The sequence below is a fragment of the Salvelinus namaycush genome, chromosome 3, assembly GCF_016432855.1.
Source record: "Salvelinus namaycush isolate Seneca chromosome 3, SaNama_1.0, whole genome shotgun sequence".
Classification (NCBI taxonomy): Eukaryota; Metazoa; Chordata; class Actinopteri; order Salmoniformes; family Salmonidae; genus Salvelinus; species Salvelinus namaycush.
In genome coordinates, this window is record NC_052309.1 from 24,137,561 (window position 1) to 24,250,894 (window position 113,334).

At 42.0% G+C, this 113,334-nt stretch overlaps 3 protein-coding genes across 5 annotated transcripts; all 3 read right to left on the reverse strand.

Moving 5' to 3' along the window:
* Nucleotides 1–21,916: 21,916 nt before the first annotated feature.
* LOC120045095 (skin secretory protein xP2-like) lies at nt 21,917–29,871 on the reverse strand. 3 transcript variants are annotated; one of them, XM_038989966.1, is made up of 10 exons: nt 29,502–29,871; nt 28,596–28,700; nt 28,350–28,469; nt 27,946–28,000; nt 27,754–27,852; nt 26,107–26,198; nt 25,482–25,589; nt 24,386–25,142; nt 24,208–24,285; nt 21,917–22,837 (listed from the first exon to the last, which is right to left on the reverse strand). In XM_038989966.1, the coding sequence occupies exons 1-9, from the start codon at nt 29,508–29,510 to the stop codon at nt 24,233–24,235; spliced, it is 1,398 nt and encodes a 465-aa protein (XP_038845894.1). In that variant the 5' UTR covers nt 29,511–29,871; the 3' UTR covers nt 21,917–22,837; nt 24,208–24,232. The 3 variants fall into 3 exon arrangements, with proteins under 3 accessions (XP_038845894.1, XP_038845895.1, XP_038845896.1); XM_038989967.1 differs by lacking the exon at nt 29,502–29,871 and adding an exon at nt 29,420–29,480; XM_038989968.1 differs by lacking the exons at nt 28,596–28,700; nt 29,502–29,871 and having other exon boundaries at nt 28,331–28,458.
* A 3,418-nt stretch (nt 29,872–33,289) lies between these two features.
* LOC120043693 (connector enhancer of kinase suppressor of ras 2-like) lies at nt 33,290–108,203 on the reverse strand. The gene is made up of 24 exons (XM_038988243.1): nt 108,140–108,203; nt 104,463–104,626; nt 101,311–101,513; nt 88,598–88,685; nt 88,291–88,332; nt 85,579–85,698; nt 85,307–85,366; nt 82,929–82,997; nt 74,644–74,790; nt 63,501–63,634; nt 61,734–61,948; nt 60,527–60,604; nt 59,465–59,712; nt 59,022–59,056; nt 52,007–52,055; nt 51,848–51,896; nt 51,482–51,654; nt 50,065–50,138; nt 49,433–49,504; nt 38,053–38,123; nt 37,741–37,841; nt 35,582–36,122; nt 35,158–35,369; nt 33,290–33,592 (listed from the first exon to the last, which is right to left on the reverse strand). The coding sequence occupies exons 1-24, from the start codon at nt 108,201–108,203 to the stop codon at nt 33,371–33,373; spliced, it is 3,231 nt and encodes a 1,076-aa protein (XP_038844171.1). The 3' UTR covers nt 33,290–33,370.
* A 1,901-nt stretch (nt 108,204–110,104) lies between these two features.
* Nucleotides 110,105–111,645, reverse strand: LOC120044279 (TLR adapter interacting with SLC15A4 on the lysosome-like). The gene is made up of 2 exons (XM_038988886.1): nt 111,520–111,645; nt 110,105–111,335 (listed from the first exon to the last, which is right to left on the reverse strand). The coding sequence occupies exons 1-2, from the start codon at nt 111,641–111,643 to the stop codon at nt 110,644–110,646; spliced, it is 816 nt and encodes a 271-aa protein (XP_038844814.1). The 5' UTR covers nt 111,644–111,645; the 3' UTR covers nt 110,105–110,643.
* Nucleotides 111,646–113,334: the final 1,689 nt, after the last annotated feature.

A 113,334-nucleotide genomic window follows, 5' to 3' on the forward strand; every position in this document is an offset into this window, starting at 1 on the left:
ACATGTGATCAACACTTTACATGTTGCGTTTATATTTTTGTTTGGTGTATATTTATTACATTGTGTGTATTAGAGGTCGACCGATTAATCGGAATGGCCGATTAATTAGGGCCGATTTCAAGTTTTCATAACAATCGGGAATCTGTATTTTTGGGCGCCGATTTGACGATTATTTTTTTACTTAAAAAATAAAATGTACACCTTTATTTAATCTTTATTTAACTAGGCAAGTCAGTTAAGAACACATTCTTATTTTCAATGACGGCCTAGGAACGTTCTGCCTTGTTCAGGGGCAGAACAACAGATTTTTAACCTTGTCAGCTCGGGGGGTCCAATCTTGCAACCTTACAGTTAACTAGTCCAATGCTCTAACACCTGATTACATTGCACTCCACGAGGAGCCTGCCTGTTACGCGAATGCAGTAAGCTAAGGTAAGTTGCTAGCTAGCATTAAACTTATCTTATAAAAAACAATCAATCAATGACTGTCATTGCTCCTGTAACGGCAGTCTACTTCGTCCTCCTCCTCAGACGAGGAGAGGCGAGAAGGATCAGAGGACCAATGTGCAGCGTGGTAATTTGACATAATTAATTTAATTAGACAAAACAAAAACACTATACAAACTGACAAAACACACTAACCGTCACAGTCCCGTGTAGCACCAACACTGACACAGGAACAATCACCCACAAACAAACAGTGAGAACAACCTACCTTAATATGGTTCTCAATCAGAGGAAACGTCAAACACCTGCCTCTAATTGAGAACCATATCAGGCCACACATTAACCCCAACATAGAAACACAACACATAGAATACCCACCCCAACTCACGCCCTGACCAACTAAACAAAAACAAAACAACAGAAAACAGGTCAGGAACGTGACAGCTCCAATGTGTACTTAATCATAAACATCAATGCCTTTCTTAAAATCAATACACAAGTATATATTTTTAAACCTGCATATTTAGCTAAAAGAAATCCAGGTTAGCAGGCAATATTAACCAGGTGAAATTGTGTCATTTCTCTTGCGTTCATTGCACGCAGAGTCAGGGTATATGCAACAGTTTGGGCCGCCTGGCTCTTTGCGAACTAATTTGCCAGAATTTTACGTAATTATGACATAACATTGAAGGTTGTGCAATGTAACAGGAATATTTAGACTCATGGATGCCACCCGTTAGATAAAATACGGAACGGAATAAATGTTTTGTTTTCGAGGTGATAGTTTCCGGATTAGTCAAAGGTATATGGTTTAGAGAGAAATAGTCGACGCGTTATAATTCCTGTAATAACTTGCGGCTGAACTTGAAAGGGGTTCCTTCGTTATTTTACCGTTCATGTCTTCCATAGAGAATGTCTTGATCTACTTCAAATAAGGTCTGTGTTTCACGGAGGAGCAGACTGACAGGGGACCATGCAGACAAGCTCTGCTTTCTGCACTACAACTTCTTAACTGGGAATATTGAAGACCCATGAAAGCTGGTGGTTCGTTTTGACATATGTTCTCATGTTATTTGAGACTAAATTTATTTTATTTATGTATTATATTAAGTTAAAATAAAAGTGTTCATTCAGTATTGTTGCAATTGTCATTATTACAAAAATGTGTGTGTGTGTATGATATATATATATATATATATATATAAATAAATAAATACATATTTTTTATTATTATTATTATTTTTTTTTTTTAAATCGGACGATTAAATCGGTATCGGCTTTTTTTGTCCTCCAATAATCGGTATCGGTGTTGAAAAATCATAATCGGTCGACCTCTAGTGTGTATATATATATATATTTATTACATACCAAATACACTGTGTACAAAAAATGAAGAACACCTTCATAATATTGAGTTGCACACCCAATTGTCCTCAGAACAGCCTCAATTCGCATGTTGACTCCAACGCTTCCCACAGTCGTGCTTTGCTGCTACAACAGCCTCCACTCTTCTGGGAAGACTTTCCACTAGATGTTGGTACATTGCTGTGGGGACTTGCATCCATTCAGCCACAAGAGCATTAGTGAGATCGGGCACTGATGTTGGGCGATTAGGCCTGGCTCGCAGGCGGCGTTCCAATTAATTACAAAGGTGTTTGATGGGGTTGCGGTCAGAGCTCTGTGCATGCCAGTCAAGTTCTTCCACACCGATATCGTCAAACCTTTTCTTTATGGACCTCGCTTTGTGCTGAAACAGGAAAGGGCCTTCCTCAAACTGTTGCCACAAGGTCAGAAGCACAGAATCATCTAGAATGTCATTGTATGCTGTAGCGTTAAGATTTCCTTCACTGGAACTAAGCGGCCTATCCAGAATCATGAAAAACAGCCCCAGACCATGATTCCTCCTCCACCAAACTTTACAGTTGGCACTATACATTGGGGCATGTAGCGTTCTCCTGGCATCCGCCAAACCCAGATTTGTCCGTCGGACTGCCAGATGGTGAAGCGTGATTCACCACTCCAGAGAACAGGTTTCCACTGCTCCACTGCTCCAGAGTCCAATGGTGGCGATTTTTACACCACTCCAGCCTACACTTGGCATTGTGCATGGCTGCTCGGCCATGGAAACCCATTTCATGAAGCTCCCAAGGAACCATTCTTGTGCTGATGTTTCTTCCAGAGGCAGTTTGGAGCTCGGTAGTGAGTGTTGCAACCGAGGACAGAGGATTTTTACGCTCTACGCGCTTCAGAACTCGGTGGTCCCGTTCTGTGAGCTTTTGTGGCCTATCACTTCCCGGCTGAGCCGTTGTTACTCCTAAATGTTTCACTTCACAATAACAGAACTTACAGTTGACCGGGCCAGCTCTAGCAGGGCAGAAATATTACGAACTGACTTCTTTGAAAGGTGCCATTCTACTGCCAATGTTTCGCTATGGAGATTGCATGGCTGTGTGCTTGATTTTATACACCTGCTAGCAACGGGTGCGGCTATAATAGCCGAATCCACTAATTTGAAGGGGTGTCCACATACGTTTGTATACAGTTGAAGTCGGAAGTGTACATACACTTAGGTTGGAGTCATTAAAACTCGTTTTTCAACTACTCCACAATTTTTTTGTAAACAAACTATAGTTTTGCCAAGTCGGTTAGGACATCTACTTTGTGCATGACACATAATTTTTCCAACAATTATTTACAGACAGATTATTTCACTTATAATTCACTGTATCACAATTCCAGTGGGTCAGACATTTACATACACTCTAAGTTGACTGTGCCTTTAAACAGCTTGGAAAATTCCAGAAAACAATGTCATGGCTTTAGAAGCTTCTGATAGGCTAATTGAAATCATTTGAGTCAATTGGAGGTGTACCTGTGGATGTATTTCAAGGCTTACCTTCAAACTCAGTGCCTCTTTGCTTGACATCATGGGAAAATCAAAAGAAATCAGCCAAGACATCAGAAAAAATTTGTAGACCTCCACAAGTCTGGTTCATACTTGGGAGCAATTTCCAAATGCCTGAAGGTACCCCGTTCATCTGTACAAACAATAGTACACATGTATAAAAACCACGGGACCACGTAGCCGTCATACCGCTCAGGAAGAAGACGCGTTCTGTCTCCTAGAGATGAACCTACTTTGATGCGAAAAATGCAAATCAATCCCAGAACAACAGCAAAGGACCTTGTGAAGATGCTGGAGGAAACAGGTACAAAAGTATCTATATCACAGTAAAACGAGTCCTATATCGACATAACCTGAAAGGCCGCTCAGCAAGGAAGAAGCCACTGCTCCAAAACCGCCATTAAAAAAGCCAGACTATGGTTTGCAACTGGACATGGGGACAAAGATCATACTTTTTGGAGATATGTCCTCTGGTCGGATGAAACAAAAATAGAACTGTTTGGCCATAATGACCATCGTTATGTTTGGAGGAAAAAGGGGGAGGCTTGCAAGCCGAAGAACACCATCCCAATCGTGAAGCATGAGGGTGGCAGCATCAAACATGGAGATGCTTTGCTGCAGGAGGGACTGGTGCACTTCACAAAATAGATGGCAGCATAAGTTAGGAAAATTATGGGGATATATTGAAGCGACATCTCAAGACAAAAGTCAGGAAGTTAAAGCTTGGTCGCAAATGGGTCTTCCAAATGGACAATGACCCAAAGCATACTTCCAAAGTTGTGGCAAATGGCTTAAGGACAACAAAATCAAGGTATTGGAGTGGCCATCACAAAGCCCTGACCTCAATCCTATAGAAAATATGTGGGCAGAACTGGAAAAGCGTGTGCGAGCAAGGAGGCCTACAAATCTGTCTCAGTTACACCAGCTCTGTCAGGAGGAACGGGCCAAAATTCAAAATTGATACAAGTATTGTGACTCCAGTGGTGGTTCAGAGAGAGAAGGACGAATGTCCTATTACTACGACAATGGCATTGTCCAATCTGAGGCTACAGTGCCTTTGGAAAGTTTACAGACCCCTTGACGTTTTCCACATTTTGTAAACGTTACAGCCTTATTCTAAAATGGATTAAAAAAATAAAAATCCTCAAGAATATACACACAATACCCCATAATGACAAAGCAAAAACAGGTTTTTAGAAAACAGAAATACCTTATTTACATAAGTATTCAGACCTTTTGCTATGAGACTCGAAATTGAGCTCAGGTGCATCCTGTTTCCATTGATCATTCTTGAGATGTTTCTACAACTTTATTGGATTCCAGTTGTGGTAAATTCAATTGAATGGACATAATTTGGAAAGGCACACACCTGTCTATATAAGGTCCCACAGTTGACAGTGCATGTCAGAGCAAAAACCAAGCCATGTGTTCGAAGGAATTGTCTGTAAAGCTCCGAGACAGGATTGTGTCGAAGCACAGATCTGGGGAAGGGTACCAACAAAATGTCTGCAGCATTGAAGTTCCCCAAGACCACAGTGGCCTCCATCATTCTTAAATGGAAGAAGTTTGGAACCACAAAGACTCTTCCTAGAACTGGCCACCCAGCCAAACTGAACAATCGGGGGAGAAGGGCCTTGGTCAGGGATGTGACCATGAACCTGATGGTCACTCTGACAGAGCTATAGAGTTCCTCTGTGGAAATGCAAGAACCTTATAGAAGGACAACCATCTCTGCAGAACTCCACCAATCAGGCCTTTATGGTTGAGTGGCCAGACGGAAGCCACTCCTCAGTAAAAGACACATGACAGCCCGCTTGGAGTTTGCCAAAAGGCACCTAAAGACTCTCAGACCATGAGAAACGAGATGCTCTGCTTTGATGAAACGAAGATTGAGCTCTTTGGCCTGAATGCCAAGTGTCACATCTGGAGGAAACCTTGCACCATCCATACGGTGAAGCATGGTGGTGGCAGCATCATGCTGTGGGGACGTTTTTCAGCGGCAGGTACTTGGAGACTAGTGTGATAGAAAAATTACATTCTTACCTCTTCCAAGAGGATGGGGTTAGTAATTTTTTTTCTCTTTGAAATGTTTCCTGAGGCTATGGTCTTGGGAGAGGAGTTAGTGGAATTCAGCAGTTTTACAGGTATAAAGGTACCAAGATTAGGCCGTAAACTACCAAATTAAATAAGGCCTGGCCATTTATTTTTTTTGTCATAAGGCTTACCACACACACACACACAAACACACCAGCACGCACACACAACTTACTAGTTGTGAATTTGGGTTAGTGCCTAGGTTTCTTAAAGGGGCACACACACATTGAGTTTTCAGATTTTTTTTCCTGAGTTTTAATTGACCACGTGAATTATTTTGATAAAAATGGATTGAAGAAACTTACAGTAGACCTGGGATACGAAATGTATGAATGTTGTATACGAATACGACATTCATCTTCTGCACATCTATCACTCCAGTGTTTATTTGCTCTACTGAAATGATTTTGCCACTACGGCCTATTTATTGCCTTACCTCCCTAACCTTACTTCATTTGCACACACTGTATATAGACTTTTCTATTGTGTTATTGACTGTACGTTTGTTTATTCCATGTGTAACTCTGTGTTGTTCGTGTCGCACTGCTTTGCTTTATCTTGGCCAGGTCGCAGTTGTAAATGAGAACTTGTTCTCAACTGGCTTACCTGGTTAAATAAAACTGAAATAAAAATTAAAAACAGCATCCAGTTGAAGTCATCAACTGCCTTTTTCTCTCTGGAGTTCAACAGAAGTCCACGTAGAGTGAGCATGGAGAGAGATCCATTCCAAAACTTCTCTCATATTGCTGGTATACTGGTTGGCAAATAGACGAGACATAATGAGTTGTGGTGGGGTTGAAATTGGGACATTGTCATGGGCCATCCATTTTGAACTGTGAAGCTATATGAAGAAGGAAAATTAAGAAATGACAGAATATTGAGTGCCAGAGAAGGGAGGGGGTTGGTCAACTGTACCCGTAATTGATTTAGACTTGTCTGAAATTGTTTTTGTGGGCTATCAGGTTGATTGAGGTCTACACTGCTAAATTGATAGTTATTTAGGCTAAGAATGCAATGAGATACTGATTTGTAATTATAACCCTGATGAGGAACTTAATACTAGAATTATGAGATTAATATATTGTACGGTTAATATAAATGTACATTCTGCCAGTGTTGATGTATGTTAAGTTGGGGGTTTTCATTTTGAGTGATATCAATGAGCAATGTCATTATACATTTTGGTTGGATAATTAATTGGGTTTTAATTATGATTTGGAAACTGAACGATTTCCCTGACCTATTCCTGACTACATCTCTGATGATGACCCCAATTCTGAGCATAAGGACCCAGATGTGGAGCTCATGTTCCTACTAAGTGTACAAAGTGCCCAGAGTGTCTGTCACTGGTGTAGGAAGGGTTCGTTCTAAATGGGGTGGACATTTTTATCATGCTGACCCCCTACTTTTGTGTATGGTGCCAGTGTGATGACTGTCCGATTTGCTGTAATGAAGCTTGTGTTTGATTTAATTTTTATGTTTCATTTTATGTTCCAGATTGACAGTGTTTAGATAAGAAAGGTTTAAAACTCAACAACCCAAAGAAAGGTTGTTTACTATGGATGAAATGTCAGGCACCAGAAATATGTACATTGTTTGTTTAAATTTATGTTTAACAATAATTATGTAATGCTTGTATCCTTTATTTTTCCAGAAGAAGCTTAGCTTATTGAGAGGGGAATGTGATAGAAAAATGACATACTTACCTTATTTGTTTGATATTAATAGTAAAAGATTATATATTTAACTAAGAGTAAGACTGGCCTGCTAAGGCTGAGGTTTTATGGTGTCCACTCTAGCTTCCTGCAGCTAGTTTGGACGTCGAGGAAATGGGTTTTACTAGAGGGTGAGAACTTTACAGCCACATTCCATTCTATCATTAGTGGTGCATGTGAGACATATGTCTCCGGTCTAACTGGGCCTGCATTCTATAAATGAGATAGCCTGAAGGAATTGAGGGGATTGGGAGAAACTCCCCAAATACAGGTGTGCCAAGCTTGTAACGTCATACCCAAGAAGACTCAAGGCTGTAATCGCTGCCAAAGGTGCTTCAACAAGGTACTGAGTAAAGGGTTTGAATACTTATGTAAATGTAATATTTCAGTTATTTGTTATTTATTTTTTGGGGAAAAAATGTCTAAAAAACAGTTTTTGCTTTGTCATTATGGGTTATTGTGTGTAGATTGATGAGGGGGGAAAAACGATTTAATCCATTTTAGAATAAGGCTTTATCGTAACAAGTCACGGGGTCTCAATACTTTCCCGAATGCATTGTATGTATAGATAAATATGTAAGGAAAAACAGGAGGATACATGCATCTCCATCAGTTCTCACATGTTAATGTCCATTGGGAGCATCTGGCAATGACTAAGGCCTAAGAGGCTTTTGCATTTACCGTCCAAGGACTCAGATTTGTCATACAGAAATCCACATTTGGGCAACACTTGCACATTTCCCATGTAGTGTTTGGAAAGACCCCTGGACAGAGTGTTCAATGAGTGAGTCAGCAAGAGGACAACCTGCTGTCCTTCTCAAACGATCCCCATCTGAAAGCTAGGAAACATGTAATGTCAGACTAAGAAATTAGAGGCAAGAATAGACCTTTAAATACTTGATAATGTATCGTTAATAATTATCTTAACTGTTAGGCATAAAAACCCTCACATTAAAATACCATTCTAAAAGGGGGGGGGTGCACCAGTAAATTCCTGTAAAATCTTCACACATACGTGTATCCAAGAGAAAATGTCTCCCCTGTGAGTATAAACCCAGATGGAACTGAAGAACTTGGAAATGTTGAAGCAATCTTGAGATTACATTTTTTTTTAAATCATAAATCATGGTGTTTTCCTGTCTTTACCAACATTTAAAAACTGCAACGTAAAAAATATTTTCACATGACCCACACATTTTTTTCCCACATTTGTGTTTAAAAACGTGTGTAAAATATTATTGTTCTCAGAATTTTAATTCCGAGATTTTACGTGTTTTTTTTTATCTTTTAGCAAAACAATATATATACATTTTTGAGCTGGAATGGAATGTTTGTATCCTGTATATTTGATTGTGATATGTGATTGTCTCACCTAGCTATCTTAAGATGCAGCAGCTAATGGGGATCCATTATAAATACAAATATAAATACACTTACTGTAAGTCGCTCTCGATAAGAGCATCTGGTAAATTACTAAAATGTTCAATGTGGATCTGAGTTGTGTTAGTGTTGAAAGGACGTGTTAAGCTGATTGAAATTGGGATAAGAGATATTATTAGTGTTAAGATATTGACATTTGGATAATAAGTGGTAAGCTGAGTTCAACAAAGGATTTCAATTTGGGATAATAAGAGGGTTGACATTTTGATATTAAACTGATTTGGAATTTGGATAACAAGAGGATTGAAATTTAGATAATAAGAGATATTATTACTATTAACTGATGAGTGATTGAGAGCTGTCAGGGCACTAGCTCTGGTGTGAAAGAGGTGGCGTGTCTGAATGATCTATAATGTTATTGAGGGGTTCTGTCTACCACTGCCCGTCAATCTACAAGTAGTGTGCACTGACAGGAAAAGACATTGAAAAGTTTGAGAGGATAACAGCTGAGATGGGTAAGAGCTGTTCATTGATTCCCCCGGACACTGAGATTTCCCAGAGAACATGATATGTGTACCTCTCGGGTGGCTGCGATGTGACCATTGCTGGTGGTGTGGATGTAAATACCTAAGTTGATTTAAAACGTTATATATGGAATCTGTATGTGAAGATATGAAAGGAGAGAGTACTATTCCCGAATATGCTGTTAAATAGAACACTAGTGTACATATTTAAACCCTTGTATGAATAGAACACCAGTGTAAAGGAGGAATTTGTGAAGAAGCATATAATGGGTTACTAGAGAGTTTATAAAGTAACAATGATTTAAAAAATAATAATAATGATAATAATAATATACAGCTTGCACACCCACACGTAGACGTACGTAAGTGTTGTAAAAAGTATTCTGAGAAGTTCAGGGTGGTCCCTAAATGGATCATTTGATGAAGATAAGGTTAAAGCATTGTATGACTGTCTAAAGGGTCTGGGAAATAAAGTATCAGACAAAGATTGCCCCATATACACTTTTGGTAAACGCTTATGGAATTTCCTCCACCCCTGTAATACATTTTGAAACAAAACCAATGCCCTGTTAAATAGAACCTATGAATGTTGACCATGTAGAGACTTGTTAACTAAACTTAAGGCTATAAGATATTGCACTGCCAATGGAGTTTTCATTGATATCCCAAATGATGAAGTTCTAAACCGATTCGTGAGTAGGCAAAATTGAACCACTCCCCGAGACGGAGTTGGAAACTGGCTCTGTATCCCAGTCTATCCTGTCTCAGGTGCCAGACCTATTATGGACAGAGCACTCCATCTACAGTGGACTGATAGACAGTGCCAGCCAAGAAAGTTTATATGTTCCCTTCTGAATTGGCCAATGTATTTTATAAATTTGGCGCATTACATGTTAATCATAAAATAATAGGCATTTAATAAATGTGAAGCAGAAAGTGACTATCCAACAAAAATTGGACATATACAGTTGAAGTCGGAAGTTTACATCTTAGCCAAATACATTTAAACTCAGTTTTTCACAATTCCTGACATTTAATCCTAGTAAAAAGTCCCAGTCTTAGGTCAGTTAGGATCACCACTTTATTTTAAGAATGTGAAATGTCAGAATAATAGTAGAGAAAATTATTTATTTCAGCTTTTATTTCGTTCATCACATTCCCAGTGGGTCAGAAGTTTACATACACTCAATTAGTATTTGGTAGTATTGCCTTTAAATTGTTTAACTTTGGTCAAACGTTTCGGGTAGCCTTCCAAAAGCTTCCCACATTAAGTTGGGTGAATTTTGACCCATTCCTCCTGACAGAGCTGGTGTAACTGAATCAGGTTTGTAGCCCTCCTTGCTCGCATGTGCTTTTCAGTTCTGCCCACAGATGTTCTATAGGAATGAGGTCAGGGCTTTGAAATGGCCACTCCAATACCTTGACTTTGTTGTCCTTAAGCCATTTTGTGAAGTGCACCAGGCGCTCCTGCAGGAAAGCACCCCCACAACATGATGCTGCCACCCCTGTGCTTCACAGTTGGGATGGTGTTCTTCGGCTTGCAAGCCTCCCCCTTTTTCCTCCAAACATAACGATGGTCATTATGGCCAAACAGTTCAATTTGTGTTTCATCAGACCAGAGAACATTTCTCCAAAACAAATGATCTTTGTCCCCATGTGCAGTTGCAAACCGTAGTCTGGCTTTTTTATGGCAGTTTTGGAGCAGTGGCTTCTTCCTTGCTGAGTGGCCTTTCAGGTTATGTGGATATAGGACTCGTTTTACTGTGGATATAGATGCTTTGTACCTGTTTCCTCCAGCATCTTCACAAGGTCCTTTTCTGTTGTTCTGGGATTGATTTGCACTTTTTGCACCGAAGTATGTTCATCTCTAGGAGACAGAACGCGTCTCCTTCCTGAGCAGTATGACGGCTGCATGGTCCCATGGTGTTTATACTTGCGTACTATTGTTTTTACAGATGAACGTGGTACCTTCAGGCGTTTGGAAATTGCTCCCAAGGATGAACCAGACTTTTGGAGGTCTAGAATTTTTTTTCTGATGTCTTGGCTGATTTCTTTTGATTTTCCCATGATGTCAAGCAAAGAGAAACTGAGTTTGAAGGTAGGCCTTGAAATACATTCACAGGTACACCTCCAATTGACTCAAATGATGTCAATTAGCCTATCAGAAGCTTCTAAAGCCATGACATCTATTTCTATAATTTTCCAAGCTGTTTAAAGGCACAGTCACCTTGTATGTAAACGTCTGACCCATTGGAATTGTGATACAGCGAATTATAAGTGAAATAATCTGTAGTCTGTAAACAATTGTTGGAAAAATTACTTGTGTCACGCACAAAGTAGATGTCCTAACCGACTTGCCAAAACTATAGTTTGTTAACAAGAAATTTGTGGAGTAGTTGAAAAACGAGTTTTAAAAGTGTATGTACACATCCGACTTCAACTGTATATATTAAGAGTAACAATGTAGAAGAGTAACAAGGTAGACTAAAATGAAAACAATGCCTTCCAATAAGGAAAAGGTTATTATGTTTGTTTTGTTTTTAAACCTTACAATAGAGGTAAAAGCAGAACATTGTTTGAGAGTGATCAGTGTGTATTAGCAGTAGTAATTTGGAGCGTCTTGAGAGTCCTAGTTGAAGGAAACAGATATGGAGACCAGTGAAAGTAACAAAGTGAATGGTAATATTAGTGGCTTAAAGATAGTACTCTAATAATGCAATATTTGAGTAATTTGAAGAAGTAAATGTTTCAGTACAAGGTCACATGACGAACAGAGGGATTAAGCCTTGGGACATTATATTAGAGGCTGCACTGGTGTTTGGGTTAGAGATAAGCTCCCTGTGGACAAATAGATAACCCGACAGTGAAATAAGTGCTACTCACTGAACTCAAACAGGCTGTAAGGGACATAGTCGGACAGAGGTAAGAATAATTGAATAAGATACGTTTTTGACAGTTTCCAATTATTATTGCTCAATTCTATAGCTTGGGTAACACCAGTGATTTAAGTAAGAAGGTAATGTCATCAAAAACAATAATCTGTTTCCATTACGTGGAACTGTGTCCAGAATTGAAGTAAATCAAAGTAAATGTGTTAAGTACCGAATATTGAACTGATAAGCCAGGACCAACTTTTTGAAGGACCTAGCAGATTTGTTAAACAACAGGTTTCATATTTTGACTAGTGGATGTTACAGGGACAGTCAGTACAGGACTATGTCAATGCAACAGGTCAAAATGATAAGATTACAAGAAAGGGGTTCTGGGATTGTTTACTTTAGAAGGTGCCTATTTTGCTTAACGGGACACTGTATCATCTGATGTGTCTGAAGTATGATTCTGTATACGCATGGTTTTATCAAGACTTCCTACCCAAGATGCAGTAAGCTCGATTAAGATTAAGAATTTTTTAGGAATGATTAAGAAAACTAAAAGCATATTGAAAACTAAAAAAAAAAAAAAAAAGATTTCTTCCAGGTCTGACAAATGTCCATTACCGAGTTTACCAATTATTCTGTATCTCTTCCTTTGAAAGGTTTCCTGAGACAGGTGCCTTAGGAGAGTGGTTATTGAGACTGTGTACTATATAGTATAAAGGTACCCGGATCCGGCTATTAAGAGATCTCCCAAATTAAGTAAGGCCTGGCGTTTTACCCTACGTTTTACAACACACACCAGCACCCACACACAACCCACCTGTTATGAATATTTGTTAGTGGTGTTAATACTGTGTTTGATTTAATGTGTGTTGTCTTTTTATTTTGGTATAAGGGGATTTTTCATGGGTTAGAAAGGATGCAACTTAAAGGGCACACAAATAAAATGTTCTGAAGTATCTATTGTCCGAGTTTTGTTTGCACACATGTAAATTCTCTTGATAAGAAATGTACTGAAAAACCCAATGTAAACCTGGTACACATTTTAGGGGGAATGTTTGAAATGTCTTTTAATAATGACTTTGAGGTAAAGGAAAGAAAAGGGAAATAAACACTCACTTAACTTCTTACGGATCATTGGGACGCTAGCATCTTACCTCGACAACATCCGGTGAAATTGAAGAGTGCGATATTCAAATGACAGAAATCGTAATATTAAACATTCATGAAAATACAAGTGTCATACATCATTTAAAAGCTTAATTTCTTGTTAATCCAGCCGCGTTGTCAGATTTCAAGAAAGGCTTTACGGTGAAAGCATACCATGCGATTATCTGAGGACAGCGCCCCGCACACAAAAGCATTACATACATTTTCCAACCAAGCAGAGGCCATTTTCCAACCAAGCAGAAAGTCAGAAATAGCGATAAAATAAATCACTTACCTTTGAATATCTTTATCTGGTTGCAATCACAAGGGTCCCAGCTACATAACAAATGGTCCTGTTGTTCGAAAAAAGTCCTTCTTTATATTCCAAAAAAGTCAGTTTCATTGGCGCGCTAGACTCAGTAATCCACCGGTTTCCCTCGTTCAAAATGCATACAAATGAATCCCGTAAGTTACCAATAAACTTCTTCCAAACATATCAAACAACGTTCCTAATCAATCCTCAGGTACCCTGATATGTAAATAAACGATCAAATTTAAGACGGAGAATACCGGAGACCATTACCGGAGATAAATAACGAGGTATGCGCACTCACCGGAACGTGCTACAAACACTACAGCCAAAATGGGAGCCACTTAGAAAAACTACAAATTCTAGCTCATTTTACAAAAAACAAGCCTGAAACTCTTTCTAAAGACTGTTGACATCTAGTGGAAGCCCGAGGAACTGCAATCTGTGAGGTCTTCCTTTTATGTTCCCATTGACAGCCATAGTAATCAAGGGTGAGCTGATTTCTTTTTTCTGGATGGATTGTCCTCGGGGTTTCGCCTGCTGTATCAGTTCTGTTATACTCACAGACATCATTTTAACAGTTTTGGAAACTATAGGGTGTTTTCTATCCAATACTACCAATTATATGCATATCCTATCTTCTGGGCCTGAGTTACAGGCAGTTTACTCTGGGCAACTCATTCATCCAAACTTCCGAATACTGCCCCCTAGCCCGAAGAAGTTAATGTGGTTGAACGACCTCTGACCTCTGTTCTGACTTTCTGGTGAGGCCTGATCACCCTCACTAGAAAGTCTAGAGTCATTGGGGGAGATTTAAATGTAATATGTAAATACTGATAATTAGGAAGAAGTTTATCATTTATCAATAGTCCTATATATGTGATTCGGACCACGAGTGGTGTTTTTTTTTTACACATCAATCACATTGTGAGTCATGTGTCAAAAGGGAAGAAGTGTATGTTGTTGTTGTTTTGTTTGTTTTGTGTGTATTGTTGCTGTTGTTTTGGTCTTGCTTCCATACAAATCTCACCAGGTTAGGTCTACTGGATGGTCGGAATTTCTCCCTAAGGATTAGCCCTCTAACTCCCTGACCCTGTAACTCTGCAGTGAGATCACCAAGATGATAGGGGAGTATAAGCCAATTTGCAAAAATGGTTTCAACTGTGTGTTGTTATTCTCTTTGACATTTGTCTTAGACATTTGTATTAAGAATATTGGTAGAAGTAATACTTTTTCATACAGTGAATAGTTTGTCTTGATTTCCTGAATTAGAAACAGAAACTGTGGTTCTGGTCTGTCTTCTCTCAAAGTTATGGCGAAGGTGACCACAGATGGTATCTAGATGCATGGATAATTAGCCCGAGAACAATGTGAGCCTCTAACTGGCTGAAGTAATGGCAACAATGGCGTTCATTATGGTCCTTCACCACTTCTACCTGAAACCTTAGTCCGAGCCAGCAACCTGTGCACAGCATCCAGTTGAAGCTATCAACTGCCTTTTCTCTCAGGAGTGCAACATGAATCCACTTGGAGTGAGCATGGAGTGAGATCCCGTCCAAACTTCTCTCATGCTGCTGGTGTACTGGTCGGAAAATGAACAAGACATAATGGACGGTAAAGGATGGTGAGAGATTCGTCTGCTTGGGAAAAACAGATTATTTCCAAGATATTGAAATCAGGACATTATCAAGTGCAATTCACTTTGAACGAACTGAAACACTATTTGAAGAAGAAAATGAAGAAACACCAGAAGAGTGAGTGCCGGGAGGGAGGGGGATTGTCAACCGTGCCCATAATTGATTTAGGCTTGTCCCCCAAAAATTATTTGGAGTATCAGGCTGATTGTGGAGGTCTGCACACATTAATGTATATTAATTTAGACAAAAAATTAATTGAGATGCCGATCTGTCATTAACAAGCCACTCGCGACACAAGCTCCAGCTGAATGTCATTGCCAGAATCCATAAATGAAATTCTGTAATGAAGCATGTGTAACTGTATGAAGCAAAGATCTTAACCTTTCTAGGAGCCCCCCCCACAACATTCCGCTGAAAAGGCAGCGCGCGAAATTCAAAAATATTTTTTTGAAATATTTAACTTTCACACATTAACAAGTCCAATACAGCAAATGAAAGATACACATCTTGTTAATCTACCCATCGTGTCCGATTTTTTAAATGTTTTACAGCGAAAACACAACATATATTTATGTTAGCTCACCACCAAATCCAAAAAACACACAGCCATTTTTGCCAGCCAAAGATAGCTTTCACAAAACCCAGAAATAGAGATATGACATCATGTGACATCATATGACATCATGTTACACAATACATTTATGTTTTGTTCGATAATGTGCATATTTATATCCACAAATCTCGGTTTAAATTGGCGCCATGTTCAGAAATGCCTCCAAAATATCTGGAGTAATTGCAGAGAGCCACGTCATATAACAGAAATACTCATCATAAACTTTGATGAAAGATACATGTTTTACATATAATTAAAGATACACTGGTTCTTATTAATGCAACCGCTGTGTCAGATTCTTAAAAAACTTTAGTAAAAAGCACACCATGCAATAATCTGAGACGGCGCTCAAATATAAATAACATTTCTCCGCCATGTTAGAGTCAACAGAAATACGAAATTACATCATAAATATTCCCTTACCTTTGATGATCTTTCATCAGAATGCAGTGCCAGGAATCCTAGTTCCACAATAAATCGTTGTTTTGTTCGATAATGTCAATTACTTATGTCGAATTAGCAACTTTAGCTAGCATGTGTAGTACTCGTGTCCAAACACTGGCGCAAGCGCAAGTGAACTCAAACATCGGACGAAAACTTCAAAAAGTTATATTACAAGTCGAATAAACTGGTCAAACTTAGTTGAGAATCAATCTTCAGGATGTTGTTATCATATATATCCAATAACGTCCCAATTGGAGCATTTCTTCATGTCTGTAAAAGTAATGGCACACATTGACATCCCATGTCTAGCGTGTTGCCTTCTCACCAAGCTGCCTGCCTATTGTCCTGTAGCCCATCCCAGCCTTGTGCAGGTCTACAATTTTATCCCTGATGTCCTTACACAGCTCTCTGGTCTTGGCCATTGTGGAGAGGTTGGAGTCTGTTTGATTGAGTGTGTGGACAGGTGTCTTTTACACAGGTAACGAGTTCAAACAGGTGCAGTTAATACAGGTGATGAGTGGAGAACAGGAGGGCTTCTTAAAGAAAAACTAACAGGTCTGTGAGAGACGGAATTCTTACTGGTTGGTAGGTGATCAAATACTTGTGGCATGCAATAAAATGCAAATTAATTACTTAAAAATCATACAATGTGATTTTCTGGATTTTTTTTTTTTTTGATTCCGTCTCTCACAGTTGAAGTGTACCTATGATAAAAATTACAGACCTCTACATGCTTTGTAAGTAGGAAAACCTGCAAAATCGACAGTGTATCAAATACTTGTTCTCCCCACTGTATGTAAAATATATAGGATAGGGCCTCCCGAGTGGTGGAGTGGTCTAAGGCACTGCATCACAGTGCTAGATGTGCCACTAGAGATTCTGGTTCGGGTCCAGGCTCTGTCGCAGCCACCCGCGACCGGGAGATCCATGGGGCGGCGCACAATTGACCCAGCGTCGTTCGGATTAGGGGAGGGTTTAGCCGGCAGCGATCTTTTTTTGCCTTCCTGTGACATCGGGTGCTGTAGGGGTCCTGCAGGGCAGGCAGTGTGCCCCCGATGATGCATTGGGCAGACCACGCCACCCTCTGGAGTGCCCTGCAGTTGCAGGATGCTCTTAAAGGTGCATCTGTAAATGTTTGTGAGGGTCTTGGGGGGCCAAGCCGAATTTCTTGCGCCTTCTTCACCACACTGTCTGTGTGGGTGGACCATTTCAGATTGTCAGTGATGTGTACACAGAGGAACTTGAAGCGTTTCACCTTATCCACTGCGACCTCATCAATGTGGATGGGGGCGTGCTCCCTCTGCTGTCTCCTGAAGTTCACGATCAGTTCCTTTTTTCTGGCTCCGCCAGGGCCCTCACCTCCTCCCTGTAGGCTGTCTCATCATTATTGGTAATCAGGTCTACTACTGTTGTGTCATCTGCAAACTTGATGATTGAGTTGGAGGCATGCTTGGCCATGCAATCATGGGTGAACAGAGAGTACAGGAGGGGGCTGAGCACACCCCCTTGTGGGTCCCCTTTGTTGAGGCTCAGCGTAGTGGAGGTGTTGTTTCCAACCTTCACCACCTGTGGGCGGCCCGTCAGGAAGACCAGAACCCAGTTGCACAGGGCGGGGTTCAGACCCAGGCTTAATGGTAAGCTTGGAGGGTACTATGGTGTTGAAGGCTGAGCTGTAGTCAATGAACAGCATTCTTACATAGGTATTCCTCGTCCAGATGGGATATGGCAGTTCGATGGCGATTGCATCGTCTGGGGATCTATTGGGGCGGTATGCAACTTGAAGTGGGCCTTGTGTGTCAGGTAATGTGGAAGTGATATTAACTAGCCTCTCAAAGCAGTAAATGATGACAGAAGTGAGTGCTATGGGGCAATAGTCATTTAGTTATCCTTTTTAGATAAAACTATACTAAATATAATCATGCCACCAAATAATTGATTAAAACATACTATTTTGCAATGAAGGTCTACAGTAGCATCAGCAGCAATCTGTAGCGTAGCACCATGGTGTAGCCGGAGGACAGCTAGCTTCCGTCCTCCTCTGTGTACATTGACTTCAATACAAAACATAGGAGGCTCATGGTTCTCACCCCCTTCCATAGACTTACACAGTAATTAAGACAACTTTTGGAGGATGTCCTCCAAACTATCAGAGCTCTTGCAGCATGAACTGACATGTTGTCTACCCAATCAAAGGATCAGAGAATTAATCTAGTACTGAAAGCATAAGATACAGCTAGCTAGCACTGCAGTGCATAAAATATGGTGAGTAGTTGACTCAAAGAGAGAGAAAGACACTAGTTGAACAGTTTAACAAATTAATTTCTTCCAAAATTAAGCTAGCAAATGCGGCTAGCTAGTTTAGCCTACTCACACAGAGGGATGCTATGTTAGCTAGCTGGCTATGACTAGCCAACACTGGAACTCTTCCCAGTCAAGGTTAGCTTTTGGTTTTACTAATTTATTGCCACCGGGGCCTGCCGGTGTAAGTGTTAAACTGCAGAATGACTGTACATTAACATTTTAGTCATTTACCAGACGCTTTTATCCAGAGCGACTTAGAGTAGTGAGTTGATACATTTTCATATTTTGTTTTGTACTGTCCCCCGTGGGAATTGAACACACAACCTTGGCAAGCGCCACACTCTACCAAATGAGCCACAAGGGACCACTGTAAACTGTAACATTACTGCATGATTGTAGCAGGTTTCTTAAACGGAACAAAACGTGGATAAACATACCTGAATTTGTCCAATAGAAACTCTCGTTTGCAACTGTTGGACTAATGATTGCACCCTATATCAGCTAGATGCAGGCAAGAGTGTGCAAGGCGGTATTGAATGTGTCCCTGTCTGTCATCTCAAATTTCTCTCTCGACCTGTATGCACCTACGTTGTAAACTTTCATTCAGGCTAGGTTGTAGCAACCTCATGATGGTTATAAGTATTATGTAGTAGCAGTGGAGATGTTAGCATGTAAATCAAAGCCACTACACTCAACGATACATTAATTGCACTATAACGGTGACCAACATTGCCCACAAACTGTTAGGTCCTACATCCAATCAATAAAAAGTATTTATAAAGCCCATTTTACATCAGCCGATGTCACAAAGTGCTATACAGAAACCCAGCCTAAAACCCCAAACAGCAAGCAATGCAGATGTAGAAACACGGTGGCTAAGAAAAACTCCCTAGAAAGGCAGGAACCTAGGAAGAAACCTAGAGGGGAACCAGGCTCTGAGGGGTGTCCAGTCCTCTTCTGCCTTTGTCGGGTTGAGATTATAACAGTACATGGCCAAGATGTTCAAACGTTCATAGATGACCAGCAGGGTCAAATAATAATAATAATCACAGTGGTTGTAGAGAGTGCAACAGGTCAGCACCTCAGGAGTAAATGTCAGTTGGCTTTTCATAGCCGATCATTCAGAGTTAGAGACAGCAGGTCAGGGACAAGGTAGCACGTCCGGTGAACAGGACAGGGTTCCATAGCCGCAGGCAGAACAGTTGAAACTGGAGCAGCAGCACGACCAAGTGAACTGGGGACAGCAAGGAGTCATCAGGCCACGTAGTCCTGAGGCATGGTCCCAAGGCTCAGGTCCTCCGGGAGGGGAGGGAGAGGGTTAGAGGCAGAGAATAGGGTTAGAGGCAGAGAATCCCGGTGGAGAGAGGGGAACCGGCCAGGCAGACAGCAAGGGCGGTTCATCGCTCCAGTGCGTTTCTGTTCATTTTTACACCCCTGGGCCAGACTACACTCAATTATAGGACCTACTGAAGAGAGGAGTCTTCACTAAAGACTTAAAGGTCGAGACTGAGTCTGCGTCTCTCACATGGATAGGCAGACCATTCCATAAAAATTGAGCACTATAGGAGAAAGCCCTGCCTCTAACTGTTTGCTTAGAAATTCTAGGGACAATAAGGAGGCCTGCGTCTTGTGACCGTAGCGTACGCATGTACGGCAGGACCAAATCGGAGAGATAGGTAGGAGCAAGCCCTTGTAATGCTTTGTAGGTTAGCAGTACAACCTTGAAATCAGCTCTAGCCTTAACAGGAAGGCTAGCACTGGAGTAATATGATCCAATTTTGGGGTTCCAGTCAAGATTCTAGCAGCCATGTTTAGCACTAACTGAAGTTTATTTAGTGCTTTATCCGTAAAGCTGTCCCAACAGCAGAGCTTTCTTTTCAGCACCATGGAGTGAATCCACCTCTAAACATGGCTAACAGTGGAGCCTTTTCTGGCAGCGAAACAGTTAATTCAGCCTCATTTACTGCCTTTTAAAAAACATAGCTGATATGGCTGACTTGCTTAAACAAATGTGGTTTCTAATGACAATTGAGATGCACAAACCATGGCATAAGGGAACGACGAGCAGATAAGAGTCAATCTGTAATTTCGATTAAGATATTAATGAGCGAGCAATGATGACGTAGTCGATATAACTATTTGTTCAGCACTTTTGAAATGTACAATGACAGAATTCAGAACATTGGCCGTTCTTACAGTATTCTCCCTGTACACCAAGTCAGAACCGTAGGATAAATAAAGGGGGCATATAAGCAGACAATGAAAGCTCTTACAATATTCGATGATTACAGTTCTCTATATATTTTTATGTACATATTCGTATCCATTCCTTTACACTTGTGTGTATAAGGTAGTTGTTGTGAAATTGTTAGGTTATATTACTTTTTAGATATTACTGCATGGTCGGAACTAGAAGCACAAGCATTTCGCTACGCTCGCATTAACATCTGCTAACCATGTGTATGTGACAAATACATTTGATTTGATTCTAAAACAAGTTATAGGCTACATGTGCACCACCATGTCAGAACAGTAGGCTAAGTTATGAGGGGGAAAGGGACCAAATTATTAGTAGACCATGTGCCTCACCCTAACAGCTTACTACACAACATACACTTAGTATTACTTTCTTAGCTACAGCATACATATCTCCATAGCATATTACATAATTTATGCAGCAGCATACAAGACATTTTTGGACTCACCTTGTGCTGTGCTCACTTGAACAGGAAAGTGGTGCGGCGGTCCTTCTTGTGGGCAAATTTTGTCAAACTTTGCAATCAAAGTCTAGTATTCTCTGGATTGATGGTGCTTTCAAGACAACTGGGAACTCTGGGGGAAAAAACAAGGTTGAATCATGACGTCAGTGATCTTCAGGTCGCAGCTCTAGAAAGAGGCCAGAGTTCCCGACTTAGAATTCCAAGTGAGATGACCTTTCAAAATGTATTTTTCCAGTCGGAGCTAAATTTTTTCCAGAGTTCCCAGTTGTCTTGAACTCACTGAAGTCTTGAGTTTTCCCAGTACCCAGTTTTGGATGCGGCAGAAATCATGCTGGATTGACAGCATGGCCAATGTATTCAATCTTCTCTGGCCTATGATGTGTTGCAAGTGAATGTTAATCCTTTTAATCTTGGAAAAGAGAGCCTTAAACCCAGACTTGGATCACACACACCCTCTCCACTGAATAGCAGGCTAGGGATTGCTCTGCAAAATGTACAGTTAGCCACCGATTCCTTCCAAACCACTCATTATTGTTTTGATATAAGCTTATCATTATCTGGGAACTCCTCTCTGAATTTGAAATAATCAAGTGTCCCTCATTCCAATATGTCCTTTTTTTAAACAACATGGACTTGGTTCATACAAATTCTGGTTTTGCCCAAATGGCAGATAAACACTATCGCCCTCTAGTGTTTGAAATCAAATACTCATATTATCCACAATTACTTTGCATGACTATCACAATACTTTACCATTTGCACTTTTTCTCTGCTCTGATTAAAATGACAAAAAAAGGAGAATGAAGGAAAATGCCTTTATTCCCTATTTGGCAATTCTATTGCACAAAAGAACACACATCTGAAACATGATTATCATTGTGAAGATCAGGGCTGGGGTGATTTCAAATTGAAGGCAGTCAATTCGTGAAGTGATTTTCATTTATAAAAAAAGAAAAAAGAGGGAGTGATAAAACATGTAAAATATGTCCTCTTGGCTGTACTGTAAAATAGCCATGTATATATATAAAGTTTAAATATGTTGACAGTTCTATTAAAATACAAACAAAACTGTTTGAAACATTTCCTTTTGAAAATACTAACTGACATCAAGTACAAGGACATTATTCCAATGATCCAAACACACATATCAAACTGGCCAGTTCATAATGTAACATGACCTCCAGGTGCCTCTATGTGGGCTTATTTGTGAGTGTCTAACTTGTGCAAGAGCTGCACACATCCATAAACATTGGGTTTTTACAAAAAGGTTCAACTCAGTAGTTCTATGGTGCTATAAAGTCTTACAAATGCTATAAAAACATGGATATGTGTTAAAACGGCTCACTCGTTTACAAAATGCCACATGGAAAATATTTGCATAGACTGACCGGACTAAAAACAGGCATTCACCACATGAATGTGGCTGACAAAAAAAGTGACAGCATAGCAGTGACCCAAGTAAAGTCCCTAGTAAAAAAATATATATATTTAGTGTAATGGTCCAGTTTGGTTAGTAACATAATTTGTGGACTCCACAAATTGAGGCTGTTCTGAGGGCAAAGGGTGTTCTTAATGTTTTGTACACTCCGTGTAAGCGCTGGTAAGGAAACCTTGTGTTGTGACCCTGGAAGAAGAGTGTAAAGATGGCTGTTTGTTCTGGTGGATGCAGATGATGGCCTGCACCCTGCTCCCTGTGGGTGTCTATGTAAACTGCAAGCTCCTCTGCAAAGAAACACAAATGACACTAGAGTTCAAATTCAAATACAGTATGTGTGCATCCTGATTCTCCATCCTTCTCCGTGTAATGGATTCAAATCGGATTGGTGAAAATATTGGCCGGAGGCGGGAGTTTCCACCATTGGTAAATCCATGACAGGAAGTGTGCAAGTACACACATGGGGAGAAGGGTTGAGAATCAGGACACAGCCTGTGACTAACTGTTCCCAATCCTTGAGGTAAAGAGAGAAAGGCACCTGAAAAACTATAGTTGCTTTAACTTCTCTAGGATAAGGGGCAGCATTTTCACATTTGGATGAAAAGCGTACCCAGAGTAAACGGCCTCCTACTCAGTCCCAGATGCTAATATATGCATATTATTATTAGTATTGGATAGAAAACACTCTGAAGTCTCTAAAACTGTTTGAATCATGTCTGTGACTATAACGTAACTTATTTGGCAGGCAAAACCCCGAGGACAAACCATTCAGATTTTTTTTTTTTAGGTCACTCTTTTCAATGGGGTTTCATTGGGAATCCAGATTTCTAAGGGACCTTCCTGCAGTTCTTATCGCTTCCACTGTATGTCAACAGTCTTTAGAAATTGGTTGAGGTTTTTCCTTTGAGAAATGAAGAAGTAGCCATGTTCAGTATGAGGCTCCAGTGAAGTGTACTGTTTGTTAGAGGCGCATGACATTGACATTGTTTTCCTCCGGTATTGAACACAGATCATTCCGTCTTCAATTTTATCAATTATTTACGTTAAAAATACCTAAAGTTGTATTACAAAAGTAGTTTGAAATGTTTGGACAAAGCTTACAGGTAACCTTTGACATATTTTGTAGTCACGTTGTGCAAGTTGGAACCGGTGTTTTTCTGGATCAAACGCGCCAAATAAATGAACATTTTGGATATATATCGACGGAATTAATCGAACAAAAGGACAATTTGTGATGGTTATGGGACATATTGGAGTGCCAACAGAAGAAGCTCGTCAAAGGTAAGGCATGAATTATATCTTTATTTCTGCGTCGCGCCGGGAGGGTTGAAATATGATGGTCTGTGATTGTTAGCTGGGGTGCTATCCTCAGATAATAGCATTGTTTGCTTTTGCCGTAAAGCATTTTTTTAAATCTGACACGTTGGCTGGATTCACAACAAGTGTAGCTTTAATTTGGTATTTTGAATGTGTGATTTTATGAAAGTTTAATTTTTATAGTAATTTATTTGAATTTGGCGCTCTGCATTTTCACTGGATGTTGGCCAGGTGGGACGCTACCGTCCCACATATCCCAGAGGTTAACACATCACATTATTTTCCCATTTCTGTGGTTTTCCCTTATCCTTCCCCCCCCTCCCACGTCTTCCCCCCCCACCTTCTCCTTTTCCTCCTGTCGTTCTTCATCCACGCATGTTGTACAGGTCTTCATCCTCGGGTGCAAATTTGGGTTTCCCTGGAAATACCCAAAATATTTGTTTATTTCTTTATAGTCGACGTCAATATCTGATATTAAAAGAAGATGAAGCCAACCGCTTAGATTAAAATATCTTCACCATCAGTTACTATTACAATCACAGATGGCTCCTCTGTTGGAGCTGGAGGAGCAGCCTCCTCAACAGGAGCAGATGCCGTCTCTTCAGCTGTAGGAGGTGGGGCAGCAACCTCCTCTACAGGTGCAGGGACAGCCTCTTCAGCTGCAGAAGCAGCTTCCTCCTCAACAGGGGCAGGTGGAGGAATCTCTTCACCAGGAGGTGCAGGGGCAGGCTCCTCGACAGGGGCCGTCTCAACAGAAGGCACAGGGGCCGTCTCAACAGAAGGCACAGGGGCCGTCTCAACAGAAGGCACAGGGGCCGTCTCAACAGAAGGCACAGGGGCCGTCTCAACAGAAGGCACAGGGGCCGTCTCAACAGAAGGCACAGGGGCCGTCTCAACAGAAGGCACAGGGGCCGTCTCAACAGAAGGCACAGGGGCCGTCTCAACAGAAGGCACAGGGGCCGTCTCAACAGAAGGCACAGGGGCCGTCTCAACAGAAGGCACAGGGGCCGTCTCAACAGAAGGCACAGGGGCCGTCTCAACAGAAGGCACAGGGGCCGTCTCAACAGAAGGCACAGGGGCCGTCTCAACAGAAGGCACAGGGGCCGTCTCAACAGACTCTTCTATGGGGACTGGGGCACAGCCAGGTTCAGAGGGAGGAGCCTCGTCAACAGCAGGCATGACTGGTTCCGATGATCCAGCTTCAGGGAGGGGCTTTGCCTGAGGTATTTCTGTCTCAGGGATTGGAGCTGGTGGGGCTTGTGGGGCTTGCTGCTTCTAAACAGGAAAACATTGGTCAAGTTGTGTTTAATCCATAAAAATATGCTTTTCAAACTAAACTTTTCAACTCCTGAGAGAGCTTTAAACGGCTTGTTAGATTTATTAATCATTGACCTAGCTACACTGAACAAAATGACTGTATAAATGCAACATGTAAAGTGTTGTTCCTATGTTTCATGAGCTGAAATAAAAGAGCCCAGAAATGTTCCATTTGCACAAAAATCTTATTTCTTTCTAATTTTGGGCACCAATTTTCCACAGGTTCCACAGTGAAATCAATTTGAGACCATAGAGTAGATGAAAAATAGCATCTATAATGTCAATAGTCTGTTGTACCTCAAGACTGACAGTTGGGGGAGTTACTTCTTTGGGCTTTGATTTAAAGGTTGATGCCACATATGAGGTGGTGTACTGGTTGGCTGCATACATCTTCTGCCCAGTCATCTGCAGAAGAAAAGCCACACAATGTTACAGATGTAGGATCTTAATTTGATCACTCTTTTGTTGCCGAGAATGTGCAGGAAATGGAAACTTGTACTGTATTTTAGTTTTACAAAATTTCCACTTTGAAATAGACTTTAGTTGCCCTAACGAAAAAGGTATCAACCCCTATAAAAATGTCCACTAATTATAAGCAACATAATAATTCACATATCCTGTGCTGCAGGATTATTTTCCTGCTGTAGCAAACTGGCTCAAATTAAAGATCTTACATCTGAATGTCCCTATGGCATATCACAAGAAATCCAGTTTCAGCTTTTAATTTTAGCTCATATGCACATGGATGTCAAAACAAATTGACACAAGAAAACTAGATATTGTGCCATAATACGAAATGTGTTTTAACAGTCCAAAGTATTGGATCTCATGACATTTATATAATAGTGTGTAAAAAGGCCTTAGTGACAGTCGAAAGGAAGCCGTGGAATTGTTTTATTTTTTCCTGTACATTAATATGTACCTTTACAACAGCCACTGTCTGAGTGGGGTAGCACACGGCCATCCCAACAGTGGCCATACCCAGAGGAACCCCCAACATCATCAGATGTGGCCCTGCAGGAGGGGAAAAAAGTCAGCTACTCTACATAGTGGAACATGATACCAAAGAGACATTTGGCAACCTGCTTATTCAACCATTCTACTGCGAAGTGTACATTTTGGATTATCTACTATCTATTATCTATAGTTAGTCTACACCCCCTTGAACTTTGTGCACATTTTGTAGCATTACAATGTGGGATTAAAATAGATTTCATTGTCATTTTTTGTCATGATCTACACAAAATACTCTGTCAAAGTGGAAGAAAAATTTGACAAGTTTTTAAAGATTAATGAAAAATAAAACAATAATATACCTTGATTAGATAAGTATTCACACCCCACTGAGTCAATACATGTTATAAACACCTTTGGTAGCGATTACAGCTGTGAGACTTCTTGGGTAAGTTTCATAAGAGCTTTGCACACCTGTATTGTGCATATTTGCCCATTATTCTTTTCATAATTCTTCAAGCTCTGTCAAGGTGTTGGGGATCATGACAGCAATTTTCAAGTCTTGCCATAGATTATCAAGCAGATTTATGTCAAAACTGTAAATTGGCCACTCAGGAACATTCACTGTCTTCTTGGTATGCAACTCCAGTGTAGATGTTGCTTTGTGTTTTAGGTTATTGCCCTGTTGAAAGGTGAATTCCTCTCCCAGTCTCTGGTGTAAAGCAGACTGAAGCAGGTTTTCCTCTAGGATTTTGCCTGTGCTTAACTCCATCCTGCTTCTTTTTATTCTATTTTTTTTTTTGCCAAAGTCAAGCATACCCATACCATGATGCAGCAACCACCATGCTTGAAAATAAGGAGGCAGTTAATCAGTGTTTTGTTGGATTTGCCCCAAACATACAGCTTTGTACCTAGGCCAAAAAAGTTGATTCCTTTGCCATATTTTTCTGCAGTCTTACTTTAGTGACTTGTTGCAGACATACGCACATTTTGAAATAATTGTATTCTGTATATTGTTCTTCTTTTCACTGTCATTATTGTGGAGTCACTACAATGTTGTTGATCCATCCTCAGTTCTCCAATCACAGCCATTGAACTCTGTAGCGTTTTTTTTTTAAATCACTAATGGCCTCATAGTGACATCTCTAAGCAGTTTCCTCCCTGTCCTGCAGCTTAGTTCATAAGTTCTACTGCATCTTTAATGTGTCTGGGTAGTTTAATGCATCATCCACAGCATAAGTATTAACTTGACTAAGCTTAAAAGAGATATTCAATGTCTGATTTGTTATTGCTACCCATCACTGCCATTCTTTGAGGTCTTCGAAAACCTCCCTGGTCTTTGTTCACTGAACAAACATAAACGCAACATGTAAAGTGTTGGTCCTGTTTCATGAGCTGAAATAATCCCATACATTTTCCATATGCACAAAAAGCTTTTTCTCTCAAATTTTGTGCACAAATTTGTTTACATCCCCTATTTAAATCCTACTTTGTAATGCAACAAAATATGCAAAACGTTCAAGGGGGTGTAGACTTTGTATATGCACTATATAATAAACTGCTGGTCAATAATCTGGGGAGTATTCAGTGATGTAATGCAGCAACTCATTATTACCTTTCCTTGCCAGGATCAGACCAGCTAACCCAGAGACTGTGATCACACTGACCCTCGGGAAGAAACCAGGAGGAGGATCTCTCAGGAACTCATATGTATCTAGGTAAAATAGACATGAAAAAAAAAGTTGTTAGAGATTGAGATACTAGAACAGACCTACTGATGTGTCAACAGAACTCCCCCACTCCTCACCGTGTCCAGCAGTATAGACTGTTACAGCTCCAACCTTGACAGAGGTATAAGCATTCTGGAAAAACAACGGTCAGAAATTAGTACAAAATAAAACTTGTTTGCAAAACAAACCAACAGAGCTGAGATATTACAAGATCACAAAAGCTGCAATTTTTAGAAAGTACCTCACCGTCTATTGATCTCATGGCATCTCATGGCATTCTCAGTAAAAGTAGACAATTACTATAACTGAACTAAAGAGCCACTCCAAAACTTCCAGCATGTCATTCTTAAAAACCCATATTGATGAATATTGAAATTAGCCAATACAACCAACAGTCAGCAGTGATAAGAGGCCATCAGAGCCATATATGGTATATATATATAGTATATACTATATACTTACATATATAGTGTAAGTATACCTTAACGGCTCTAACATATGGCAGCAGCCCCACTCGGACCACACCCAGCCCACTCTGCAGATCTCCAGGCTGCTCATCCATGTAGTGTGTTGCTGGAGGGTCTGGAGCATAGATGGACAACTAAGAACAGAACAATAGATCATCATCAATTGATCGTCAAATGCATACAGCAAGAAGCATGGTGGTAATAGTCAAGTACATCCCGTTTCTTGAGTAAATTGAACATCATCTTGGTCATTTGATTACCTCTCTAGGGGAGAGCCGCACGGTTTCTGTTTTGTCCTCACTCATGGCATAAACTTGAAACGAGGCCATTCCCATTGCTGCAGAGATCGCCGCCAGCTTCACTACCTGCAGACACACAAAAAACAGACTTTTGTCAAGATAGGCCTAAAGTAGTCCATAGTTTTCCTGTCTTATATTCACATCTCATCAGTTATTGAAGAGGCACAGTTTAATCTAATACAATACAGGCCTACACCCGTCTTGTGCCATCTAGTGCAAATACTATGGACCTATAATTGGACAATATTCTACTGTAACTGATGATGAAAATGATAGGCCTAATTAGAATTATTCTAATGGAAATTATAATACTGTTATGCATAGTATTACAATTATCAGAACAGTACTTTACTTCATGAAACCACGGTTGCAACATTTTTAAACTAAGAATGCAATATCCAATGGGATACTGATCAAAGAGATAAGACATTGAACTTGAGCAGGGAGGGCTCTTCTAGATTAAAATAATTAAATTGATACAATAAAGATACATTTAGGACAGATTAAGAAGAGGTGATCTCTTTCACATTGAAATAGTAGGCTATCTATGCTAATTCTGAAATATACAGGGAAACACTTGGCTACATCCATTCTATATCTACTTTAAAATCCACATTCGTAGCTAACGTTAACTAGATAGAATTTAGAGTCAGACCACAGCAATTTGCGTTTGTAGCTACAACATGTTCTAAAAGGTGCGTGTAGAAAATAATGCTGTATTCACGCAATTCTGGTCGATGTGTTGGCACATAAATACACACATGTAAACGGATACATTATTCGACCTTTTTAAAACAACCTTAGAGTCCCAGTTCAAACTCAAGGAAAACATTGCTTAGGAAAGACTTGCACTGTAAAAATACTTACTGGAGCCATTATGGTACCGCCCCTCAGTGTCCTACCGGTGGCGACAAGGGACCAACTTTAGCATAGGAAAACGCGTTAAATCCTGTTAAACTGTAACCACTTTCGTGTCCTCAAAGGCACTGCGCTATCGTTACATCAAAGATTTGTGTAACTAAACCCAAATAGACCACAGCCCGTCTTTTCCAAGGGAACAAATTAGTCATAGTGGGCAGAACAAGCAGAGAGATGGACAGAGCCAAGCACGAGTTAGCAAGTTCCTATTGGCTCGTTCGAGCTATATCTACATATTTCCGTTAGTGAACGCCTACTCTGTTGAGTAAAGCGTGTGCAATAACTCAATTCGCCTTTGCACTCCTTCTAAACAACGCAATATTTTACAACTTTGACAGAAGGTAAAGTCTATAAAACTTAGTCCACTCTGGTCATAACAGATTTTAGTATTAGGAACAGAAAACTGTATTGAGATCAAATGTTTCATCAATGATAAAATGTGCGGAATGTTGACCAAAATCCATCTCCTTTCATCTTCTCCCACTGCCAGCCACTAGGCTCAAGGAAAACAATGTTTAGTTGTGAGTGGAAACGCCAAGCGGATGCTTCACATTTATATATCCGGTGAAGTATCTGACTCCTTGTTATTCCATCATTGATTGGACTGAATTTTGGGTGCCGGTGTTATGCCGAAAATTTCCCCCCTGACAGAACCCCCCCCCCCCTTTTTATAATTTCCTTAATTTTGTGGCTAGGGTCAAATACTTTCTGTGGCACACACATCAGAGTCAAATACTTTCTATAGAACAAACTTTACGTCAGGATAGGCAACCGAAATTATTAATGAATGTATGTGTATTATATTAAACATAGAGGGAGTAAAATGTTGGCAAGCAGTAAACATTTCAGAACAACTATGGCTGAATTATTATCCTTACACTTTCAAAAATACTAGTCGAATAAGACATAGGAGAGATGACGAATTTTGGCAAAGAGATGTATTTATAGACTAATAAAAATCAGGAGCGGATTTAGGTACGGGCGACATGGGCAGCCGCCCAGGACTTTCTGCGACTAAGATTGCCGGGGGCGGCACCGTGCCATACAAGCTAGAACCGCCACATACACGTGAAACAAATAGCCAAAACGAAAACTGCAGACAAAAATGCTTTCTGCTACTAAAATCAGTGAAATGTAGGCTAAACTGACAACGGAGTGAAGAGCAGAAATCTCAACTAGCAAGCAAGTCGCAGCAATGAAGAATGCGAAGGGGGGGAATTCTGGAAGTGGGGGGGGGGATTCTGGCAGGGGGGAGATTTTCGGCACAACACCGGTACTATTTACATTTGGATGCAAGAGCTCCACAATACTTTTGAGCTAATATTGGATAAGTAGAACAAGAGCTCAAGCAGTTGAACCTTTGTGGTGGCGGTATCAGCTCCAGTGAGCTTCTGCCCAAGTTAAGCACTGTTTACTGGGTCAGTGAATAATGACCTCCACTATAACAATGACATACACATAGCAATGTTAATCAGTTTTCTTTATTTAGAGTATTGTTCTTCATTCCTGATCCTATCCTGGAAAAAGCCTGCCCATTATGTGGGTCCCTATGAGCAGGGTTGAAGATCTGCTTTAGTTCAGAGTACCGTTTTTGTTATCAAAATAAATAGACATGAATGCATTTATTTGTGCAGTAATTCAGTTTATTGGTTTTACAACTTCAGTTTTACAACCTCGTACTGTATATATTTCTGAGAAACAAAAAGGCTACTTTTGAATCATAGGAAGAATAAATGTATTTCTCTTTCTTGATAACACTTTTTTAATCAGTTAATGTACAGATAAACAGATAATAATATACTTCCAAAAAAGAGCAATATGTTCCTTTTTTTAATGTCGCAGTGCAACTTACATCTTAGCTACACACCTGCGCAGTTGTACTATGAGGTGCACACCTCCAAAATAACACAGTGGAACCCTGGACAGATTGGGCAGATTTCATGTACAATGTTTTAAAACATTGTGAGAACAATTACATTCTGGTTAAATGAAATACATTCTACAATACATGTACTGCTATTCATAAAATTTAAAGTTGCGGGCAACAACTTGAGCGTAACTGCTGACACGTTTTATAAATGTTAGTAGCCTAAATGTCTAATATGACATGTAGCCAAACAATGCAGGGCCTGTGTAATCATACTGTATAATTTGAAGTAGATTATACTGTATAACAAATGTACTGACCCCTAAAGGCATTTTAAGTATCAGGACACAATACTGGATGATAACTGGAGGTGAATTGAAGAAATGTCAATATCCTGCCAGGAATAAGGGAACATATATTAAGCAGCACAAAGAAAAACATTATAATTGAAATTTGATAGAAATTACATATTCCATCACAGGTAAAAGTCCAGAAAATAGGCCTAAAAAGAAACAACCAAGTATGTCAAACTTTAAAAATGAAAAATGTGTTATGAGTTGTTGATCATGTATTTTGCACAGAAGGAATGCAAACACATTGAAGTACTACAGTACTACTTCTTAACCTGTAGAAATAAACAACTTAAGCAAATACAATTCATCGACACAATTTCTGGGATCCTTTTGAAAATAAGCCGGTACATTCACATAAAATCAACAGAGACACAGAAAGGGAACAGAATACATGAGCAAAACTCAGGACCTGAATCAACCCTGAAGATCAGGAGGTAACTTCTGTGACAGGTGGAGTGAAGCAAAAACAGTCATTCAGGAGACGCAATGCTTTTTGTCTTTTATATACTTTTTATAAGAAAAATATAAGTAAAAAGATTCTGTCGTCACAGAATCTAAAGATTGCATTCACAAGTATATAGTTCACAGTTTTAAATAGAGGGTGCTGCTATGCAAACAATATAATATTTTTCTTTAACACATTTCTCAACCCCAATGGCCACATGTACATGTTTACTACCATGCAGATGTTTGATTTCAAAAATAAATCTCACCAACAAATGCTATAATGATTGGCAAAATCAAAATAGCTACAAAGAGACATATCAATAAATGTAAAAAGTGTCATTCCGGTGAGCTGTGTTTGGCTAAACTACTTTGTTTAAATGTCAAACAAAATGTACATAATTATACATACATGTTAAACATGCAACATCCGTAAATACAACAAAAATGTGTAATAAAACCCTACTGAGCTTCATACACTAAAAGCCCAAATACCTCCATCTCTTTCTCTCACTCTCTCTTCCTCACACACCCTGTCCTCTCCACACTTATACAAACATACAGTGCGCACACTTTTACACAGATTGGGTCTTTCTTTCTGGGGGCTCAGGGTCACACAGTAACATGTTGGCCCAGTAGGGGGGTGCATTGTTGTAATCAGAATGATGCCTATAGCCCGTCGCTACATAGCTCTCTCTTCAAGCAGCATTAAAGGGGAAATAAAAAAATGAAATAAAATCAAAGCTTGCTTCCTCTTAAGCAAGGAAATAAATAACAAAAATGACAATCGAAGAAAAAAATGCACTGCATCAGCCAAAAACAGTTCTCGTCTTCTTTTTGTTGTTAAGTTCTCTTTCAATCTATCATCTGTTGCATTTTCTGTTTTGAAGATACTAATGAAGAAGGATAGTTTCTCCACACATGCAGAATGGCACCCCGTGGGAGCCTTATTTTATCCAATATACAGTATATACACAGACCGTAACTCTCTTGTGTTTGACCTCAGTGCAGTATGTACACATATTACAGTGATTGGTTTGTCAGTTCATTTGCTGTGAATGGTGACGGTAGACCCTGGCTGCATCGACGATTGGGGGGGAAAGAGATGATTGCATGATTCCACAGTGTCTTCCTGTTACTCTGTATCTGAGCACTCAAACGTGAGTTTCGATGAAGGAGTGGGTGTGCATCATCAGAGGTGGAGACAGGGGTGAGAGGTCGGACCCCTCAGGGTGAGACTCTGTCGGGGCAGAGCTGAACTCACAGATGTCCACAAAAAGCTCATGGTGTTGCTGCTTCCACTCCTGGAAGTTCTGGGAGTTTAGACCGGGGTCGTCCAGCACTTGGCTGATAATGGCCAGATCCCCCTCTTTGGCCTGTGGGAACACATCAGTTAGTGTTTGGCTTACATACCACCTAAATGACCCCACTCATATGCCACCTGCTGGACCTGTAACATCCTATACCATTCATATTTGCCCTTTGCAGTGTTTTCCCTAAGCGCTGGTCGTCGGCTAACCAGCCGATAACAGACTGATTATTGTCCGGCTACTTTTTCCACTTCATAAATTAACTAGGCTTCTTTTCATTTAAAAGTTTAAATTCGCTAGTCAGAAAAGTCAGTATAGCCTTCTCCCCCTAGAATAAACAATATGCATCTTCTAGTGACCTATTGGTAGGAAAGGTGCCTGTCAGTCATAAAGCGAGCGATGACAGGGAAACACTGCTGGTTTGTCAGTCTGCTGTCTGTCCCAACTCTCAGTACATGCTTCTTCATCGTCTCCTGTGAGTGAATTTAGACGCCCCATGTAATGTAACGATGACTTGAAATCTACTTAATTATTGTTTTGTGGCACATTCAACTATTTTATTTAGTGTATTTTATATAGCCAGCCACGGAGTCGGGGCACAGGCTATTTCCTGTGATTTGATTGACGATCGAACAGCAAGTGTTGACTAGTTTATAAAAAGTGTCGAACTGACTGAATAAAGTCAATCTCCTATATACTTTGCTATTCATAAATCATACAATGTAGTTACATGTCCATGGTATCTCATCGGAACAAGTAAACCAAATATCTTGTTTGTATTTTCCTAGGACTTGAAGCCCATGTCGAAACTTGCCACAATAAACTAAATTGAAAGAGTAGACTCGACTAGTTTCTCTGACTGTATTACTAAGCTACCGCCTTCCCTCTGTCCAACCCCCAGTGAATGATTGACAGGTCTGAAACCCCACCAACTCTGAAACATCCTGGCCCCTCCCCTGACAATCCCACCCACAGTGAATGATTGACAGGCCAAACTGTTAAAGGGATAGTTCCCCCGAATTACAGAATTACACATTGGTTTCCTTACCCTTAGTGTCCACAGCCACAGAGCCAATAAAATACATAATTTGAAGAACAAACATCATTGTGGCAATTCATATCTTGCAGCAAAACTGTAAATATGACTTTAATCTCAAGAGAAGACAGGTTAAAGGTTAAAAAAATAATCTTATTTTACCTAGGCCTAGATGATATCCAATACAACTAACAACACACTGAATTCATATATTTTCAGTCATTTTAATTGCAAAGTCATGTCTTTCTACTCAGTACCACAACTCATTTAACCAATCTGGGATGTAAAGTTGTACAAGCATTTCGCCACCACACTCAATAACATCTGCTAAATATGTGTATGTGACCAATACAATTTGATTTGAAGTATTCAATAATTTAGCTGTGTATTTTGGATGGAATCAAGGCATTAGAATGTACCAGAGGCCACCAAAATAGAGCTTGTTCTGCAAAAACAAAATCCCCAGGAGGGAAAGCACCCCCAGAACCCCAAAGTCCGGAACTCCCTGGCTGGCTACTTTTCATATACTTGGGGAAAACACTGCCTATGACTGCCCCACAGCCTGCACTGTGGCTGAGGCCCTTCCTCTCCGTACCTTGAGCGTGCTGCGCAGGGCACGAATGCGGTGCAGCTTGTCATTGATGACAGGGTCATTGCAGCGCTTGACGAAGGAGCGTCTGAACTCCTGTTTGGTGGAGGGCCTCTGCTCCCCCAGGGCAGACAGGCTGGCCTGCTCTATGGAGCGGTACAGCTCATGAAAGCCATCCACTCCCTCATGATCATGGCCTCGCTCTTTAGACCGAGAATCTGAGCGGGGAAATTAGGACAGGATTTCAAAGCTCTGTACTAAACCTTATTCAACCATTTTAACTTGGATAAAAGCTTTACAAAGTACCTTGCCTAACCTTGTCATCAAATGAATATATAATCAAGGCATAACCAGGTATATGTGTATTTTTTAAACAGTAACTTGAAATCTGAGGAGTCCTAAAGAGAAGCCTGGCGAGAGCAGGAAGTACCTTGTTTTTTTTTGGAGTTGTGCTTTCTGAATGGCACCTCATCATCCTCACTCCTCTCCTCTGAGGGTCCTGCTGGGCGCAGGCTGCCCTTGGTGCCCTGCACGTCCCTGTTTCGGGGCAGGCTCTGGCTGCGCTGCTTATGGGTACAGTGGTGGAGGCGCTGTTCGCGCTCCTCTATGTCCACCAATGGGAAGGGCCCATCTCTGTCAGGTTGCCGGCGCCTCTGGGCGGGCAGCGTGGCCTGACGCCGGCGCTCGGGGGACATGAGCAGCTGACCCATTCCCATGTGGCCGCTGCCGTAGCCTCCGTCGCCCCTGTCACCCTCCCCCGGCACCGTCTGCAGGAAGTGGAGGCCCGAGCTGGTGAGAGGCGTCTCAATCAGGTCCTGCCAGGAGCGCCGTTGGGTGTCACGGAGGGTGGGGCGGCAGCTGGAGGAGTGGGTGCTCCCGGGGACGTCCGGACGGGAATCCTCAGCAGAGGAGTGGGAGTACGTGGACTCACTGGAGAAGTGGCGCTCAGGGAACGGACTGGAGGAGTTCACCTGGAAGGGCACCAGTGGACAGAGGTATTTAATGATAGGGTCATTATGTATTGTATGAGTGTAAGCATAAGTGTGCGTATCAGTGGAGGCTCCTCAGAGGAGGAAGAGGAGGACAATCCTCCTCAGTGAATTTCATTTAAATCATTAAAAAGTGATCCTTTTTAGATAAAACTGTACTAAATACATATGTCACCATATGTCACCAAATTGATTAAAACACACAGTTTTGCAATGAAGGTCTACAGTAGCCTCAACAGCACTCTGTAGGGTAGCACCATGGTGTAGCCGGAGGACAGCTAGCTTCCGTCCTCCTCAGGGTACATTGACTTCAAATGGTTCTCACCCCCTTCCAGTAATCATGACAACTTCCAGAGGACAACCTCCAACCTATCAGAGCTCTTGCAGCATGAACTAACATGGTGTCCACCCAATCAAAGGATCAGACAATTAATATATTACTGAAAGCATAAGCTACAGCTAGGAGAGACTCAAGGAGAGAGAAAGACAATATTAATTTCATAAAAATAAAAATAACACTTTCAGTTTCACAAATGCAGCTAGCTAGTTTGGCCTACTCAAACAGAGTGATGCTATGTTAGCTAGCTGGCTATGACTATCCAACACAACACTGGAACTCTTCCAAGTCAAGGTAAGCTTTTGGTTTCACTAATTTATTGCCACCAGGACCTGCCGGTGTAACTGCTAAACTGCTTACTGACTATACACCGTAAGGTTACTGCATGATTGTAGTTGGTTTACTAACGCATTAGTTCTATAAGCTATGTTGTCTACGACGTTACTTTATCTAATATGGTGACAATGATATGGTGACAACACTGTGCCATGTTTAACGGTGAGAATCGCAGAATGGTGAACTTACTAAATGACTGAAGAGTTTGACTGTGTGATGTTAGGTGGCTTCTTGTGTAAATATTTTCCATCTGGATATTAATGATTTGTATGTAGCGTGTAGGCTGTGTGTAGCGGTTATGATACGGTTTGGCTTGGAAAGGTTTTTTCACCTGGTCACATACAGCTGATTTGTTGTGCATTGAAGTCCACATACGAAGGGAAAAGGTGAGAGAGGGAAAGCGCATAGATGCGAGAAAGAATACAACGTGGCCGCTATGAAAGTTAACTGTGTTTACGTGTGATCAGGGATGCATTCATTTCGCTGATTCTGTCGAAAAACATTTCTTAAACAGAAGCAAACGGAACAAAAATGGGAATAAACATACCTGAATTTGTCCAATAGAAACTCTCGTTTGCAACTGTTGGACTAATCATTACACCCTAGATGCAGGCAAGAGTGTGCAAGGCGGTTTTGAATGTGTCACTGTCTGTCCATGTGTCAGTGTCTTTTCTCTCTACCTGTAGCAAACTCATGATGGGTATAGGGAAAATTAGAGTATCATGTAGTACTGTAGCTTAAACCTATCAATGTTACATTGAACTGAGTGAATGGAATATGAATGACAGTCATCCAATATGTTATAATAGAAATAAGGCCATGCTTGTGAAAAAAATAATTGCCCTCCCTCATCTTAAATATCACCGACCGCCACTGGTGTGTGTGTGTGTGTGTGTTCCAGAATGTGGACCAGATGCCTGCACTCACAGACGGGGTGCGGTGGTAGGTATCACAGCGTGATGACATGCCCTCTTGTTTCAGGGTCATAGAACCATCAATCTCATCCTGGTCACTCTCACTCCAGTAATCTGAAACACACATCAAAGTTGAACATCAATAAGATAAACAGCTTGGGTGACCTCATCAATGCCAATACTGTCAGTATTGCACTACAGTACAATAGGTATTGATCTAACACACTTATGTAACATTTTACGTCAATGTCCTAAAATCATTCAATTTCCACATCACAACAGGATGTTGTCTGATGTCACTAAACATCTAGTCAGATTGTCCTACCTTCATCAGGGCGAGAAACTTTATCGTCGGGTGTGTAGCCAATCGCCGCCAGCCCCAGCCGGTTCATCCATCTAAAATGGGTAAGAAGACAGGGTGCAAATACACAACATGAGATGGTTAATCGACTAACTGATACCATACTGGGAGTGGCAGGAAGTTTGAAATGTGTTATGTTGCCAGACTCGCCGCCTGAACGAATCAGTTGGAGGGGCCTTTGATTTCCATAGCCGGCCCATTTTTTCATGCAACCTTTTTCATGCGACCTATGTGTGCACGCACTTGCATACATTTTTTAAATGGGTGTAATAGTAAAGACCATAGGCAGCTCGTGAATTTCAAGTTTGGGGAAGCTTACAATTCATCCTACAATTTCTACCGATCTGCGTGCCAGTTATGATTATTTTTAATTGCACATTTCATGGAACAGTTTCATTTAAAAAATGGTTAATCATAAAAATCCGAAGTAGGCCTTAAATGATAAAAATCTAAAACTATGGCGAGAGCACTAGCCTCTGTCATAGACACACTGATACACTGTGAACCATTAGTGACTAAAGAAATGAGAGCATAGAACTCAGAGATAGCCTACAGGCCAATGCAGCAGTAGGCTGCATTTAGTAAAAAATACAGTTGAAGTCAGAAGTTTACATACACCTTAGCCAAATACATTTAAACTCAGTTTTTCACAATTCCTGACATTTAATCCTAGTAAAAAGTCCCTGTCTTAGGTCAGTTAGGATCACCACTTTATTTTAAGAATGTGAAATGTCAGAATAATAGTAGAGAAAATTATTTATTTCAGCTTTTATTTCTTTCATCACATTCCCAGTGGGTCAGAAGTTTACAAACACTCAATTAGTATTTGGTACCATTGCCTTTAAATTGTTTAACTTAGGTCAAAAGTTGTGGGTAGCCTTCCACAAGCTTCCCACAATAAGTTGGGTGAATTTTGGCCCATTCCTCCTGACAGAGCTGGTGTAACTGAGTCAGGTTTGTAGGCCTCCTTGCTCGCACATGCTTTTTCAGTTCTGCCCACACATTTTCTACGGGATTGAGGTCAGGGCTTTGTGATGGCCACTCCAATACCTTGACTTTGTTGTCCTTAAGCCATTTTGCCACAACTTTGGAAGTATGCTTGGGGTCATTGTCCATTTGGAAGACCCATTTGCGACCAAGCTTTAACTTCCTGACTGATGTCTTGAGATGTTGCTTCAATATATCCACATAATTTTCCCTCATGATTGATGCCATCTATTTTGTGAAGTGCACCAGTCCCTCCTGCAGCAAAGCACCCCCACAACATGATGCTGCCACCCCCGTGCTTCACGGTTGGGATGGTGTTCTTCAGCTTGCAAGCCTCCCCCTTTTTCCTCCAAACATAACGATGGTCATTATGGACAAATAGTTATATTTTTGTTTCATCAGACCAGAGGACATTTCTCCAAAAGCACGATATTTGTCCTCATGTGCAGTTGCAAACCGTAGTCTGGCTTTTTTATGGCGGTTTTGCAGCAGTGGCTTCTTCCTTCCTGAGCGGCTTTTCAGGTTATGTCAGGACTCGTTTTACTGTGGATATAGATACTTTTGTACCTGTTTCCTCCAGCATCTTCACAAGGTCCTGTGCTGTTGTTCTGGGATTGATTTGCACTTTTCGCACCAAAGTACGTTCATCTCTAGGAGACAGAACGCGTCTCCATCCTGAGCGGTATGACGGCTGCGTGGTCCCATGGTGTTTATACTTGTGTACTATTGTTTGTACAGATGAATGTGGTACCTTCAGGCGTTTGGAAATTGCTCCCAAGGATGAACCAGACTTGTGGAGGTCTACAATTTTTTTCTGATGTCTTGGCAGATTTCTTTTGATTTTCCCATGATGTCAAGCAAAGAGGCACTGAGTTTGAAGGTAGGCCTTGAAATATATCCACACGTACACCTCCAATTGACTCAAATGTTGTCAATTAGCCTATGAGAAGCTTCTAAAGCCATGACATCCTTTTCTGGAATTTTCCAAGCTGTTTAAAGGCACAGTCAACTTAGTGTATGTAACTTCTAACCCACTGGAATTGTGATATAGTGAATTATAAGTGAAATAATCTGTCTGTAAACAATTGTTGGAAAAATTACTTGTGTCATGCACAAAGTAGATGTCCTAACCGGCTTGCCAAAACTACAGTTTGTTAACAAGAAATTTGTGGAGTGGTTGAAAAACGAGTTTTAATGACTCCAACCTAAGTGTATGTAAACTTAACCTGTTCACTGTGATTATTATTATTTGACCATGCTGGTCATTTATGAACATTTGAACATCTTCTCCATGTTCTGTTATAATCTCCACCCGGCACAGCCAGAAGAGGACTGGCCACTCCTCATAGCCTGGTTCCTCTCTAGGTTTCTTCCTAGGTTTTGGCCTTTCTAGGGAGTTTTTCCTAGCCACCGTGCTTCTACACCTGCATTGCTTGCTGTTTGGGGTTTTAGGCTGGGTTTCTGTACAGCACTTTGATATATCAGCTGATGTAAGAAGGGCTATATAAATAAATGTGATTTGATTTGATTTAAACTTCCGACTTCAACTGTATATATATGTTTTTCCTTTCTGTTTTGCATGTTACTTTGGCATTAATATGTGTCACATACCAATGTAATTATATATTTTTTATGAGTTAATAAAGCTGCATACAAACATGTTCTCTGTTTTGCTTTATTGAGTAAGACAGCTCCAAAATGCAGTTTTTTTCAGCCTAGCTCAGCGCTTTCTGTGGTGGTGGGGCAGCCAGCGGAAAATACGGAGCCTTGGGGTTGGTAATGTTCTCTAGTTGCGCCGTGATTGGCTCAGTGTTCTGTCACTGATGGGGACACTACGTCACCACAAAATCTACAGTTAGAGCTTGGAAATTTAAGCCCCTTGGGTGCTGCCGTAGACTTACATTAGAAGTGCCCATCCAAGAAGTCTAAAGGTCATTGATAAAATGACGTCAAATCACGTTATATCTACCGTAGCTTTGATTGGACTGATCATGTCAACATCATACTTTCAAAATCTTAGCTAGCAAGCTAGCAGTCCTCATCATGCATCAAGTCGGCAATCTACTGGCAAATCCCTTTCAATCCTTGTCATATGAAGAGAAATTATAGATAAAAACGTATCGGACCATATGACCTCCACCCTACCTGACACCCTAGACCCACTCCAATTTGCTTACCGACCCAATAGGTCCACAGACGACGCAATCGCAACCACACTGCACACTGCCCTAACCCATCTGGACAAGAGGAATACCTATGTGAAAATGCTGTTCATCGACTACAGCTCAGCATTTAACACCATAGTACCCTCCAAACTCGTCATCAAGCTCGAGACCCTGGGTCTCGACCCCGCCCTGTGCAACTGGGTCCTGGACTTCCTGACGGGCCGCCCCCAGGTGGTGAGAGTAGGTAACAACATCTCCACCCCGCTGATCCTCAACACTGGGGCCCCACAAGGTTGCGTTCTGAGCCCTCTCCTGTACTCCCTGTTCACCCACGACTGCGTGGCCATGCACGCCTCCAACTCAATCATCAAGTTTGCGGACGACACTACAGTGGTAGGCTTGATTACCAACAACGACGAGACGGCCTACAGGGAGGAGGTGAGGGCCCTCGGAGTGTGGTGTCAGGAAAATAACCTCACACTCAACGTCAACAAAACAAAGGAGATGATTGTGGACTTCAGGAAACAGCAGAGGGAGCACCCCCTATCCACATCGACGGGACAGTAGTGGAGAAGGTGGAAAGTTTTAAGTTCCTCGGTGTACACATCACGGACAAACTGAATTGGTCCACCCACACAGACAGCGTTGTGAAGAAGGCGCAGCAGCGCCTCTTCAACCTCAGGAGGCTGAAGAAATTTGGCTTGTCACCAAAAGCACTCACAAACTTCTACAGATGCACAATCGAGAGCATCCTGTCGGGCTGTATCACCGCCTGGTACGGCAACTGCTCCGCCCACAACCGTAAGGCTCTCCAGAGGGTAGTGAGGTCTGCACAACGCATCACCGGGGGCAAACTACCTGCCCTCCAGGACACCTACACCACCCGATGTCACAGGAAGGCCATAAAGATCATCAAGGACAACAACCACCCGAGCCACTGCCTGTTCACCCCGCTATCATCCAGAAGGCGAGGTCAGTACAGGTGCATCAAAGCAGGGACCGAGAGACTGAAAAACAGCTTCTATCTCAAGGCCATCAGACTGTTAAACAGCCACCACTAACATTTAGTGGCCGCTGCCAACATACTGACTCAACTCCAGCCACTTTAATAATGGGAATTGATGGAAATTATGTAAAAATGTATCACTAGCCACTTTAAACAATGCCACTTAATATAATGTTTACATACCCTACATTACTCATCTCATATGTATATGTATATACTGTACTCTATATCATCTACTGCATCTTGCCATCTTTATGTAATACATGTATCACTAGCTACTTTAAACTATGCCACTTTATGTTTATATACCCTACATTACTCATCTCATATGTATATAGTGTACTCTATACCATCTACTGCATCTTGCCTATGCCGTTCTGTACCATCACTCATTCATATATCTTTATGTACATATTCTTTATCCCTTTACACTTGTGTGTATAAGGTAGTAGTTGTGGAATTGTTAGGTTAGATTACTTGTTGGTTATTACTGCATTGTCGGAACTAGAAGCACAAGCATTTCGCTACACTCGCATTAACATCTGCTAACCATGTGTATGTGACAAATAAAATTTGATTTGATTTGCTCATCAGCCATTGGACATAAACATTATCAACAACAACAAGTTGGAAATTGCAAATTCAACAATGAGTGCTAAGGCGCCACTGCAGTCCCAGGTTCGATCCCAGGCTGTGTCACAGTCGGCTGTGACCGGGAGACCCATGAGGCGGTGCACAATTGACCCAGCGTCGTTTGGGTTAAGGGAGGGTTTGGCAGGCCAGGATGCCCTCATCGTGCTCAAGCAACTGCTTGTAGCGGGACGGTCACCTGCAAGCTGACTTTGGTTGTCAGTTCGACAATGTTTCCTCCGACACATTGGTGCGGCTGGCTTCCGGGTTAAGCGAGCAGTGTGTCAAGAAGCAGTGCGGCCTTGCTCTCGACCTTCACCGAGTCCGTAGGGGAGTTGCATCAATGAGACAAGATCGTAACTACCAATTGGATATCACAAAAAAGCGGGTAACGCCATGGGCCAGAAAGGTTTGAATACACTGGCCATGCTGTCAATCCAGCATGACTTCTGCCATGTTCAAAACAACTGGAAACTCGGAACTGAGAAATCTCAGACTTCATTGAGTTCAAGACAAATGGGAACTCAGATAAAACTAGCTGCGACTCTGAAAATACGGAAAATCATTTTGAACGGTCATCCAACTCGGCATTCCAAGCCGGGATTTCGGGCCTCTTTCTAGAGCCCACAAGAAGGACCGCCGCGCCACCTTCCTGTTGAAGTGAGCACAGCACAACAAAGTGAGTCCAAATGTCTTGTATGCTGCTTCATAAATGATGTAATATGCCAGGGAGATATGTATACTGTCGCCAAGAAAGTAATACCAAGTGTATGTTGTGTAGTAAGCTGTTATGTGCCTCACCCTAATAATTTGGTCCCTTTCCCCCTCATAACTTAGCCTACTGTTCTGACTTGATGGTGCACATGTAGCCTATAACTTGTTTTAGAGAACTGTAATCATTGAATAGTGTAAGAGCTTTCATTGTCTGCTTATATACCCCCTTTATTTATCCTACGGTTCTGTCTTGTTGTACAGGGAGAATACTGTAAGAACGGCCCATTTTCTGAATTCTGTCGCTGTACATTTCAAAAGTGCTGAACAAATAGTTATATTGACTACGTCCGTCCTAGCTCATTCATTAATGTCTTAATCGAAATTATGGATTGCCTCTTATCCGCTCATTGTTCCACTGTGCCATAGTTTGTACATCTCACTTGTCAGTAGAAATCCAATTTGTTTAACAAGTCAGCCATATCAGCTATGTTTTTTAAAAAGCCTGTAAATGAGGCTGAATTAACTGTTTCGCTGCCAGACAAGGGTCCGCTGATAGCCAGGTGTAGCTGTGGTAAGGATTCCTACCATGGTGAATATGTAGGCCATAACAGGTTGTGGGCACGGTTTGTCACCGTTATAGTGCAATGAATGTATTGTTTAGTGTTGTGTAGTGGCTTTGCTGGCATGCATCAAAAATAAATAATTGTTTGCCACACCAAGATTTACATGCTAAAATCACCACTGAATAGGCCAATAACTTCCAACAACAACTAAGTCAAATACATATGCCTAAAGCTAACAAATAAGAACAGTAGAAAATATCCAAATGAAAATTCTGGTTCTTTCAATCACATTCATCTCTCTTCTCTGCATGTCTGCCTCCCTTTCTATCTGTCTTGACTTGAGCTATTGCCAGTGAAGTTCAACATTGCATCAAATCATCAGAGGGTCCAGTCCAAAGCTGTCGTTAACAAACTTGCAACAATCAACTTGCCTATTCCAGGCCCTCAAAGTTTCCTGCTCCAGTGAGCCCGGGACAGAAAGCAGTTTTTTATGACGTTTCCACTGGATATATATATTTAGCTCTTTTCACAGAGTCTTGGGGATTTTTGAGGCCGGGAGTGTTAGAAAGATTTTTCAAATACTGAGGAACTATCATGCACAATGGATGTTAAAAAAAAAACTGACTTTGTTGACTTGTGTACGTGGTCAGTTAAGACAATAAGAAATCAGACATCGGCAAATGGGCCCTTCCTACATATGCATGCATTCTGAAATGAGACACACCATATCTTCACCACACCTCCTCCCCTTCTTGATGCAACATTTTAAATTATACTAAAGACACATTATCTTCACACATATTTCAGATGCTTTATACTGACAGCCGCAACTCAATCAACTAGACCTATTGCCACGCGCACTAATCAAATTGCGGGCTTCCCAAACAATCCACAGCCATTTTTTTAAGAAGCTAATGATCCTTTGTGGATAAGTCATGCTCCCCGGTGAAGTATTTTGAATGATTTTATGTAGACAGGAGTAATTATATAATTTTGGCTAAACATCCATTTATTTTAGGGCAATCCAGCATCCTAACAGTGCACTGTTTATGGAACCAGATAGCTGCCAAAAGGTTGAATGTACGTATCATTAGGATCATAAGAAAAGCCATGCGTGAAACGTAAGTGTGAAATTTCATCTGTGAACATACAAACACTATGTTGCGTTTACAGACAAACTTTTTAGGCTTGAACAAATCTTGTGTTGCAATTCTGATGTACAATAATAACTTTCCGAGTTTTGGCAGTTTCATCTCACCAACAAAAAAAATGTATACCAAACGGCCTGTGAGGATTGCTACACGAACAAGCATAACACAGTATAAAAAACACGGAAGTCAGGGAAACTGGAAAGAGGTATCCTGCACGTTTAAGTTAAAAGTCTCCATTCTCTATTACTCAGTTGAGTTTACTTCACATGTAGGTAGCTAATGTAATGGATTTGTTTGCCAAGTCTAGATAGCACTAGCTATATTATGCCTACAACAGTGAAGTTTCAGTCCACTAGGTGCATCTCTACATAATGGGCATATCTCTGGTGACATGGACATCCCCATGCATGCACCTTATCAAAATATGACTAATTCAATATTGCACCATCCCAGTCTCTGTGCTCTGTCTGCAATCATAACCAGTAGTATCAACCAGGAATAATGAAACATAGAATAATGATAGATGTTTGGTGAATCTATAAATTATGTATGACCACTGGAGACTTTGCCACTCAAAATATATTTTTATAGAATATTTTGACATTTATCACTCAAAATCTTGCCAAAGCATATTATGTAGGAGGGGTTAAAAATATTTTTAAATAATTTGACATGATTTATATTAATCGGGTCATGAACATATGGACTTTGAAATTAACAAGGGAGACGTTAAATGTAGGCTAAGTCTGGCATAAGCTTATTCCCACACTTTACAATAACTCTGTTGCAGTGGTCTTAGGTAGTCTCCATATAGTCTATTCCCTCCATAGCTACACTGCTGCCCAGTTGAAGAGCTTGTGATCTCTATGCAGCACTACAGCACCATGCGCCTTCGGAAAAGAACCCCTCAGCCTCAGAAGATTCCCTTCTGGAGCCATGCAGCCAGAGAGTCATTATACTCTAATGTAGGCCTATTTGCCTACTAGCCAAATAAAATGCAGAGCATGCATGATGCGTGCAACTCGTCATTCCAACATATTTGAACATTTAATTCATCCTTCATTCAGTTCAGTCAGTTAGTATGTCATCCATTCTGTCATTTGTCTGAGTTACAATAGGAACTAAATCAAAGAGAATAGAACAGTCTTATCCACTTGTTTATTGAAATCCATGTGTGTATTCAAAATTATCTAAATTCTCCAAAGTTCTTTAGCCTATCACTTTAATAATTCAATGTTTCATTTAGGCCTATCCAAATACAAAAATAGGCCTTCAACTTATAGGCATTGCAATTTAGGCTATCATTTGGGGTGCTGGTGTCTTGCGGAATAATTTTAGAACTCTGTGTTTTATAACTTTTTATTATAGGCTTCCACTTAAAAAGAGACCCTAGCTCACAGGCTTCTAAATATATTTTAAACAAAATAGTTGAAGAAGCACATGCAGTGGCTGATAGGGAAAACAGATCTGCCAATAAGAATAGGCTATAGATAGTCTTGACCATTTGGGACCTCTTGGCTATTTTGCTCAGGACCGGTTATAGCCAAGACTTAATCAATATTTTGTTATGTCTCATTTATTGATATGGATATAGCCTCTGCATGATGGGGTTGCGCAATGCAAATGGCTATAACAAGCCTACATACAAAGTGGAATTCACAATACAACAGTCAAAATGCCTAATATAAGGCCTACAGTCCATGCTCCCAAATACTGGAAAAAGTGTAATTCATTAGGTTACATGATCACCACAGTTGCCCCACACGGCTATAAAAAATAATTATGCAATTATATGGCCATTAAATAACACACAGCAGAATGGCATATTTAGATAGTGGAATAGGCTGAGCCTAAATCATATTTACTTTCTATTTTGCAGCTCAGGCGGTTATTCTGGACAAGGCTCTTCTGTATCTTTATAGTATCATTCTCACACAAGTCATTTGCTGAAGGACCAAGCCTATACTACGCCATCTAGTTGTATTACGTTGTTATTGAATGCCGTTCTAAAACAAGCTCTTGACATTTATTTTGGAAATGAAACCGGAAGCTGCAAAGCAACTCTAACGTCTGGGCTAGAGTTGCTTGATTGACTAGCTACATTCAGTTCATGTCCTTTACAGATGCCACATTCCTGACAAAAGTTTGTACGTATAAAAAAGATCTGTAACCGAGTTAAGGGAGACATAGTAAGAATTGAACGTGTAAATGTTCATTCATAGTCGTAACATTGGGTTTGTACGTTTACAGATCAAATTTAACAGTTCGTTTCATGTTTCACGCATGGCTTTTCTTACGATCCTAACAATTTACGTATGGATTTTCTTACGATCCTAACGATACATACATTCAACCTTTTGGCAGCTATCTGGCTCCATAACTGTGCACCCGCCATCTTTCCTTTCTAATTCACAAGAGGCTGAAACTAGAGATCTGCATATAATGACGAGATGCTCATGTCTCGGCCCTAACATTGGGAGTCTTTGTCCCAAAGGCGGGAAGGCAGGCGACAAGTTTAGGTCTGCATATTATTCCCATAGAAACGCATTGGTCTTATTTATACTGGACAGATTTTGTCAAGAGAGCCCTCTCGCTTTGCTTCTTCCTCTGCTGAAACTATATCACTGTAGAAAGCACCCGAGCAAGCAAAACAGCACCCCTCTATATGTAGCCATTATGTCTCAGTATTGGTAGACCATGTATCTGATGCTGTCTGGCCAGAAATCGTATGACATGCCATATTCTTTTGGTCCAGACAGCATCAGATACATGGTCTACCCATACTGAGACAGAGGGGTGCTGTTTCACTCGCTCGGATGCTTTAACTGAGATTGATGCGTCTTTCTGTCGGCGCATGTCTCGGTCAATATTTAAATATTTTATTTTGACGGGCAAGAAGGTACGGTAGGGCGGGTCAGGCCCCTTTAACGGCCCTGTATGTTGCACTATAGTCTATATTTCTTAAGAAAATTCATAATTAAAGACCCAGTCCAGTAAATAACTATATTTGTCTGTGTTTTATATATATTGTAACAACCCTGGGTTTATAAGCGTGAATATCGACTCTGCCGCTCGAGCATGCTTTTGGGGCACAGTCAATAGCGCGCTGGTGCTTGTTTCATTACATTGGTGTCAGAAGTGATCGGACCTTGCATCCACGAACGTGTGTGTGCTTGGCCAGTGAGCGCGTTCCTATAAGACGTTGAGTCGCAAGCTAGCGCGAGGATGCGCTCTTCGAAAGGAGGGAGTTGTGTAACGATCCTGGGTTTATAAGCGAGGATATCGACTCTGTCGATCGAGCATGCTTTTGGGGCACAGTCGATAACACGCTGGACTTCGGGCTAAAAGGTTAAGGTTGGAATAATACTGTGAAATTATGAAAATGATGATAATGCCCTTTTAGTGTAAGAGCTGTTTGAAAAGTTTCTAAACCCCTCTGCCAATAACAGCTAGGTTTCAGTTTTCCCCTTGCCACTCCCCGACAATCCTAGCAAAATTCTTGCTTGAGAAATTGCTATTCTCTCTTTTTGTTTATTTTTGACCATTTTAAGGTACTTAATTGTTACCCAGAAATGATTTGATATTGACATAAAAACAGCTGCATTGGACCTTTAACAGTCTGCATTGAAGAAAATAATGTATATCGATGGCATGATATGCAATCTCTGAATCCTCTCACATCCTTTCTTTTGTTAGTGCTACTCAATCAATAAAGGGAATTTGTGATCAACACTGCCACATAATTGCAAAGCAAAGAGCCAGAGATGATAACAAGTGAATCAATCATAACACAAGGGAAAGATGAAACTGTTTCTGATGAACAAAGCAGTAGCTGATGACCCAGAGGGTTCCTTGAAACAAGATACTTCCTGCTCTTTTTCATCTCAGTAGAAAGCAAAGAAAAATAACATTTCAGTGGAACACAACTACAGATATCTATATTTTCATATTCCTCCTGTTTGAGAATGAACGGAGAACAATGTCACAGCTCCAGCTGTGAATGCTCTGAAACAGATAATACGCCTTAGAAAATAAGCTGTTCACCTACTGTACATTCTGTTGCAACCAATAGATCATTTTATGAAATAAGCACACTAACTAACCCTACCATCATAGCACTGGTCTTACCTGTTCATCTCCTCCAAACAGTCTGTGGCAAAGAAGAAACTCTTGATTTTGGGATGGCAGGCTTTGAAGGCACTGTAACGGAAGCAGAAAAAAGATCCATTTAGTCTGTGTAATGTTGTAGTTCATCTAACGCTTAAACATCTCAATTTTGCATAATTCCATTCCATTAGCCTTAGATCCAGACCACGTGGTACAATACGAGCTTCAGAGCATTTGGTAATGGCCAAATAAGTGTACTGTATATGCGATGTGCTTATCACCGCTGTAGTCTCTGTAATAGTGGACATGAGGCCTGGCTGGCTGGCACACGCCACACCTAGCCAGTTGACCCCTCTCTGATCCCTATGTGACCCAATCAGCTTCTCAGGTGGAAACATACACCTATTACTTCTACTACTTTGTGCCACAGCTATTTAAAGCTATTATTATGAAAATAAAATAGTCATGCCACGCAACAGCATTCTCTGTTTATGTGTTGTCCCTTTGAAGCCAAACATAAGCACTCGTGCTGGCAATAATGTATGATGTGCTTGTTTCTGTGTTTCATTTAGGCTTGTGTGTTTTCGTTTAAATCCCCAGATTCACTAAAAGTTTGAGAGACAAAATAAAACATGAATCCCAAAAACACTCACTGTTTCCTTCTGCATTCAATCGCTCGATCTATTCGGAACTCAGGTAGGCTGATGAAACCTTCAGCCTTCTCGTCCTAGGAAAGGAGAGGTAAGGGAAATAAGAAGCAATGCATTGCCATATGCCTGTAGAGATGGCACACCTCATTAAGTATACCAGACATACTGGAATATGCTGTACACTACATGTCACTTCAACATACAGTGCCTTCAGAAAGTTATCACACCCCTTGACATTTCCCACATTTTGTTGTGTTACATCCTGAATTTATTATGGATTAAATTGAGATTTTGTGTCACTGGTGTACACACAATAACCATAATGTCAAAGTGGGATTATGTTTTTAGAAATGTTAACAAATAAATTAAAAGCTGAAATGTTGAGTCAATAAGTATTCAACCCTTTTGTTATGGCAAGCCTAAATAAGTTCAGGAGTAGAAATGTGCTTAATAAGTCACATGGACTCACTCTGTGTGCAATAATAGTGTTTAACATGATTTTTTAATCTCTGTACTCCACACACAATTATCTGTAAGGTCGATCAGTCAAGCAATGAATTTCAAACACAAATTCAATTACATTTGAGCAGGTGCTGGAGGCAAAAGGCAAAACTGGAGAAACAGGAAAGAAATCTCTGCACACTACCAGTCATATGCCAATTTATTTTAATATAGCTGAGCTTTCGGTCAGTCGACCTTCATCAGAGCATATCTCCACAAACAATAGTGGGACAAATAAGGCCATACAGCGAGCCAGAGCCAGAGAGCAGGACAATAACATTAAGCACAAGGCCAAATATACACTGGAGTTGCATACCAAGACGACATTGAATGTTCCTGAGTGGCATAGTTAGGGTTTTGACTTAAATCGTCTTGAAAATCTTTGGCAAGACTTGAAAATGGCTGTCTAGCAATGATCAACAACCAACTTGACAGAGCTTGAAGAATTTAAAAAATAATAATGTGCAAATATTGTACAATCCAGGTGTGCAAAGCTCTTAGAGACTTGCCCAGAAAGACTCACAGCTGTAATCGCTGCCAAAGGTGATTTTCACATATATTGACTCAAGGGTTGTTGACTACTTATGTAAATTAGATATTTATGTATTTCATTTTCAATCAATTTGCTAACATTTCTAAAATCATGTTTTCACTTTGTCATTTTGGGGTATTGTGTGTAAATGGGTAAGGAAACATCCATTTTGAATTCAGGCTGTAACACATCAAAATGTGGAATAAGTCAAGGGGTATGAATATTTTCTGAAGGCACTGTAAATGGTTCAGTATCTGGAATATGGCCTGTAGTGTTGCTATATCTGACAAATCTGCAGATCGTGTTGGTAAACAGCAAGCCTGTTGTGGATAAGAGAAAATAAAGTAATGTTTGACAGCTGTATTGTACTGTCAGAGAGCAGCTTACATTCTGGTTGGTGTACCAGTAGAGCGAGGAGTCCTTGAGGATGAACCAGTACTTCTTCCACTTCTGGGTGAAGTAGCCCTTGGCATCCTTCTTCTTCCACAGCCAGCCCTCACAGTCCCCATGGCCCAGGTCCTTACAGGAGATACGCCTGCGGCTAGCGCTAGTCAGAGAACCTGGGTGGAGAGCAGGATATCCCAGGAAATTCTTAGAGACACATGGACACACTAAACATTCCTTGGATGATACTGTATCCTTAATACTAACATCATTCCAACCCCATCACAAATCCTAATATAAAAGAAAACTATTGACAAAGGTTCACCAAAAGAAACCTCACAGTGAATGGGTTTATCCCTCATGTCTTACCTTTGGTTCTCTTTTTGGTCTTAGTCCTTAAAGACGCATAGTGAAATGACTGCAAGGAGAGGAAAGAAGAGAGGGTTTGATTAGAAGAGGTGTCTAAAGTACAGTACTCATATTAGGGGAGTAACAGTAGTATTAACTGTTTCATATAATTTGCTTTACCTTCCTCATGGATGAGCCTCCTTGTCTCTCGATGCCAAAACTAGCATACCTGCGGAAAGGGAAGATCAGGTGAGTAAGCATGCAACAAAATGGAGGCTAACCCTCTTTATCTGGGGATAAGCTGATCCTGTACTGCTATCAATGTAAGGATACTATTCATAAATAAAGGGTAGAATTATAACTTGATATCTATGTGAGTAAAATACTAAAGCATATATTCCATTGACATGAGTGCATGAGTTACATACATGAAACATTGATTTGTTTGAGTGTATCTCATGCTAGAATTCATCCCAAAGAACTTAGTCCCCATTTCAGCATCTTTATCCTCCCCAGGGCTGGCCTGAATTCCCATCTGGACATGGCTCTACTGACAGATGGTACCATGCATGGTACTGGAACATGGACAATGACTGAAGAAATGGACATCACATATCATTCTCAATCTAAGTTTCACTACTTACTTTTGTGATATACTAGATGTAGATTTTCTACTGGATGTCAGTGTATTAGGTAAAGCAAGTATGTGTAGCATGCAGTGGACTGTATGTGTCACGAATTCCGCCAAAGTTGGTGCCTCTCCTTGTTCAGGCGGCGGTCGACGTCACCGGCTTTCTAGTCTCCACCGATCTACATTTCTTTTTCCTTTTGTTTGGTCTTGATTGTACACACCTGGTTTTCATTACGTTATAATTTATTCCCTATTTAACCCTCTGGTTCCATCATGGTTTTGAGCGTGTTTATTGTTGTCAAGTTGTCTCGTTTATGTGCTCTGGAATTTTGTTCTCCTTGATGGAAGATTGTTTATTGAGTAAAGGTACGATTATTACTCATCATCTCTGTGTCCTGTGCCTGACTCCGCCTTATCCACATCACCTAGACTATTGACAGAAACACGCACCTCTAATGGAGTCAGCAGGTGCACACAGCCCTCCTCTACCTGTGGAGGAGCGCGTCCAGCAGCATGCGACTATGTTGCACAGCCATGGATCGCGTGCTGCAAACCATGGAGCGATGGGAGAGATGGGGGTTTTCCAGCAACCTCATCATCACCCCAGCTCCCACAACAACCCACACCGCTGTCCACCCCTCCTTCACCTGGATCCAGTGGGATTCGACTCGCGCTCCCGAGGGTATATGATGGAACGGCTGCCGGGTGCCAGGGGTTCCTACTCCAGCTGGAGCTCTACCTGGCAACTATTCACTCGACTCCTTCGGGACGCGATAGTGTGAATGCCCTCATCTCCTGTCTGACTGGTAAAGCACTTGAATGGGCCAACGCCATTTGGGGAAGGGAAGGACCGACGTTGGACAACTATGAGGATTTCACCCGCCACTTCCGGGATGTTTTCAATCATCCACCTGAAGGGAGAGCGGCAGGGGAACGCTTGTATCATCTCAGACAGGGGATGACCGTGCTGCTGCTCCTGTTTAAACTGTTCTGCCTGCGGCTATGGAACCCTGACCTGTTCACCGGACGTGCTACCTGTCCCAGACCTGCTGTTTTCAACTCTCTAGAGACAGCAGGAGCGGTAGAGATACTCTTAATGATCGGCTATGAAAAGCCAACTGACATTTACTCCTGAGGTGCTGACTTGCTGCACCCTCGACAACTACTGTGATTATTATTATTTGACCATGCTGGTCATTTATGAACATTTGAACATCTTGGCCATGTTCTGTTATAATCTCCAGCCGGCACAGCCAGAAGAGGACTGGCCACTCCTCATAGCCTGGTTCCTCTCTAGGTTTCTTCCTAGGTTTTGGCCTTTCTAGGGAGTTTTTCCTAGCCACCGTGCTTCTACACCTGCATTGCTTGCTGTTTGGGGTTTTAGGCTGGGTTTCTGTACAGCACTTTGAGATATCAGCTGATGTAAGAAGGGCTATATAAATACATTTGATTTGATGAGGAGCACACAAGACTTCGCTCTGGACTTTCGAACTCTGGCCGCCGGCGTGGGATGGAATGAGTGGGCCCTGATCGACCACTACAGGTGTAGTCTACGCGAGGACGTTTATAGGGAGCTAGCCGGCAGGGACACCACCCTTACCTTTGACCAGCTGGTGGACCTATCCATCCGGCTGGATAACCTGTTGGCCTCCCGCGGACGTAAGGATCGGGGTCCGTCAGTTCCATCCCCCAGCACCTCCGATCCGATGGAGCTAGGAGGGGCTGCTATGAGGGGGACCGGAGGAGGGGCCATTCCCTGCACCACCTGTGGCCGCAGAGGGCACACTGCTGGTCGGTGCTGGGGAGGTTCCCCAGGGAGTCGAGGCAGCAGGCAGGGCACTGGTGGATCATCCCAGGTGAGTAGGCACCCGACTCACCCAGAGCTCCCTGTTGCGCACATGTGTGTATGTATAAAATTTCCTGAGGTTTCCCCGCATTCCCAGCATAAGGCGCAAGTAGATTCAGGCGCAGCTGGGAACTTTATTGACCGTTCATTTGCACTTAGATTAGGGATTCCTATTGTTCCTGTTGATGTGCCCTTCCCTGTTCATGCCTTTAGATAGTCGTCCTTTAGGGTCGGGGCTGATTAGGGAGGTCACAGCTCCACTACGTATGATAACGCAGGAGGGTCATGAGGAGAGAATTAGTCTCTTTCTGATCGAGTCTCCTGCTTTCCCTGTGGTGTTGGGGCTTCCCTGGTTGGCCTATCATGACCCCACTATTTAGTGGGAACAGGGGGCTCTTAAGGGATGGTCACGTCAGTGCTCAGGGAGGTGTGTAGGTGTTTCCATAGGTGCAACTACGGTGGAGAGTCCAAACCAGGTCTCCACCATGCACATCCCCCCTGAATATGCCGATTTGGCTCTCGCCTTCTGTAAGAAGAAGGCGGCTCAACTACCACCTCATCGACAGGGGGATTATGCAATAAATCTCCTGGTAGACGCAGCACTTCCCAGGAGTCACGTGTATCCTCTGTCACAGGAGGAGACGGCGGCTATGGAAACATATGTCTCCGAATCTCTGGGACAGGGACACATTCGGCCTTCCACTTCACCTGCCTCCTCGAGTTTCTTTTATGTGAAGAAGAAGGATGGAGGTTTACGCCCGTGTATTGACTATCGAGGTATAAAACAGATCACGGTGAAATACAGTTACCCGCTGCCTCTCATCGCCAGTGTGACAGAGTCATTGCACGGGCGCACTTCTTCACAAAATTGGATCTCAGGAGCGCTTACAACCTGGTGCGTATCCGGGAGGGGGATGAGTGGAAGACGGCATTTAGTACCACCTCTGAGGACTATGAGTACCTCGTCATGCCGTACAGGTTGATGAATGCTCCATCAGTCTTCCAATCCTTTGTAGACAAGATTTTCAGGGACCTGCACGGGCAGGGTGTAGTGGTGTATATAGATGACATTCTAATATACTCCGCTACACGCGCCGAGCATGTGTCCCTGGTGCGCAAGGTGCTTGGTCGACTGTTGGAGCATGACCTGTACGTCAAGGCTGAGAAATGTCTGTTCTTCCAGCAGTCCATCTCCTTCCTAGGGTACCGCCTGTCCTCGACAGGGGTGGAGATGGAAAATGACCGCATTTCAGCCGTGCGTAATTGGCCGACTCCAACCACGGGAAAGGAGGTGCAGCGGTTCTTAGGGTTTGCCAACTACTACCGGAGGTTTATCCGGGGCTTTGGTCAGGTAGCGGCTCCCATCACCACCTTGCTAAGGGGGAACCGGTGTGACTGCAGTGGTCAGCTGGGGCGGACAGGGCTTTTTGTCACCTGAAGGCTCTGTTTATCTCGGCTCCCGTGCTGGCTCACCCTGATCCCTCTTTGGCATTTATAGTAGAGGTGGACGCGTCCAAGGCTGGGATAGGAGCTGTGCTGTCTCAGCGCTCGGGTACACCACCAAAGCTCTGCCCCTGTGCTTTCTTTTCGAAGAAGCTCAGCCCTGCGGAGCAAAACTATGATGTGGGGGATCGGGAGCTGTTGGCTGTTGTCAAGGCTCTGAAGGCGAGGAGGCATTGACTTGAGGGGGCTAAACACCCTTTCCTCATTTGGACTGACCACCGCAATCTGGAGTACATCCGGGCGGCGAGGAGACTGACCCCTCGCCAGGCAAGGTGGGCCATGTTTTTCACCCTTTCCTACAGACCAGGTTCCCAGAACGCTAAGGCAGACGCACTGTCCTTCTTGCCTGGTGGCACCGGTGGTATGGGAGGTGGACGCGGACATCGAGCGGGCGTTACGTACAGAGCCCACTCCCACCCAGTGTCCAGTTGGGCTTCTGTACGTTCCGTCTGATGTCCGCGATCGTTTGATCTGTTGGGCCCACACGTCCTCCTCTGGTCATCCTGGCATCGGTCGGACAGTGCGCTGTCTTAGGTGGAAGTACTGGTGGCCCACTTTAGCTAAGGACGTGAGGGTTTATGTTTCCTCCTGCTCGGTGTGCGCTCAGTGCAAGGCACCTAGACACCTGCCCAGAGGGAAATTAAACCCCTACCCGTTCCACAACGGCCGTGGTCGTTGGATTTCGTGACGGATCTATCGGTGGATTTCGTGACGGATCTTCCTCCGTCAAAGGGAAACACCACGATCCTGGTCGTTGTGGATAGGTTTTCTAAGTCCTGCCGTCTCCTTCCTTTGCCCGGTCTCCGTACGGCTCTACAGACTGCGGAGGCCCTGTTCACCCACGTCTTCCGGCACTACGGGGTGCCTGAGGATATAGTTTCTGATCGGGGTCCCCAGTTCACGTCTAGGTTCTGGAGGGCGTTTATGGAATGCCTGGGGGTCTCGGTTAGCCTCACCTCAGGTTTTCACCCCGAGAGTAACGGGCAGGTGGAGAGAGTTAACCAGGATGTGGGTAGGTTTCTGCGGTCCTATTGCCAGGACCGGCCGGGGGAGTGGTCGGCTTTTGTCCCCTGGGCAGAGATGGCCTAAAACTCCCTCCGCCACTAACCTATCTCCTTTCCAGTGTGTACTAGGTTATCAGCCGGTTCTGGCACCGTGGCATCAGAGCCAGATCGAAGCACCTGCGGTGGACGAATGGTTTCGGCGCTCGGAGGAAACATGGGTCGCTGCCCATGTGCGTCTGCAACGGGCCATCAGGCGGCAGAAGGCGAGCGCCGACCGCCACCACAGTGAGGCACCGGGGGACCGGGTCTGGCTCCCGACCCGAAACCTACCCCTTCACCTGCCCTGCCGGAAGCTGGGTCTGCAGTTTATGGGGCCATTTAAAGTCCTGAGGAGACTGAACGAGGTTTGTTATAGGTTACAGCTCCCCCCTGATTACCGTATTGACCACTCGTTCCATGTGTCTCTCCTCAGGCCGGTGGTGGCTGGTCCGCTCCAGCAGTCTGAGGTGCGGGAGGTTCCTCCGAGGGGGCCCCGGCGTATACTGTGCGAGCCATCATGGACTCAAGGCATCGGGCGAGGGGCCTTCAGTACCTTGTGGAGTGGGAGGGGTACGATGAAGCCGCGCGTCAAGGGGGGGGGGGGGGGTGGTACTGTCATGACTTCCGCCGAAGTTGGTGCCTCTTCTTATTCAGGCTGCGTTCGGTGGTCGATGTCACCGGCTTTCTAGTCTCCACCGATCTACATTTCTTTTTCCTTTTGTTTGGTCTTGATTGTACACACCTGGTTTCCATTACGTTATAATTTATTCCCTATTTAACCCTCTGGTTCCATCATGGTTTTGAGCGTGTTTATTGTTGTCTCGTTTATGTGCTCTGAAATTTTGTTCTCCTTGATGGAAGATTGTTTATTGAGTAAAGGTACGATTATTACTCATCTGTGTCCTGCGCCTGACTACGCCTTATCCACATCACCTAGACTATTGACAGTATGTGAAACACACAGCAGCTTTCCATTATACTGACACCTTGGTTTTAACATAATTACTCTAACACTGAGTGAGGCCTTCACCTATCCAGAAACTCTGTGTAAAACGGAGTGCTGGTGCATCCATTCTACCAATGAGAATGATCTAAAGCGTGATACATTTCTAAAAATAATGTATTGCCTCCAGCAAGTGAAAGAAGCAACCTAAACCACAGAGCAGGTGGCAGGAAATCAGGTTCAGCCAGTCTCTGTGTCTCAGTAGAACTCAGCACGACGCAACATGAACCACTCAGGGAATGTGCTACTCATGCTGGCTATCTATGATGACCTTATTAGCACTCATCACTGTAACAATGGCTGAGAGGAATTCTCTACTGCCAGACCCCCATTTTAAACCTACATGGTTGGAGCACCCACTGAACACTGACTATGGGTAAGGTGTTGAATTGGGTAGGATTGTAGCATAAATTGAAACAAAGCACAGTGTTTTTTTAAATAGAAACAGGAAATAAGATTTAGGTCAATGAAAGGTAGAGGAAATATGTTCTGCTTGGCAACCCTCATGATTTATGTTAAAATCTCCTTCTCTTGAGGCCTATTGGCCAATTCAATTAAAGAGATGCTCCATAGCTTTTGTATAATTTCAGCCAGTAGTTTTGCAAGTAGTGCTCATGAGCCGTAACTGGTCCCCAAAAATGTTACACAATTATGTAGTACATCATCCGTTTCGTATGATATGTTTCGTCCTGCAATTTTAAGCAATTCGTATGATATGTTACTAATTCCAATTCGTACAATATGTTAGGAATTTGTAAGTGCGTGAGGTCCCAGACTGCATCTATAAGTTAATACATTGTAACAACACACTGAAGGTAAAAAGTCCTCTCTACTAGAATAATTTAAATGATGGTATGCAGGATGACGGAAATTTACTTCACTCACAAGAAGCAGAAATAGGTAACTAATACAAAGCATTCACAAGATAAATTATCTATCAATTACATTTTGATCATTTATGAAAAACTCTCAATTTACTTCAGAGGAAATTATACCAATCAATTTCAAAGTAGCACAACTTGCCTCCATAGCTTAAGCAAAAAAACTCCCACACATCAATTTCTGAATCAGCAAATAAATCCATGTTCCTCACAAAACCATGGCAATATTCTCTGGCCATTGAGTTGGCCTGTCCCGTTGATCCCCATGGAGAAGTAATGCTCACTCACCTGTCAGTGTCAGCTCTCAGTGTGTCTCCAGCTCTCTGTGGAAAGGTAAAGAGCAGATTAGCGCATCACAGAAAGAGAGAGAGAGAGATCACAGCGCACTGTTATCTCAGAGCATGGCTTTTGTTTCCTGTTGTGACCAGGCAGGCAGATCAGTAGATCAGGGGAAGGTAGAGTCCCTGGGCCCAGGCAGAAACCATGGGGTGTCTGGGGTTGTGGAAATAGAGGTGGTATGGGTGGCACTCTTCTGACTCACCTTTTATTTAATTTTGATTGTGACCTCAAAAAAGCTTAAACCACAGAAAAATGGCACTGCTCTGTGACACAAATAGGTTTGAATCTGTATTGTCAGACCATTATGCCACTATGTCTGAGTGTTAAGCTATAATATCCTTCTTGAACTGGTGCAGATTGATAAAAAATAAATAGTAGCTGTGCTGACTCACATGGTACATTGGCACAGTGTTGCTCTCAAGCAGTGAGAAGGGCAGGCCTTCTGGCGGTCCTGAGTCCAGTCTGACAGGCGGGGCCAGCAGGGATGGGCTGATGGGATAGCTGGGGCTGCTGGGGTTGTGACTCTTCTTGCGGGTACGCCGCCCAGTGTCCCGCTTGCATTCCCTGGACACGTCCGGCTCCTCCTGGATTACTAGGATCTTATCGTCATTCAGGTAACGTAGCAGGGAGTTGTCTGAGTCTAGCAGAGGTCAGGGAGGGAGGGAAAGAGGGGAGCAAAGTTGTGTCATTTGGAAGCCTAGAGAGGTAATTATATGTTCATTAGGAGGCCCAGAGTGCCTATCACATTAAATGCTTGATGGCAAAACAACCTCTTACCAACGGTTTAGTGAAACAACATTTGGAATGGAAAAGAAAGTCAAAGTGAGAGCAGTCCTGAGGTAATGTTTCCCATTCTCACAGACCAGCATGTTTCCACAGAAACCAACCTCTGTTACGTGACCTCCTATCAGTGAGGGCAAGCCCCAACAGTGTGTGGTTTCAGAGCAGAGGGAGGCAGATATGTTTTTGCACTCGCTATTTATAACACAAGTCATGGGAGTGAGATGCTATCACTACAGCCCGCTCAACATAACTGCTGTACATAGTCTCACGAAGCTAAACAACACTGAAATCAGCCACGTGCAAAACAAAGATTAGGTTTTCAACTTAATTAATGCCTATATTTAGTTGATTGAATCTCCTTTTTAAAAATGTGATAGCTTCATCTTTATACAGTGCAGTTTGAAAAGAGTTCTAAATGCGCAATCATGTTTCTGTCAAGATTCAGTGGTAATGTCAAAAGAAACCAGTGTATGTGTGGCAGTTCCAGTGAAATTAATGAAAGAAGCAGGCGATTAGTTATGTGTTGTTGAAAGTGGGGACGGTGATTGGTCCTCATTAGGCGTCTGTACTTTGCAGACACAGTGAAGCCAAAGCTATTTCCTTCTCAAAGTCAAAGCATTTAAGGGGGGGACTGGGGAGACTATCTGAACTGAAGGACCCACCTCTGCTACCTCTCTTGTACATATTTGGCTCCTTTGTCTCTGCCATCCAGTTGTAATCCGTTGGCATGGAAACTGGCCTGAGGTCACCTGGAAAGAAGTCCAAGTAGCATGTCAGCTAAGGTGTGAGTGGAGAGAGAGCTAGGAGTTGAGGGAAGACGGGGGGGCTGTCTCACTGAGAGGGATAGGAGAGGGTTGTAAAGAGAGATGGTGAGAGAGGAGTGGCTGTGCGTGGGTGGATGTCTGCATGACAGAGGTTAAAGTGCAGGCATGGCAGTAAGGGGTATAAGAGAAGTAGGTTATAGCATGGGAATCCAGTTGAAACTAAGTCATCTTTAGAGTGAAGGGAAAACGGTAGGCTTGTTGCACGTGTGTGAATGTGTGAGCATGAGAGACTGTGATGGAGCCATGTCATGGCACATGGTGCCTCCACAGACTGGGATGAGCGGAGCGTACCCTGCCTGGAGCCATTATGAGCTTGGAAGCAATCCACCCTCACTTCCCTGGCAGGCTGTTAACATGAAAAACACTCCGTCTGGCAGAGCCAAAGGGATTTATCCCTTCACCACTACACACTGTACAATACACAACAAACTGAGCCTCAACAGAGCCTCAACAGATCCTCAACAGCCAGGAGGGGGCTGAAACAATGCATCGCCATCTCTCTGTCAGATGGACGGATAGAATACTGTACATTATCAACGGCTTTCAAAGACCTCCTTTCCTTGTCTCAGTGTTGGCAGACAGTGTGTCACTCACTAAAGATTCCGGAGTCATCCCGTGCAGTAATGTGAATGAGCTCATTATGTGAAGTGCAGACAGAGGTGGCATGTAGAATATTCATCGTGCTGCTGGCCATCCTACAGCTGCAGTGCTGCTGATGATGAAGGGGCAATGACAGGGGAAGGGGATGTCTGACTGTGGGGGTGGGGCTGGACTGTAAAAGGGAGAGGTTTATGTGAAACATAAATACGCTGGGGTGCATAATAATAATCTCTTCTATGCATAGCAATTGCCATGGGGCTTTACTGTACATTCTCCACGTGCCATTCACAGCTGGGTACACTGTATGATAATGCGCTTAAATGAAGGCAGGAGAGGGGAGTTACCCACCTCGCCTGGCATTCCACCCTTCAATGCTCCTCTAACATTAAACTACCGCCCAGATTGAAAAGGCTGGTTGGTAGGTAGTGCTACATATCTGGGCTGGGTAACTCACCATGGGTGGGTGTCCTGTCCCTCCGCCTGACCCCTGTGGAGCGGCCCCTGGTCTCATACTCCTGCCCCAGGGCCAGACAGTCCTCCTCCACCAATGTGAAGTACTTGCCCCCATCATGGTCCAGGTAGAAGCTGGGAGACTCCGAGCCTTTCATACCCATCTTCTCCAGACTGTACTTGTTGATGTCATCGCAGGACATGATACCTATCTCGTCTCTGTGATTGACAGGTATGGTTATGGAGAAGATCAGTCAGGTGCTAAAGGACTAAACAATGAAGTGAACATTAGCTGTACAGTTGAAGTCGGAAGTTTACATACACCTCAGCCAAATACATTTAAACTCAGTTTTTCACAATTCCTAACATTTAATCCTAGTAAAAATTCCCTGTCTTAGGTCAGTTAAGATCACCACTTTATTTTAATGTGAAATGTCAGAATAATAGTAGAGTGATTTATTTCAGCTTTTATTTCTTTCATCACATTCCCAGAAGTTTACACTCAATTAGTATTTGGTAGCATTGCCTTTAAATTGTTTAATTTGGGTCAAACGTTTCGGGTAGCCTTCCACAAGTTTCCTTAAGCCATTTTGCCACAACTTTGGAAATATGCTTGGGGTCATTGTCCATTTGGAAGACCCATTTACGACCAAGCTTTAACTTCCTGACTGATGTCTTGAGATGTTGCTTCAATATATCCACATAATTTTCCTGCCTCATGATGCCATCTATTTTGTGAAGTGCACCAGTCCCTCCTGTAGCAAAGCACCCCCACAACATGATGCTGCCACCCCCATGCTTCACGGTTGGGATGGTGTTCTTCGGCTTGCAAGCCTCCCCCTTTTTCCTCCAAACATAACGATGGTCATTATGGCCAAACAGTTATATTTTTGTTTCGTCAGACCAGAGGACATTTCTCCAAAAAGTACGATCTTTGTCCCCATGTGCAGTTACAAACCATAGCCTGGCTTTTTTCTGGCTGTTTTGGAGCAGTGGCTTCTTCCTTGCTGAGCGGCCTTTCAGGGTATGTCAATATAGGACTCGTTTTACTGTGGATATAGATACTTTTGTACCCGTTTCCTCCAGCATCTTCACAAGGTCCTTTGCTGTTGTTCTGGAATTGATTTGCACTTTTCGTACCAAAGTACGTTCATCTCTAGGAGACAGAACGCGTCTCCTTCCTAAGCGGTATGACGGCTGCGTGGTCCCATGGTGTTTATACTTGTGTACTATTGTTTGTACAGATGAACGTGGTACCGTCAGGCATTTGGAAATTGCTCCCAAGGATGAACCAGACTTGTAGAGGTCTACAATTTTTTTTCTGAGGTCTTGGCTGATTTCTTTTGATTTTCCCATGATGTCAAGCAGAGGCACTGAGATTGAAGGTAGGCCTTGAAATGCATCCACAGGTACATCTCCAATTGACTCAAATGATGTCAATTAGCCTATCAGAAGCTTCTAAAGCCATGACATAATTTTCTGGAATTTTCCAAAGCTGTTTTAAAGGCACAGTCATCTTAGAGTGTATGTAAACTTCGGACCCACTGACATTGTGATACAGTGAATTATAAGTGAAATAATCTGTCTGTAAACAATTGTTGGAAACGTTACTTGTGTCATGCACAAAGTAGATGTCCTAACCGACTTGCCAAAACTATAGTTTGTTAACAAGAAATTTGTGGAGTGGTTGAAAAATGAGTTTTAATGACTCCAACTTAAGTGTATGTAAACTTCTGACTTCAACTGTATGTATGGGGTTTTCTAGGCTCACCTGTGTCCATAAAGGCCAGAGACTGGGGACAAGATGAAGACGTCATGGCCACTGTCCAGTGTAGAGGACATCCCCATGGTCCCCATGCTGTTGGGCGGGGTGTTGGAGTCACTGTTGGGACTGGTGGGGATGGGCTGTAGGGACAAGGGTGGAGTCATGTAGACAGCAGGACTGTAGTAGTATGAGACAATTTCCTAAATGTACTAATTTTTCATTCATGGCATTCATGTCAAGATTCATGAGTAAAATCCTATAGAATAGCATACTCCATGTTTGAGCTAATAGAGGATTGTGGTGCAATGTCACACAGTTCACTTAACACAGTGGCACATAATAAACACTATGCTAGTGAAAAGGATAGGATGCTTTGTTGAATGAAGTTATTGAGACAAGGAGAGGATGTGAAGTGGCTCGTATTAGCAACAGCGATCTCGTCCATAGCAACCAAGAAATTCTTGAGAGAGGTCTGTTGGAAACTATGGAGGGGATAGCAACAAGACCCCTAGCAACAAGGGATTCTGTGATAACGACTATACATCATTAATGTCAAGATGTGTCAAGTGTGGTGAGCATGAGCCATCTCTCCCCAGGAGATGCACTATGAAGTGTAACCTACTGTGATGACTAAACCCTTTGACCAACAACATCTGATTGATAAAGGTCCTGTGACCATCAGCTTCCGATGTGAACAACTACATTTTCATATATTTTCCTTTTCCTCTTTCGAGTCTACTTCTAAGATGAATCAAATCAAATTTCATTTGTCACATGCGCTGAATACAACAGGTGTAGAACTTACTGTGAAATTCTTAGTTACAAGCCCTTAACCAACAATGCAGTTCAATAAATATAATATTTACTAAATAAACTAAAGTTTAAAAAAATACAACTGCTGAACAATTTGATTAATTGTTCAGCAGTCTTATGGCTTCGGGGTAGAAGCTGTTAAGGAGCCTTTGGGTCCTAGACTTGACGCTCCGGTACCCCTTGCCGTGCGGTAGCAGAGAGAACAGTCTATAACCTGGGTGACTGAGTCTTTGACAATTTTTGGGGATCTTCCTCTAACATCACCTAGTTTATAGGTCCTGGATGGCAGGAAGCTTGGCCCCACGCTGTACCGGTAAAACATCAACTTATCGCAATAATTTAAACAAAATGTCAAGAAAACTGTAGGCTGTTACACCAGCTGCTTTCAGAGGCAGTTTGAAACTTGGTAGTGAGCAGTGGTGTAAATTACTGAAGTAAAAGTACTTTAAAATACTACTTAAGTAGTTTTTTGAGCTATCTCTTTACTATTTATATTTTTGACAACTTTTACTAGATGTTGGAACATTGCTGTGGGGACTTGCTTCCATTCAGCCACAAGCATTAGTGAGGTCGGGCACTGATGTTGGGTGATTAGGCCTGGCGAGCTTAACACCAAATTCCTTACCCTACATTCCTTAATAAGAAACTAATGTACTTTTTACTCCATACATTTTCCCTGACACCAAAAAGTACTTGTTATATTTCAAATGCTTAGCATGACAGGAAAATGATCCAATTCACACACTTATCAAGAGAACATCCCTAGTCATTCCTACTGCCTCTGATCTGGTGGACTCACTAAACAAAAACGTGTTAGACGAGTGTGCCCGTCTATCTACAAATAAAAAAATACAAGAAAATGGTGCCGTCTGCTTTGCTTAATATAAAGAATGTGAAATGATTTCAACTTTTACTTTTGATACTTTAGTATATTTTAGCAATTACATTTACTTTTGATACTTAAGTATATTTAAAACCAATTACTTTTAGACTTTTACTCAAGTAGTATTTTGCTGGGTGACTTTCACTTTTACTTGAGTCATTTTCTATTAAAGTATCTTTAGTTTTATGACAATTGGATACTTTTTCCACCACTGGTAGTGAGTGTGGCAACCGAGGACAGATGATTTTTATGCACTACGCACTTCAGCACTCGGCGGTTCCGTTCTGTGAGCTTGTGTGGCCTACCACTTTGCAGCTGAGACGTTGTTGCTCCTAGACGTTTCCACTTCACAATAACAGCACTGTGGACCGGGGCAGCTATAGCAGGGCAGAAATTTGATGAACTGACTTGTTGGAAAGGTGGCATCCTATGACAGTGCCAGGTTGAAAGTCAATGAGCTCTTCAGTAAAGGCCATTTTACTGACAATGTTTGTCTATTGAAATTGCATGGCTGTGTGCTCGATTTTATATACATGTCAGCAACGGGTGTGGCTGAAATATTCAATCCACTAATTTCAATGTGTGTCCACATACTTTTGTATGTTGCGAGTGAATTAACATGCACGGGTAGCCTAGTAAAGGAGCCCTTTGAAGTGATTGTTTGACAATTAGATGAAAAGTTATGCCACAATAAAAGATAATAGATTTTAAAAGTTAAATGACAAATCTTTATGACTAAGCCTATAAAATGGAGGCTTCAGAACATCTAGAGCTCACTCCTTCTACGGGACTTCTGTAATTAATAATAAATACCATTCTACAAGAAAATCAAAATAGAATCCATTTTATGTTCTTCTTCATTATTAATACATTACTACAAGAAAAGTAAAAAATATGGCCTAAATGTGTGTCAAAAGAAAATACCCCAACTGTTAGATTGTTCATGTCTCTCAGACCAAAGCAAGATAAAACAAAAATAATTCAATATGAAGCAGTGGGTTAGGAACGGGGCAAGAAACAAAACAAGAGATAAAAAGACACTACCGTACAAAATAATGATTAAAGCTGGTAGTCCTCCCACTATGTCTGTGTCCTATGAGTCTGACCACGGCAGCTGAGGGTTCTCCTGTATATTAGGGGTTCTCAAACTTTTTCATTCAGGCCCCCCTTCCAGCATTGGGGAACATCCCGCGCCCCTCCTGCATGTGTGCGCCATGTCTATTTCTATTTCTATGGGCACAAGCATTGTTCACACCCCTCTTGTTGGTGGAGAAAATCTTGCAGTTCTATACATTTTGCCATGTCTAATATGTATTTGTGTGATATTTTCATTTAAATTGTTATTTTAACCCTTATTTAACCAAGTAAGTTGACTGAGAACACATTCTCATTTACAGCAACAACCTGGGGAATAGTTACAGGGGAGAGGAGGGGGGATGAATGAGCCAATTGGAATCTTGACTCAAATATTTGAGTGACTAAAACATTAGAACAAGTTCTATGTGCTAAAAAATCTAGCTAAAAAACATTAGCTGACATGGGTTAGTTGACCTGGACATTTCTGACAAGTTATAAATAGATCTCTAAGGTATGCAATGAATGACATGACAAGAGGAAAACTGATGATGACCTACCCAATTTCGAAATTGTACCTTGTGCATTCTACTACTACAACTTTCAAGAGTAAGTTGAAAGCCAGACTGAGTTCCGACCCCTCATGCCCCACAGTTTGGGAACCACTGCTGTATACTGGATGAACAGATGGCTAGGTTCACTCTTCATTGACTTATTCACCATGGGAAACACTGAGTGCTTGATAGGAGTTTACTGAAGACTCATTTCAAATTCATCTCACATTATATTTGTCCTCTACTACCTGGATTTTCCATATGCTTCTCTGTCATCATATGATTCGTAAAGAGTTGATTTAATAATAGAACATGCCTACCCTTTCTCCAAGCCGTGTTGAGCTGTCGTGGTTTGACTCTTTCTGACTGAAACATCCATCATAAACAGTCCTGGGAGACAAAGTCACCCTAACAGTGTTCGTACCATATGTCAATGGCTCCTACAGCCACCCGGCATGCTGTCATTTAACTCTGAGGTGCTTCATTAACCAAACAGTGTTTGTGACTGATTGGTAACCTTTGTGTGTATTTGTTTGTGTTACCTGTAAGACTGCCAACAACGCCTGATTCCTCACGAAACTAGAACAAAAAAGGACCATGAATTGTGGGAATTTCCAGAAATGTTATCCATAGATAGGTCCTTTGGAGGAAGGATTATTTCTTAAAGAATAATTGAGAAATAATTAATTGAAGTTGGATTAATTGAAGAATACATAATATTTCATCTGTAGATGCTGGGTCGTTCCACAAAATGAGTGCCTTTTGCTTCCTTTGATATTTTAAGTAGCAATTGTGCACCAATATTGAATTTTAAAAGCCTGTTATGTTCAATTGAAGTGCCTTTTAATATAGACCACATGGAGAATTCAATAAATCTGAATTTTTATATGAATAAAGACATGTCCCTCCATACACACTCTCCAGGAAGATTTTAACCCACTTAAAGGGAAAGTTTACCTAAAATAAAAACAATCCCAAGTGATTCCATACATTAGGTGGAGTTTGTCTTCTCCTCCTCTCTTTCCCTGCAGTCTAGAACTAGAAAGCTGAAAAAATGGGTCACGTGACTCGTGATGTGTCTTTGTGCACTGCTAGCTCTGCTCAATTATCAGTCAAAGAGTGATTGAGAAAACCTTGAATTGTGGACAAATTCTTTGTTTTATTGAAAGCATACAGCCAAATGAGCTATTTTTTGAGTAAGGAACTTTCCCACCCAAAATAATTGCAAATATTTTATATAATTATGTTATGTGGCTGACTGCAACAACAGCGGAGATGGGTAAAAACCGCGGAGATGGGTAACACCTGTGCATGTGCGCTCTCCTGGGGCAAACTCTGTGACGTATATGCCCTTATTTGGAGCTTGACATCACAGATCAAATCAAACTTTATTTATCACATGCGACCCGAATACAGCATATGTAGACCTTACTGTGAAATGCTTACTTACAAGCCCTTAACCAACAGTGCAGTTCAAGAAAGAGTTAAGAAAATATTTACCAAATAAACTAAAGTAAAAAAAATAATAAAAAGTAACACAATTAAATAACAGTAACGAGGCTATATATAGGGAGTACCGGTACCGAGTAAATGTGTGGTTGTACAGGTTAGTCGAGGTAATTTGTACATGTAGGTAGGGGTAAAGTGACGATGCATAGATAATAAACAGCGAGTAGCAGCAGTGTAAAAAACTAATGGGGGGGGTGTCAATATAAATAATCCGGTGGCCATTTGGTAATTGTTCAGCAGTCTTATGGCTTGGGGGTACAAACTGTTAAGGAGCCTTTTGGTCCTAGACTTGGCTGTCCAGTACCACTTGCCATGCGGTAGCAGAGAAAACAGACTATGACTTGGGTAACTGAAGTCTTTGATGATTTTTTGGGCTTTCCTCTGACACCGCCTAGTATATAGGTCCTGGATGGCAGGAAGCTTAGCCCCAGTGATGTACTGGGCCGTACTCACTACCCTTTGTAGCGCCTTACGGTCAGATGCTGAGCAGTTACCATAACAAGCGGTAATGCAACCGGTCAGGATGCTCTCGATGATGCAGCTGTATAACTTTTTGAGGATCTGGGGACCCATACGTAATCTTTTCAGTCTCCTGAGGGGGAAAAGGTGTTGTCGTGCCCTCTTCACAACTGTCTTAGTGTGCTTGGACCATGATAGTTTGTTGGTGATGTGGACACCAAGGAACTTGAAACTAATGCTTACAAATCGGATCATAACTCTAAAAGTAGCAAAGATTCTACTCTGGAACTTTGATATGCCCATAAAGTATATTATGTTCAACAATATATTGAAAAATGAGCCAAATCAAAAATGCTATACTTTCAGTGCCTTCGGAAAGTATTCATACCTCTTGGCTTATTCCACATTTTGTTGTGTTACAGCCTAAATTCAAAGTGGATACATTTTATATTTTTTCTCACCCATCTACACACAATACCCCAAAATGACAAAGTGAAAACATGTTTTTAGATTTTCTGCAAATCTATTGAAAATGAAATACAGATTGACACCCCTGAGTCAATACATGTTAGAATCACCTTTGGCAATGATTACAGCTGGGAGTCTTTCTGGTTAAATCTCTAAGAGCTTTGCACATCTGGATTGTACAATATTTGCACATTCTGCTTAAAAAAATACTTCAAACTCTCTTAAGTTCATTGCTAGACAGCCATTATAAAGTATTTTCAAGATTTCCAAGTCGATTTAAGTCAAAACTGTAACTAGGCCACTCAGGAACATTCAATGTCGTCTTGGTAAGCAACTCCAGTGTATATTTGGCCTCTACTGGAAAGCAGACTGAACCAGGTTTTCCTCTAGGATTTTGCCTGTGCTTAGCTCTATTGCATTTCTTTTTATCTCAAAAAACTCCCTAGTCCAATGACAAGCATACCCATAACATGATACAGCCACCACCATGCTTGAAAATATGAAGAGTGGTACTCAGTGATATGTTGTTTTGGATTTGCCCCAAACATAATGCTTTGTATTCAGGACATAACGTTAAGTTCTTTCATACATTTTTTGCACTTGTAATTTAGTTCCTTGTTGCAAACAGGATGCATGTTTTGGAATATTTGTAATGTGTGCACGCTTTCTTCTTTTCACTCTGTCAATTAGGTTAGGATTGTGAAGTAACGACAATGTTTTTGATCCATCCCAGTGGCGACCCGTCATTCAGGGCAGGTGGGGCAGTACCACCTGTTTTGAGCCCCACATGTTTTGCATGTTGTTTTGGCATTAATACATGTCACATATCAGTTTGCAAACAATGTTAAAAAATATATATATATCATTGAGTTAATAAAGCCGCATGCAAACATGTTCTCTTTTTTGTTTACTTGAGTAAGGCAGCTGAAAATGCAGGTGTTTCAGCCTAGCTCAGTGCTTTCTGTGGTGGTGGGGCAAGCCAGCAGAAAATACGTAGCGTTGTGCCGTAATTGGCTCAGTGTTCTGTCACTCATGGGGACACTATGTCACCGCCAAGTCTATGGTTAGACCTTGAAAATTCAAGCCCCTTTGGTGCTGCAATAGAGTTACATTAGAAGTGTCCATCCAAAAAGGCTCAAGGTCACAACAAGTTGGAAATCGCAAATTCAACAATGAGTGGTTTAGAAGGAATCAGTGACAGTGGATGTGTGGTCCCAAATCTGGTATTAAGGAGCTCTTTTCCAAGTTTAAAATGAAAAACATTCAACATTGGCCATGCTGTCAATGAAGCATGATTTGTGCCGCGCTCAAAACAACTGTTAACTCGGAACTGCAAAAACTTGACTTCAGTGAGTTCAAGACAACTGGGAAGTCGGGAATAAACGAGCTCCGACTGGATTCGACCTTGTTTTTTTTCAGAGTTCCCAGTTGTTTTGAAAGCACCATAAATCCAGAGAATGCCAGACTTTAATCACAAAATGTTCCCACAAAGTACCAACCGCGCCACCTTCCTGTTCAAGTGAGCACAGCACAACAAGGTGAGTTCAAAAATCTATTGTATGCTGCTGCATAAATGATGTAATATGCCAGGGAGATATGTATACTGGAGCTAAGAAAGTAATACTAAGTGTGTGTTGTGTAGTAAGATTTAGTAGCCCATGTGCCTCACCCTAATAATTTGGTCTATTTACCCCTCTTAATTTCACCTACTGTTCTGACTTGGTGGTGCACATGTAGCCTATAACCTGTTTTAGAGAAATGTAATCATTGAATATTGTAAGAGCTTTCATTGTCTGCTTATATGCCCCCTTTATTTTTCCTACAGTTCTGATGTCACGTTTCTGACCTTATTTACTTTGTTTTGTCTTTATTTTGTTGGTCAGGGCGTGAGTTGGGTGGGTATTATCTATGTTGTCTGTTTCTATGTGGGGTTTTCTAGTTTGGCCTGATATGGTTCTCAATCAGAGGCAGCTGTCATTTATTGTCTCTGATTGGGAACCATATTTAGGTAGCCTGTTTTCACTGTTGGTTTGTGGGTGTTTGTTTCCTGTGTCAGTGTTTGTGCCACAAGGGACTGGTTTCGGTTAGATTCTCTTTGTTATTTTGTATTGTGTCATGTTCAGTTGTTTCTATTAAAACATGGACACTTACCACGCTGCGTTTTGGTCCGATCCCTGCTACATCTCCTCTTCAGACGAAGAGGAGGAAATCTGCCGTTACATCTGACTTGGTGTACGGGGGGAACACTATAAGAATGGCCCATGTTCTGAATTCTGTCACTGTACATTTCAAAAGTCTTATTGACTACGTCCGTCCTATTTCACACATTAATGTCTTAATCGAAATTGAAGATGGCCTCTTATCCACTTATCCTCTTATGCCATAGCTTGTACATCTCAATTGTCATTAGAAACCATATTTGTTTAAGCAAGTCAGCCATATCAGCTACTGTATGTTTTTTTTAAAGGTAGTAAATGAAGCTGAATTAACTGTTTCGCTGCCAGACAAGACTCCGCTGATATCCAGGTGTAGCAGTGGTAAAATGTTGGGACCTTTTTCGGGACAGCTTTATGTAGGCCCTAACAGTTTGTGGGTACCGTTTGTCACCGTTATAGTGCAATTAATGTATTGTTTAGTGTTGTGTAGTGGCTTTAATGGCATGCATCCCACTTTATTTATTTCTTGCCCCATCAAGATTTACATGCTAAAATCCCCACTGATCAATCCTTAGTTTTCTCCTATCACAGCCATTAAACTCTGTAACTGTTTTAAAGTCACCATTGGCCTGGTGAAATTCCAGAGCAGATTCCTTCCTCTCCGGCAACTGAGTTAGGAAGGATGCCTGTATCTTTGTAGTGACTGGGTGTATTGATACACCATCCAAAGTGTAATTAACAACTTTACCATGCTCAAAGGATATTCAATATGCTTTGTTTACCCATCTACCAATACGTGCCCTTCTTTGCGAGGCATTGGAAAACCTCCCTGGTCTTTGTGGTTGAATCTGTGTTTGAAATTCACTGCTCGACTGAGGGACCTTACAGATAATCGTATGTGTGGGGTACAGAGATGAGGTAGTCACTCAAAAATCATTTTAAACATTATTATTGCACTCAGAGTGTCACGTCCGTCATTAGAATGAGACCAAGGCGCAGCATGGTATGCGTACATTTTCCTTTAATTTTAAATGTTCCACCAAAAAACAATAAACAACTCAACGAACGTAAAGCTAGTAGTGCAAACCCTGCAACACAAAAAGACAAGATCCCACAACAAAAAGTGTGAAAAAGGGCTTCCTAAGTATGATTCCCAATCAGAGACAACGATAGACAGCTGCCTCTGATTGGGAACCATACTCGACCAAAAACAAAGAAATAGACAACATAGAATACCCACCCCAAATCACACCCTGACCTAACCAAATAGAGAAATAAAACGGCTCTCTAAGGTCAGGGCGTGACACAGAGTTAGTCCATGCAACTTATTATGTGACTTGTTAAGCGCATTTTTACTCCTGAACTTATTTAGGCTTGCCCTGAAGGGGCTAAATACTTATTGACTCTAGACATTTCAGCGTTAAATTTTTTATTAATTTGTAAAAATGTCTAAAAACATCATTTCACTTTGACATTATGGGGTATTGTGTGTAGGCCAGTGACCCAAAATCTCAATTTAAAAACATTTTTGATTCAGGCTGTAACACAACTAAATGTGGAAAAAGTCAAGGGGTGTAAATACTTTCTGAAGGCATTGCACATGTTTATATTTTTCAATATCCATTTTTATATTTTTCAATATTAATAAATGTAAATGTGTTATAAAAATCTAAATACTGCTCATATTACAGAGCAAGCAGTAAAGCTTCATATGACACCAACTTTTGCTTGTAGCACCTACCGATGAAACATTATGGAGTACTAAAAGAAAAAATGTCTAAAATATTCAAAATTCAATTATTTATTTCTCAATTATGCTTTAATATACAAAGGTCAAATATATGTCAACAATAGTTCCTTCAAAGGACCTTTCTATTGATAAAAGTTCGTGAGAATCCCCAAAATTATGGCAAAAATAAATAAAAAAGAGGAATCACCACAATATCCTCCACTCATTTCTTTCTCCAATTCTATTCAGCCACAATAATGAAGCATAACTCAAGCAGAACCCTGTTTATTTCAAACTGAAAAACATGCCACCGTGCCAAATAATCAATAGATAATTATTTCCCTGACATGACTTCTGTCACGCCCTGATCTGTTTCACCTGTCCTTGTGATTGTCTCCACCCCCTCCAGGTGTTGCTTATTTTCCCCAGTGTATTTATCCCTGTGTTTCCTGTCTCTCTGTGCCAGTTCGTCTTGTACGTTTCCAAGTCAACCAGTGTTTTTCCCGTTCTCCTGCTTTTTGCATTCTCCTTTTTCTAGTCTTCCCGGTTTTGACCCTTGCCTGTTTCTGGACTTTGTACCTGCCCTCCTGACCATTCTGCCTGCCTTGACCACGAGCCTGTCTGCCACTTTGTACCTCCTCGACTCTGATCAGGTTTTGACCTTTTTGCCTGTCCACGACCATTCTCTTGCCTACCCCTTTGGATTAATACACATTGTAAGACCCCAACCATCTGCCTCCTGTGTCTGCATTTGGGTCTCGCCTTGATACTTCAGTGCTTATCTACACACCCCATACAGAAGCAACCATTCTGGCTTCACATGTTGAGATATGAGGATAAGGTGCTGATTATCTGAACACATTAACTGATTTCACTGCAGATGCCAAAGACACGTAACCACAGAAACGTTCCTGGGAGTCATCAAGGCAACCCATGCAGCATGAAAATGAGTGAGCTTAGTGCAGAGCTAAAAATAGCTCTCACACAGTCCAGGGCTCCCAAAGAAAAAACCATCCAGGCAGTTATGATGTAAACCCCCCTCTACCATCATCCTCCCCAGCTAGTGTTCTGTCTTTGTTCCTCCTCCTCAGGCAGTCCCTGTTTCCCCCAGCCAGTCCCACATACTGTACTGTCTGTACTCCATCCATACTGAGCAGCACAATAGATTCACTAACTCCATTCACTGATGCTACACATAATCCATTAGAATTAAATTTAGGGTGGCCAGGTATGGGGTACAAGTTAAGTGCTAACTTGCAGATAATTACCCTTAAATTCATCATGTATCATAATCTCATCTATTCACAATGCGGCCCCCATAAGGAACTACTAAGCCAGTTGGTCATTATCAATAATGAGCGCTATGTTTCTTATCGCTCAAATTACACAGCTCCTAGGTGAATTGGTGAAAAAACTATATTCTTATCTACCAGAAGGAATCCTAACCAGATATCCAAACACATATAGGAACCCCATTCTCAATATCACATCATAACATAATTACCTGGAGTGCAAGGGGTTTCCACCGTACATTCTTGAGCAGGGCAGGGGCAGACGTGAGAGTGTTCTGAGGTCTCTTCTTCAGCGTGAGGATGACTCCGTTGGGGTCTTCTCTGAGGGCGTTCACCAGGTTCTTCAGCTGCCAGCCCACCTGCACAAATATGCCACAGTGGAGAGAGACAATACAACACACTCAGTAAGGCTGATGAAATACTCAACCAATCATGAACTAGTAAATTGCCGTAGCTAGTTACTGTAGTTCTGAACATCTCCTCTACCAACCATGTCTGAGATAATGACACCGGAGATAATGACGGTGAAAACAACTGCACTATCATTCCAATACCCTACAGTACATTCCCATAAATTACAGTGCTTGGAAAATAATGGCGTCTGGCACAAAAACTGTTAGCTAAACAGTATGTGCTGGGAAGTGTTTCATACAATGCAGACAAAATATTGTTCCAATTATTTCCTTTCTTGACTGAACATAACAATTTTCAGAATTCTGTCCTATCTGTTGTTACAACGTTATACAACGTTATACAACGTTTAACAGATAGTGTTGCACCTCGTGCCGACCTATAATGCGTCACAAAGCATCAGCACCATGCTCAACTGGGCTCTGTCCCGCAGCAGACAGACAGTGTGCAGCTGTGCTACAGTGAGCTTGGTTCTGCTGATGGCAGTGTGCTCCCAGGCAGGCTCCAGTAGAGGCAGGGGAGCAGAGAAAGCAGGTCACGTCCCCCTCCCTCCCTCTCTCCCTTCCTCCCTCCCTCTCTATGCTACGCTGAGCAGAGCACCTCTCTCTCTTCCTCTTTGCTTTGTTCAGTTCCCCTCAACTCCCCCGTGCACTGTAGAGTGCCAATGTTAATAATGTAACTTATCTGTAAACAGGTTACATTATTCAACTCAGGGACTGGCATGGCGACATAGTCAAACTATAAAAAGACCAACAGATCCCTCTATACACACACACACACACACATTTCTGTTTGTCCGAGACACTGTCTCTGTGTTCACACCAGCTTCTGTGCTTACTGGAAACTGCAGTGGTAGATCACACTAGCATGTAATAAGCTAGCTAGTCTCTGGCCCCCTCGTGTGTCAGTTGCAACCTTCTATTGGAGGTTCGCCCAGGCATATGACAGTTCATTGGCACATCCACTGTCTCATCCACTGTCTCATGTTTCTGAACACAGCATCATGTCATAAAATGTGTAATCTCTGTGATTGGTTGGTTGGTAAACTAGTTGTTTTGTATCCTGCAGTAAGACAGGGTACTGCAACCACACCTTATTAGTATGTCTTTGTTTGGGCAGGAGGAGCTATAGTGCCCTTTTTCTTTAAATATACATCACAAATGTGAAATTAGGCCTACTACAAATTCTCCCCTACCGAGCTAGGACACTGCCCCTGCTCAGTATGACAACATCACAAGTGACCTGATTAATGCATCCACCATGGTGACACAAACCTAAATAATTTACAGCAATAGCCCCAGTCCTCCCAGTCCATTGATTATAGTAGTTGTTAGTTTATAACCTCCTGCCTGCTGTTTTATTACTAAATCTCCATTTCCACCACAATCATATTGACTGGACTATACAGTGCATTCGGAAAGTATTCAGACCCCTTCACTTTTTCCATATTTTGTTATGTTACGGCCTTATTCAAAAATGGATTAAATCGTTTTTTCCCTCATCAATCTACACAAAATACCCAATAATGACAAAGCAAAAACAGTTTTTTTTAAATGTATTAAAAAATAAAAAACGTTATCACATTTACATAATTATTCAGACCCTTTACTCAGTACTTTGTTGAAGCACCTTTGCCAGTGATTACAGCCTCGAGTCATCTTGGGTATGAAGTTACAAGCTTTGCACACCTGTATTTGGAGAGTTTCTCCCATTCTTCACTGCAGATCCTCTCAAGCTCTGTCAGGTTGGATGGGGAGCGTCGCTGCACAGCTACAGTTGAAGTCGGAAGTTTCAGTCCAGTGCGTCTCCTCGGCCCGGGGTATACTGCACCAGCCCTACGCACGTTGTCTCCAGTTTGCCAGCACAGCCCAGTGCGGCCTGTTCCAACTCCCCGCACTTGCCGGGCTACAGGGGGGATCCAGCCAGGACGGGTGGTGCTAGCTCTGCGCTCGAGACCGCCAGTGCGCCTCCACGGTCCAGTGCATCCGGTGTCTCTTTTTGGTTGGTCAGGGCGTGAGTTTGGGTGGGCATTCTATGTCTGGTGTTCTATGTTGTCCTTGTTTTGTATTTCTATGTGTTTGGCCTGGTATGGTTCTCAATCAGAAGCAGCTGTCTATCGTTGTCTCTGATTGAAAATCATACTTAGGTAGCCTGTTCCCACCTGTGTTTGTGGGTGGTTGTTTTCTGTTTTGTGTGTTCACCTTACAGGACTGTTCGTTTATCGTTTTTTGTTGTTTTGTCAAGTGTTTCATATTTTAATTAAAATAATGAACACTTACGACGCTGCACCTTGGTCCTCCTCTCCTTCTCCAGACGACGATCGTGACATACAGACAGATTATTTCACTTATAATTCACTGTATCACAATTCCAGTGGGTCAGAAGTTTACATACACTAAGTTGACTGTGCCTTTAAACAGCTTGGAAAATTCCAGAAAATGATGTCATGGCTTTAGAAGCTTCTGAGAGGCTAATTGACATACTTTTAGTCAATTGGAATGGTACTTGTGGATGGATTTCGAGGCCTACCTTCAAACTCAGTGCTTCTTTGCTTGACATCATGGGAAAATCAAAAGAAATCAGCCAAGACCTCAAAACAAAACAAAACATTGTAGACCTCCACAAGTCTGGTTCATCCTTGGGAGCAATTTCCAAACGCCTGAAGGTACCACATTCATCTGTACAAACAATGGTACGCAAGTATAAACACCATGGGACCACGCAGCCGTCATACCGCTCAGGATGGAGACGCGTTCTGTCTCCTAGAGATGAACGTACTTTGGTGCGAAAAGTGCAAATCAATCCCAGAACAACAGCACAGGACCTTGTGAAGATGCTGGAGGAAACAGGTACACAAGTATCTATATCCACAGTAAAACGAGTCCTATATCGACATAACCTGAAAAGCCGCTCAGGAAGGAAGAAGCCACTGCTCCAAAACCGCCATAAAAAAGCCAGACTACGGTTTGCAACTGCACATGAGGACAAATATCGTACTTTTGGAGAAATGTCCTCTGGTCTGATGAAACAAAAATATAACTATTTGTCCATAATGACCATCGTTATGTTTGAGGGAAAAAGGGGGAGGCTTGCAAGCTGAAGAACACCATCCCAACCGTGAAGCACGGGGGTGGCAGCATCATGTTGTGGGGGTGCTTTGCTGCAGGAGGGACTGGTGCACTTCACAAAATAGATAGCATCAATCATGAGGGAAAATTATGTGGATACATTGAAGCAACATCTCAAGACATCAGTCAGGAAGTTAAAGCTTGGTCGCAAATGGGTCTTCCAAATGGACAATGACCCCAAGCATACTTCCAAAGTTGTGGCAAAATGGCTTAAGGACAACAAAGTCAAGGTATTGGAGTGGCCATCACAAAGCCCTGACCTCAATCCCGTAGAAAATGTGTGGGCAGAACTGAAAAAGCACGTGCGAGCAAGGAGGCCTACAAACCTGACTCAGTTACACCAGCTCTGTCAGGAGGAATGGGCCAAAATTCACCCAACTTATTGTGGGAAACTTGTGGAAGGCTACCCAAAACGTTTGACCCAAGTTAACAATTTAAAGGCAATGCTACCAAATACTAATTGAGAGTATGTAAACTTCTGACCCACTGGAAATGTGATGAAATAAATAAAAGCTGAAATAAATAATTCACTCTACTATTATTATGACATTTCACATTCTTAAAATAAAGTTGTGATCCTAACTGACTTAAGACAGGGAATTTTTACTAGGATTAAATGTCAGGAATTGTGAAAAACTGAGTTTAAATGTATTTGGCTAAGGTGTATGTAAACTTCCAACTTCAACGTTATTTTCAGGTCTCTCCAGAGATGTTCGATCGGGGTCAAGTCCGGGCTCTGGCTGGGCCACTCAAGGACATTCAGAGTCTTGTCGCGAAGCCACTCCTGTGTTGTCTTGGCTGTGTGCTTAGGGTCGTTGTCCCGTTGGAAGCTGAACCTTAGCCCTAGTATGAGGTCCTGAGCGCTCTGGAGAAGGTTTTCATCAAGGATCTCTCTGTACTTTGCTCCGTTCATCTTTCCCTTGATCCTGACTAGTCTCCCTGTCCCTGCCGATAAAAGAAATCTCCACAGCATGATGCTGCCACCACCATGCTTCACCGTAGGGATGGTACTGGCCAGGTGAGGAGCGTTGCCTGGTTTCCTCCAGACGCTTGACATTCAGGCCAAAGAGTACATTTTGGTTTCATCAGACCAGAGAATCTTGTTTCTCATCGTCTGAGAGTCCTTTAGGTGCCTTTTGGCAAACTCCAAGCGGGCTGTCATGTGCCTTTTACTGAAGAGTGGCTTCCATCTGGCCATTGATTGTCTTCTAGAAGGTTCTCCCATCTCCACAGAGGAACCCTGGAGCTCTGTCAGTGACCATCGGGTTCTTGGTCACCTCCCTGACCTTAGTGGTTCCAAACTTTGATTTAAGAATGATGGAGGCCTCTGTGTTCTTGCTGCAGACATTTTTTGGTACCGTTCCCCAGATCTGTGCCTTAACACAATCCTGTCTCGGAGCTCTACGGACAATTCCTTCCACCTCATGGCTTGGTTTTTGCTCTGACATGTTCTGTTAACTGTGGGAACTTATATAAACAGGTGTGTGCCTTTCCAAATAATGTACAATCAATTGAATTTACCACAGGTTGACTCCAATCAAGTTGTAGAAACATCTCAAGGATGATCAATGGAAACAGGACGCACCTGAGCTCAATTCCGAGTCTCATAACAAAGGGTCTGAATACTTGTGTAAATAAGGTTTTTATGTTTTATTTTTTTATTACAGTTTTTTACGATTGCTTACACACTAAAATTTAACTTTTCCCACAATTAGCAAAACCTTACACTCAAGGAGCAAAACACAAGGCTAGATTTGCACAACTGTAAGCACATTGTCAGCTTCACACTATTTGCAAAACATTACACACAGTGATTTGCAAAACACTAAACACACTTGTATACATCAGACACAGAAGTATATCATGATGTCACTTCCTTGCAATTCCAAAGCACTGACCACACCAATTACCACACCTATGAGCCAATCTGTTAAACACAGCCATCAGGTGCACAAACACATGATTGCTAAATTGTAGACACACCAATCAGGTTTAAGCACTATAAAAATGCAGCAGGTAGGTTCACCTGCCTTCAACCAAAATGGAAGGAGTCAGAAGAAGAGTGAGGGTGAGAGGAGGAGTACACAGAGGAGGAGAAGGAGGTAGAGGAAGAGGCAGAAGCCGAGCCAAGCCAGAGGTCGAGGAAGACCTGAAGCAGGAGGAGAACGTGCACAAAGAAGAAGAGGACCAAACTTATCAAATGACATTCGTGCAACACTAGTGGACCATGTTGTGAACCACGGATTGACGCTGAGCAGATATACAGTGGCATCTGTCATAAGGACTTTTCGACAGGAAAACAGGTAAAAGAAGATCTGTCTACAGTTACAGTAATCAGCGGCTTATTGTATGCACCATATCAGCACCACCATACTCTCCGTTTCTAAACCCTATCGAAGTGTTTTTCTCTGCATGGCGGTGGAAGGTTTACGATCTCTATCCCCAGGCTCAGGTACCCCTCATTCAGGCCATGGAGGACGCCTGTGACCAAGTCGACGCCGCAGCTGTGCAAGGATGGATTCGACATTCAAGACGGTTCTTCCCGCGTTGTCTTGCTAATGACGATATTGCTTGTGATGTTGATGAAATTCTCTGGCCAGATCCAGCTAGGCGAAGAGATAATGTATAGTATGTTTACTGTAGTATTTTCTGTACAATATTGTCAGTTTTTTTCAGATTATTTTTCATGTTTGTTGTTATTTACTGTAATTGTAACCTGTACTGGATACAGTATTTTACGTTTGTCTGTTGTTTGCTGAGCTAACAGTGTTATGCACACTACTGTAGTAGCATGAAAACTGGGACATGTGTTGTTGTGATTCTCCATGTTGACTGATTTGGGTATATGGAGAGAAATAAATGATATTTTCCTCAGTCTGCAGCATTGGTCTTGTGTAGTGTTTGTATAGTTGCACTTTCTCTGTGTACTTCATTTACAGTACTCTAATCACTGACAATTAGACTTGCTAAAAGTGTTTTAGGTTAGCAACAGCAGTGTGTAACTGGTTCAAAAAGATTGAAGTCATATGAAATGTGTTTCGTATGGTAACAAAATATTATTTTTATGAAGTCGTGTATAGTTTTGACAAGCGTTCCATTTTGCAAATGATCTGAAGTGTTGTGCTACTTTGGTGTAGGGTTGTGCTAATTGTGTGTAGTGTTTTGACAAACCGGGCCCTGTTTTCAAAATTGTACTTAAACAATTGAAAAAAACTAATTAGCAAAAAATTCTGAACCTGTTTTTGCTTTGTCATTATGGGGTATTGTGTGGAGGAACAATTTTATTTAATACATTTTACAATAAGGCTGTAACGTAACAAAATGTAGAAAAAGTGAAGGGGTCTGAATACTTTCCGAATGCACTGTAAATGGGCCAAGGGAGCCTCTATAGCAACAACAAGTAGAAACATACACAGAACTCACGCAATGCAAGGTGACACAAACACCTCTAAAGCGGCCACTGTTGGCCATCTAAAGCTGCCAGTGGATCAAATCAAATGTTATTTGTCACATGTGCCGAATACAACAGGTGCAGACTTTACTGTTAAATGCTTACTTACGAGCAAAATATATATTTTTTAATATTACCACAAGAAAGTAACAATAACGAGGCTATATACAAGGAGCCCCGGTACCGAGTCAATGTGCAGGGGTATGAGGTAGTTGAGATGATTGAGGTAATATGTACATGTAGGTAGGGGTAAAAATTACTAGGCAATCATGATAGATAATAAACAGAGTAGCAGCAGCGTATGTGAAGAGTGTGAAAGTGTGTCCATGTGTAATGTAGTGTTTGTGTGTGTGTGTGTTGGAGTGTCAGTGTAGTATGTGTGAGTGTGTGGGTAGGGTCCAGTGAGTGTGCATAGAGCAAGTGCATAAAGAAGGGGGTCAATGCAAATAGTCTGGGTAGCCATTTGATTAACTGTTCAGCAGTCTTATGGCTTGGGGGTAGGTACTGTACATGTGTGCTCAGAGTTAGCATGGTACAGGTGCACACACTGTTGGGAAAGCAAATAGGCCACAGTCCCAAACAAATATTACAATGAGGATAAACAAATGTGTACTTCTGGCAAAAATAGTATTGGAATGAATGCTCTTTCTACTAAAGAGGAGAAAACATTTATGTAGAACAATGGTTTTCTCTTCGCCAACAAGTGGGGTGTGAACAGTTTGTGTCATGAACAGTGCTTGTGCCCATAGAAATAGACGTGGGGCGTGGGATGTTCTCCAATGCTAGAAAGGGGGGCTGAGTGAAAATGTTTGGGAACCCCTGATGTAGAATAACCATAAATAGGGTATCTATTGGTGAATATGGAGGAGTGATTTGACTGTGTCCTCCACTGAACTTTGATGTTTAAAGTGAGATCAGGACCCGTATCCACTAAGCGTCTCAGAGTAGAAGTGCTGATGTAGGATCAGTTCCCCATCTGTCCATATAATAGTATTCATTATGATCTCAAAGGCAAAACTAGATCCTAGATCAGCACTCCTACTCTGAGAGGCTTTGTGGATACCGGCCCAAATCAGATTAAATGGATTGCCCACTGCTGTCAACCCCCTGTGGGTTAATTGAACGAACTTGGTTACTTTGGGAACTAAAAGCTCATTATCAATGAATGACTAACCAGTCCCCTGTATTTTTACGAGTACAACGCCCTTAAACTACCAGATACTAAATGATTAATTGAGGACTAATTAGGTACTAGGCAGCACTAAATAAGCACCTTGTTCTTGGCTTCCAAAGACAAAGCGTTTTGTGCCCAGACAGGCTGGGCTGGAGGAGTACAGAGTCTAGGAAAGCACCCGTTTCTCATTCATGATGGCTGACCTTTCCTGACCCAGACTGAACAGAGTGTCTTTCCCCCAGACCCTGAGAGAGATCCTGTAGGACTAAATGACAGTGCAGTACTCAGAGCTGTACTCAGTGCTTTACAATGGAACATTCAGTCTGGACTCACCACTGTCTGGTGGTTGACCTGAATAACCTCGTCTCCAGCATGGATCTTCTTGCACTGGTCAGCTGGGGACTGCAGAGACAGTGACAGACAGAGACATGCAGAGGGGGTTGTCAATTATCAGCATTCAAGTAGGATAAGTAGAGGTTTGGACACATAGCCATCATAGCAATTCAATTAAAATGTAATGGTTATTAGAGACCTTTCATTATGGTTTGACCGTATAGGCTATATAGTGCTTTGCCCAACTCCTCTGACTTCATTGTCATGTCTAGGACAACATCTATGGCATGATAATGAACAGAACAAAGGAGTTGGCTAAAGTACAAACAGGGCCTGCATCCACAAAGCATCTCAGAAAAGGTCCTAGGAATCCTGTTAAAAACCTGTTTTAAAACACACAAAAAACTCCCAGGTCAAAATAGGGTTTAGGTTTGATGTTAATTCACTGCCCAGACAAACTCTGAGCCAGGAGTAAAAGCAACTCATAAAAGTTTATCTCAGATGGTAATCACGACAGTTTGAGGTACCGCAAAGGAAAGATAGTGATGACGCGCATTGATATTGTTGCAAATAATGGGGAATAACCAATCATGATGAGGCTTCACCAGCTGTGAACTCTATAGCATGCTTCAGACAACCACGGTGACTGTGACTGTACATCAAATGTTGCAATGGTAAAGAAATGTATATCATTTTTGCCTGACACAATCACTTTGCCTACTCTTAATGATTGCCTAATATGTTGGCAACCATAACCTTTTTTTTAATAATAGCTGAATTTTGACAACATTACCGTTATATCAACACACTCGTCACTCCCGTTTAACAACTCTAAATCACTTTGGCACAGCAGGCATCAAGTCATTTGCCAATAATGTTGCAAACAACATTGCATACAACATTTGAAAGGTCTATCATTTTCATCAACATAATCAAAGGTAACATAAGCCAGCTAGATGCTTTCAACTGCCGAATTTATAGGCAAGCCCAATTTAGCATCGTTTTTAACAACATGATGTTGCGCTCCAAAGAGATAACTTGAAATAACATGCTGTAGGTAATAAAATCATCGAAAGCAAAACATGTTTTTTTATTAGCCTAGTGGTTATACGTATTTACAGAAGTAGGATCTTAATTTGAGACAGTTTACTACAGAAGGAAAATAATTTGGTAGATTAAAATTAATGGATTATTTTGGTACGGGTTGATACATTTTTTGTTAGGGCAAATCAAGTCTGTCATTTTAAAGTGGAAATAACACACTTTATAATCATTTTTAAACCTTGAATACCCTACAGTTTGAAATGCAGGAAAATTCTCAGAAACAAAAGAGTGATCAAATTAAGATCCTACATTACAGGTATATCGTGAAATAGGCCCCATGTGAAATCATTGTTAAAAGCACAAGAGATAGTGTTGCATGTAGAGATTATTTATGGGTTGATCAAAATCCAAACATCAAATCATTCTTTTAACAACTCCAAAGAGATTGTACATGGTGCAGGAACCACTGACTCGCTGTATTTTTCTATTATCAGGACACCTGCTGGTAACTCTTAACTGATTAGGAGCGCTCATGAGGTCTCCTAAATATCTGTCAACTAGGTGGGACTCTTATGACTAAAGAGGCTTCATGCATATCTTTTATTTTTAGGAGTGAAATGTCTCTATTCTAAGCACTTATGACCAATTTTCTACTCTGAGATGCTTTGTGGATATGGGCCCAGATCTGCAAGGACAGGCTTCCTTGGCACAGCTTTATAAGATAGATAAATTATGTTTTCCCCCAAAATGTCCAGTAAGTCTAAAGAGTGATGATCTCAGCCACCATTTAGCAGCAATTGAAAGGAGTCTCATCACTTGGCAGAGAATCAAACATCACCAGCCTCTATACCTCCCTTCATACCATGTAGTACAACTTCACACTTTGTACAATATCACTAATAGTAACTATTTTCCTTCTTATGGGGCTCGGAAATGATTAATGAACTGTCAGTCACAGCACCCATTCCCTCTCCATCTCCTCCAGAGAATCCACAACATCCCAGTCATGCTTTGAAAGTGTTGCTGAATAGAAGAGCTGTGGTTCTCTGTGCCATGCTGCCATCTGTAAGCCTGTGTCATCCCTCCTCTGTTGCCAACCCCAATTAAACACCCAGATGATAATTAGGGGTTCACTATTTGCTGCACTAATTGAACAGTTACCCCAGAGCCCCAACCAGAGAGGCTGGTCATTACAGGACTACAAGAGGCTCACGTGGCAAACGAGCAGGCCAATGGTAAAACAGAATAACAAAGGTATGGGTGCAAGAGTTGGTATGGTTAATGTAAAACAATTGTTTTACTACAGGGACACATGGTCCAGGAAGTAGACTTACGTTCTCAGTGGTCCCAGTGATGACATGAAGGCCGTCATATGTAGATTTGATGTACATTCCCTAAATGAGAGGAGAGAGGGTAGACTGTATTCAACTAAAAAGGAGAATAATGTAGTTATAATGATGAGATGTACACTTCATATCTTGGTATGACATTACAAACAAGTAAAGTTAGCCTGTTTGCTCTGTCACAGAACTATCCTGACAGAGTCCTGGTTCAGCTCCTGTGGAGGTATGATTGAAGGCATCTATAGTGTAGTCTTAGTACTCACCAAGCCCTCGCTGGGCATGATGTTGGTCAGGTGCACAACCTCCAGATGGGCCGACTGGGACACCAGCGAATCAGAGGACAACGAGATGATGTGGTCACAGATCCCAGACAGTGTTTTACACTGCAGACACAAGAAGACAGGACGGGATCATTCAATATGCTGCAGCTCACACTGTCAACTGGCTGATATGAATTACTGCCTGAATGTCTCTCACTCGTCAGATGACTGTATGGTGGAGATAAACGACACAGTGTAAGGTATTACTAGTAAACTTTATGCTACATTGTCTATTGTGAGCATCGGGATCGTGCATCATTTCCTGGAGTTCAAGAGTACCACTTTTCTGGTGTAGGACAAAGAACCAACTGGGAATGTAGTGAGGGGGAAAAAAACAATACATAAGTTTACATACACTTAGGTTGGAGTCATTAAAACTCGTTTTTCAACCACTCCACAAATTTCTTGTTAACAAACTATAGTTTTGGCAAGTCGGTTAGGACATCTACTTTGTGCATGACACAAGTAATTTTTCCAACAATTGTTTACAGAAGGATTATTTCACTTATAATTCACTGTATCACAATTCCAGTGGGTCAGAAGTTACATACACTAAGTTGACTGTGCCTTTAAACAGCTTGGAAAATTCCAGAAAATGATATCATGGCTTTAGAAGCTTCTGAGAGGCTAATTGACATCATTCGAGTCAATTGGAGGTGTACCTGTGGATATATTTCAAGACTTACCTTCAAACTCAGTGCCTCTTTTCTTGACATCATGGGAAAATCAAAAGAAATCAGCCAAGACCTCAGAAAAATGATGAACGTACTTTGGTGCGAAAAGTGCAAATCAATCCCAGAACAACAGCAAAGGACCTTGTGAAGATGCTGGAGGAAAGAGGTACAAAAGTATCTATTTCCACAGTAAAACGAGTCCTATATCGATATAACCGAAAGGCCGCTCAGCAAGGAAGAAGCCACTGCTCCAAAACCGCCATAAAAAAGACAGTTTAAAGGCAATGCTACCAAATACTAATTGAGTGTATGTAAACTTCTGACCCACTGGGAATGTGATGAAAGAAATAAAAGCTGAAATAAATTATTCCCTCTACTATTATTCTGACATTTCATATTCTTAAAATAAAGTGGTAATCCTAACTGACCTAAAACAGGGAATTTTTACTAGGATTAAATGTCAGGAATTGTGGAAAACGGAGTTTAAATGTATTTGGCTAAGGTGTATGTAAACTTCCGACTTCAACTGTAAGTGTCATGATAATATCGTATTGTGAGGTCCCTGTCAATTCCTAGCCCTAATGACAGAGCGCATGGAGTCACTCTCTTCTCCTCTTGCCTGTGTTTTAGAGCAGAAAGAATAGAGCACTGCATGCAATTATCTGAGAATCTGACCCGCTTTTTAATGAGCGATTCTTTGGCTTATTCATCATCTGAGACACACATGGCATTCTTCAAAGGCAAGCTACGGCTCGTCATCCTGGGTTTAACAAGCTGAGGAGTAAAGGGGTCCTTATTGCTCTATGCAGCACTGTATTAGCAGCACTGGAGACTGTCATGTGCTTCAGATGTCATGTCGAATGTACTGTATGTTGGTTTCTATTACTGCCACAAGTAGCACAGCGGCTAGAACTGGCTAGCTACAGTGACACAGCCATGACTTTCCATCGATTCCCTTAGTCTCCAATCGCTCTCTCTCTCTCACTCGCTCTCTCTCTCTCTCACACACAGACACACACACACACAGACTGACAGACAGACAAACACACATCTGGCCTGTACATAGTTTGTCCTAGCTTCTCTCTCTCTCTCTCTCTCTGTCTAATTGCTGTAGGCAGGAATGCCCGTGGGAGCAGCAGGGAGGTTCTGCATTATTCAACACAGACTGCCAACCAAAGGCCTTAAAACTGCGGCTTTAGAGAAATACACAGGCAGACTCACACACTCTTATTAATAACCCAAACCCTCTTCTTCCATAGTGCTGCCTGCCTGGCGATGAGGAGGCAGCATGTGACTGCATTATCACATGTTCAAGTGTGGGCATGTGCCCTAAATAAAGTAGAGTGTGTGTGTGTGTGTGTGTGTGTGTGTGTGTGTGTGTGTGTGTGTGTGTGTGTGTGTGTGTGTGTGTGTGTGTGTGTGTGTGTGCGTGCGTGCGTGCGTGCGTGCGTGCGTGCGTGCGTGCGTGCAAACAATGTGTAAAGATTCATTGGTGTTTCAAAATCATTGACCAACATATTGTTTGATGATTTATATGCCACTGTTATTTTGAAAACATTTGTTCATTTGTGTCATGTGTAACCTTTATCATAACTAATGTTTTTTTATCTTATGACTGTAAATAAGATGGTAACACTTTTTTGGGATAGTCCATCTGTAGATGCTCTACAGACTATCTACAGACTATCAATAACATGTCAACTAACTATCTACAAACCCTATCCTTACCCCTAACCTTAACCCTTATCCTAACCCTAAACCTAACCCTGACCCTAAGCCTAGGCAAAACCCTTACCCTAACCTGTATTCTAAACCAAACCATAACCTTAGCAAGCAGTTGCTAATCAACAGATAGCTTGTTGATATGTGTGTGACCAATAAGTTTTGTGTAAGGTGCCAGTTAATGGTTGATAGGAAGATTTGTGGATCCTTGTGTGTCTTTGTGAGCAGTAAACCACATGAAAAAAGACTCAAAACTCACCACATGAAGAATCTTGTTTTCTGTCTCATACACCGTGCAGTCCTGCAAGACAATTAAAAACCAGTTAGAGAAAAAAAACTGATCGCAAGTTTAGTGTAATGTATTTAGTTGGCAGACTGTCTATTGAGAGTGTTTAAAGGGAAGTTATTTTCAGTAGGCCATCTATTCCTGACAAAACTTTAACAGAAGTATAACATTGAGGTATAACATTGAGGTACGTAGCTAGGTGTTCTTTGAGAGAAATATTGATGCAATAGTATCTAGTTAATAAAATTCCCTAACCTTTTCCTACCCCTGGACAACTCACCTGTTGTACTATGGTGGTTAACTCCAAGCACAGTTGAACAATGTTGTTCTTTAGTAAGGAGTACTCTGTCACACTGACAAATGGGGATCTGGCAGGAGGGAAGAAAGTACAATATGTAGAGTTCAGAGACATTAAAAAATAAAATCTTGCATTAGCCCTCTCCAACAACTTTACAATGAAAGAGAACCATTATATAAACTATAAAACACATGCAAATGAAGTTCCTCTGTGAATATTTTGTTTTTCTAAAGTGCTATTTATAACATATGGAGACGGACCCTACGGAGCATAGCGCAGTGTCGCAATATCGTTTTTCGTCACAAAAGGGGCGGCTCCTTGTAGCACGCTTTAACATTCTACTTATTCCCGTGCCACATGAAAATGCTAACGTGCCATATCATTCCTTGCATAGCCATAGGGGAAGTGTTGTGTAGGCAATGAAGCTTGCTTGGTTCCTTGATCTGATCTATAGGGTATGCATCAAAGTAACCTTCACTGAACAAAAATTTTAACGCAACCTGCAACAATTTCAAATGTTTTACTGAGTTACAGTTAATATAAGGAAATCAGTAATTTTAAATGAATTTATTAGGCCCTAATCTATGGATCACACATGACTGGTAATACAGATATGCATCTGTTAGTCACAGATACCTTTAAAAAAAGTAGGGGCATGCTATGGATCACACATGACTGGTAATACAGATATGCATCTGTTAGTCACAGATACCTTTAAAAAAAGTAGGGGCATGGATCAGAATACCAGTCAGTATCTGGTGTGACCACCACTTTCCTCATGCAGCGCGACACATCTCCACCATGGGGCAAGCTGTTCACAATGTTGACATCAGCAAACCGCTCGCCCACACGACAACATACACTCTGTCTGCCATCTGCCCGGTACAGTTGAAACCATGATTAATCCGTGAAGAGCACACTTCTCTAGCGTGCCAGTGGTCATCGAAGGTGAGCATTTGCCCACTGAAGTCAGTTACGACGCCAAACTGCAGTCAGGTAAAGACCCTGGTGAGGACGACAGGCACGCAGATGAGCTTCCTTGAGACAGTTTCTGACAGTTTGTGCACAGTTTCATCAGCTTCTCGGGTAGCTGGTCTCAAACGATCCCGCAGGTGAAGAAGACAAATGTGGAGGTCCTAGGCTGGCGTGGTTACACGTGGTTGTGAGTTGTGAGGCCGGTTGGACATAATGCCAAATTCTCTAAAACAACGTTGGAGGCGGCTTATGGTAGAGAAATGTACATTAAATTCTCTGGCAACAGCTCTGGTGGGCATTTCTGCAGTCAGCATGCCAGTTGCACGCTCGCTCAAAACTTGAGACATCTGTGGCATTGTGTTGTGTGACAATACTGCACATTTTAGAGTGGCATTTTATAGTCCCTAACACAAGGTGCACCTGTGTAATGATCATGTTGTTTAATCAGTTCCTTGATATTCCACACCTGTCAGTTACATGGATTATCTTGGGAAAGGAGAAATGCTCACTAACAGAGATTTGTACACAACATTTGAGAGAAATAAGCTTTTTGTGCTTACGGAAAATTTCTTTGCTCTTTTATTTCAGCTCATGAAACATGGGACCAACACTTTACATGTTGCGTTTATATTTTTGTTGAGTATATTTTGCATTGATAAATCAATATAATCTCAGTGACTGTTTAAACAATAAACCAAACAATATTGTGGCCTTATTAGAATCCCCCCAAAATGTATTTTGTTTAGAAGTGATAATGTTATTCTAGACTATTTGAAAACATAAAAATAGATAGCCATGTGACATATTTTGCTGATATGGGACCGAATAAATTGAAGCAGCTTATCAAATTGGGATAATGTTGTAGGTTACAATGGCAAGTATAAGTATTTGCCCGGACATATTTTTTAACTATTAATCAGATTATTTCACATGCCGATGTGGGAAGCTAAAAGGCTAGCTAACGTGCAGTGTTTAGCCAACTTGCTAGTAAGGGAAGACAACAAGACCAAGCCCTTGAGCAAGGCACTTAACCCCCGCACAACAACAGCTCCCCGGGCACCCACACCTCTCCAAAAAAAGACGGTAAACAGTACCAGTTAAAAGTTTGAACACACCTACTCTTTCAAGGTTTTTTTTATTTTTACTATTTCTACAATGTAGAATAATAGAGAAGACATAAAAACTATGAAATAGCACATATGGAATCATGTAGTAACCAAAAAAGTGTCAAAATATATTTCTTCAATGTAGCAACGCTTTGCCTTGATGACAGCTTTGCACACTCTTGGCATTCTCTCAGCCGGCTTCATGAGGTAGTCACCTGGAACGCATTTCAATTAACAGCTGTGCCTTGTTAAAAGTTAATTTGTGGAATGTCTTTTCTTCTTAACGCGTTTGAGCCAATCAGTTGTGTCGTGACAAGGTAGGCGTGGTATACAGAAGATAGCCCTATTTGGTAAAAGACCAAGTCCATATTATGGCAAGAACAGCTCAAATAAGCAAAGAGAAATGACAGTCCATCATTACTTTAAGACATGAAGGTCAGTCAATCTGGAAAATTTAAAGAACTTTGAAAGTTTCTTCAAGTGCAGTCGCAAAAACCATCAAGCGCTATGATGAAACTGGCTCTCATGAGGACCGTCACAGGAAAGGAAGACCCAGAGTTACCTCTACTGCAGAAGATAAGTTCATTAGAGTTAACTGCACCTCAGATTGCAGCCCAAATAAATGCTTCACAGGGTTCAAGTAACAGACACATCTCAACATCAACTGTTCAGAGGAGACTGCATAAATCAGGCCTTTGTGGTCGAATTGCAAAGAAACCACTACTAAAGGACACCAATAAGAAGAAGAGACTTGCTTGGGCCAAAAAACACAAGCCATGGACATTAGACCGATGGAAATCTGTCCTTTGATCTGATGAGTCCAAATTTGAGATTTTTGGTTCCAACCTCCGTTTCTTTGTGAGACTCAGAGTAGGTGAACGGATGATCTCCGCATGTGTGGTTCCCACCATGAAGCATGGAGGAGGAGGTGTGATGGTGTAGGGGTGCTGTTGACCCTGTCTGTGATTTATTTAGAATTCAAGGGACACTTAACCAGCATGGCTAACACACAGTGGAGGCTCATCAGAGGAGGAAGGGGAGGACCATCCTCAGCGAAATTTTATAAAAATAAAAATTGTGAAACATTAAAAAAGTTATCCTTTTTAGATAAAACTATACTAAATATATTAATATTTCACCAAATAATTGATTAAAATGCACTGTTTTGCAATGAAGGTCTACAGTAACTTCAACAGCACTATCTGGGGTAGCACCATGGTGTAGCCAGAGGACAGCTAGCGTCCGTCCTCCTCTGGCTACATTGACTTCAATACAAAACCTAGGAGGCTCATAGGCCTCACCCCCTTCCATAGACATGGTAATTATAACCACTTCCGGAGGACGTCCTCCAACCAATCAAAGATTTTGCAGTATAAACTGACATGTTGTCCATCCAATCATAGAATTAGGATCAGAGAATGAACCTAAGCTGTGTTCGAATACCCATACTAACATACTATATACTACATACTTAATGAGTATATACTACATACTATATACTATTAGTTCATTTTAGTATACTGTAAACAAACAGTATCCTTTCAGTTGAGCGTATTAGCTCTTCGCCTGTCTACGGGAAGTTGATGCTGTTGCTATGCAACCTCTTGCAAGCTAGTTAGCATAACAAATGACTAGTTAGACATTTTACGACTTCGGGTGTGTTCTTAAATTCAATCTGGAGTGCCAGAGTGCGCTCGTAAATTCAGTGCGTTTCGCTCTCGGAGCACACACTGGACGCTCGGGCCGAGGAGTAGGGTTGATTTGAGCGTTCTGACCTTACAACGGCAGTCAAGCACCCAAGCTAACGTTGGCTAGCTTGCTAGCTACTTCCATACACAAATGAGACCACTGACCATTTTACTCGCCCTAGCAGAGCTGGTTAGACAGTTTTCATGTTATCCAGAGCAGTGGTGACTGTAACTGTGCTACGGGCAACAATTTAATTATGCTTTTTTTGCTGCCATTTACTGACAACGGCCATATTCAACGGGTGTTGAGCTCTCGTAAATTCAATATGCTGCATTCTGGTACACCCAGGCGAGAGTGCTCTGAAATTGGAGTAACGTTAGATAGCCAGCGCGAATTTACGAAAGCACCCGAAAGTCCATTGAGAACGCACAACGACTATACCATTTAGCTAAGCTAAAAATGACAGGAAAAATCAAGTCAATAAATGTTGGGTAGTTAGATAGCCTAAAATTAATATACTGGCAAGTTTGATGTATAAGTAGCCAACTAACATTAGGTAGATAGCTAACATACTAGTACATACCGCTGTAATGATATGCTATGTGGTTGGTAAGGACAGCGTAGCTAACAAATTGTCAGCCAACATAATGTGTAAGGTAACTTATTTGAAAAGTAATTACTTTATTACATTGTTCAACATTTTCTTAACATTTGTCATAATTAGTTAAAGCAATGTATCCGCTCTCGTTGTACTTCGGCTGCATATTTTCCGCCATTTTCTTCAAATCTGAGAACAATGTGAAGCCACACCCATTTCCGTATGAATTGCATTATGCGCCCTAAAGTACAGAAATAGTGTCCTCTGCGTGTATACTTCATGTTTTGGCTAATTTAGTACGACATCCGGGAACTTTTGGCATACTAACTATATCCATACTATGACCAATAAGCATACTATATACTCAATTCGTATCACAAATAGTACAGTTAGTGTGGTTAGTAGTTAGCTTCAATGCCATACAACTCTCCTTCTGTGGCCTCCAATTGCTCTTAAATACAAGTAAAACTAAATGCATGCTCTTCAACCGATCGCTGCCTGCACCTGCCCGCCCGTCCAACATCACTACTCTGGACGGTTCTGACTTGGAATATGTGGACAACTACAAATACCTAGGTGTCTGGTTAGACTGTAAACTCTCCTTCCAGACTCACATCAAACATCTCCAATCCAAAGTTAAATCTAGAATTGGCTTCCTATTTCGCAAAACAAAGCATCCTTCACTCATGCTGCCAAACATACCCTTGTAAAACTGACCATCCTACCGATCCTCGACTTCGGCGATGTCATTTACAAAATAGCCTCCAATACCCTACTCAAAAAAATTGGATGCAGTCAATCACAGTGCCATCCGTTTTGTCACCAAAGCCCCATATACTACCCACCACTGCGACATGTACGCACTCGTTGGCTGGCCCTCGCTTCATACTCGTCGCCAAACCCACTGGCTCCAGGTCATCTACAAGACCCTGCTAGGTAAAGTCCCCCCTTATCTCAGCTCGCTGGTCACCATAGCAGCACCCACCTGTAGCACGCGCTCCAGCAGGTATATCTCTCTGGTCACCCCCAAAACCAATTCTTCCCTCCAGTTCTCTGCTGCCAATGACTGGAACGAACTACAAAAATCTCTGAAACTGGAAACACTTATCTCCCTCACTAGCTTTAAGCACCAGCTGTCAGAGCAGCTCACAGATTACTGCACCTGTACATAGCCCATCTATAATTTAGCCCAAACAACTACCTCTCCCCCTATTGTATTTATTTATTTATTTATTTAGCTCCTTTGCACCCCATTATTTCTATCTCTACTTTGCACTTTCTTCCACTGCAAATCTACCATTCCAGTGTTTTACTTGCTATATTGTATTTACTTCGCCACCATGGCCTTTTTTTGCCTTTACCTCCCTTATCTCACCTCATTTGCTCACATTGTATATAGACTTATTTTTCTACTGTATTATTATTGACTGTATGTTTGTTTTACTCCATGTGTAACTCTGTGTTGTTGTGTGTGTCGAACTGCTTTGCTTTATCTTGGCCAGGTCGCAATTGTAAATGAGAACTTGTTCTCAACTTGCCTACCTGGTTAAATAAATGTGAAATAAATAAAATAAATTAACACGCTGACCAGACCAGACACGTGCGCGAGCGTCGCAAAATAAATTTAGAAAGCCATGTTATTCAATTATTGCACCCACACTGCTCGCTCGCGCCAACGAGTGTCTGCGTTACCAAGGGCTAAAATAGAAGTCATTCCTATTTCTGACGCAGATCGCGCTGAAAGTCCTGCCTCTCCCATCTCCTCATTGGTTTATAGAAGCAGGTACCCACGTGCCATCTCCTCATTGGTTATACCCATGTGGGTGATTGAAAGACGAACTTTGTTGCCGGTTGTCGTGGTAATACAATGAAAGTTTAGATGCGATCACCATATAAGTTCAAAGATGAAAAAGCCTGGAAGGAGGAGAGATGACTAGAAACGATTCGGTTGGCCGTTTTATGTGTGGATTAATTGTCGGAGTAGAGGTCCTGACACAGCGGTTGCATTAAGAACACGTGTATCTTTAATTCTATGTAAAACATGTATCTTTCATCAAAGTTTATGATGAGTATTTATGTTATTTAACGTGGCTCTCTGCAATTTCTCCGGATATTTTGGAGGCATTTCTGAACATGGCGCCAATGTAAACTGAGATTTTTGGATATAAATATGAACTTTATCGAACAAAACATATATGTATTGTGTAACATGAAGTCCTGTGAGTGTCATCTGATGAAGATCATTAAAGGTTAGTGATTCATTTTATCTCTATTTCTGCTTTTTGTGACTGCTGTCTTTGGCTGGAAAAATGGCTGTGTTTTTCTGTGATTTTGCGGTGACCTAACATAATCGTTTGTGGTGCTTTCGCTGTAAAGCCTATTTGAAATCAGACACTTTGGTGAGATTAACAACAAGATTACCTTTAAAATGGTATAAAATACATGTATGTTTGAGGAATTTGAATTATGAGATTTCTGTTGTTTGAATTTGGCGCCCTGCACTTTCACTGGCTGTTGTCATATCGATTGCAGCCATAAGAAGTTTTAAAGTCCATTTGTGTGTCAGGAGAAAATGTGAATATGTTCAAATTTAGTTTATATTCAAAATTGGGCTGGCTAGGCTGCCTATACATTTTTAATCCAAAATAATTAACTGGAATGAATCAATCAACTTAATAGTGATGATGTGAGTAATTTTTTTATTAGGCCTACAGTTGCATAGGCCTGCATATTACAAACATGCATAAAGCAAGCTCAGCCCTGTGAGTTCTATTGTCTATCAGTTGTTGTCTATCTGTCTGGGTAGAGGAAATCCCCCTCCAAATCTAGTCTAAATTAACAAATATAAGGTAGCTGCAGTTTGACAGGGTTTTCATCCCCCCAGGGCCAGGAGGTTTTTTCAGGAGTTTTTTAAAACCATGTGACCTGATTAGGACAAACCGGTTGCATCATAGCCCATATGAAACCTTTTTACAACTGATTAATCACTGTCATACCTTATAAGGTCCAGAGTTTTTCTAGTTAGGTTAACATAAAAGGAAAAACTCTAGGCCCAAGGATGTAAAAATTGCCCCACCGCTTTGGGACCTAACTGAAGCCACATCTCCTGTGCGCGCTCATCCAATGGCACATTGAATGTTTCCCCTCCAAGCACTGCGAGTGCACCTATCAATTTTCTCTCTTTACTGTATGTAGAGTCAATCACCTACACAATCGCATTATTACACATCAATGATTTTACTCCTAGCTTGGACTAACTCATTCTTGGCTCTTTTGTCTAACTATGTAGTGTGTTGTGTTATTGTTTTTTGTCTTCTCAGTCAAATCCTGTCCTACACTGGTCAAGCCTCTGAACACCTCAACTCATGCCTCATACCCTCATTCAATCACCGCTGTGATCCCTTTCCAACACTGTGTAAGTAGCCCTCTCATTCCCATTCCCCATAATATTGTACTATAAACGTCTTTATTAAATACTTTAGGATAAAATAATTAGTCTTTGGTGATTTTTGAAACACACTTTGTCTTCTCCATGCACACTTTGTCTTCTCCCATCCTCCTCAATTATTCAAGTCACCAGCGTCCACAGCATTCTGCAGCGATACGCCATCCCATCTGGTTTACGCTTAGTGGGATTATCATTTGTTTTTCAACAGGACAATGACCCAACACACCTCCAGGCTGTGTAAGGGCTATTTGACCAAGAATGAGAGTGATGGAGTGTTGCATCAGATGACCTGGCCTCCACAATCACCTGACCTAAACCCAATTGAGATGGTTTGGGATGAGTTGGACCGCAGAGTGAATGAAAAGCAGCCAACAAGTGCGCAGCATATATGGAAACTCCTTCAAGACTGTTGGAAAAGCATTCCTTATGAAGCTGGTTGAAAGAATACCAATAGTGTGCAAAGCTGTCCTCAATGCAAAGGGTGGCTACATTGAAGAATCTAAAATCTATTATATTTTTGTTATATTTGTTTAACACTTCTTTGGTTACTACATGATTCCATATGTGTTATTTCATAGTTTTGATGTCTTCACTATCATCCTACAATGTAGAAATTAGTAAAAATTAAGAAAAGCCCTTGAATGAGTAGGTATGTCCAAACTTTTGACTGGTACTGTATGTACAGTGTATTCGGAAAGTATTCAAACCCCTTGACTTTTGACACATTTTGTTACGTTACAGCCTTATTCTGAAATGTATTAAATTATTTTTTCCCCTCATCAATTCACACACAATACCCCATAATGACAAAAAGAAAACAAGTTATTAGACATTTTTGCTAATTTATACAAAATTAAAACAGAAATAGCTTATTTACATAAGTATTCAGACCCTTTGCTAAGAGACTCGAAATTGAGCTCAGGTGCATCCTGTTTCCATTGATCATCCTGAGATGTTTCTACAACTTGATTGGATCCACCTGTTGAAATTCAATTGATTGAACATGATTTGGAAAGGCACACACCTGTCTATATAAGGTCCCACAGTTGACAGTGCATGTCAGAGCAAAAACCAAGCCATGAGGTCGAAGGAATTGTCCGTAGAGCTCCGAGACAGGATTGTGTTGAGGCACAGTTCTGGGAAAGGGTACCAAAACATTTCTGCAGTATTGAAGGTTCCCAAGAACACAGTGACCTCCATCATTCTTAAATGGAAGAAGTTTGAAACCACCAAGACTCTTCCTAGAGCTAGCCGCCCGGCCAAACTGAGTAATCGGGGGAGAAGGGCATTGGTCAGGGAGGTGACCAAGAACCCGATGGTCACTCTGATAGAGCACCAAAGTTTCTCTGTGGAGATGGGAGAAACTTCTAGAAGGACAACCATCTCTGCAGAACTCCACCAATCAGGCCGTTATGGTAGGTTGGCCAGATGGAAGCCATTCTACAGTAAAAGGACAATGACAGCCTGCTTGGAGTTTGCAAGGCACCTAAAGACTCTCAGACCATAAAAAACAAGATTCTCTGGTCTGATGAAACCAAGATTGAACTCTTTGGCCTGAATGCCAAGCGTCACGTCTGGAGGAAACAAGGCACCATCCCTAAGGTGAAGCATGGTGGTGGCAGCATCATGCTGTGGGGATGTTTTTCAGCGGCAGAGACTGGGAGACTAGTCAGGATCGAGGGAAAGATGAACGAAACAAAGTACAGAGAGATTCTTGATGAAAACCTGCTCCAGAGCACTCAGGACCTCAGACTAGGGCGAAGGTTCACCTTCCAACAGGACAACGACCCTAAGCACAGAACCAAGACAATGCCAAGACAGCACAGGAGTGGCTTCGGGACAAGTCTCGGAATGTCCTTGAGTGGCCCGGCCAGAGTCTGGACTTGAACCCGATCGAATATCTCTGGAGAGACCTGAAAATGCCTGTGTAGCGACGCTCCGCATCCAACCTGACAGAGCTTGAGAGGATCTGCAGAGAAGAATGGGAGAAACTCCCCAAATGCAGGTGTGCCAAGCTTGTTGCGTCATACCCAAGAAGACTTGATGCTGTAATCGCTGCCAAAGGTGCTTTAAGAAAGTACTGAGTAAAGGGTCTGAATACCTATGTAAATGTAATATTTCCGTTTTTGTTATATTTATACATTTGCTAAAATTTCTAAAAACCTGTTTTTTGTTTTGTCATTATGGGGTATTGTGTGTAGAACTTTGTGGGGGGGGGGGGGCAATTTTAATACATTTTAGAATAAGGCTGTAACGTAACAAAATGTGTCAAAAGTCAAGTGGTCTGAATACTTTCCGAATGCACTGTATGTTTTAAAGGCCAAGTCAAATTTCAGTTGGACCTTGCGTGCTTCATTCAATAGCTAGATATCTCCTGATATCCTGATATCTCCAGGAGTGATAAGTATAATTTGTCTTAATCTGTTATTGTCTAGTACTGTCTTTTTGCTAGCTAGGGCCATCTACTTTAAGTGCTGCCTGTCTTCCCAGTAGCCTACTTGGTGCGTGAACTGATGACTGCTCATAATTTGCAGATGATTTTTAACACAACCAGGATTAAGGGGCAGGGAAATTTGTGACTGTAGTGGTTTTCATAATCAGTGGCTGTATTGGAGGGGGAGTGGTTTCTCCTCGGCAATCAGCAATTAGTACCGGGTGGGGTGCTCTACACCTCTGCAAAGCAATTATTGTTAGTACTTCAGTGTCCCCTGTTTTCTCAGCGGCACCGACAAAGTCCATCGCCGACATAGCCTATCCCTGAAACAAAGACTGTTGCCGAAACAAAGATGGTTCTGCCGAGATTTTCGAGGAAAGATAGAGAGGAAGGCTCCACAACACTCTCGCACTTGATTATTTGACCTAGTATTTACAGATCTCATTTTGCTCTTTTGTAGCGTTGCCAACTATGTGTGTGTGTTTTCTATCCCAGTTCGCTCCTTTCCTTGGAGGCTTTACAGGCGCTCCCCACCTCTTGGCTGCAACCCTTCTAATTCAGTGTACCTTGCATGCACAACCCATGTGGAATTACTGGTCTCTGGCAGCGTTTGTAACTGCCGATCTGCGGTCAAGAACACAGAGTTAATCTCAGCCTATTCAGTCCCTAGAATTTGACGGAGACATGGCTCAACCCAAGAAAACATTGCTACTCCAGCAGCTCCCTCTTCATCTGACTACGTGTTCTCTCATAGTCCGAGAGCATCTGGTCGTCGCGGTGGTGGCACAGGGCTGCTCATTTCTCCTATGTCGAGATGTTCTATTTTTTCCCTCACTCACCTATCCATCTCATTTGAATTCCATGCTGTCACTGTCACTTGTCCACTCAAGCTTAACATTGTTTTCATCTATCGCCCACCAGGTGCCCTTAGAGTTCCTTAATGAGCTTGACACCTTGATAAGCTCATTTCCAGATGATGGCTCACCTCACTTCGTACTGGGTGACTTCAACCTCCTGACGTCTACCTTCGATTAATTTCTTTCCAACTCTTTCTTTCCACTCCTTGCCTCTTTTGACCTCACCCTTTCCCAGTTCCCTCCCACTCACAAGGCCGGCAATACACTTGACCTCATCTTTACTAGAGGCTGTTTGTCTACTAATCTCACTGCAACCCCCCTCCAGGTCTCTGATCACTACTTTGTTTCCTTTTCTGTCTCCCTTTCCTCCAACCCTAACCACTCAGCTCCTACACAGATGGTCATGCGCCGTCACAATCTTCGCTCTCACTCATCTTCTATGCTATCATCGCTCCCGTCTGCTAAATCCTTCTCCTGATTCTGCCTCTTCCACCCTACTCTCCTCCCTTTCCGCATCCTATGACTCGCACTCTCCCCTTTCCTCCCAGCCGGCTTGGCCCTCCCCTCCTGCTCTGTGGCTGAGTGACTCATTGCGAGCTTACAGAGCAGGGCTGCGGGCAGCTGATCAAAAATGTGGGAAAACAAAACTTCTGGAGGACCTATCATCCTTCCATTCCCTCCTCTCTACCTTCTCTTCCTCTGTATCTGCTGCTAAAGCCCCTTTCTATCACTCTAACCCTAAGAAACTCTTTTCCACCTTCTTCTCCCTGCTTAATCCTCCTCCCTCTCCTCCCTCTCCGCGGACGACTTTGTCAACCACTTTGAAAAGTAGGTTGACGACATCCGCTCCTCATTCAGTCTATTGAGCCGACTGGTCCCACTCACACAGAACCACCCTATGACTTGACCTCTTTCTCAATCCCTCTGACGTAAAAGAATAGACAGGTATCCCTTCTTTCTTTTCTTGTCATTTGACTACTACAAATACAAATAATCTTGCTAGTTCATCCATAATAATCTCATCATGTAGTAGGCTAACTGCACTGTATCTGCGAGCTGTTGGCTAGAGCCCATGTACCAAGACCAGAGTGGGCACATTCGCTATATAACGCAACATTTCTGTGACAAAACCGTTAGTAGAGTTGAAAATGCGATGGAAACCCACTTATATTTTCTATTCGGTACATGGGAATTTAACCACAAACGTTTTTTTTATTTGCACTACGTCATCACGCACAGCCTTTTAGCCACAGCAAGTCAATTTGATGGAAAAACATCTCTGGTGGGAAAATGCGCATATTGTTTTATGCAGATTTTAGAATATTCGCATGAAACTCTGTCGCCAATTGGATGGAAACCTAGCTAATAATCCTAAATACGAAAATAGCCTCAAAAAATCACCCTGCTCATATTGAAAGGTTTGGTATCACATTTTAAAATCGAAGTTGACGCAATTGTTGATACAACTACTTCAAATCATGTTAACTACAACAAACATGCTGAGGTTGCAAGAATATCCTCACATTATGACGTTTGGCTGTAACACCCCCCCCCCCCCCCCCCCCCCCAGGGCCGAGGTAACACCCACCTGTCCAGCCAGGCCAGCAGGTTCTTGGCTGCTCCGATAAGGTCCACCACAGAGGTGAGGAAGTCGTTGGGCAGCCTGCGGGAGGCCCTGCCGTCATAATGGCCGCCTCGACGCCTCCCTGTGATGAAGTTTTGTAGGTTCTTTGCTGAAGCATTAAGCTTGTGGGATAGGGTACGCAGGTTCTCAGTCTCCAGTCCATAGTTCTGGAACAAAAAGTACAGTACCCTCATGGTTCAGTACGCTCCCAGAAGTGTTTAACTTTAAAGTTAAGATGTCATTCGTCAAGAAAATGTGGATACAAGGAGAAATAACAGTAACTTGCATGGACATTGTGGTGCCAGTCAACGTTGAATCAGCGCTGTTTCCACGTCATTTCAAGGAAATGAACCAACGCGGATTATACATTGAATTGACGTCTGTGTCCAGTGGGGTCCTTGTATTTGAAAGCTCATACAAAACAGTGCTATAGCAAATGTATAGTGGATATAAGATCTAAATGGCAGAGATAAATAGAGACAAAGTCCCTCCAGTAATATAATCTCATCTTTACCTCTTCATTTATCCACCAAACCAGGTTGACTGAGCTGTATCTTTTTGATCAAGTTATTCAAGTAAACATAAATGGATGATTGCCTCATCAGAGACACAATAAAGACCACTCATCTGCTACACTTTCGTTAAAGTGTACAGAGCATCATGCCGTATTCCACTCTAACCGGAATGTAGGTTGTGTGTGTACGTAACTCGTCACAATGGTGTGTCTGTTGGAGATGTGTGCCTGTGTGTGAATAGCTGTCTCTCATTCTGCGGGTCTTGTTAGCAGTCATCGCTGTCACCATGGAGAAATGCCTCCTTCCTGTCTAACTCACGACTATGTAGCTTAGCCAGCCCGGTTGCCATGGTGACTCCTGGCTTTGTCACTCTTAATTACACCGAGCCCAGTGTTTCCATAGCTCCTTCTTCCCTTATTGATTTTCCTCTTGCTTCATTAAAAATATCAAAGTAATGCGCTGCTTTCTGATAGCCTTTATGGGGGCTTCTCCATCACTAGTCGGTTATATACGTCAATGCAGAGGATGACAAGACAAAAGGCGGGTGAGAATTAAATATACTTTACATTCATAGACATATGCTAAGCAGCACTATAATAAGGCCTTGTCTTGGCAGTCGACCCACTGTAGAGGAAACACACTATTATGCTGCTAGGTGGTGGTGAGTACTGACCAGCTCAGCCATTTCCCTGCTATCTCCTTCCAGTGAGCCATTCAGGCAGAGAGAGGCTTCACTGCATGGAGAGGACACTTTCCTCTGATTGCTGTAATGTAATGGGAGTAAAACCCCAGTTGCATCAACAACTCAGCAGCAGAGCTCTGTCTCTGTCTGTCTGGTCACTGCCGACTGATGAACAATTATCTAACTCCCAGCAACAAGCAACCCTCAGTTTGATGTCAAAGTGAGTCAGCAGTCACACTGACACTAAGCCAGTATATTCTTTCAATCCATCACACTCCCATAATCAACCCACGAAGGAGAGATTCGTTCCTAAAATGTATCTGTTGAGAGGCTTGTCTTTCGCAAGCAGAGCAGAGAGACTGACATCTATTCAGTTGACATCCATTTTGGACGGGCCATGTGATAAGGCTGTGTGTGTGTGTGTGTGTGAGTGAGTGGGTGTGTGTCCTGTCCCTCCCGGCCCCTCCACCTGCAGCTCTCCCCCAGTGCAGTCATTACTCATGTCAGCCTCCTCTCAGCAGTGACGCAATGTTCGGCTCTAATGCACTCTGCCAGGATCAATGGGGACATGTCCCAGCAGCCAATGAGAATCACAGCACATCACCATGCTGGAGATGAGATGCAGAACACACACTATACTGTGTTAACGCATATGCACACACACACACACACGTTCACGTACTCAAACACACACACTCACACAGTCACACACCTATATTATAGCCCCCTATGTGAACAATCCAGTCTTCTCAACATTCACACACACACAAATCAAATTCTGACACACACACACAGGCAGCCCCCACCGGACCGTCTAACTAACAGACATAGATTACATGTGTGTGGGTGTGGAGATGTTGGCCAGACAGGGTTTCAGGCAGTCCAGGCACGTTTCCCAAGCCTCTAATGATGCTCTGCTGCGGGCCGCTCTGTCACAGCGAATCATACACTAACCTCAGCTAGCTCCACACACGCCGCACACACAGGCAGCCCCACACACACACACTCCCTCCCAGCTGCTGCTTTCTAGGCCTATGGATCCATTACCAGCCCAACAGCGAGGACGTGTGCTGTGTGGCCCCTCTCTGATTCAGTCAAATCAATACACAGCTCTTAGCTTGCTCTAACAGGGCTCTTCCCAGGCCCACGCCTGACTCTCTCTGTATGACTCATCATACACCAAGGCTAACGACACCCACTTCATGCCACCCTTACTTATGTACACAGCACAGGCTCCTGCCGCTCCACCTCTATCTGCCCGTACAAGGATATATCACCAATGAATCTGAATTAGCCTTTAGCTCCAACGGACACAAATCATCGCCTTAGCCTTTATAGCCTTGTTTACTGAGCACTGTACCTGACCCTCCCCTACTCAGCAAATAACATTGATGACGACTGTAGATGAAACACATGTTGTTTTTTATAATAAAAGGACACTTTTTACTGAACTTCAATCTTGTCTGTCATGCCTTTTTATTTATTTTACATTTATTTAACTAGGCAAGTCAGTTAAGAACAAATTCTTATTTTCAATGACGGCCTAGGAACAGTGGGTTAACTGCCTTGTTCAGGGGCAGAACGACAGATTTGTACCTTGTCAGCTCGGGGATTCGATCTTACAACCTTTCAATTACTAGTCCAACGCTCTAACCACTAGGCTACCCTGCCGCCTTGCCATGCCTTGTCTGTCAAATGGTGCACAAACAGATCTGGCAACTGGGCTAGCTGGACATCTCCTGCATGTCTACTGTGTTCTTCCAGTTCAAGCACCTTGACTGCACTGGCTTGGTTGCACTGGAAGTCATCGATAGTAAAGTTGTTCCATCATGTCTGTGCACCAGATCTCGAACTCCACATTCCTATCTCCTGACCATCCTTCCTGACTCCAACTCTTTATGTCTAGAACGACTACTCACCAGAGCACAGAGTAGGTCCACAGCCTCCAGGATGAGCTCCTGGTGTCCAATGCGGGTGACCCCCAGCTCCTCCAGCTCCTGATGAGTGATGTGGAGCAGCTGCTCCCCATTGATCTTCTCTCGCTCAAAGTTCTTAATGTACTGCTGCAGACAGTCATCCAGGCCTGCATGGGGGACAGACAAGAGAGCATGAGGGGGGAAACTTAAGCACACCTTTGTTCTAATAGTGTGTATTTGTCCCCTTTACAGTCAACATCCAAGTCATTTGCTAGGTGTATAGGATGTGGATTGTGCTGGTTTATATACCTTTCAAAGGCATAAATATGACAGAGCTTTATAACATGCAGTGTGACTGGCAGATTCAGAGTAATTGCTGTAATAAAAAATATGCATATCAAACCCCTACCGAGCTACTAAAAAAGTATTTTCCATTTCAGTCACTTTGTGTGTTAGTTCCTACATAATACCAGAAGCATGCTTCCAACCATAAACATGTTCCAAGTCCTGAGTGTGCTCTTACCCTCTAAGCAGAGAGAACAGACTTTTCTTTCAACTACAGAGAACTGAGCAGATCCAGTCTACCAGTTGACCTGCTCTTTGTGTAGAACAGAGCAGAACGGGAGCAGAGAGAAATGGGACTGGTCTAGGAAATCAACTGCTCTCACCACATCGTATTAAAGCCATCCTTATCAGAGCACAGCAGAGCCACACAGACACACAGAGTCCTCTGCAGCATTCTGTGTTGGAGCCATGTACAGCGGGCCAGGCGGCACAGAGAGAGCGACAGAGAGAGAGGAGCCCAGATAGTAGCAGAGCAGACTAGCAGAGTCTCGGCTTTCAACCACAGCATCCATCCATGGCTCCCGGGAGATGAGTCATCTCCGGCCGCGGAGCGGAGCGGGCCACAGCACAGAGCTGACCCACATTACACACACTGGCTGGGCCATGTCAACACCACAGCACACACACATCCATGGACACAGGCATTCAACGGGACAAATTAGCCTAGGTAGATCAAAGGATGGTACATTCAAAGACATATGCTGTATCTAGATGGCTCTGCATAGTCTGCATAGTCAGGTGAATCATCTGAACTAAGTTCCCCATTTGTATGTGGCAAACACTTGTCTTGCCGTGTTGTGTGCTGCTGCCTAGTCCTCTGTTTCTCCGAGCACACAGACAGGTCCGTAGCCTTGAGACAGGTCCGTGGCCTTGAGACAGGCCCGTGGCCTATGTTCGTGGGAGTGAAATTTATGAAAGCATGATTGCGCAAGTGTGTGTGTGGTGTTTCTTTGTGTGTGCATGTGTGTGCGCACACGTTCATGTATCCATCTAATGATCATGAATGGCTGCTTTCATTTGAGAGCTTGCTGCTTGTGGGATTTCCATTATGTTGCTTTCCTCTAGCTATCAAGGCTCCATGGCAACAGTTGCCGGGTGACCAAGAGGTAAGCCCCCTTGAAGAAGTGAATTATCAGCAGTACTTCATTATTGCCCTCAGACCTATCATAAAATGAAATAAGACAGGTATCTAATATTCATTCTAAATTACATTTTACCCAAGGGAATAATCCTGAGCCCTCAATGCCCTCATAAACTGGTCAGTCCCTCCCTCTTACTCTCATGGGCATTGAACCTACTCTCATACACAGCAAATAGTTGTTATGAAATAGATGCAGTACAGTTCAACTAGCTTGCCAACTGCTCTACCTCGAGCCACAATGTTGGAACGTAGTATCAATGTAAGGCAGCATTACCAAGGCAGGTTCGCTGTCCATGGTGCTAGTTTGTCTTGAACGCCTCAATTGATGCATTGGTGTGTGTGCATACTTGTGTAGGTAACGTCTAATATTTAGATTTTGTTCTTTGTAACAACAAGTGCAAACCCCTAATCATAAAATTACATTTTCACAATTATAGGATCTCTATTGCCCTAATGATCTTTCCTTTATAAAAATCAGGTGAGAAGCAACAGTCTCTATTGAGTGGAGTTCCCCTTTTACTTTACGACTGTGTCCACTGACCAACTCTCAAAAACCCCTCAAGAAGAAGAGAGCCAAAGTAGCAAATAGCATACCAATAGTATCCTGTGTGAATATTCTTTACAGCTGTGGCAGCACAAAGACATTTCTCAACTGTCCTATCAGCATCCTCTGTCTCAACTTTCATATGACAACAGATGACATAGATGTCACTTGTCTATGCACTTCCCATGGTGTTTGGTGTGGAGGATTTGAGACTGAACTGAAGTTCCTAGTTGTGTTGTGTATCAGCTGCACAGAAGTTGTGCCGTAGGCGAGCCCTGCCCTTGGTGCGAAGGCTGGAGACACATCTGTGACAGTGGCGCCAGAGGCAAGCACGGCTGTGCACTTCTGGACTGACACTTGGCTGGCATAAACTATTGTGTACAGTACGTGGGAAAACATAAACCATGTCTGTGTTGACACATCACAGCTACGTTAGTTGGATGATAGTAGACCTAAAATAAATCCCTGAGCCCTGGTGAGAGAACGTTAATAAATCAAACTTGTGCTCGGATGTTAATAGGTCTTTCTTTGGAACATTATTTAACCATTTAGATAAGCATTCAGCTCCTCATCCTCATTTTTTTCTAAATGAAGGATGAAAATAAAGAATTTGTTGTCAGTCAGCGTCTCACCTTCAGAATGACAGAAGTCTGCCACTACTAAAGTAACGGTGCCCACAATTTGTTTATGGCAGGTAATATAGCGCAACAATCGTTTTGTCATCCATTTGGTCTTACCTAAGTGTTATTTCACCTCAGCTGTACTGTTGGCCAACACAATAATAAAAACAACTATAGGTAAGTATGTTTTCTCTCATAAAAATCTTAATGTTATGGCAGATAGTGGAGAATTTGACTAATACTCTTGAACATAAGGCATCTTTAAAACATACTGAACAGCATAACGCCAACCATTTTGAATTCAGTATAACAGCATATCTAAAAGATCAAATTGACTACTGTGTTGCAAAAGCTGCTGTACAGTTCAATTACCTTGCAACCTGCAATATGTTCCCTATCCATATCCACAATGCTGAATTTCAGTATCAATGTAGTAATGTGAATCATTGTCTAGGTCAACACATTATCAGATGAAATAGGTTCGCTGTCCATGGTTCTAGTTTTGCGAATACCTCAATTGTTGCCAACACTTCTTCAACCTGTGTGTGTGTGTGTGTGTGTGTGTGTGTGTGTGTGTGTGTGTGTGTGTGTGTGTGTGTGTGTGTGTGTGTGTGTGTGTGTGTGTGTGTGTGTGTGTGTGTGTTTGAAAGAGAGAGTGTGTGAGAGAGAGAGAGACAGAGAGAGCACCTGTCTTTATGGTATGAGGTAATCTAAATGTGAACATTATATAGGTCAACTGATTGTTTTACACGTAATGCGTTGGCCTCAGTATCTGGTTGGTGGTCTAGAAATGCGTAGCCTATCAGGCCAGGGTGATAATTACACTAAATAGCGCTTCCATCAGGGTTGGATACACAAAATGGCTCACGTTCAATGTTTCAATGCAAAGAATAGCACCGTTTTAGCTCAAAACACCTCCATTGAACCATTAATTTAGAGAAAATAGAAAAGATGTGCACATATCCATGTTAGTCGTTTCCAAATGTACTCTGTCAAGCAAATTAAAATAAACATGTTGTATAAGCATTACCTTTCATCCAATCCAGCACTTGCTTGGGTGTCCATTTGCTTATAGGTTCCATCACCAGAGCCATCATCGATGTCTTTAAATCCTTCAAACGAGGACTTGATCGAGCGTGAAAATCGTGTTAAAAATCAGAAATGTTGTATCGGTATACAAGAGAACACATAGCATAGGTGCACCTTACTGGGTAAAGGCATGGCTGGTGACAGTATCCTGGGTAAGGAATGCGATGGTGCAGTCCACGCGCTCACAGAAACGACTCCCCCGCCCATCTCTCTCTCTCGCCCTCTCTCTCTCCCTCTCTCTCTCTCTCTCACACACACACACACAAAAGTACCTGCCGACCACTGTGTAGAGAAAGAAGCGAGTCTCTCTCTGAGTGAGAAAGTCTTGCAACCCCTCCCTCCCCTGCACACCGCAGCATCACATGCTTCGTTCCAGAGACAGAAGGAATGGTGCAATAATACATAATTACCTGACGCCTTTATAGAGAAGCAATGGCAGCTGAGCGTGATGCATTATATTTCGATTGAACATTTCTGTTAAATATAATATCTCCAATTATAATACCGTTATTATCCGAAATATGTTCAACTCCTTAACTGACGTCATTTCCAGCCCATTTGAGTTGGAACCGAAACGAATCTATTGTGTTTTAACCAATAGAAAACTAGTGATGCTTGCATCAAGCCTGTATGGATACAGTATGGGGGGAGACCATATGAAACTGGGTCACCCTGCAATTAAAGTAACGATTCTAAATTGAAATAATAATTATAAAACAAAACATGAAAGACACAATTGATTGTCCAGGTCGTTTTTTAAAAGTTAGTTACAAAATACCTCAGTTACTATAAAACCACATCACATCATGACAAATGGTGGGATGTGTGCTAATTAATCACTTCTTTCTGAAGTCCCCATGCTTTATTATTAGGAAAATAAATGTAGTACATAATTATTGAGCTATAGTCAAATGAACTATTACAACTATAATCAACTATTTATGGTGTGTGCACACTGTATGAGCCTGTGTCCCACTATGATATGGTTAATAATTCAGTCCTTGCTATGCTGGGCAGCATGATGACACATCTTTACCTAATACGGTACCTGCTAAGCCTGTTACTGACTCTTTGAAGATCTGGCCATTTCTTGTATCTTTATTCAAGTCTCTCCATAGGTTTCACTTCATGGTGATAAATGGAATAAACCTCAATATTTTCTTCTGGAAAATGATCAGAGGTATGGGAATAGTCACACACACTCACACACCCACACATACACACACAAACATGGCCACCACTCTCCCTAACCATTACCCTCTCCTCTGCTGCTCCAACAGTGCCATGCTAATAGTCCTTGGCATGGCTGCTGTATGACCCAGTGGCTCCCGACAGGGTGTGAAGTGGTGGCATTGGCTCTCACTCCTGACACACACTGGTTTACTGTTAATCCTCTCAGTCTAGTTCCCAAGCAGCATGCCACTATGATCACTAGCAATATCCAGATTGTCCATCATTGCCTACCCCTAGACTAAACATGTGCTTAATGCTGTTCAATACTGTTTTCCACATTAGATGCACCCAACGGAAAGAAAAATGCATGCATACCTAACACATGCTATCACATAGTCACACTCACGTAAACCCTGACAGCCATACATCCCTGCTGAGAATTCTGAAATTAACCTACCCACAAGTCATGCCAGCGATCCAGATAGATATTTTACAAACTAAGATCAAGAGGCTCACTCAGGCAAAATATCAACCCACCATGGCTAAACCAGTAGGTGTATATTATAGCCAATTGCAACCCCCATTCCAATGGCCAATACAGTTTTTTCTCCACAAGACATGACTGCAATAATTCAGTTCTTTAGCATATTAATATTGATTATTTATTCAGTCAGTCGCATTCAAGATTAAAACGCATTAGAAATGTGGCACAGCATGATATGTTTATCTGGCACAGATGTTGTGTAATATGCTTTCTTGTCAAAGTGCAATGTGGCACTTGCAGTAAACATGCAATGCTTATGTATTACAGCAGGTGGCAATATTTTCCTGCTTTGACAACCAAGATAGGAAAATAGCTTTTTTCTTTGGCGTTTTGTAAGTCTGTGTTTAAAACAATATCATTTCAAATCAGCAGTATCTGTGAGGAATAATTTCTCAGAAACAAGATTCTTTATAAGATCAGCTCACAGTTCCCTGTTTTTCTACTCTTTGTCTTTAAACTCGAAAGCTTGACATTGTCTCAGGCACCCAAGCATGACAATATAGCAACTGGTTGCATTTATATAGTAAATATTTTGGACATTGTGGCATTTTCTAAAGATATTTCTTTCAACAATTTAACAAAATGAGGGGATCTCCTTCCCAACTATCAATTGAATTTTCCCCTTGAAAGCAATACAGCTGACCACCAAGTATAGATTCAGTGGAATGCTTTAGCATTGTCAAGTACGTTAGAGTTGGCAGACAAAGTAGAAATACTGCTGGTTTCAGTCAGGTGGGCTTCTTCCTGGGTTCAGGGTTGGGGATGCGTAGGTTGGAGATGCGCAGGTCGGGAGAGCTGAAGTTGGAGCTGGCCACAGTGCAGGTGCTGAGGTAGTGGATGACGATGCTCTGGGCTGTACTGGAGTCTAGGCCATGGTCCTGACAGAGATACTGGCTGAGCTGCTTCACTGGTTCTGGTACCAGGCCCTGGGGAGGGGTCTGGACCAGGGGAGAGCTGCCCCGCGCCAGGCTGTCCTGCATATGCTGTCTGTACACCTCCAGCAGCTTACTCTCCAGGTAGCCGTTCAGCATGGAGTTGGACAGAGGTTCCCTGTTCAGGGTGATGATGCTGCTGTCTATGACCAGGTTACCCTCATCCTGCAGGGTCTGGGACTCCACCTGTACCCCAGGCCCCACAGGCCCTGTGGGTTCCAAGGACTCCAGCTCTCCCAGGTCCTGAGATTGAAGAAGTGGCCCTTGGAACACCTCACTCTCCAGCCGCAGGCTCATTGAACTCCTGTTTCCCACATGGTCTCCTCTGAGCTGCAGGTCAGGGTAGTCTTTGCAGAAGGTGGTGCAGCACCAGGAGCGATAGAGCTCCAGGTCACCATAGTCGTCACTGTGGCTATTGGGGATGGTGAGGGCATCACTGGGCCTGGTTGTCGCTCTAGGACCAGACGGCACCAGGCCTTCCATGTTTTCTGTGCAGCCCACACACCAGAAGCACATTTTTAAATTTGACGTATTCAATCAAAAATTAATGAAATGATTAAACATTGTACTCATGCCTGGATGCACTTAATCTCATATGACCCTTCTAAAATGCAGCATAGCCAACTGATCCAGCGAGGCATGCAGTATTTCAGACAAATCCAAAATGCTTACCTAACATTGAACCTTGGTTCAGAATGATATTGGGAGCAGGGTGTGGTGGACGTTCCTGAGCCTTTGTGGAATCACAATCCTCTTTCCTGTACCTGAAGACTCTGATGAAGGCTTCTCCCAACATGACAACCACTACACAACAGTGCATATTATCTCAACACAACATAGCAGCAAACCACACCAACTAGCACTTTCAATTGTGTATTTCCACAGATTTTATTCCAGGACTAGCATTAATCTGGTTCCAGGAAACCACCCCAAAGTATTATGCTACCATGACATAGTTTATCAGGCTCGAAATATAAATAAATACTCAGATTCTCTTGCCAGATCACATAAAACATAAATAGTATAAAACACAGGACAGGTGCTGAGAATATCCCTACCTCTGTTTTTACAATAGATGATGTTTTCTTCAGTCTGTCCACTAATACAAGGTTTACAAGTTAGCTACAGATGTCTCTGACTGGTAAGCAGCCACGGTATTGTGCTGTCCCTATTTGTACAGAGCATCTGAGTAGCAAATGTTAAAAACAGGAAGTATTGTCAGAAATAAAGTGAGAACACTCACTACCCCTGCTCTTCAGCTGCTGCCTTCTGTGATGTGACACATCAGTTTTAGAATGTAAGGAGAACTGAAACAATATGTGACGCGGTGGCGGTCGGTGCCGTTTAAGGTGAGGGAGGACGATTATATTTTTTATGCGCATGGCCTTATTTATTTTACAGCATATTGGATGACTGTCATTCATATTCCATTCACGCAGCTCAGTGTAACATCAATAGGCGTCACGGCCGATGCTGGAAGAAATGGACCAAAGCGCAGCGTGGTGAGCGTACATTACTTTTTATTTTGGAATGACGCCAACAAAAACAATAAACAATACAAAACGACCGTGAAGCTTTAGGGCTATAGTGCCACAAACAAAGACAACTTCCCACAACGAAAGGAGGGCAAAAGGGCTATCTAAGTATTGTTCCCAATCAGAGACAACGATAGACAGCTGTCCCTGATTGAGAACCATACCCGGCCAAAACATAGAAATAAAGAAACATAGAAAACAAAACATAGAATGCCCACCCCAAATCACAGCCTGACCAAACCAAATAGAGACATAAAAAGGCTCTCTAAGGTCAGGGCGTGACAATAGGTTTAGGCTACTACATGATGCTGGAATTTTCCATATATCCATCATGAGGTTGCTACAACATAGCCTATGAATGAAAGTTTACAATGTAGGTGCATAGGCCAAGAGAAAAATTTGAGTAATCAAGGTGACAGACAGTGACACATTTAACACCACCTTGCACACTCTTGCCTGCATCTAGCTAATCTAGGGTGTAATCATTAGTCCAACAGTTACAAATGAGAGTTTCTTTTGGACAAATTCAGGTATGTTTAGCCCCGTTTGGTTCCGTTTAAGAAACGTTTTTCAACAGAATCGACAGAATTAATACACCCCTGATCACATGCATAACACAGTTCACTTTCATAGCAGCCACATACAAACAGCATGACCACATAATTCTTTCTCGCATCTACACGCTCTCCTCCTCTCACCTTTTCCCTTCGTTTGTGGACTTCAGCGCACAACAAATCAGCTGTCTGTGACCAGGCTAAAAACCCTTTCCAAGTCAAACCTTAATATCATAACCACTACACACAGCCTACATCGCTGTCACAATATTAGCTAACGTCATAGTCAACATAGCTACTAGAACTAAGGTGTTAGTAAACCCGCTACGATTATGCAGTACAGTCAGCAAGCAATTTAGCAGTTACACCGGCAGGCCCCGGTGGTAATAAATAAAATA

Excerpts from the sequence above, each read along its gene's own strand:
- LOC120045095 (XM_038989966.1), bottom strand. Across the intron at positions 28,470-28,595 it reads TGCGGCTCTCCCCTAGAGAG|TTGTCCATCTATGCTCCAGA; the intron begins GTAATCAAATGA and ends TTCTGTTCTTAG. Across the intron at positions 24,286-24,385 it reads GATTGTAATAGTAACTGATG|GGAAACCCAAATTTGCACCC; the intron begins GTGAAGATATTT and ends GGGTATTTCCAG.
- LOC120043693 (XM_038988243.1), bottom strand. The coding sequence starts at position 108,203 with ATGGCTCTGGTGATGGAACCTATAAGCAAATGGACACCCAAGCAAGTG. Across the intron at positions 88,333-88,597 it reads TAACCACCATAGTACAACAG|GACTGCACGGTGTATGAGAC; the intron begins GTGAGTTGTCCA and ends ATTGTCTTGCAG. Across the intron at positions 74,791-82,928 it reads AGGTCAACCACCAGACAGTG|GTGGGCTGGCAGCTGAAGAA; the intron begins GTGAGTCCAGAC and ends ATATTTGTGCAG.
- LOC120044279 (XM_038988886.1), bottom strand. The coding sequence starts at position 111,643 with ATGTTGGGAGAAGCCTTCATCAGAGTCTTCAGGTACAGGAAAGAGGAT. Across the intron at positions 111,336-111,519 it reads GAACCAAGGTTCAATGTTAG|AAAACATGGAAGGCCTGGTG; the intron begins GTAAGCATTTTG and ends TGGGCTGCACAG.